Source organism: Lactuca serriola, chromosome 3, assembly GCF_051521515.1.
Source record: "Lactuca serriola cultivar US96UC23 chromosome 3, Lser_US96UC23_V15, whole genome shotgun sequence".
Classification (NCBI taxonomy): Eukaryota; Viridiplantae; Streptophyta; class Magnoliopsida; order Asterales; family Asteraceae; genus Lactuca; species Lactuca serriola.
In genome coordinates, this window is record NC_136410.1 from 48,849,517 (window position 1) to 48,993,695 (window position 144,179).

Here is a 144,179-nt window from a genome sequence, read left to right on the forward strand (position 1 = left end):
GGCCGAATGAATCCCTTCCCCAGCAACTCCTGGAGCTGCGAGGACAACTCTTGCATCTCTGGAGGTGCAAGACGATAAGGCACTTTAGCAATAGGCGCGGCCCCCGGAACTAGATCGATACCAAACTCTACTTGCCTCACAGGAGGTACTCCCGGCAGCTCCTCGGGGAAAACATCTGGAAACTCATGCACCACAGGGACCTCCTCAACTGACTTCGGTCTCTCGGAAACCTCCCGCGTATCCATCGCATACGCCACAAAACCCTTACAGCCCTGCTGTAGAAACTGCCTCGCCCTAGCGGCCGAACAAAAAGCTGATCCCGAACGGGTACCCTCACCGTACACCGAAAGAACTCCCCCACTATGGTCTCGTATAGTCACCAGCTGACGCTCACAGTCGATGACAGCGCCGAATCGGCTCAACCAGTCCATGCCCACGATGACACAGACATCACCCATCGCAATAGGAATCAGGTCAATCGGGAATTCGACCCCGAAAATCTCTAACACGCATCCCCGGAGAACCTCCGTGGCACAAATCACTCTCTCGTCAGCTATAGAAACCCTCAGAGGCCGACTCAACGACTCACGACTAACGCTGATATGCTGACTAAAGGCTAGAGATACAAAGGATCTACTCGCACCCGAGTCAAATAACACTAAGGCAGGCACAGAGTTCACAAGGAAAGTACCTACGCATATAATAACATAAGCATAACATCTCGACATTAAAGATAAATACATGAATTACAGCATACCTGCCACAACATCGGGCGCAGCGCGGACCTCCTCCGCAGTCAGCTGAAAGGCTCTCCCCCGAGCCCGCGGGGCCTCGGCCTTCACCGGTCGGGTCGCAGTAGCCCTGGCAGCAGGTGCAGATCCCTGAAGAAGCTGAGGGCACTCGGCCTTCCTATGGCCTGTCTGGTTGCAATGAAAGCAAACCGTAAACCCCTTGGGGCACTCCCTAGCAATGTGCCCCTCCTTGCCACACTTGTAGCAAGCACCAGATCGACATACCCCATCATGACTCTTGCCGCACTTCTCGCAAGTGCGGCCCTTCGAACCTCCTGTCCTCGAATCGGCGGACTTTATCCGCTTGGCTGCCGGCTGGGACTGAGCCGGTCGCCGGTCCACCCGCTGAGACTCGGCCTCCTCCCTGGCCTGGGTCTCCAACTCGATCTCGCGCTTCCTGGCATTTGCCTGAAGCTCAGCAAAAGTATGGTAGGTGGAGTTTGACACAAACTCCCGGATATCCCTCCTCAACACACCCAAGTACCGGCTCATCCGAGCCTGATCAGTGGATACCAGCTCGGGGCAGAACATCGCCCTCTCATGAAACTTCCGCGTGATCACCGCAACAGAATCAGTACCCTGCTTGAGGGTTAAGAACTCCTGTACCAATCGTTCCCTCTCCACCGGGGGAACGTACTCGTCCCTGAACATAGCAGTAAACCCCTCCCATGTCACTGCTGTAATCTCTGCCAGAGTGAAGTTCGCCGTCACGAACTTCCACCAATCCTTCGCTCCCAGACGGAGCTGGTTCAAAGCGAACCGTACCCTCAGGTGCTCCGGGCATGAACAAGTGTAGAAGCACCCCTCTATATCCGCGATCCACCTCATCGCAGCAATCGGATCTTGCGTCCCATCGAACTCAGGTGGCTTCGTGTTGCTGAACTCCCGGAACAGCAACGAGTCACCCCCCTGTGGCCTGGCAGCGGCCACAGCTGCGGTAGCTGCAGCGGCTGCAGCTTCAGTCAATGCGGCGTACCGCTCCTCAAACGTCTCCATCAGGGTGGTCTTAATAGACCCAAACATCTCCGGGATCTCAGCCCGGATCGCCGCAGCTACCTCCTCGTGAATCATCTGACGAATCTCCTCGTCACTCACACCGCTCGTACTCGCCCCGTGGCGTGGTCTAACCATGATGTCTCTGAAATACAACGTAAAACCATCAGAGACTCCATCGAGTATAATCGTACTCGATACGCAACCCTACTCAGTCCCCGATATCCAGGGATTCTTACTTGGGTCTCCCACTGACCCGGTGTCCTCGGTAGTACGGGCCCAATACTACCGACCACACCGCATCAGCGTTCATCCCAAGTCTTCCTCCCCAAACCCCGGATAGTGAGTACTCTACTTCTGATATGCACTATCTACCCGCATACTAGCAAAGCATCTCATATCGGCAAACTTCCCTAGACTAAGGCATCACAAATCAGGCCACTCTAGTCCTATCATGAATACCTAGTCTTCTAGCATGCATAACAATTCATATCATATAATATTGTAAGGTATTTTGGGGATCTTTACCGTTCGGGCGCTGACTGATCGTACACACTGCTTCTTTCTTGCTTACCACAAAACCATTTACAAAAGTTTATGCCTTTATTTAAAAAGTTTCCTCAAATCCTCGGTTTGAGTTCAGTTACCCCCGAAGGTGCACCCGAATCCCTCAAACCAAGGCTCTGATACCAATTGTAACAACGCAAATTTTCAAACAAATTTTCATTTTTAAAAATAAAGTATTTCCATTCAAAACAAGGCATAAATAATTTAAGTATCATGTCAAATACAAACTGTCTAAATCCCAAGATCATAAAAACATCCTTCAGTGTGTATCGATCACGCCGGCGCCTTCCCACGGTCCTCGCTAGTACCTGAAACACATACATAACAACTGTAAGCATAAATGCTTAGTGAGTTCCCCAATATACAACTTACGCACATACGCCTTTCCAGGCCCTGACCTTCCGGTCCATGTGTCTCAGGGGACTTCCGTCCCTGCTGGGTAAACCTTCCGGTCCTACCCACGCCGACCTTCCGGTCCATCACACAACATATCGCCTTCCGGCCCATAACATATTGCCTTCCAGCCCATAATATAATCGCCTTCCGGCCCATGACATACATAGCACATATAACAAATAACTTACCACATATAGCATACATATCACATATCATATCCGACCTTCCGGTCACACAGTCAAACCCTTCCGGGTACAGTATAGTGAGAAGACTCACCTCGTGAATGCTGAAAGCTAGCAAATCCTGAAATCACTCGTGCACAATCCGACGAGCTACAACCTCCCTATAACATCACATATCCCTCATTAACACTTATATCTTCTAAGTGTGACTATCCCTAAGAAGTCAGACTTAGGTCAACTCTGGTCAACGATCAACGGTCAACGGTCAACTCGACCGGACTCGGCGAGTGCCATGGCGACTCGGCGAGTCTAGACGTCCTCCCCAACTTCCCCTGATGTTCCCTTTCTACTCTTCGAGTATTCCTCTTGGCTCGACGAGATCCTCGTGGAAGAATCGCGGGGCCACCCCGACTCCACTCGCCGAGTCTGAAGAACAGCTCGACGAGTTTCAGACAATCTCCAAGCTACTCGCCGAGTCTGTTCGTCGGACTCGGCGAGTCCATGCCATGCAGTCGATCAAACTGCTTCCTGAGATAAGTATTGTCCCGAAATACACAAGCATGGGACCTTCTGGACCTCTAAGGTCCTAATACAGGGTTATAATCGTTTGGGTAACAAGGTACTAATCCATCTAATCACCAAATGGGTTCCATAAACCCTAAATCCATGCACACATCAACATAACAGAAAAGATCCGAAATATTACCTGAATAACGCACTCTCTGTGTCCCCAAACCGCAGAACTCGAATCCCTTGCTGTTCCTTTAGCCAAAACTCTTCTCCTCTTTGCACAACAATTTCTTCAAGGTCCTAATATCCTTCAATCTTGCTCTAGATGCCCACAGCCGTTTAGGGTTCTTCTCAGTCGACTAAAGACGGACAATGACGGCCTATAAGTGCATTATATACGTTCCAAAACCAAACGGCTAGGGTTTCCGCTGAACAGCGTAGACTCGCCGAGTCCATATCTGGACTCGTCGAGTCCAGTCGCGAACCCGCGACCAAGTCTGCGATCCTACTCGGCGAGTCTAGGCTCCAACTCGCCGAGTCCCCTCTTAAATCACCCCAAAAACATAATTTAACAATACCTGAGATTCCGGGCTGTTACATCCTAAGTGTACATGCAACCCTAAATACCTTGGATCTATGTTTTCTCTATTATACATGCAAATAAGAACTTCCAAGGTATTATCCTAATCTAGCATACAAATCAATGAATGTAACAAGATAGAATACATACCTCTTTGGTGTAGAAAGTCTTCATGAAGCTTGAGTGCCTAGTGCTCCAAGTGTGACACCTCAAATGGAATCACAATCACCAAAACACTTGAATAACTTGAGAGAATTCTACAACTCATGAAATCGGCTAGCCCTTTCACTTCACACACTAGTGGCCGATTTTGGTCAAGAATAAGATGCTTATATAGTTAGGGTTACACCATGTAAACCCTAATTGACATGGCCTTTCATTTCCATGATCCATGGGTACAAATACACCATGGAGCATCCATGGACCATCCTATGGGTTTTAGCCCAACTTGATTATCCATGGAGCATTAGCCCACTATACAAGTATGGATGATTTACACAATTAACCCATATATTTAATTAGTCTTCTTTTGATCACTTAATTAATCCTAGATTAATTCTTGATCAATACTAATTAAATAATCTTATTATTCTTATTATTAATATACTAGAACTTATAATATATTAATAACCATAAGTGTCTTATTTCTCTCATTATAGTCTATCCAAGTGCATGATGGTATGCAACCCAAATGGACCATGCCGGGTCGGGTCAAGTCTTACCAATTATAGTTATGGACTTAGACATTAATCCAACAATGATTACTGTAGATATGGATATATTTACTTAATCAAGCATAAGTCAGAAACCTTTGAAAAGTTCAAAGAGTTTAAGCAGGAAGTTGAGAATCAATTGGGTAGGAAAATCAAGATGCTCCGATCCGATCGGGGAGGAGAGTATCTTAGCATTGAGTTCCTTGACTATCTTAAGGAATGTGGGATTGTCTCACAATTGACACCTCCCAGGACACCACAGTTGAATGGTGTGGCTGAGAGACGCAATTGAACCTTGTTGGACATGGTTCATTCCATGATGAGTCAAGCTTCGTTACCAATCTCTTTTTGGGGGTATGCCTTAGAGACTTCCGCCCATATCCTCAATCTAGTCTCTACTAAAAAGGTTGCCAAAACACCTCACGAGATGTGGACCGGGAAAGTGCCCAATTTGGACCACATCAAGATTTGGGGTTGTGAAGCTTTTGTGAGGCGTGAGACTCATGACAAGCTTGAACCCCGAAGCGAGAGGTGTATTTTCATCGGCTATCCACAGAGACCCTTTGGTTACCTCTTCTACAGACCCAGTGATAATGTGGTCTTTGTAGCAAGAAGAGGAGTCTTTCGTGAGAGAGAATTCATAAGCCAAGGGGATATTAGGAGGCAAATTGACCTTGAAGAGCTTCAAGAGTCAAGTGGTGAAGGAACCTCAAATGCTGTCAGCCAACCTGAGGAGGAAACTCCAGTTGAGCCGATAGATGAGTCTATACCTCCAAGACGTTCCACTAGGGTGAGGAACACACGTGATTATTATTATGGTTATCACATCACCACTGAAGGTGATACATTTATCAGTGATAGTACACTAAAAGATTTGGATGAACCTAATAATTATAAGGAAGCCATGACAAGCCCTGAGTCTGCGAAATGGAAGGAGGCTATGGACAGCGAGATTCAGTCCATGTATGACAATCAAGTTTGGAACTTGGTTGACAATGTACCAGGTCGTAAGACAGTAAGGTGCAAATGGATCTTCAAGAAGAAGACCGACATGGATGGGAAAGTACACACTTATAAAGCGCGACTGGTTGCAAAGGGCTTTACTCAAACTCCGGGAGTTGACAATGATGAGACCTTCTCACCAGTAGCTAAGATTAAGTCAATTAGAGTGTTGTTAGCCATAGCTGCATTTCATGATTATGAAATATGGAAAATGGATGTCAAAACCGTTTTCCTTAATGGGAAGTTGGCTGAGGATGTTTACATGGCTCAGCCAGAGGGTTTTGTCGATCTAAAATACCCTAATAGAGTGTGTAAGCTTGAAAATCCATTTATGGATTGAAACAAGCATCTCGTAGGTGGAATCTTTGCTTTGATGAGAAAGTCAAAGAGTTTGGTTTTTCTAGGAGTGGCGATGAGTCTTGTGTATATGTCAGGGCTAGTGGGAGCATAGTTAGCTTCTTGGTGTTGTATGTGGATGACATACTTCTCATAGGAAACGACATCCCAACTTTGAAGGAGGTTAGGGCCTGGCTTGGGAAGTTTTTTGCTATGAAGGACCTTGGGGAAGCTGCCTATATCCTAGGGATAAGGATATTGAGAGATAGGAGTAAGAGACTAATTGGACTTAGTTAAAGTACTTATGTGGATAAGGTACAGAAGAGGTTCAATATGCAAGATTCCAAGAAAGGAGAATTACCAATCCAAAGTAATGCCAAGCTAAGTAAGACTCGGAGTCCGAGCATAGAGGCTGAGATAGCTGAAATGAGTCAGATACCATATGCTTCCGCTGTGGGCTCGATCATGTATGCTATGACTTGTACTCGCCCTGATGTGGCCTTTGCTTTGAGCATGGTCAGTAGATATCAAGGGAACCCTAGAAAGGCACACTGGACAACGGTAAAGAACATTCTCAAGTATTTGCGGAGGACTAAGGACTGGGTCCTTACCCTCGGAGGCAGTGATGACTTGAGAGTGGAAGGATATAGTGATACTAGCTTTCAAACTGACAGGGACAATTTCTGCTCTCAGTCAAGCTGGGTCTTTATCCTAAATGGAGGAGCAATTACTTGGAAAAGTTCCAAGCAGGAGACAGTAGCTGATTCGACTTGTGAATCAGAGTATATAGCAGCAAGAGAGGCAGCAAAAGAGGCGATATGCCTAAAGAACTTCATTGGAGACCTTGGAGTTGTACCAACTATAAAGGAGCCAATGGACATTTTCTATGACAGTGAAAGTGCGGTTGCTTTGGCTAAAGAACCAAGAGATCACGGGAGATCTAGGCACATTGACAAAAAATACCATTTCATCAGACATAGAATAGAAGATGGACTCCTCGTTGCAAAGAGGGTATCGTCAGATGAAAACCCGGCAGATCCCCTCACGAAGGGACTGAGCAGGGTTAAACATTTACAGCATGCGAGGCGCATTGGGCTGAAGGATGATATTAGTTTCAATAATTAGATTCCTGAAACTTGTAAAATGTAATTGACATTTGATGATAAATAAAATTTGTTATTTATTTATGAGTAAGGTGTTACTATCTTGTGTTGATTGTTTACTATGTTTTAATTTTGCATGTTTTACTTCCAGAATAATTATGTTATTCTTCAAACCATCCAAAGTCAGTCATACTTTGGAAGTAAGTATTGATTTAAGACTGTCATGAATTTGGCTTGTATGATTTGTCTAAAGTGTTTTAGACAATGCAATGGTTGCTACAACATTCATGAGTACTCATAAGGGCTGAGTATTGGATTCAACCCACGCTCACTTGCATCACTTCATGGAATTTATCTCGAGTGATCGTGAGACGGTAATATCATATAAATCTTCAAACCTAGAGATATGAGTTGTTGACTATGAGTTGATTATTCATTGATTGTACGAAAACACATTGGTAACTCGATGTTATAAAACGTGCCTTTGTGAATAATTCAACAAGTAGTTAGTACAAGCATATCAGTCGAAGTTTATATGTTCCTTCTAGAAATAGAAGCGATATTTGGGCCCCTCGATAATTTGGTTTTGACCTATGTACCGGGCTCGGTCAGAACCTAATTGATGTGTTCAATTTAGTTCTATGTCGAAAAAAATCGGAGATTGAGAAACAAATGCTGGACAATAAGTAAGACCATGTTCCATGTGTTTGTCCGACTGATATCATGAGAGTAGAGGATTATATGATCACTTATCTTAAATGGCGTATCATCATCATCTTAGTTCCGAGAGACTTTGAAAGAGCTACGATTGCTAGTCAGATTTTGAAGTCATATTTGCAAATATAGTTATTAGACTTATCCAAGTAGGAGACTGTTGGATATAGTGTCTAAGTCCATAACATTATATGGTATGAACTTGACCCGACCCGACATGGTCCATTTGGGTTGCATGGCATTGCAATACTTGGATAGACTAAATGAGAGAATAAGGCACTTGTGATTATTAATATATTATAAGTTCTAATATATTAATAATAAGTATTATTTGATTAGTATTGATCAAGTATTAATTTGGTGATCAAAGTGAGACTAATTAAATATATAGGGTTGATTATGACAATCATCAATTCTTTTATGGTGAATTAATGATCCATGGTTTATGGGTTATGGATATAACCACTTGGAGCTCCATGGATAGTCCATGGGAGTTACAAACCCATGGGTCATGAGAAATGAAGAGTCATGACAATTATGGGTCTTCATAATGAAACCCTAATTGTGACACCACTATAAAAGGGACCCTTTGGCTAGAAAAATCGGGACCTAGTGTTACTAGAGAGGGCATAACCGATTTTTGAGTGCAAGAAGTATTCTCTCAAGTTATTCCAAGTTTTGTGGTGTTGTGTGAAGCATTTGAGGCACAACATTTGGGGTGCTAGGCTGACAAAGTCTTGAAGGAATCCAAGCAACAACAAGGTATGTATTTCTACTAGTTTTATGTTTCATATATTCCCCATGCCATGCTAGTTAGGAAATAACCTTGAAAAAGAAATTTGCATGTATATAGAGAAAACATAGATTCAAGGTTATTAGGGTTGCATGTACACTTAGGAAGTGTTAGAATGCTCAAAACCCATCACCAATAATGTCCTTTGGCCTTGACAACTCCAAGGATGCACAGTTCGACATGCCAATCACTCGAAAGGCATTCATCTTCCACTGCTTCAACTCGACTGTTGCCATTCAATCTCCTGACCCGAAGGTAGATAGGGATCTTCTGGAGTTTTAATTGGAGTTTGCTCAACCCCAATACCTGACCTGGAGCTCAAAGAAGATAACTACAGTCAAGGTGATGAAGCCCTATTCAGCAGGGAAATTTATTAATGTTAAATTCAGGGTGACTCGAGGAACCGAAGGCTCAGTCTACCATTTTTCCCTTGCTGATCAACCAAACCTCAACCCCCATGACTGGATACTCCTCAACAACATTCTTCTGTTGAATCCTCAGGAGTATCAGCCAATAATCGATCATGTCAAGTGTATGCTTGTTTGCTACATACATGAGGTAGCGAAGATGGACCAGGAGATTGCCTCTTCCATACACAAGCGACCAATGATCAAGCCCATGGGCAGAGCTGGAAATGTCAATACCATGATCCAGGGGAAGATAGATTCACAGTATCACACAATTATGTTTCTAAGGGGCGAAGGTCAAAAATGTATGTTCGCTCTTGTTGATAAACACCTCTTCTCGACGTCTTGTCTTGAGCATATCTTGGAGATCATACAGAGGTGCGACCAGAACAGTGCTACTGATAAGAAACTATTTGTTGACATTCTGAGGTGGTACATTCTATTCTGACAGACTCTTCTTGCCATTATTCCTAAACTGTTTAAAGTTATAAAGACAGTGAGGCCTGCTCAGAAGAAATAATCTCTCGCCTCATTTGAAGCAAAGGGGGAGATTGTTGAGTCTATTAGGTTGCGTCATGGGCTCGGTCCATAGCCTAGTTTGAATGCCGGTATTACGCCTGTCCAGCCGTGCATAATTTTGTGTTAGGGTTTAGTATATAAGCTGCATGCATGCAGACTTAGAGATTATCGCTTTCATTGTTATTATTTCATATCTTCTGTAAACCCTAGCTCGTCTCTACAGCGGAAGTTCTTTATCGAGCTCTGCTGAGGTGTGACTTTGTTTTGAATCATAAGCATAAGTTTGATTCTATTTTGTGTTCTTTCTCATATTGATCTTAAACTGTTTGATTACTTTTATCGTACTTGTGAAAGATCTAATCGATCTAACAGTTTTTGAACTCATCAAGAACATCAAGGGTCATATGTAACCCTAATCCATACCCATAAGCTTATGATCCACCCATTTGATTTGGATAACCACTTCATGGACTAACCCATAAGCCCATCACAAATCAATAATGGATCATTAGCCCAATCCATATGTATCAATTTAATTAGTCTGTTTTGATCACTAAATTAATTCTTAAATTAATTCTTGATCAATACTAATTAAATAATATGATTCCTTAATTAATATATTATACTTATAATATATTAATAAATCATAATTAACCTCTTACTCAAATATCCTTCCTAACATATTGCTTTGATGAATGCAACCCAAATGGACCATGCTACTATCAGGTCAAGTACATACCAATTATAGTTATGGGCTTAGACACATTTTCCAACATTAATTTCGTCTGAGATCACCTGCAACATACTGGAGCAGAATCTTGTGATCTTTGGTACAATCAAGGAGGGTATCATGGAGGTTTTGGAGGAGCGCTTGGGATCTTTCCGTTATGAGATGGCAGCATTGATGGGAGCTCGCACGTCGACTTTCAGAGAGTTTCGGGCATGTGGGGTCCAGAGTTCTTTGGGGAGAAGGACCCGATCGTGAGTATACATTGGTTAGCGAATGTCGCTAATGCTTTTCGCACTAGCAGTTGTCCCGAGGGAGTAAAGATCGGACTTGCTTCCTCTGTTCTGAAAGTCAGAGCTCGAGATTGGTGTGAAGAGGTTGGGTGTGCCGTAGGAGAAACAATAGTAATTTGATGACATGGAATTACTTTGTGGCTATATTTCGAGTGGAGTTTGCACCAGTGATTGAGGTGCAGCAGTTGGCGAGGGAGTTTCAGGACCTTCGCCAGACTACTGGCAGTAGCTGAGATCACCGCTATGTTCCATGATAGGGTGTTGTTGGTTCTGCAGTATGTGGCGGATGAGGGGATGAAGAAGGCAAGATATCATGAGATATTGAGGAGTGGTATCTGACAGTTTGTGAGCCGATCTAGTTGTAGGAAATTGGAGGATATGATTGCAAGATCCAGAGAGAGAGAGAGAGAGAGATAGAGAGAGAGAGAGAGAGAGAGAGAGAGATTGACTTGGAGATGGAGAGGAAGAGGAAGCCAGATCAGGTTCAGGGGTTAGGGAGTTCGGGCAAGAGGCCTAATGTTTTTGATTCGAGATTGAGAGTCCATCAGGGCCAAGGCCACTACAGAAAGTGCAACAAGACGCACGATGGGGCGTGTAGGGTGGGTGGTTCCAATTGCTTCAAGTGTGGCAGGACAGGTCATATTAGCAGGGATTGCACTGCTACCACCACCACCCAGGTATCTAATCTGATTTGCTTCCATTGCAATCATAGGGGCCATAACAAGGCCAAGCCCGAGTTTAGCAGCGGGAGGACCAGTTGCAGCACCCACTCCAGCGACTCTACGGATTAGTAATGGCCGCTAGGGGGAAGGTGGATGCACCTATTGTGAGGAGCAGAGCTTTTCAGTTGGCAGTCGATGAGGTGCGTGCGTCACCTGATGTGGTGATGGGTATGTATCTTCTCCTTATATATTTATTTATTTTGATTTCTCTACTTATATTTGTTTGTTTTGTTTTTAATATCATTCCTTGTGAATGATATCTCTGACTTGGTATTGTTTGATTTTGGGGCTACACGACATTTTGTATATATTGAGCTAAAAAAGAGGTTTGTTGATGCTCTGGGGGAGCTGCATTGTCTATTAGAGCTTGAGATTGCGAACGATGGATATATCCAGGTATCGGGGGTTCATTGGGGTTGTATTTTGGAGATGTTTAGTGAGCGGTATCCAATTGATTTGGTTCCTATTCCTTTGCGTGGGAACAAGGTTATTTTAGGAATGGACTGGTTGAGCCCCAATGGGCCAGTGATTGATTGCGAGCATCAGATGGTGCGTATTCGGACCGCAAGGGGGGGGGGGGCGAGTTTGTGGGCCAGGGAGAGAGTGCTCAATGTGGGCCAATTCTATGTTTAATAATTAGGACCAGATGCTATCTTCAGTAGGGTTGTTCCGAATATATTGCCCATGTTATGGATACTTGGGAGAAGGGTAAGGCGACTGTGGATGATGTGTCGGTTGTTTAGGAATACCCATATGTGATTCAGGAGTACTTTCCTGGAGTGCCTCCAAAGAGGCAGGTGGAGTTTAGGATTGACTTGGTTCCTGGTGTGGCTCTGATAGCCAAAGCACCATATTGGTTAGCTCCTACAGAGACGCAAGATTTGTCTATACAGCTGCAGGATCTGTTAGACAAGGGGTCCATTCGACTGAGTACTTCTCCATAGGGAGGTCCAATCCTGTTTGTGAAAAATAAGGATTGGTCACATCGGATGTGTATTGACTACCGAGAGCTGAATAAGATAACGGTGAAGAACCGTTATCCACTCCCAAGGATTAATGACTTGTTTGACCAGCTTCAGTGTGCATCTTGGTTTTCCAAGCTCGATCTATGTTTGGGTTATCATCAGATGAGGGTAAGAGAGGAGGATGTGCAGAAGATGGCCTTCCAGACTCGTTATGGTCATTACGAGTTTGTGTGATGCCATTTAGGCTCACCAATGCCCCAGCCGCATTCATGGACCTCATGACTCGTATATACAGACCCATGTTGGATCAGTCTGTAATTATGTTTATCAATTACCACTTGGTCTATTCCAAGACCTAGGAGCTATATAAAGAGCATTTGAGGAAGGTATTGGAGACTCTAAGGATGGAGAGATTGTATGCGAAGTTCTCCAAGTGTGAGTTCTGGTTGCGTGGGGTATAGTTTTTGAGGCACCTTGTCAACCAGAACGGTATTCTGGTCAAACCGGCCAAGGCCGAGGCAGTGATGATATGGGAGGTTCCAAGGTCTCCATCTGATATTCGGAGTTTCCTTGAGTTGGCAGGTTACTATCGGATATTCATTCAAGATTTCTCCAAGATAGCGGTTCCTCCACTGCAAATAAAATGACATTTAATGTCACTAAAAACCAAAAAAGTGCCACTAAAGACCTCCTGGGCAACCAGCGACACACAAAAAAAAAGTGCTGGCACATTTTGGTTGTGTCGCCGCATCTTATTAGCTTTAGTGGCACTTTTCTATTATGCCACTATAGCACTTTTAGGTTTTAGTGGCTCTATTTTTATGTCACTATTTAACTACTAAAATAAAATTTGTTTTCATACTTTTAGTGACATTTTTTTAACACAAAAACTATACTAATAAAATAGATCTTTTTTAATTTTAAATTGAATATAAAATAATAATAAGACAATTAAGATAATAAATGGAAAACACAATATTATTCTACCAATAATATTTTCAATATTTAAAACACAAATGTATTCAAAAGAGTTTAACAAGTCAAAATATAGTGCTATTTACTATTGAACTAAATACTAGTTGAGGAAGAAACATGAAACTTGAATGAGCTCAAACTTTATTTAATTTCTAATCTTGAGTTTTTCTTCAAGGCAAAGAACCGGTTTGGTAAAGAGCATGACCCTGAATCCAATAATTTGTCACCATTGAAAAAGCACATGACATTGTATGAATCTACAAATTTATCCCACCTCCTGCAATAAAAAACTTCAAGTGTTAATAATTAAAACTACTAAAATAATTATCAAATATGACAAACTTTGTATGATCTTTTTGACCTAGGCATTTCTATTATAAAAAACTACTTGAATTATTATTTATACGTATTATAAAAAGATGTACTAATTGGTACTATATAAAAATTGAGATTCATTTTAATTTTTTGAAAATGAGTAGCACTTGCATCAGATAGTTGTTGAGATATTCATATATCTAATGGCAACTATGTAATGCATCTAATGGCTAGCGCTTCATCTTTTATGATCATAGCAGGAATAAAATTACTATATACACAAATTATAAAAAAAATCTAAATATTATATATTGCTTAAACGTCACTAAGAAAAGAAAATATCAATGTTAATTTATATGAAGTGGGTGTATAGAATTACTTTTTACATGAGGCGGGCTACAAAACAACAGGTCATAAAATCCTTCTTTTCCACAATTAAACAGAGGATGACACTTTTGTCCTTTTGACAACCATGAATTCTTCTGTAATTGCATACAAATTAAACCAAAAAAATGATAAGATGACTTACTGTTAAATAAGCAAACCAATGGCCCGCACACAGAGCATCAATATCATTTTCTACATTACGAACCTACACAAAATTTGAAAACAGATTAGGGTGCAACAAAATCTTGATGAAATGAGAAACGAAAAGAAGTTAAAAAGAAACTTACAGCTTACAGCATGGTTGTATGATCCATATGTTATATTGTTGCCGAGCAGCTCTAATATGATTTTCTCGCAGTTTGCATAAGTAAATAGCTTCCAACAATGCAATTTTCAAACAATTAACGTCTGTAGATAGAAGTGTATTTGTAGAAAAAAAGGTTAAAAATTTCAATTCGGTGAATTTGGCGTGGACCTAATGGAAATTAAGTGATCTTGGTATTGACCTAACATTTCACTTTTTGGTGTGCAGTCTATGGTATTGGCAAAAAATCAAACACATGGTGTGCATTTTCCTCTTTACACATCTTGGTACAATCAAACACAGACACAAACAAATAAAGGATGGAGGGCGATTGTACTACACATGGGGGAGAAGCTGATTGCATCGATTGCACAAGTGTGTCAACCCGTAATTTGTATCTTGTAAAGGTCAAACTTGGTCAACTAAAGTAAAAAATATTAAACAAAGGTCACCTAGTATTCTTAGGTGTTGTGTGTTCGGAGGGAAATCATTTAGGACCGAGGTCCCTGGCAGCCGCAAACCGTCGCATGAGCAGCAATAGTTCAGACCACAAACGGTTCGTAGTCGTGAACCTTTTCGGACCGTGAACTCTACCTATATATATATATATATATATATATATATATATATATATATATATATATATATATATATATATGTGTGTGTGTTTGACTGAAAATTTCCTCACTTCTTCACTTTTGACCGAAAACTCAAGACTTTTCTCCCAAGATCTTCAACCGAAAACCCAAGTTTTCTCTCATGTATCATCCGAAGATCATCCAATTCACCTCCGGATCTTATTAAGAACATCTAGTGTTCTTCTCTTCATAATCAATCACCCTTCATTCTTGAGTTTACGGCCGTAAACACCTAAATCTCCTTCATTTCACCAAGAACACACACTAAGTTCCAGCCGAAAACACTTGAATCTTTAAAGGCCAAAAACCCCTTTTTGTGGCCATGAACACCGAAGGTTGGCCGTGAACTCCAAGCAGCTACTTGATTTCGGTTCTAACACTTCTTTTTGAATTGTTTTGTATCAGGATCTAACTCGAGGAACTTATCATCATATATCGAACATTCAATCGAATCACTCACTTAAGATGAGTTCATACCCCTACAATTTACTTTTTAAATGCTTTTAGGGAGGAATACAATTAGAATACAATTTATATTGTGTTAACATTTACATGTGAAACCAAAAAATCAAAGGATTTCTTATGCTTTTATAAGTTGTTAAAATCATTTCAAAAACTCTTTTAAACTATTTTAGATGGCTTTTTATTATAAAATCGTATTCCTTTATATATTTATGTATAAGTATGCTTTAACGGACTTAGGACTATTGCTAAATGCCTTGACTCATGTTCCTTTTTTGGTTGTGGGCTTAGGGTAGGATCACTAGTCCGACTGTCAGCTAAATCATAGTTATATTTTCTAAATATATACATGAATATTAAACTTCATGTTCAAGGTACATACTTAACTCAGTTGCATACAGTGGGCAAATGAGTCTTTTCTACAAATCAGTAACAATTCAAACAAACATACTAGTAAACTATAATAAGTATAGTTTAGAGGATCACTACATACTATTTGTAGAACAGAGAGACAATACATGAGTCAACACATACATACTATTACTATTCATTTACAAGAACAAGAAAGAACTTACATACTATAACAAGAACAAGATAACTAAAATGTGAGATACTATTTCATGGCATAACAATATTCTTGCTATATCATGTTTTGTAACCAGAGTCTCCTGGAGGGAGAGCGTGATTTTGTGTATAGATCTATACGAGATTGACCATCCTACACCTTGTTGCTAGCTATAGTGGAACCTGCAGGTCTACAGGTGACAAATGTCATACCATTTTCGACGCCTGAAGAACGTCGTGTTTTATACTAATCTATCAAGTATGGTTATAACCTTATCACATGTTAACCTAAATTAACCAGTTTGGTTTTCAAGGTAGTTAATGCATCAATAGTGTGTTTTATACAATACTACTATAAATCTTCATATTTCCATTACATTCATACTGTGATATTCTCACATGAGAAATGCATACTATTTTTCGAGTAAAGATAGTTTTACAAATATGGAAAACATACATTTATTCTATTTCAAGTACAAACATACATTTTACACTATTTCAAGAGAACAGAACATACAAACAGTTGAGTCTTGGTAAATACTACTTTTCATTTAAACAGAAAATAGAGGATTTTCTGGGAAGTATACAAACATTTTCACTAGACAGATACGAACATTTTTACTATACATATACAAACATTTTTACTATACATATACAAACATTTTCATGAAACAAATGCAAACACTTGACACTAAAATACTTATGAACTCACCAACTTAAATGTTGATACTCTCTTACTAAAAAGTACTCATAATGCTTTGAATTATGTTTTGCAGTTATTCGTTGTCAATAAAGCACAAAAGAAAAGACTGAAGCAGAAGTCGGACTTAGAAGCTAAAAGAAATCAAAAATGCTGAGGGAGTGACTTACGCCCCGCGTAATGTAATGGTACACGCCGCGTACAGACTTGCCTCAGATAACTTCAATCGCGTGATTATCTTGAGTACGCGCTGCGTAATCCTAAGTACGCCCAGCGTACTTAGGTCGGCTACAAAGACTATAAATGTCGATTTTTAGCTAACCAGGAAGGGGGATTCGACTTCTAACCTAATTTAGTCGACAATTAACTTCTGTTAAGCCGTTTTGAGGGTCTAGAAGGCGGCCGGAAGGCCGTTAAGCTAACAGGAGCGGAGATCGGAAGGATTGGAGAGCGGATACATGTTGGTTATCATATGGATTGCTGACGTGACCATGTTTAGCATTCCATTGTGGTACTTTTCTGTATTTAGTTTCTGATTTAGGTGTAAAAACCTTTTACTTTGTGTTTATGATTGAATGAAGCTTTGATTATTAGACTAATTGCTATATTAAATAGTTTATTTGTGTTTAATTTATCTTGCCAAGCTTGTTAAAAGATCCTCATATGTTAATGATGATTATTTTCTGTTAATTGTTAAGTGAATTAAGTTGTATGAACATCTGCTTGATTTGCTTGTCTCTTATGATATTTGATGACCATCGAGATTATAAGACTAGAAATAACGAATGTGAAACTAGGATTAATTTGAGAATAAGTAAGTTAATGTGTGAGCCTTGTTTGATGACCATCAACAAGAGGTTAATTAAATGTCTAAATTGATTAACTATATTTACAAGTCTTGCTCGATACGAACTGAACACTAGGAGGCATGTTAGTTTAATCAATTGATCACTGTTTAAATTGACTTGTTTGCTAAAGGATTAGTTATAGTGAACGCGAAACTAATCATTTTAGGAATCGGTGAACATGAATAAATGAATTTGTGTATGCAATTATCTATGTTTTTAAGGTGTAATTTATCTAAACCAAAGTACCTGAAGAGATTTGCTTTCCTGTTAGTTTATCGAGAGTAGTTAATTAATTGTTAGTTTGATTATTATTTATTCTTTTCGTGTAACCTGTAACCTATAATTAAATATATTAAATTAATCCACCGTTCCCTGTGATCGACACCCGACTTACCTAAGCTATACTGTAATCTGACTAGGTACACTGCCTATAAGTGCATAGATAGTCTAAGTTTGTTAGGTTATAAATATTAAAATTAGTGGGTACTTTTGTGCACATCAAGTTTTTAGCGCCGTTGCCGAGGAACGGCTTGTCATTAATTTATTTTATTTGATTATTCGTTATTTGTTTTTAGTTAGTTTTTATTTTTAGTTTTTATTTTTAAGTTTGATTTTCGATGATATCATTTCACTTGTCGGAAAGGTTCTTGTTTTTATTTTGCAGGAATTTGGGATTGTACACATTGCTTGACTTTACTTTTTGCATGGGTTTCGAGAATGAAAGCGATTAGGGAATTCTTGACCTGCTTAGCCTACTACTTTGTTGATTTGTCCAACTCAATCCATAAGGTGTAGTATAGCAAGGCGTATTGTGGTGGTTAAGTGGAAGACCGAGCTCTTGCTGTTCTTGACTAGTTAGGTCACTTCTTGTTCCGCTTCTAGTTAAAGGTGCAAGGAAAACAAAGGAAATATTCTAACGGGTCCCGAAAGTGGGTGTTTTCGCAAACCAATTCTTGCATGCAAAGGTTTTTGATCAACCATTGTTGTTTGATCTTGACAAAGATAAGTGATTATGACATCTCAGTTTTTTTTATTACTCATCGTGAAGTCATCATTAGCTTAAGAAATTAAAAAAAAATTAAAAAAAATAAATAAGTTTTAAGTCCCTAGATTAATTGATTAAAGAGAAAAGGATATTCAATTAAAAGAAAAAAGGAAATTTTCATTTAAACTTACGCCTTGCGTAATGAACCCCGAATCGCGAATGAACATTTCAGGGTTTTGGGGTTACGCTCCGCGTACCCTTTTGTTACGCCCCGCGTACATCGGCGACTAGGTATATCTCTTGACCCTTTGACTTCGCTGTTATTTTCAAACCCAATTCCTTTCTCGCATAAGCTGTGACGGCAAATCTCTCCAAAACTTTCGATTGTGCTTCGTTCTTGTTAAATTCAACACTCAAGTAAGCTTTTTCGGTCACTCTATGTTATGGATTTGTGTTTAATTCGAAGGAATAAGCTGCATTTAGCTTTTCCTTGAAATCTAGGGTTTATATATTTCTCGAATTAGGGCCGATTTCGCAAATGTATGTGTTGATTAGGGCTTGAATGGACCGATTTCGGTTAATACACTAAACCCTCGAACCTAATTTCGTCTTAATCCCGTCCCACGCCATCGATTTGAGCTTGGGGTCGTACGCCAAGCGTACCCCTGTGACTTCGAGTTCTTGACTCTGGCTTCGATTTTTGACCGCTATACATGTTTCCTGTTAAATGTTTTCTAAGGATTGATTCATATTTTTTAGGGAGGTCCCGATTTTTCTCCTACTGCCTTGGACCACACGGTTGGTTCCGTTTGGTAACATGCATGCCCCATGTGTTTGACTTATTAGACAACCTGCGTATGAGCTTAAATTGACAGTTTTTTGAGAAGGGTATTAATCTTAGAACAAAAAGGGACAGATTCGTGAACTCGGACGTACGCCCAGCGTACGCTGGACGTACGCCCCGCGTAAGTTCAATGTCAAAGGACCAGTTTTTTTTGTTTAAAAATTATTAATGCTGTGATATTTGGTTTGGTTTTGTGTTTTGTGTTAATGTGTGCAGATTATGGCTCGAAGGACACAAAGAACCAACCCACCCGAGGATGTGACCGATCATCGTTTTTTACAATTTCCGCAAACGCTGAACGATGCTACCCGGGCGCGTTACGTCACCAACTTGAGCTTGCTTCTCACAAAGGAGATTGATATTGCACCCTCATTTGATTGGGAATTGGCTACCAGGACTGGACTTGCTGCATTGATCCAGGAATTTTTGCAATACACACACTCGGACGCGAGTGGTGTGGAATTGTTTGTGTGTCAGGGGTGGGCGCGTTTGTTCAGGATCCAGGAGCCTGTATATCGGGAGTTTTTGCTGGAGTTTTACACTACAGTTTCCTATGATCCTAGGAAGGCACTCGATGACAGGACAGCCTTTGCTTTCAGACTGGGAGGAGTGAGTCGGGAATGCAGCGTGATAGAGCTTGCGATTCGGGTGGGTATTTACACAGCCGATGAGACGAGGAGTGTCCACTTCCCGACATTCCTTGTTGACTGTCTCACGGACCGGCCAGAAGACTATAACGAGAACACCTTTTGGGCCGAGATTACGGGAGGAGTTTATACACCATCTACCGCTTGAGGGGGGATGATTCGGTCCACTACATACCGAATGTTGCACCGATTGATTTCTATGTCTCTCACGCATCACAAGAATAGTGAGAGAGTGCCTTCGACGGACCTATATTTCCTATGGGCACTAGTTACTCCAGGGAGGCACCTGAACCTTCCAGTTGCTTTAGCTGCATACTTGGGACGGAGGGCCAGGGGACTTCGGGGGGATAGCCCGATATGCGGAGGGCATTTTATCACACAATTAGCTCGATTATATCAGTTGATGACACGTGAGATCACGAGATCGATGGTGTTTCACGACATGAGGCCGATGAGTCTTCAGCTATTGGAGTCGATGCGTGTATTAGAGCGGGGTGGAGATGGTGTTTTGAGGGTTCGAGCAGATGATGTGGCAGATGAGGAGGGTGCTGCCGAGCCACAGCCGAGACGGGTCCAGCGGCGTTGACCTGCTCCTAGGGGAGCGCAGCAGGGACCTGAGCGGGAGATTGATATGCGCTACCAGGCTCAGGGCATTGACCGTCTTAGCGAGTATGTTGCACATGTGGACATGCAACAGCAGTGGTATGGGAATGCGTTGAACGCATTCTTTGCCCACCAGGGGTTTCAGTATTCGGTTCCCTTTCCACCACCATTCCAGTCACGATTTGATGGGGTCGGTACTTCTGGGACACAGCCACATGATGATGGAGATGACGAGTGATCCTTTTTATTTTGTTTTATTTGTTTTGTGTTATTTTTAGTTTAGTTTAGTTTTTTTTTAGTATTTGGTATGTAATTAAACTGTGATTTAGTTTGTTTTACTTTTGTTTGCCATGTTGATGCTCTTTGGTTGTTTAGATTTCTGCAGAATTTTCGCCTTTAGGAAGCTGGCAGTAAGTTCAGCAGCTAGGTCCGACTGTTGCTAGAGAGAGCAGTATGAGAGTTGAAGATTATAGTCGAGACCCACGATTTGTCATAAGTGTGGGGTGCATATTTATTTCGTGAGCGATCGTTTTGAAGATTGGCATTTTCACGATGTTTTGACTCTTATGATATGGATGAGCAGTTCCCACACCATAGAGTTTTATTTCGACGCGAGGAAGAAGTATCGTCCCGGCTGCCACGACATGGTTGACACTTTCCTATGTTATGGGGGATTTTTCATCGCGAGTAGAGGATGTCATTCTTGACGAGACGACGTGGTCGACACTTTCCCACGTCATGGTTACTATACATTGCATTTAATTGCAATATTTTGCATCACATTTTTTAAGATGGCGGTCTTGATTTTATTTTACGGAAAATTCAGAGGCAGCAGTTCCAGTTTTCAGTCTTTCGGCGATATTTGAAGTAACTTGTAGCAGCCCCATTCGATCTCGCCACAACTACCCAGGGGAGTCTGTTCCTTTTTCTCTTTTTTTATGTTCTTAATTTGTTTTAGCATACAATGAGGGCATTATATGAAATAAGTGTGGGGTAGGGGGTCGGTAAAGGTAAATTAAAATTAAGAGAAAAATGAAATTGCTAGATTTTAGAAAATAATTTGAAAAACCTTGAAATAATAGTTTAATTTAGAAAAATCTAGTGATAATATAAATTTTGCTAATATTGTATGAAATGATCCGATGAGAACTCAAATGTTTAGTTGAGCCAATATACGTTATAGTGCATTTGTGGCCTCCCTTATTTTAGTGAAATCATGGAACAAAAACATAACCCTGCTTGGTTTGAGGGATGCAATATGTTTAGCAGCCTAAACCTGAAATGTATCCAGGAAAATTATTATCATTAACCAATAAAGGTTGAGGTTGAGCGCCTCTGCTTAAGCATGTAGGGATTTGAGTGAAAAAAAAAGTGAGTTACATGTAAAAAAAGAGATTATGAAATGATCCGATGAGAACTCAAATGTTTAGTTGAGCCAATATACGTTATAGTGCATTTGTGGCCTCCCTTATTTTAGTGAAATCATGGAACAAAAACATAACCCCGCTTGGTTTGAGAGATGCAATATGTTTAGCAGCCTAAACCTGAAATGTATCCAGGAAAAGTATTATCATTAACCAATAAAGGTTGAGGTTGAGCGCCTCTGCTTAAGCATGTAGGGATTTGAGTGAAAAAAAAAGTGAGTTACATGTAAAAAAAGAGAGAGAGAATTACGAAAAAAAAGTTTGAAGAATTTTGGAGCAAATAAAGTGAAGATCAAAAGATCAAAATTCTAAAGAAATCCAAAAAGTTGAAGATACCAAAAATCAATTCAAATAAGGTGGTGAATTCAAAGAAATCAAAGATTAAAATGTCAAAGAAATGAAGAATTCAAATAAAGCTCCATAGTGGTATCGAAAAATTGTAATTCTAGATTATGTATGCTTAGGTTGCTCAACTAAAAATACCTTGAGGTTAGGAGGTTTTCTACGGATGGATTCGGAGGGTTGCATAAAATGAGCATTGTTCGGAAAAAGTGGGCGAGTGTTTATGAAGATTGTGAGTATTTAAAATATGGGGGGGTACTTTAGGAAAATATTAGACACAAATGTACGCGTTGAGGTCTTGGCATAATGGCTGAGTTTTAAATGGATTGTTTAGTGCGATATTGGTAAAATAAAAGTAAATTTGCTTGGGGGCAAGCAAAGGATAAGTGTGGGGTATTTTGATATGTGTATTTTTATATATTTTTTATGCACTTTATCTTAATATTTTGGCCTTATTTATTCTATTTTAGAACTAAAAAGTACTCATAATGCTTTGAATTATGTTTTGCAGCTATTCGTTGTCAATAAAGCACAAAAGAAAAGACTGAAGCGGAAGCCGGACTTAGAAGCTAAAAGAAATCAAAAATGCTGAGGGAGTGACTTACGCCCCACGTAATGTAATGGTACGCGCCGCGTACAGACTTGCCTCAGATAACTTCAATCGTGTGATTATCTTGAGTACGCGCTGCGTAATCCTAAGTACGCCCAGCGTACTTAGGTCGGCTACAAAGACTATAAATGTCGATTTTTAGCTAACCAGGAAGGGGGATTCGACTTCTAACCTAATTTAGTCGACAATTAACTTCTGTTAAGCCGTTTTGAGGGTCTAGAAGGCGGCCGGAAGGCCGTTAAGCTAACAGGAGCGGAGATCGGAAGGATTGGAGAGCGGATACATGTCGGTTATCATATGGATTGCTGACGTGACCATGTTTAGCATTCCATTGTGGTACTTTTCTGTATTTAGTTTCTGATTTAGGTGTAAAAACCTTTTACTTTGTGTTTATGATTGAATGAAGCTTTGATTATTAGACTAATTGCTATATTAAATAGTTTATTTGTGTTTAATTTATCTTGCCAAGCTTGTTAAAAGATCCTCATATGTTAATGATGATTATTTTCTGTTAATTGTTAAGTGAATTAAGTTGTATGAACATCTGCTTGATTTGCTTGTCTCTTATGATATTTGATGACCATCGAGATTATAAGACTAGAAATAACGAATGTGAAACTAGGATTAATTTGAGAATAAGTAAGTTAATGTGTGAGCCTTGTTTGATGACCATCAACAAGAGGTTAATTAAATGTCTAAATTGATTAACTATATTTACAAGTCTTGCTCGATACGAACTGAACACTAGGAGGCATGTTAGTTTAATCAATTGATCACTGTTTAAATTGACTTGTTTGCTAAAGGATTAGTTATAGTGAACGCGAAACTAATCATTTTAGGAATCGGTGAACATGAATAAATGAATTTGTGTATGCAATTATCTATGTTTTTAAGGTGTAATTTATCTAAACCAAAGTACCTGAAGAGATTTGCTTTCCTGTTAGTTTATCGAGAGTAGTTAATTAATTGTTAGTTTGATTATTATTTATTCTTTTCGTGTAACCTGTAACCTATAATTAAATATATTAAATTAATCCACCGTTCCCTGTGATCGACACCCGACTTACCTAAGCTATACTGTAATCTGACTAGGTACACTGCCTATAAGTGCATAGATAGTCTAAGTTTGTTAGGTTATAAATATTAAAATTAGTGGGTACTTTTGTGCACATCAGGTCACCAGTAGACAGGTACACTGGACCAGGTTTTGAGAAGACAGAGCATGTTCAAGGCTGTCTTTTATTTTGTTATTTATACATTTTTATTGTCATACAACCATTCACCGAGCATACTTATATTAACTATATTATTAATGCAATAGATGTTGTTGCTTGTTTTACTATTGTGCATTGTTAGGATACTGTACATGACGTCCTCCGCCCCCAAACATTTCCGCCGTTCTTGGTTTGGGGGTGTGACAAAAAGGGAAAAGTCGATTGTGTCAATTGCACAAAAACATGACATCTACGTTAAAAAAGTAGTTGGTGTTGGCATGATGATGGCGATGGCATCGGGGAGGATTTCACCATGCTCCAGTATGAGAGAGAGAGAGAGAGAGAGAGAGAAAAGAAAGAAAGAAACAAAGATATATGAGATAATGGCAGAGAGAAATAGGTTATCTTTTTTGCTAGTAATGAAGAAAGAAGGGCTTGCAGACATAATCGGTTTTTTCTAGTGACGAAAAAATAAGGTGTTGAAGACTGTGACAAAGGAAGAAGACATTATTTTGAATTTGTGGATGCTTGGGAAAGAATGGCGGACAATGGCGAAGATTTTGGGTTGGGAGGAAATTAGCTCAAAATTTTAGAGATAGAAGGAAAATGAAAGTTGAAAATGAAACTGAAGTTTGGGATGGCGGAAAGATTTTAATCTTGGGGAATAAGTGTGGGAAATTAAAAATAGAAGTGATACAGTGGCACAAAACAAAAAGTGTCACAATAAACATAATATAGTGGCACAAAACAAATCTACCACTAAAGGTATTTTTTTGTAGTGCTCTGACCCAATTGACGAAGAAGATTGTGTTGGATAAGGTGTCTAAGTCCATAACTATTTCTGGTATGTACTTGACCCGACCCGGCATGGTCCATTTGGGTTGCATGGCACCATGCAATTGGATAGACTAAATGAGAGAAATAACACTTGTGGTTTATTAATATATTATAAGTTCTAATATATTAATAATATTATTTAATAAAGTTTGATCAAGAATTAATTTAGAATTAATTAAGTGATCAAAAGATAACTAATTAAATATATGGGTTGATTATGTAAATCATTCATACTTGTATAGTGGGCTAAGTGGCTTCATGGATTATCAAGTTGGGTTCCACCCATAGGATGCTCCATGGGAGTTACAAACCCATGGGTCATGGAAATGAAGAGTCATGACACATTAGGGTTTACATGGTGTAACCCTAGATGTCTCAACACTATATAAGGAACCCATTCTCCACCAAAATCGGCTACACATGAACAAGTGAGGGCTAGGCCGATTTTTGCAAGTGTAAGATTCTCTCAAAAGTTTACTCCTTTGCATTTGGTTTTGTGTGAAGCATTTGAGGCATCACACTTGGGGTACTAGGCTCACAAGGTTTCAAGGATCACAAGCAACAACAAGGTAAGTTATTCTATCTTCCATTAGAGTTAAATATTGTTCCCCGTGTATGCTAGATAGGAATATAACCTTGGAATTCAACTTTTCATGATAATTAGACAAACATAGATCCAAGGTTATTAGGGTTGCATGTACACTTAGGAAGTGTTAGAATGCTCAAAACCCATTAGTGGTATCAGAGCCAATGCTTGTTTGTTGATTATTTGTGCAAACTGCTTGAAAAAATCGTTTTTTTGCTTTCTGCTCGTATGAATTCGCCAATGACAATTATCAAAATTATAGTGTAATGTTTATGCTAATCCATTTACAATGACAATTATCAAAATTACAAGCTTTAAGTGTAATTTTTTTATTCTTGAAAGTGTTCATATTCATGTTCTTGTTCTTATGATGTTTAGATGATCATAGGAATTGTTTGTAACCTATGTTGTAGATTAATTCATGATCATAATGTGTTTTAATAGAGTCCATAACTTGTCCTCAAGTTATGGAAAACCAAAAGTCACTTTGTTAAAATCCATTAAAAGAACACATGAGTTATAAAAAATGAAGAGTCTTCATTTTTAATAGTCTATTAACTCATAAGTTACAAGAAATGAAAAGTTTTGAAAGTTTACAAAACTTGCCCTCAAGTTTTGGAACAAGTAAAGTCTTAATTAAAACTTTAGTTCCAACCCTTAGAATTTTAAAAGTTAAAATTCAACCCTTATACTTTATAATATTATAAGTTCATAATATATATATATATATATATATATATATATATATATATATATATATATATATATATGTATGTATCAGATCAAGTCGTTTTACCACTAGTACGCCTCATTCACGAAGCCGTTCTATAAGGGGGGTATAAGGTTGTTGCCTATAAAATGGCAACTTAATGGGTGTCCATTCTCACCCACCGCTTCCTTGATTGGTGGAGGGTCGTTAGCCGAACGGGTAAGACAAGGACTTACAAAATTTTCATTAAAAGTATGATGAATATTATAAAGTAACTAAATGTTTTAGTGAATTCCCAATCTTAGTTACTTTAGGACAAATGTGAATAAGGTGCTAATCCATGAAATTACATTTTACACTTTGTTTAAGTCATTGGTGGAGCGTGTGTGGTTAACCGGCACACTAACTTGGACTTAACAAGGTAGGTAAAGGGTGACTTAAGGTTTGTCATAGTATTGGTGGAGCGTGTGTGTTTACCGGCACATCGATTGAGTGATAAACTTTAAGGGTACCAAGTGATTTGCATGGTTACTTCACACCTCATTTTGTGATCCTCGGTATCCCAGTCACAAAACCTGGAGGGCACACTCGAGATTGAAACATGCCACTGAAAAGTTCAATGAATCTCAAAGAATCTAGGAATTTTTAATAACCAATTAAAAACCTAATATCAATATTTCGTTTTTCATGGTGGAAATTGGTGAATCGTCATTCACCTACCTTTCAAATATGTTATAGCTTGGATTACGGCATACCTCTTCTAATTTATAATATATTGTGATCGGATTCTAGCCTTAATATTACATTTGGGTGTTTTATTAAGGACTCTCTTAATATCTAAACTAATCTTGTTCTCTTCATTCAGATGTTTTCAAACAACGCTGCTTCTGGCTCTAATCCTAATATCTCCTTTACCCTTATGAACTTGTGTGGGAAAGTCACTTTTGATGGATCCAACTTCAATGATTGGATCAGAAACATCAGGATGATTACCCGCTACGAGGACAAAGAATATGTCCTTGATAAGGAGCTTAAGGAGATTGATGAGACCACTGCAACTCCTCAGGAGATACCTGACTTCCAGGCACATGAAAGGGATGCTACCAAAGTAGCATGCATCATGATGGCCACCATGACAGCGGAACTCCAAAAGTCCTATGAGGACTTTTACCCTTTTGAAATGCACCAAGATCTGATGGAAAGATACCATCAAAGTGCACGACAAGAGAGGTATGAAATCATCTGCTCCATGATAACAACCTTGATGAAGGACGAAGAGTCCGTCACGAACCACATACAGAAAATGCAAAGGTATGTGGATTGGTTGCTGAAGCTTAATGTGAACTTCCCTGAGGAGCTTACAATAGATATCATTTTGCACTCCTTACCATCGTGCTATGATCAATTACGCATGACATATCACATGAATAAGGAAGAGGTCACACTCAGCAAACTTCAGGGACTTCTCAAGACCGCATAAACAGGTCTTAAGGGGAAGTCGGTTGTTAACACTCCTACTCCAAACTCCGCCCCAGTTTTGGCAATCGGGAAAAGTCGAGGGAAGAAGAGGAAGAGCTCTTTGAAGGGTACCAAGGCTAGGACCCTTGATGGCTCCTCTTCAAGTGGAACCAAGAAAGGTTTTGTCACTCCTTCTTCTGACCCAAAAGAGGTTGAATGCTTCTATTACCATGAAAAATCAAATTGGAAGCGGAACTACCCAAAGTACCAGCAAGATGTGAAGGATGGGAAAGTTAAACCCAACCATGCTGGTATTTACACTATCTTATCTAATAACTCACCCCATTCTAATTCTTGGGTCCTTGATACCGGTTGTGGTATTCATATTTGTTCTGATTTGCAGGGACTAAGAAGAAGTGAGAATGTGGAGCAAGGAAGAATAAACTTAATCATGGGGAATAGGAAAGCTTTACCTGTCACCAAGATTGGAGTTTATACTTTATCGCTAAGTAGTGGGTTTAATTTAGATTTGAATAAATGTTGTTATTCGCCAGAAATGGCAAGAAATATTATTTCCTTTCATGCATTGTACAAACAAGGTTTCACCTTTTCATTTGATAATGAAGTTGGTTCGATTAATGCTTTCTTTAATAATGTTCTTTATTTTAAAGCATTACCTTGTGATGGTGTGTATGAAACTGTATCTGTGGTTGATAACTTAGGAAATAATGTTTTGTGTATTGATTATGTTAATGATAATAACTTGGATAAAGCTTCATTATGGCATTGTCGTCTTGGACATATAAGCAAGAAACGCATAGGTCAACTCCAAAAGGATGGAGTCTTGGAGTCATTTGACCTTAGGTTAGATGATAGTTGCGAATCATGCTTACTTGGAAAAATGACAAAGTCACCCTTCACAGGTTCTTGTGAGAGGGGTGAAGGTCTGTTGGATCTTGTACACACGGATGTGTGTGTGCCCTTCAAACATGCCACAAGGGATGCTAATCATTATTATTTGACTTTAACTGATGATTATAGTAGGTATGGATATGTCTACTTAATCAAGCATAATTCAGAGACTTTCGAAAGGTTTAAAGAGTTTAAATAGGAAGTCGAGAATCAATTGGGCAGGAACATTAAGATGCTTCGATCCGATCGAGGTGGTAAGTATCTTAGTTCAGAATTCCTCGACTATCTTAGGGAATGTGAGATTGTCTCACAATTGACACCTCCCAGGACACCGCAGTTGAATGGTGTGGCTGAGAGGCGTAATCGGACCTTGTACTCGGCGAGTCTGCTCTTGGACTCGGCGAGTAGCATGAAGATTAGGAGCAACTCGACGAGTGGGATGAACAGCTCGTCGAGTTAGATGAAGATTGCCTTGTATTCGGCGAGTCTGCTCTTGGACTCGGCGAGTCAGTTCATGAAACCCCAAACCCTTCGAGTTGAGACTCAAATCAGTGAGTCGAGTGGAGACTCGGTGAGTCGGACAGGTCAGGCTCGGAAATCGGTAGACTCAACGAGTCATGGACTAACTCGGCGAGTCGAGTCGCGAAAGGAAGGATTCTGAGCATATGAACTCGGCGAGTCAGTAGGTTGACTCGGCGAGTAGGGTTGACCTGGGAGGTTGACCTTGACCAGGACTTTGACTTTGACCAGCGTTGACTGGATTGACTTTTGGGGGTCAATTAGACTAAGTGTTGCATTAATATTGGTAGCTCGGAGAGCTAGTGGAGCAGGAGTTCAGAGAGTTGTCGGGCAGCAGCTAGAGGGGTTATCAGCAAGTTCAACAAGAGCAGGTGAGTTTCTCTTTATGTGAATGGGTCTAAGGCCACAATTCCGGCCCATGTAGTTATGAGTAGAAGGCCCGGGGGTTAGCCCTAGGCACAGTATGCTAGTATGATATTCAGGACGAGGTCCATTAATAGCGGGCGGGTGCCCAAGGAATTGTTTATATGATAGTTTATACGTGTTGTCTGTATGATACATGTATGTGCCTGGTAGGGAGGTGAGTGTGGGCGAGGTCCTGTATCTCACCAATAGCAAAGTGTGGATGGTGTTCCATATCTCATTAGTAGCAGAACAGGGGCGAGGCCCAAGTTAGGGAAGGAGTAAGAGTGGGCTGGGCCCGTATCTCACGACCAATAGGAGCGTGGACGGGGTTCCATGACTCATCAGTAGCAGGACAAGGGCGAGGCCCAGGATAGGCGATGCCTTAGGACAAGATCCATAGTATATGTTAGCTTATGTGTTGCGGAATATTTATGTGGTATTACATGTTAGCGGGCGAGGTCCTGTGATAGGCGAGGCCTAAGTGAAACGGATATGTATCCAAGCGGGGCTTGAAGCCAGGCGGGGCCTGGAGCGACGGGGCCATTATAGCGGGCGAGGCCTGAGGCAGGGGGTGAGGCCCAGGATAGCGGGCGTGGCCCAGTATGTGCAGTATGTGGTTATGCATGGTATGTGGTAGGGTGGGGAACTCACTAAGCTTCGTGCTTAAGGTTTTCAGTTTTGGTTTCAGGTACTTCCGGTAGCGGAGGGAAGAGCTCGGGGTGATCACATGGCACACACCATTGATTAGACAGCCTGGGAATGTTTTACTCTGATAACGAACATGTGTTTTGGAAATTAATACTCTGTTTATGTTTTGGATTGATGATTTTGCTTTAAGTAATGTTTTATTAAAAGAAATTTTTGGTCTTGAATTTTGGGTCGTTGCACAAGCGGTGAAGGAACTTCAAACCCTAGCACTCAACTTAAGGAGGAAACTCCTGTTGAGCCAATTAACAAGTCTTTACCTCTGAGGCGTTCCGCAAGGGTTAGGAATACACTTGAGCATTACTATGGATTCCATATTACTGCGGAAGGTGATACACTTATGAGTGATGAGACACTGATAGGTCTGGATGAACCTAACAGTTACGCGGAAGCCATGGCAGGCCCGAGTCAGCCAAGTGGAAAGAGGCAATGGACAGTGAGATACAATCCATGTATGACAATCAAGTTTGGAACTTGGTTGAGAATATACCAGGTCGTAAGACTGTAGGGTGCAAATGGATCTTCAAAAAGAAGACCGACATGGATGGTAATATACACACTTATAAGGCACGACTAGTTGCAAAGGGTTTCTCACAAACTTCAGGAGTTGATTATGATGAGACGTTTTCTCCAGTGGCCAAGATTAAGTCTATTAGGGTTCTGTTAGCCATAGCTGCATTTCATGACTATGAAATTTGGCAAATGGATTTCAAAACTTCTTTCCTTAATGGAACGTTGGCTGAGGATGTTTACATGAGTTAGCCAGAGGGTTTTGTCAATACAGAGTACCCTAATAAAGTGTGTAAGCTTGAGAAATCCATTTATGGGTTAAAGCAAGCACCTCGCAGATGGAATCTTTGCTTTGATGAGAAAGTCAAAGAGTTTGGCTTTTCTAGGAGTGAAGATGAATCTTGTGTATATGTCAAGGCTAGTGGGAGTATAGTTAGCTTTTTGGTATTGTATGTGGATGACATACTACTCATAGGAAATGACATCCCAACTCTGCAGGAAGTTAAGTCCTGGCTTGGGAAGTGTTTCTCTATGAAGGACCTAGGAGAAGCTACCTATATTCTAGGGATAAGGATCTTGAGAGACCAGAGTAAACGACTAATTGGACTTAGTCAGAGTACATACTTGGATAAGGTGCTGAAGAGATTCAGCTGCACGATTACAAGAAAGGAGAGTTACCCATCCAGAGTAACACCAGATTGAGTAAGACACAAAGCCCTAGTACTGAGGCTGAGATAGTAGAAATGAGTCGAATACCTTATGCTTCGGCTGTTGGATCGATCATGTATGCTATGACGTGTACTCAACCTGATGTAGCCTTTTCCTTGAGCATGGTTAGCAGGTATCAGGGGAACCCTGGCAAGGCACACTGGACTGCGGTTAAGAATATCCTCAAGTATCTATGGAGGACTAAGGACTGGGTTCTTACCCTCGGTAGGAGTGAAGACTTGAGAGTTGTAAGGTATAGTGATGCTAGCTTTCAGACTGATAGGGATAATTTCGACTCTCAGTCAGGCTAGGTCTTTACCCTAAACGGGGGAGCAATTTCTTGGAAGAGTTCCAAGCAAGAGACAGTGGCTGATTCAACTTGCGAATCAGAGTATATAGCAGCTAGCGAGGCAGCAAAGGAGGCGATATGGCTGAAGAACTTCATTGGAGACCTTGGAGTTGTACCAGCTATTAAGGAGCCAATGGAAATTTTTTGTGATAGTGAAAGTGTTGTTGCCTTAGCCAAGGAACCAAGGGATCACAGGAGATCCAGACACATCGACAGAAAATATCATTTCATTATACATCGAATAGAAGAAGGACTCCTCATGGCAAAGAGGGTATCATCAGATAAGAATCCAGCAGATCCCCTCACGAAGGTACAGACTCGGGTTAAGCATCTCCAACATGTTCGGAGCATAGGGCTGAAGGATGATATTAGATTTAGTAGTTAGATATCCTTGAAATTTGTAAAGTGTAATTGACATTAGATGATGAATAAAAGATGTTTTATTTATGATTAAAGTTTTGCTATCTCTTGTCAATCATTTACTATATTTCTTTTGCATGTTTTGACTTCCAGAATAATATGTTTGGTATATCATATTATTCGAACCTCCACAGTCGGTCATATGTCGGAAGTAGGTATGAATCAAGACTGTCATGATTGGTTGCAGAGGTCTAAGGTGTTGGACATGGCTACAACAATCATGAGTGCCCATAAGTTCTTAGCATTGGACACAACCCACGCTCACTGGAATCACTTCATGGAATTTATCTCGAGTGATCGTGAGACGGTAATATCATATAAGTCTTCAAACCTAGAGATATGATTTGTTACTTACGAGTTGGTTATGGATTGATTGTACGTAAACGCATTGGTAACTCGATGTTATAAAATGTGCTTTTGTGTATAATTCATTGAGTGGTAGAACAAACATATGAGTCGAAGTTTATCTATTCCTTCTTGGATTAGAAGCTGATATCTGGGCCCTTCGATGATTTTGTTTTGACCTATGTACCGGGCCCGGTCAGAACTAAGTTGATGTGTTCAATTAAGTTCTTTGTAAAACCAATCGGAAATCAAGAAACAAACTGCCGGACAATAAGTAAGACATTGTTCCATGTATTTGTCCGACTGATATCTAGAACAAAGGATTATATGACCACTTATCTTAAATGGCATATCTGTTGGATAAGGTGTCTAAGTCCATAACTATTTCGGGCTTGTACTTGACCCGACCCGGCATGGTCCATTTGGGTTGCATGGCACCATGCAATTGGTTAGACTAAATGCGAGGAATAACACTTGGAGATTATTAATATATTATAAGTTCTAATATATTAATAATATTATTTGATTAGTTTGATCAAGAATTAATTTGGAATTAATTAAGTGATCAAAGGATAACTAATTAAATATATGGGTTGATTATGTAAATCATCCATATCTTGTATAGTGGGCTAAGAGGCTCCATGGATTGTCAAGTTGGGTTCTACCCATAGGATGCTCCATGGGAGTTACAAACCCATGGGTCATGGAAATGAAGAGTCATGACACATTAGGGTTTACATGGTGTAACCCTAGATGTGTCAACACTATATAAGAAGCATATTCTCCACCAAAATCGGTTACACTAAGGAAACTAGAGGGCTTGGCCGATTTTGAGAAGTGTGTATTATCTCAAGAGTCTTTCCAAGAGCATTTGGTGTTGTGTGAAGCATTTGAGGCATCACACTTGGGGTGCTAGGCTCACAAGGTTTCAAGGAACACAAGCAACAACAAGGTAAGTTATTCTATCTATTATTCAAGTTAAAATTGTTCCCCATGTATGCTAGATAGGAATATAACCTTGGAATTCAACTTTGCATGATAATTAGACAAACATAGATCCAAGGTTATTAGGGTTGCATGTACACTTAGGAAGTGTTAGAATGCTCAAAACCCATCAGTGGTATCAGATCCAGGTTGTTTGTTTGTTATTTGTGCTTAAAAGTTGAAGAAAGTCGAAAATCTTGCTGTCTGACTGATGGACTCGGCGAGTCCATGGGGAGGACTCGTCGAGTTCATGTGTATCTTCAACCTACTCGGCGAGTAGGTTTATGCACTCGGCGAGTAGGGTCGACAGAGTGCAGAATTTCGACTTCAGTTGCTGGAAATGGATTAGAAACATTACCCTAAACTGTTTTGGTACTTGAAAACTTGTTTTAGAAGGTGTAATGTCTTTTCTAACTCATTTACAACAACTAGTTATCAAAATTACAAAGATTAAATGTGATTTTGATTCTTGAATGTGTTCATATTCATATTCTTGTTCTTATGATGTTTAGATGATCATAGGAATTATTTGTAACCTATGTGGTAGTTTAATTCTTGATCATAATGTGTTTTAATGGAATCCATAACTTGTCCTCAAGTTATGGAAAACCAAAAGTCTCTTGGATTAAAAAAACCATTAAAAGAACACAAGAGTTAGAAAAATGAAAAGTTCTCATTTTATTACTCTATTAAACTCATAAGTTACAACAATTGAAAAGTTTTGAAAGTTTACAAAACTTGCCCTCAAGTTTTGGAACAAGTAAAGTTAAGCTAAAACTTTAGTTCCAACCCCTAGAATTTTAAAAGTTAAAATTCAACCCTTATACTTATATTATTATGATTTAATAATTATATATATATATATGTATAAGAACAAAGTCGTCTTACCGCTAGTACGCCTCATTCACGAAGCCGGTCTATAAGGTGGGTATAAGGTTGTTGCCTATAAAATGGTGACTTAATGGGTGTCCACTCTCACCCACCGCTTGCTTGATCGGTGGAGGGTCGTTAGCCGAACGGGTAAGACAAGGACTTATTAATTCTCATTTAAAGTATGATGAATATTATAAAGTAACTAAATGTTTTATTAAATTCCCAATCTTAGTTACTTTAGGAAAAATATGAATAAGGTGCTATTCCATGAAATTACACTTTACACTTTGATTAAGTCGTTGGTGGAGCGTGTGTGGTTAACCGGCACACTAACTTGGACTTAACAAGGTAGGTAAAGGGTGACTTAGGGTTTATTATAGTATCGATGGAGCGTGTGTGGTTTACCGGCACATCGATTGAGTGATAAACTTTAAGGGTACCAAGTGATTTGCATGGTTACTTCACACCTCGTTTTGTGATCCTCGGTATCCCAGTCACAAAACTTGGAGGGCACACTCGAGATTGAAACATGCCTTTGAAAAGTTCATTGAATCTCAAAGAATCTAGGAATTTCTAAGAACCATTCGAAAAAACCTAATACTTAAATATTGCGGTTTTCGTGGTGGAAATTGGTGAATCGTCATTCACCTACCTTTCAAATATGATATAGCTTAGATTACGGCATACCTCTTCTAAGTTATATTATATTGTGATTGGATCCTAGCCTTAATATTACATTTGGGTGTTTTATTAAGGACTCTCTTATATCTAAACTAGTCTTGTTCTCTTTTCTTCAGATGTCTTTCAACAATGCTTCTGGCTCTAATCCTAATGGCTCCTTTACCCTTATGAACTTGTGTGGGAAAGTCACCTTTGATGGATCCAACTTCAATGAGTGGATCAGAAACATCAGGATGATTACCCGCTACGAGGACAAAGAATATGTCCTTGACAAGGAGCTTAAGGAGATTCATGAGACCACTGCAACTCCTCAGGAGGTCGCTGACTTTCGGGCACATGAAAGGGATGCTACGAAAGTGGCTTGCATCATGATGGCCACGATGACAGCGGAACTCCAAAAGTCTTATGAGGATTTCTACCCTTATGAAATGCACCAAGATTTGATGGAAAGATACCATCAAAGTGCAAGACAAGAGAGGTATGAAATCATCTGCTCCATGATAACAACCATGATGAAGGATGGGGAATCCGTCACGAGCCACATGCAGAAAATGCAAAGGTATGTGGATCGTTTGCTGAAGCTTAATGTGAACTTCCCGGAGGATCTTGCAATAGATATTATTTTGCATTCCTTACCATCGTGCTATGATCAATTCCGCATGACATATCACATGAACAAGGAAGAAGTCACCCTCAGCAAACTTCAGGGACTTCTCAAGACCGCAGAATCAGGTCTTAAGGGGAAGTCGGTTGCTATCACTCCTACTCCAAACTCAACTCCGGTTTTGGCAATTGGGAAAAATCGATGGAGGAAGAGAAAGAGGTCCTCGAAGGGTACCAAGGCTCGGACCCTTGATGGCTCTTCTTCAAGTGGAACCAAGAAAGGTTTCGTCACTCCTTCTTTTGACCCAAAAGAGGCTGAATGCTTCTATTGCCATGAAAAATCTCATTGGAAGCGGAACTGCCCAAAATACTAGCAAGATGTGAAGGATGGGAAAGTCAAACCCAACCATGCAGGTATTTACACTATCATTTCTAATAACTCACCCCATTCTAATTCTTGGGTCCTTGATACCGGTTGTGGTATTCACATTTGTTGTGACTTGCAGGGACTAAGAAGAAGTGAGGATGTGGAGCAAGGAAGGATAAACTTGATCATGGGGAATAGGAAAGCTATACCTGTTACCAAGATTGGAGTTTATACTTTATCGCTAAGTAGTGGGTTTAGTTTAGATTTGAATAAATGTTGTTACTCGCCAGGAATGGCAAGAAATATTATTTCCTTTCATGCTTTGTACAAACAAGGGTTTACCTTTTCATTTAATAATGAAGTTGGTTCTATTGATGCTTTCTTTAATAATGTTCTTTATTTTAAAGCATTACCTTGTGATGGTGTGTATGAAGCTGTGTCTGTTGTAGATAATTTAGGAAATAATGTTTTGTGTATTGATTCTACTAATAATAATAACTTGGATAAAGCATCTTTATGGCATTGTCGTCTTGGACATATAAGCAAGAAACGCATAGGCCAACTCCAAAAGGATGGAGTCTTGGAGTCGTTTGACCTAAAGTCAGATGATAGTTGTGAATCATGCTTACTTGGAAAAATGACAAAGTCACCCTTCACAGGTTCGTGTGAGAGGGGTGAAGGTTTGTTGGACCTTATACACACGGATGTGTGTGGACCATTCAAACATGCCATAAGGGATGCTAATCGTTATTATTTGACTTTTACTGATGATTACAGTAGATATGGATATGTCTACTTGATCAAACATAAGTCAGAGACTTTCGAGAGGTTTAAGGAATTTAAACAGGAAGTCGAGAATCAATTGGGCAGGAACATTAAGATGCTTCGATCCGATCGTGGTGGTGAGTATCTTAGTTCAGAGTTCCTCGACTATCTAAGGGAATGTGGGATAGTCTCACAATTGACACCTCCCAGGACACCACAGTTGAATGGTGTGGCTGAGAGGCATAATCGAACCTTGTTAGATATGGTTCGTTCCATGATGAGTCGAGCTATGCTACCAATCTCATTCTGGGGGTATGCCTTAGAGACTGCCGCCCATATCCTTAATCTAGTCCCTACAAAGAAAGTTGCCAAAACTCCTCACGAGATGTGGACTGGTAAAGTACCTAAACTAGACCACATCAAGATTTGGGGTTGCGAGGCTTTCGTGAGACGCGAGACTCATGATAAGCTCGAACCTCGAAGCGAGAGGTGTATTTTCATCGGTTACCCACAGCATTCCTTTGGTTACCTCTTCTACAGACCCAGTGACAATGTGGTCTTTGTAGCAAGAAGAGGAGTCTTTCGAGAAAGAGAGTTTATAAGCCAAGGAGACAGTGGGAGGCAAATTGATCTTGAAGAAATTCAAGAATCAAGCGGTGAAGGAACTTCAAACTCTAGCCCTCAACTTGAGGAGGAAACTCCTGTTGAGCCAATTGACAAATCTGTACCTCTAAGGCGTTCCACGAGACTTAGGAGTGCACCTGAGCATTACTATGGATTCCATATTACTGCAGAAGGTGAGACACTTATTAGTGATGAGACACTAGTAAGTCAAGATGACCCTAACAGCTACGAGGAAGCCATGGCAGGCCCCGAGTCTGCTAAATGGAAAGAGGCTATGGATAGCGAGATACAATCCATGTATGACAATCAAGTTTGGAACTTGGTTGAAAATGTACCAGGTCGTAAGACAGTAGGGTGCAAATGGGTCTTCAAGAAGAAGACCGACTTGGATGGTAAAGTACACACTTATAAGGCTAGACTGGTTGCAAAGGGCTTCTCTCAAATTCCTGGAGTGGACTATGATGAGACCTTTTCTCCGGTAGCCAAGATTAAGTCTATTCGGGTTCTGTTAGCCATAGCTGCATTTCATGACTATGAAATATGGCAAATGGATGTCAAAACCGCTTTCCGTAATGGAAAGTTGGCTGAAGATGTTTACATGAGTCAGCCAGAGGGTTTTGTCAGCAACGAGTACCCTAATAGAGTGTGTAAGCTTGAGAAATCCATCTATGGATTAAAGCAAGCACCTCGCAGATGGAATCTTTGCTTTGATGAGAAGGTCAAGGAATTTGGCTTTACTAGGAGTGAAGATGAATCTTGTGTGTATGTCAAGGCTAGTGGGAGTATAGTTAGCTTTTTGGTATTGTATGTGGATGACATACTACTCATAGGAAACGACATTCCAACCCTGCAGGAAGTTAAGTCCTGGCTTGGGAAGTGTTTCGATATGAAGGACCTTGGTGAAGCTGCCTATATTCTAGGGATAAGAATCTTGAGAGATCGGAGTAAAAGACTAATTGGACTTAGTCAGAGTACCTACTTGGATAAGGTGCTGAAGAGATTCAGCATGCAGGATTCCAAGAAAGGAGAGTTACCCATCCAGAGTAACACCAGATTGAGTAAGACACAAAGCCCTAGCACTGAGGCTGAGATAGCAGAAATGAGTCGAACACCTTATGCTTCGGCTGTAGGATCGATCATGTATGCTATGATGTGTACTCGACCCGATGTAGCTTTTGCCTTGAGCATGGTTAGCAGGTATCAGGCGAACCCTGGCAAGGCACACTGGACTGCGGTAAAGAATATCCTCAAGTACCTACGGAGGACTAAGGACTGGGTTCTTACCCTCGGTGGGAGTGATGACTTGAGAGTTGTAGGGTATAGTGATGCTAGCTTCCAGACTGATAGGGATAATTTCCGCTCTCAGTCGGGCTGGGTCTTTACCCTAAACGTAGGAGCAATCTCTTGGAAGAGTTCCAAGCAAGAGACAGTGGCAGATTCTACTTGTGAATCAGAGTATATTGCAGCTAGCGAGGCAGCAAAGGAGGCGATATGGCTGAAGAACTTCATTGGAGACCTTGGAGTTGTACCAGCTATTAAAGAGCCAATGGAAATTTTCTGTGATAGTGAAAGTGCTGTTGCCTTAGCCAAGGAACCAAGGGATCACGGGAGATCCAGACACATCGACAGAAAATACCATTTCATCAGACATCGGATCGAAGAAGGACTCCTCGTGGCAAAGAGGGTATCATCAAATGAGAATCCGGCAGATCCCCTCACAAAGGGACTGACTCGGGTTAAGCATCTCCAGCATGCTCGGAGCATAGGGCTGAAGGATGATATTAGATTCAGTAGTTAGATAACCCAGAAATTTGTAAAGTGTAATTGACATTAGATGATGAATAAAAGGAGTTTTATTTATGAGTAAAGTGTTGCTATCTCTTGTCGATCGTTTACTATATTTCTTTTGCATGTTTTGACTTCCAGAATAATTTTGTTTGGTATAACATATTATTCAAACCTCCACAGTCGGTCATATGTCGGAAGTAGGTATGAATCAAGACTGTCATGATGGGTTGTAGAGGTCTAAGGTGTTGGACAAGGCTACAACAATCATGAGTGCTCATAAGTTCTGAGCATTGGACTCAACCCACGCTCACTGGAATCACTTCATGGAATTCTATCTCGAGTGATCGTGAGACGGTAATATCGTATAAGTCTTCAAACCTAGAGATATGATTTGTTACTTACAAGTTGGTTATGCATTGACTGTACGAAACCGCATTGGTAACTCGATGTTATAAAACGTACTTTTGTGTGTAATTCAATGAGTGGTAGAACAAACATATGAGTCGAAGTTTATCTGTTCCTTCTTGGATTAGAAGCTGATATCTGGGCCCCTCGATGATTTTGTTTTGACCCATGTACCGGGCCCGGTCAGAACTAAGTTGATGTGTTCAATTAAGTTCTATGTCAAACAAATCGGAAATCGGGAAACAAATGCTGGACAATAAGCAAGACAATGTTCCATGTATTTGTCCGGCTGATATCTAGAACAGAGGATTATATGATCACTTATCTTAAATGGCGTACCATCATCTTCTCAGTTCCGAGAAACCTTGAAAGAGCTACGATTGCCGGTCGGTTCCTGAAGTACTAGGAGATATAGTTATTAGACTTATCCAAGTGGGAGACTGTTGGATAAGGTGTCTAAGTCCATAACTATTTCGGGCTTGTACTTGACCCGACCCGGCATGGTCCATTTGGGTTGCATGGCACCATGCAATTGGTTAGACTAAATGAGAGGAATAACACTTGGAGATTATTAATATATTATAAGTTCTAATATATTAATAATATTATTTGATTAGTTTGATCAAGAATTAATTTGGAATTAATTAAGTGATCAAAGGATAACTAATTAAATATATGGGTTGATTATGTAAATCATCCATATCTTGTATAGTGGGCTAAGAGGCTCCATGGATTGTCAAGTTGGGTTCTACCCATAGGATGCTCCATGGATGCTCCATGGGAGTTACAAACCCATGGGTCATGGAAATGAAGAGTCATGACACATTAGGGTTTACATGGTGTAACCCTAGATGTGTCAACACTATATAAGAAGCATATTCTCCACCAAAATCGGTTACACTAAGGAAACTAGAGGGCTTGGCCGATTTTGAGAAGTGTGTATTATCTCAAGAGTCTTTCCAAGAGCATTTGGTGTTGTGTGAAGCATTTGAGGCATCACACTTGGGGTGCTAGGCTCACAAGGTTTCAAGGAACACAAGCAACAACAAGGTAAGTTATTATATCTATTATTCAAGTTAAAATTGTTCCCCATGTATGCTAGATAGGAATATAACCTTGGAATTCAACTTTGCATGATAATTAGACAAACATAGATCCAAGGTTATTAGGGTTGCATGTACACTTAGGAAGTGTTAGAATGCTCAAAACCCATCAATATCATCATCTTCTCAGTTCCGAGAAACCTTGAAAGAGCTACGATTGCTGATCGGTTCCTGAAGGCATACTTGCAGTTATAGTTATTAGACTTATCCAAGTGGGGGACTATTGGATAAGGTGTCTAAGTCCATAACTATTTCTGGTATGTACTTGACCCGACCCGACATGGTCCATTTGGGTTGCATGGCACCATGCAATTGGATAGCCTAAATGAGAGAAATAACACTTGTGGTTTATAAATATATTATAAGTTCTAATATATTAATAATATTATTTAATTAGTTTGATCAAGAATTAATTTAGAATTAATTAAGTGATCAAAAAATAACTAATTAAATATATGGGTTGATTATGTAAATCATCCATACTTGTATACTGGGCTAAGAGGCTCCATGGATTATTAAGTTGGGTTCCACCCATAGGATGCTCCATGGGAGTTACAAACCCATGGGTCATGGAAATGAAGAGTCGTGACACATTAGGGTTTACATGGTGTAACCCTAGATGTGGTAATACTATATAAGGAACCCATTCTCCACCAAAATCGGCTACACATGAACAAGTGAGGGCTAGGCCGATTTTCGCAAGTGTAAGATTCTCTCAAAAGTTTACTCCTTTGCATTTGGTGTTGTTTGAAGCATTTGAGGCATCACACTTGGGGTGCTAGGCTCACAAGGTTTCAAGGATCACAAGCAACAACAAGGTAAGTTATTCTATCTTCCATTAAAGTAAAATATTGTTCCCCATGTATGCTAGATAGGAATATAACCTTGGAATTCAACTTTGCACGATAATTAGACAAACATAGATCCAAGGTTATTAGGGTTGCATGTACACTTAGGAAGTGTTAGAATGCTCAAAACCCATCAGATTGTCACTTTTCGTTGGGGGCCTGAGCAACATGCAACTTTTGAGACCATGACACAGAGACTATGCGAGCCGCTGATCTTGACCATGCATGAGGGTGTTGAGGATTTTTGTGTTTATTATGATATGTCGATCACGGGTTTGGGTGTAGTTTTGATGCAGAGGGGTCACATTATTTCTTACACTTTGAGGCAACTGAAGCCTCACGAGGCGAATTATCCAACACATGATTTGGAGTTGGGGGATGTGGTGTTCGCCGTCAAGATTTGGCGGCATTACCTCTATGGAGTCTGTTGTACTATCTACACAGATCACAGGAGCTTGAGGTGTCTGATGGATCAGTCAAATATGAACATGTGGCAACGTAGGTGGTTGAATGTAGTGAAGGATTATGATTGTGAGATCATTTACCATCCGGGGAAGGCCAATGTTGTGGCCGATGCTCTTAGCCGCAAGGCGGGTGCAACTCTGACCAGGGATATGTGTTTGAGGATGACATTGATTACTCCAATCTTGGAGCAGATTCGAGAGGCTCAGGTTAAGGATATGAATGAAGAGCACCTAAAGAGTGAGAACATTATGGGTTAGGTGGCTTTCTTTAATTATGATATCCAAGGGTTATTGACTCTCCATCGGAGGGTATGGGTTCCTGATTGGGGTGGTGTACGTCAGGTTCTGATGGAGGAGGCACACAAGTCGAGGTTCTCTATCCATATTGGAGCAACAAAGATATATAGAGATCTCGTCCCGATTATTGGTGGCCATGTATGAAGCGCGATGTAACTTGGTGTGTGAGAGGTGCGTGACTTGCAGGAAAGTCAAGGCTGAGCATCAACAACCTCACGACAAGATGCAGCCACTAGACATTCCTTTTTGGAAATGGGAAGAGATCACCATGGATTTCATCACAAAATTTCCATGGACAGTGCATGGAGTGGATTCAATATGGGTCATCGTGGATCGATTGACCAAGAGCGCACATTTCATTCCAATTTAGGAAAGTATCTTTGCTGAGAAGTTGGGTGAAATATACATCAGAGAGGTTGTGGCGCGACATGGGGTGCCGGTTTCATTGCTTTTAGATAGGGATGTCCATTTTACTTCTAGGTTTTGGAAAAAGTTTCATGAGGAGCTGAGTACTCGTCTGCAATTCAACATAGCTTTCCACCCGCAGATTGACAGACAGAGTGAGTGGACTGTTCAGACCCTGGAGGACATGATGTGGGCATGTGTCTTGGATTTTGGTGGGAGTTGGGATACATATCTCCCTTTGGTGGAGTTTTCATATAACAATAGTTATCATGCCACTATTGATCGACCTCTTTTTGAGATGCTCTATGAGAGGAAATACAGGACCCCGATATATTGGGGTGAGGTTGGTCAACGGGTCATAGGGAGTATTGAAGTGTTATTCAAGACTACTGAGGTATTCAGCAGGTTTGGAGTAGACTTCAGACAACACAGAGTCGGCAAAAGAGTTATGCTGACAGATTCTGCCGACAGACGCCGATCAAATCTAGAATTCCAGGTTGTGGATATGGTTCTCTTGAAGATGTTGCCTTGGAAAGTTGTCATCCGAATCAGGAAGAAGGGAAAGTTGGGCCCCAGGTACATCGGTCCTTTCAAGGTTTTGGCCCGGGTGGTCCGGGTTGCTTATCGCTTGGATCTTCCCGAGGAACTTAGTCAGATCCATAGCACGTTTAATGTCTCTAAGCTGTGGAAATATTTGGTTGATGATTCCGCAGTGGTTCCATTGGAGGATATTTAGGTGGATGATCGCCTAAATTATATCGAGAGACCGGTGACAATTTGTGACCGGGACACGAAAACATTGAGAAACAAGGTTTTTGAGTTGGTGAAAGTCCATTGGCAGCCCCACAAGGATTCATAATGGACATAGGAGCTTGAGGACGAGATGAGGGATCATTAACCAGAGTTATTTGTAGCAACGGGCTTTAAGGATGAAGTTTGATTCAAGTGGGGGAGAACTGTAACACTGCATTTCCAGGCTTTTGTTCCCTTAAGTCCTTCATCTTTAAAATCTATGTGAAATGGTCCCTAGCTGAGTACGCTAGGTGTACTCTATGAGTTCGTTGGGCATATTGGCTCCTTAGATGGTCACGGAGACGCCTACATACGTTGGGCGTAGGCTCAGCTGGGACAAACCCTAATTTTTAGGGTATGTGCCCTATTTAAACACCTTAAGTTGCCTTTAGGGTTTCTTATGACTAGCCTCTATCTCTCAACTCCCTAAGAATGAAATCCTAATCTTCATTTAGTGTTTAGGAGCCATTGGGTATTTTTGTGGTGTTTTTATGCCCCTTGAAGGAAGTGAAGCTTAATGGTGAAGCTTTGGTGGACTTGGAGCTTGAAGATCCAAGAACTTCATCAATGTTGCAAGCATTTTGAGGTATAAATCTCCTAACTTGACGGTTCCTTATGCTAGATCTAGTTTAGGGCTTTATTTGTGCATCTTTGAGTCCTTTAAGCCATGCTTGGGAGTATTAGATCTTAGGTTATCTGATGTTCATTTTTCATAAAATGCAACCTTGATGTCTTGTTTTGATCCATGCATGATTTAGGGCTATTATTATGGGTCTTAATGGTCAAAATTGAGTGTTGGGTCCTTTTGAGCCATGCAAAGGCTCCAAGTTAAGAACTTTATGGATTAGGACGTTCATTTAGACTTGGATCTAAAATTTGGATGCTTGAATGAAAATATTAAGCACTTAAAGAAAAAGTGCTTAATAGGTGCGTACATTGGGCGTACTCAATAGTACGCTACGCGTACGTGCCCGTGTTCGTGACCATACATGCAACCCAGTACACAGGACGTACGTCTGGTACGCGCAACGTACCAGGCTTGGAGTGGGCTCTGATGTTTTTGGGCCATTTTCGGAATAGTGGAGTTTGAGCCTTTTTGGACCATCAACCCTTTTTATTGTAGGCCATTGTTAGGCTCTAGGCCTTCTTGTGCTCAGGCCCATCATGTGTTTTGGGTATTTTTTTTAGAGCTTTGAGCCACATTGGGCTTTTTGGTGCTATTGGATTGGGCCTCAGATTTTGGGCCAAGTGGGAAAAGGGTAAAATGGACTTTTACCCTAAGTATTGGACAACTGGACTAGGATTTCAGCTATGGGTTGTGGACCAATTGTTAATTGGGTATTATTTGATGATGTTAGCGTAGGGATTTTCCGAATCAGCAGTCCGAGCTTTAATCTGAGATATTCAGTAGCTTGAGGTGAGTTTCATCATTGTGCTTGGCGGGTCGAAGGCACCAATAATAAGGATGGTAGTTGTCTGTGTGACTCTGTCATGTATGTTATGTGATATTTAGTATATCAGGGGGGGATGTCGGGTGGGGTCTGATGAGTGTATTGTATGTGATTCTTGCATGCGTTTATGTGTCTATATGTATACCGGGCGAGGCCCAATGCAAGGCGAGCCTGATGAATGTGATGAGGCGAGGCCCATCTCATGTTATTGGCAGATCTGTTCCGAGCATGGATCGATGCCAAGCGGGGTCCATTATATGTTTGATATGTATGGTATCTGGTGTTTTGGGGAACTCACTAATCTTCGTGCTTACGATTTTAATTTATGTTTCAGATACTTCTGGTTTGAAAGGAAAGAGCTCAGGATGACATCATTGCACACACACTATGATTTTCGATTTATATAACTCTAATGTATTGGATTGGTCGTTTGACATACTCTGATTTCCTTGTATGGTTTTATATCACGTTTGGGTTGATGGTTTTTACCATAATTAAAATGAAATTTTTGGTATTAACTTTTGGGACGCTACATATATATACTTTAGGAAGACATTTATAGTCTCCACCAGTTACATTTAGTAAAGCCAAAGACTAAATTTTATCTGGAAATATGAGTTTTGAAGCAATCATACCACCTCCATAACATAACAAAGAATAAAACAAAATCTACGATTTTCAAGATTCAAATTTCTTCAAATAGGCATTCAATGTAGTTTCTAGATGAAATAAATAACCTAGTTGACTTGACTAACTAACCCATTGAGTGGCCAAATACATGAGCTTTCTTCCTACCCAAATGCTCCAAATGATATAAACACAAATAAAGAAAGTTAAAAATAATGGATTAGACTTTTAATTGTTTTACCCTTGTATGTTATATATCTTCAAAATGTTGGATACTGTTGTATCCACGTAACGCAAATCCTGCATTCATGAGATAAGAGAATGTTTTTATTTCTTAGAAATTAGAAAATGAAGATAAGAAGATTAACGGTATTACTGAAAGTTTGAAAGGACAAGAGATAAATATTAGAAGACAATCAAGATGAAATCAAAAGAAAACTGTTTTTAGTTCGTGATTAACCTTATGACACTGAATCAGTCAAACTTTAACACAGGCGAATAACGACTCCTTCCCTCAAAAGGTAAAACGTCTCCTTTCCCAATTTCCATTGATCATTGCAAAGAATAAAAAAATTTCTGTGGCTGAACCCAAAGAGTAAGTTAACCTGTAATCATCATTGAGAAGTGAAATCATCATGTGGAAGACGACTCTTACCAGACAACTTTTGCGAGTGTTGCTAGTGATTGAATGAAATGAGCCCTAAATTTTTGTAAGATAACAATCGATAAACTTCAAACATGTACTCATTATGTTCGAATTCTTCAATGTGTGTGTGTATGTGAAGTGAGTGGTCATGAAGGTGCAATAATCGGGATGAAGGGGCAGTTGTGAAAGTGAAGTAAGAAATTGTACCTGGAATCAATGTCGTAGACGGGAGAATCAATTGAATCGTTGTGAAAGAAGACGTACGCATCAGAAATTGGTGGGAGACTACCTTCATCAAATAAACCTCCATAAGCAATAAGAAAAGCACAATAAGCCTTAATGTCAAACAAAATTTCAGCGAGAGACATGAAGGACGTGTTCGGCAAAATTAACTGGTACCGGGTAGCTTGTAGCGTTTTGTTAAATGCTACATGAAGTAGCATTTGGATTTGGAGCGTTTTGTTTAAACTAAACGCTAGAAGCTTGTAGTGCCCAACGAGACTTTCTGTTTAAACTAAACGCTAGAAGCTAGAAACAGAAGAAGAACGAGGACGTGGCCTCATGCTTTTATAGCGGTTGGAGTAGAGCGAGATTGGAGGTTTATGGAGGAGTGGGGGCAGAACTGTCGTTCTTGACAAAGTGGGGCAGAAGAAGGTTCATTGGAGCACAGAAAGAACATCCGAAACTGGGGGAGAGTAGAAAGAACATCCGAAATTAGGGGAGAGTAGGTTGAATGTGGCACTGATAACTTCTTCTTATATAACTTGTGATAACCGTCGACTGTGGGAATGTGGAGTCGAAGGAGGAAACGTGCGGAGGAGCAGAATTGCCGAAACTGCCCGGAAAATTGTAAATAGAGAACTTATGCGCAATGTTTTAAAACCCGGGTTGACCCGGCCGGTTCAATCGGTTGGACCGTGACCCGGGATAGAAGGCGGGTCAATTGAGACCGGTTTTTTGTAAAAATACAAACCGGATCGAACCGGCCGGGTTTTCCTTAAACCGCAGTTCGACCGCTTATGTCGAACAGGTTAAAACCGGGTTGACCCATTTTAATAGGGTTTGGATAGTTGGAAAAAATATTTAACGCCAAAACAACGAGTCGTTTGCGGTTTCTTCAATATTTTTTAATCTTTAAACTTTGTGGACATTAAATTATTGGTTTTATATGTTTATGCATTATGCATGAAAGTAAAAATATATAAAAATAAAAAAAGATCATAAACCGGGTTGACCCGACGGTTCAACTAGTTGAATCAGTTGACCCGTGAACCGATCATCACACCGGATCAACTAAAAACCCGGGTTCTAAAACATTGCTTATGCGGCTGTTGGACAAATCCAATGTCCGAAAATCACTAGACGGTTATCCGTGGTGTTAGTAAAATACCACGTGTATTTACCCAAAAATCTGATCCGATGTCTCCGCCCCCTACTTCTAGTATCCTCAGTTTTTCCTCCGATTCAATTCTTCTCCCTCAAATCCATCTCCCAAATCGGAGAGGGTTAGAAAGGGTTTTCGAGCCAATCATATTTGATTTCTCCACCGCTATTCTCCTCCAGTCGGCTGTCTCTATCTGCTACGCTTCACGTTTCTTCAGCAAAATTAGGATTGGGGTTTGTTGATATTTGTCGATTCTTATCATCACCGGGTTTGAAGGAGAAGTGATTAGGGATGTCTGTTGCGAAGGGGATGAATGTCGTCATCGTTCTCGCACCACACATCGTTCTCACACCCCCACTGCAACCGTTACTCCCTCTATAGCAGAAGCACTATTTCGATCCTTGCTAGCGTTGCTACCTTTCGATCAAGCACTTCAGATGAATTCTGCAGCGTCAGTCGGTGATTGCTGCTGCTTTCGTTAATCTTACTCTTGTTGTTCAGCCTTACGATAATTTCTCTCCTCTTCTATATCGCATCCAATTCTTTGAAAAACTTGAAATTAATAAGGTTCTATTATAATTTCTATAATAACTATTAATTTCAAATTTCAAATTTCAAATTTCCAATTTCAATTTCAAATAAATTTTCACTTTAAACATTTGTATTTAACATTTTATAATAATAAATCGTTTAGTACACGGGTCTAACAATTAAACATATAATTTTAATTAATTTATTTTTGCATGTTTTTTTTTTTTATAATTTTCACTTATTTCATATTTCAAATTCAAATAAACTTTTCATTTAATCGCTATTGTTTAACATTATATTTTAATTAACCCGTATAATATACGGGTTTCACAACTATTATATATATATATATATATATATATATATATATATATATATATATATATATATATATATATATATATATATATATATATATATATATATATACACACTCTTGGTCCCCATAAAGTTGAAAAATGCTTCCATTCGTTACTTGTTAGCACTAAAAGCCCTAAAAGCTAATTAATTGCCCCAAATTAACAAGCAAAGGATCTTTACACACGCTATATATATCAAAATTGAAAAATACAAATGTGGTTTTCGTGTGCACATCTTCAGCAGCTTTCAGGGTGGAGCGAGAGAGAGTTTCAACAAGTTTCAGGTGGATATCAGGGGTGCTGGCGGAGTTGGGCGGCCGGAATGGCGAGTACGAGTGGGACCAAAGATGAGGTGGGTCCACCGAGGTCATTGTCAATGAGGATGACGGGGACTTCCGATATCGATGCTGTTGACAGCGAGCTTGTCCCTTCTTCCCTTGCTGCTGTTGGTCCTATCCTTCGGGTTGCCAATGAGATCGAGAAGGATAATGACAGAGTTGCTTACTTGTGTATGTTTCCCCTTACTATATTTGACTCTTCCTTTCCTATAAAATGCATAATTTCTTATAATTTTGGGTGTGGAGATGAGTTTTTAAAGTGATTCAGTAGAAAAATATATTTTTCTTCTATAAATATATTGATCAAGACTAGATAGGTATGTAACTTTTCTTCTATAATATATATTGATTAAGATGAGATAGTTATGTAAGTTTGCTTCTATAAAAGGATGAATCAGAATAATAATTAATTAGTTTTAATTAGAATAGCACATCAGACAGATCCATGTATTATTAAAAAAAATCATGGTATCTGGCAGCTATGTAGTCCTTCTGGTGCGTGTGCATAAGGAGTTGCTAGCTACCTAAGGGGACTCAAACCATGCTGCATGAGATACTAAGTCGTAGGTCCTACCTCTTAGGGTCTTTTGGTGAGTCTGTTATCATGAGATGAAAAAATGGAAGAATCTTGGAGTTACTTAAGTTTACTTCTGCTTGAAATACGTTTGATTAGTTTAATTAGAAAATAACTTTTGTTTCAAGTTTGCAATGTATAAGTATGATTTTAGTTACCGTAAAATTTGATTCCTATATATATATATATATATATATATATATATATATATATATATATATATATATATATATATATATATATATATCTTTACTATCTTATAAAAGAAATCTAATTATTTCTAAAAATAGATTGATTATAATAATAATATTTTTTTAAGACGTCCAAATGATGAAGCTGATAGTACAAGTAACCATTAATAAAATAATATTAAATTTTAACCATATTTTGAATTCAAAAATTTATCATCAAATCTCCTTATATTTCTCAGCAATTTGATATGGTTCCCTCAAATCCCGGATTCATTCAAATTTTGAACCATTTTAGATATCCTTAAATTTAGCATGTTAATTAAAATATTCCTCCAATCGCATATACCTCTTTGTTCCCCCCTCTGCTATAAAGTCCACCGTCCAGGAACAAAAAATGACTTCATTTTTGTAGAGGAATATTACCGAAAGAATTTACACGCCCCGCCGCTTTGCGCGAGTACACTGCTAGTATATATATATATATATATATATATATATATATATATATATATATATATATATATATATATACAAAATAAGATCAAAGTTGATTTTATATTATATTATTTTTTTAATATTACAAATAATACCAAAATAACGATATATTAGAACAAAAATGGTTCTAAAATAAGATTTAAGACTAGGATGAAAAATGTCCTAAATGTTGACCAAACAAATATTGTTAACCATGTTCTTCAAATTTCACACAAAAATTAACAAAAATAACTGTTAAAACTTATTCTTAATTTAATGAGAAATTAATCATTTGTGTGAAAAATGATTGGTAACTTTTGAAAATATATCGTCAATAAATATTCTAAATTTAAGAAAATGTTAATAATTTATTATTAAAATTTATGTTTTATCATTAAGTTTTGAAAATCAATTTATATAAATACATCTTATCTTAATTACTAGATTAAGATGAAATACAAAACAATGTCATTTATTACACACCATATTAAGAAAATATTTAGTTTTTGTTTTAGAAATATATGAAACGAATAATTAAAAAAAAAATTGTTATCGTGGTTGTATGAATTATATTCCAATGTTGTAAACTGTAATTATTTAAAATTCAGTGTTCAAAAACTCTTATAAGTTTAAAAAGTCAGTTTATTTTAGCAGTTTGTAAAATTTAAAAAAACAAACATTCTTTTTCTTACAAACTATAGATGTTTGATTCATCTCTTCTTCTAGAGATATTTATGGATGTGGTCAATCGGAGATATCTATGGATGTAGTCAACAGATTGCATATATTTTACCTTTTAAAATACAAATACTTAAAACTATCTTATCTTGCAAAATTAAAAGGAATAACTACACAACATATTTAAAACTTAAAACAACATATAACATTAAATACAACATTTTTATAGCTTAGAACAACATATAATAAAACAACACTATATACAAAAACATGTTTAAAAGGAATACTTGCATCCTAAAACAATATTCTCATTTGATGACACATGTTCTCCCTTAGTTCTTTCTAACATGCATAATTTATCATTTGTTCTCTCCCGCCTTTCCCATCTTGTCTACCTTTAATTGCATCTTCGTGATTTGGGGTGAAATACATATCGATGGGCCCTTTTTTGTTTCTTTTTAAGATGTAGTATGATACTACCTTCACTTGCCCTTTTTGATGATACTTCAACACAATCTTCTTCTTCATCATCGTACTCATCGTCAACTTGTTTCATACTTGATAGCATTTAAATAATTCCCTTAGATGCTTGTCTTTTTATCATAAAATCTTTTATTTCTTTCTGTACATATTACGCACATCTCTTACAATCAAGGACGTTTCAAAAACCTCCAACGAATTGTTGTTTTAAATGGTATACACCTCACTTAACAACTTTTGAACAAAAGTTACATGTAAATTCGTTTCTAATCTTAGGGTCTTGGACAATATATTTTCCTCAAGGTCTTTATTAAGTTTAGGTGAAGCATTTGCATTTTCACGATCCATAGAACTATAAACTAAGTATAGACTATAAAGAATGAAGAAAAATTACCACATGAAAGAGAAATGGTGAAACATTAAAGCAATCAAACGCCCAACGCAAACTCACAAAGAACAATATTTTCTTATTGATTACACCTGAAAAAAAACTAAGACAGTAAGAAGAAGTCATGCAAGACCAAAACTTATTGTTGTGTACTACTTGAGATTGAAAGAATAATAGAAGATATTAGCTAATGAGTGATGAATTGATGAAAACGTTGCATCGATTAATAGGTATGATCACTTTAAAATAATAATAGGAAAAAAAACATTAACCGAGTTGTAATCGATATTATCACGTCGCATATATAAGATCCATATTGTCAATTATGATCCATATTGCTCATTGATGATTAATAAATGGAAAATTAGGTCAAAAAGTGAGGAAAACTTAAATGAGTATGACTCCTCGAGTCCTTGCCTCCTTAGCCCATGGTAGTCGCTCCATCCTTTGGTGGTTTGGGCTTGGGATTTGAAATTAAAAGAAACACGATTGGGAACCTTAAAAACTATAGTTCTAATATTTATGCGAGGCATATTATAAAATGGAGCGGATCGGTAGACAGTAATGATCCATACACAACCCTTTTAATAAAATGGTTAATAGGTATGAGTCTGTAATGAGTAGACAAAAATTAAGATCCAAACCCTTATGATTCTTATCAGTTTAGATCGAATCAAGGTCAAAACTCACTCCATTTCCAAGTCTAGCATTATGGTTAAATAAAGAGCACATACAAGATTTCTACAAGAAGGTTCAAGGATGTTGTAAGGCCTACTATATTGTATGGATTCGAATGGTAGCCTATTAAGAAGGAATACAAAAGGAACTTAGAGGTCGTAGAACCAAGTTTATTGAATTGGACATATGGTAAAACATTACTGGATTGGATAATAAACCCAAGAATCACAAACTCATTGGAACTAAGAATAAAGCCTAATATAATGAAATTTTATTAAAGGAAGTGAAAGAAGGACAGGACACCCGGGAAGGAAGTGAGAAAATAGCGTTAGGTTAGACTTGAAGAAGTGGCTCTTATCGAGAAGACATGACCTCTAACAGGAGAGTGTGGAGACTTAGAATCATGATAGTGGAGTAGTCTAGATACTAGCTTTCTTTTCACTAATTTTGCTTGTCGTGCGGCTTTTACCATCTAGTTATTATTCCCTCTTACTTTTTTGCTTGTATTTCTAGTATATGCTTCATGATTTATTGCTAGTCACATAATACTATTTATTTTTCCATTGTGGGCCTACTATTTCCATGTGTAGAGTATCCTCTGTTGTACGCTCATGTTTTTTCTCTTTATTTCATATGCGAAAGGTCATATATGGAAGCAGTCATCTACCCATGACTATCCTCAGATAGAGGTTGCCTATAAAAAAAAGTGTCATTTTGTTGATTTTATGCAATCACATATTCATGGTGACACTTCTTTATTTATTATGAATAATTGACTAATACACAACATGGTGGTTATGCTTGCTTGTTAGTTGTACTACATTTCCCATAACATTTTATGCCTTTAATTTGTTATATTAGGCCGATTTCATGCATTCGAGAAGGCCTATATGATGGATCCTAAATCAAATGGACGTGGTGTTCGCCAATTCATGACCTACTTGCTACATAGACTTCAGAAGGTGCACATTATAGTTATCCTTGTTTTTTTTTGTCACAGTTTATCATATTCTACTAATTGCATTAGGATGATGACACCATTTTAAGCTAAATTCAAAGTATTTTATAAATTCTAATGAAAAATTCAAATGTTCTATTGGTGTAGGAACAAGAAACGACAACGTTTCGACTAGCAAAAAGTGATCCTAGGGAGATCCAGAAGTTCTACCTGAACTTCTATGAGAAAAACATCAGAGAAGGACAATACACAAAGAAACCGTAAGGCTTTCTTTTAACCATTATATAGAGATATTACATCGACTAATTACTTATTCATTTTGTTATCTTTCTTCTACCATCTCTAAGTGAGGAGATGGCCAAGATTTATCATACCGCAATGGTTTTATATGATGTACTAAGGGTTGTGGTACCTGCTTCAAAAGTCGAGCCAAAGGTATGATAAGTGTATCAAACATTGATTTCTAGATACAATGTAATATTAAATAACACATGCTACCATGGCATTGTAGATTCAACAATATGCAAGCAATGTAGAGGAAAACATAAACCAATATGAACACTATAACATCCTTCCTATGTATGCTATCGGAAATAAACCAGAAATTATGAAGATTCCTGAGGTTGTGTTCAGACATAAATCTCATTTTCTTATATATATATATATATATATATATATATATATATATATATGTGTGTGTGTGTGTGTGTGTGTGTGTCTATATATATATATATATATATATATATATATATATATAGTGAGGTTCAATAGAGAACCATTATTAACCATGAAACCATGAAACTAACTTTTTTTTTTTTTTTAAACTTTTAGAGCTTATTTTTTATTAAAAAAAATAAACTCAATATATAGAAATTCATAATTTTTTATCATTTTTCTAATGATATCAAATTCGATAAAAACAAATTTTTTTTTTTTCCGTCAAATTCACAACGTGAATCTGAATTCACAAGGTGAATCCAAAAAATATATTTAGCATTCACATTGTGAGGTTATGAATTTAGATATTTTTTGTTTTTTTTTTTTCGATAAAAAATAAACTCTAAAATTTGAAAAAAATATTTTGTTCCTTGGAGAACCATTGATAATGGTTCTTTATTGAACTTTTATATATATATATATATATATATATATATATATATATATATATATATATATATATATATAGAGGGGGGGGGGGGGAAGAGAAAGAGAGAGTTAAGTTCTTTTGAGAAGTTAATGATTTGTGTGACCAAGAGAACTAATTCATTTATCAATTTTCAAAACCAAAAACAACATTAGACTACTAGAGTTGCGTCTAAGAGCGGTCCATGGTCCAAAAAAAGATTTTACGAACTTTTTTTATTTTGAAAATGTGCATATATGCACATATAAATATGCATGCTTGCACATCTAAATGTGCACGGATGCACATTTAGGTTTTATGTGTTTTTTAAAGTTTTCAAGTTGCAATTCTCTTAAACGTTGGTATTATAGTCTCATTGTTGTGTCAATTTGGAAACTTTTTGTAAAAAACACTAAATGTGCATCAATGTTCTAAAAGGCGCGCCATGGCGGGCGCCAAGGCGCGCCATGGCGTGAGGCGCGGCGTCGCCGTTACGAAAAGCTTCATAATGTTGCTGTTAGGCGTGGTGCGTGGCAAGGCGTGATATGGCGTGCCATTGCGCGTTATGGCGTGTTATGGCACATGTTTTTTTCGTTTGAGACACGTTTTTTTGCTCTTTTTTATACCTTTTCTAATCGAACATACAAGTATTGTGTTTTTTATTAACTTTCTGTTATTAGTTGTTGATATCACACTTCTAAAACTAGGTATATTTGATATAAATTTATATTTATGCGGTAATATAATTATAATTTAATACAAAATCGCCGCCTTACATCACGCCTTGAAAAACGTCATGGCTCGCCATAACTCGTTAAGCTTGAGGCTTGGCCTTGCCGCCACGCCATGCCTCACGCCTTTTAGAACCTTGATGTGCATACATGCATATATATGAACATTCAAATGTGCATATATATGCACATTTCAAAAACAAAATTATCATCAAATCATTTTCTTTAAGCATTGATCACTCTTAGACATAACTCTAGGAGTCAAATGGTGGTATTGGTTTTAAAAAATGATAAGCAAATTAGGAGTTTTCGAGTTCTCGCAATAAATTAAGCATATATATATATATATATATATATATATATATATATATATATATATATATATATATATATATATATATAGGGTGAGGTTCAATAAAGAACCATGTAACCAAGGAACCAATCTTTTTTCAACTTTTAGAGCTTATTTTTTTATCAATAAAAAAACTCAAAATACAGAAATTCATAACTTTTTATCTTTTTTTTCCAATGATATCAAACTTGATAAAAAAATTTACTTTTTTTTTCGTCATATTCACAGTGTGAATTTATGCAAATTTACTATGTGAATCTGAATTCACACGGTGAATCCGAAAGATATATATTTAACATTAATAATGTGAAGTTATGAATTTAGATATTTTTACTTTTTTCTTGATAAAAAATAAGCTCTAAAACTTAAAAAATATATTTGGTTCCTTGGAGAACCATTGATAATGCTCTCTATTGAACTTTTCCCTATATATATATATATATATATATATATATATATATATATATATATATATATATATATATATATATATGTGTGTGTGTGTGTGTGTGTGTGTGTGTGTGTGTGTACGCGCGTGCGAGCGTTACTTTGAGTCTAAATCTATATGAGAACTCGAGAACTTTTTCTAGCCAAAATGTTTCATAACCAATACCACCACACAACATTGATGCAACCGTCTAAACCATTCGTAGATAGAAACCTTCGAAAAAACACTTCAAAACAAAAAGTATAAATTTTGTAAAGTTTCTATTGATTATTTGTTCAATAGTTTTATTAATTTCTTATGTTTTGAAGCCTGTATCATGAGTTGGAAAAAGGTAAAGATATAACTGAAAGTATGAATCATCCTATAATTTTACATTTAGAAAAAATTGGACTTATAGGAGAAGATATTACAAAATCAAAGGTTAAATATGTTTGTAAGTTTAAATTTAAAAAAAAAATCATGGTATTACAATAAGAACAACAAATATAGAATGTAGTCCTTTGGATAAAGAAGAATTTAAAAAACAAATACTGGAAATAATAGAACATGGATTAATTAGGAAATCGGAAAGTCCACATCGATCAACAACTTTTATAGAATTTTGTAATAATAGACTAATTATAAATTTGAATAGTATAGGTATGTTTTATCACTTTTTTATGTGCCCGAATATCTAGTAAATCCTATAACTTCTTATTTATTATCTTTTTGTTTATATTTTTTAACTTCTTCAAGAGCTTTAATATATATACTTTAGAGTTTTCCAATTTTAACTTTCAACTATGGTTTTCTTAGGAAAACAAAAATCACAACTTTTGATGGATGAAATTTTGACATGGGAGCAAGTAGCTATTAGAATGTGGGAAACAAATAAGAAAGATAGTATGAATATGTTTGCCTATTTAGAAACGACTTTAGGACCAATTGCCTTATACGTTGTTTTGTCTCTATTTCTATCTTTTTAGGTTTATTATGTTCTAGTTGGTAACTTAACTGTTGAATTTCTTCTTTGGTTGGAATAAGTCGTTTTATACTTTTTAATTCTTTAATGATTTGATTATTTTGTTTTTTAATATACCCTAGTTTTTCTACTAATTTAGTTAGAAACTCGGTCTTTATTAATGATTATCTGTATATATTGATATATTTGAATTTCACAAAAGAAATGTATGTGTAGTTACTATATGGTTGTAATTATTTTTAGTGATCATTTTATTAGAATAATTACTCGAATGGTGAATATCTTTCTATTTTCTTTTTAATTTTTTTAAAATAATAATCGGTGAAAATTACAAACAAACAAATATATATATATATATATATATATATATATATATATATATATATATGTTTTTTTAGAACCAGTAATTGTGTGAGAACTAGAGAACTTTTCTTCTAGGCAATAATTTTCAAAACTAACTCCACCACACCACCCTAGGGGATCGTTTAAGCCATTTGCTATATCAAAATCACTAAAAAGACGAACATTTTTTGTATACGTGCATGAGTGTGTGTATGTATGTATTTTGTATGTATGTATGTATGTATGTATGTATGTATGTATGTATATGTGTATGTATCCTTCTTATTTATTTCACTCTTCACATGTCATTAGATCCAAGCAGCTGTTCGAGCAATTCGCATTATAGATAACCTTCCATCTATTAGAAGGGTGGGTGACAGAGAAAAACATGTTGCTGATATTCTCGAGTGGTTATCATCAATTTTTGGTTTTCAGGTAACTTTTATTCATAAACCGCTTTATTTAACTCTGCACGGATTGTTTACAAATATGACTGGTTTAAATTTTTGTTGTTCTGAAATAAAGAAAGGAAACGTTGCAAATCAAAGGGAACACTTGGTATTGTTACTTGCAAATATTGATAGAAGGTCAAAGGGTGTTGAAGATTATGATCAGGTAAAACACACACTTTTTCATTGTGTAATATTTGAACCGAACATTGGTGCATGTGACTGTGCCTAGAGATGAACTGAATACTGATGAGGAACTTTTTACAGTTGGATAGCCAAACGGTAAAGCATTTATTGGATAAAACTTTAAAGAACTATGTCTCGTGGTGCCATTATTTGCACTGTACATCAATCATTGAGTAAGTTATTAAAAAGGTGACGCAACATGTTTCTTGTTCTTTGAAGTGAGGATTTAATCTTTTTTGTTTGATTTATTGTTTGTTCAAGTTCACTTAAGCGTCCACTTAGTGGTGATAGGCAACAATTATATCTTCTCTACATTGGACTCTATCTACTCATCTGGGGTGAAGCTTCAAACGTGCGGTTCATGCCTGAATGTCTTTGTTATATTTTTCATAATGTATGTTATTATTTGGTTATATTTACAAGAATACAGTTATCATTATGTTTATCTAGCTTTATGATGTGATCTTATTTCATTGAATAAAAAAGATGGCAAATGAAATGCTTGGAATTTTATTTGGCAATGTTCAACCTATAAATGGATATCAAGCAGCAGCAGTTGATGAGGAAGCATTTCTGCGTGAGGTCATCTCACCTATTTATGATGTTCTTCGTAAGGTAATAACATCATAAGTTGTGTTCCAGTTTGATAAAATCTACTTTTCTAATGGGACTTATTTTTTTAATGGTGGCAGGAAGCCAGGAGAAATAAAGGTGGCAATGCAAGCCATGCTTCATGGAGAAACTATGATGATCTAAATGAATATTTTTGGTAACTCTTTATATTATAAAACCGTCATTCATGTTCAGGCTCGACCCTATCATTTTACAGGCCTGTGCAAAAACTTAAATTAAGGCCCCATAAAAAATTTATGAAATATAATTAAGTAAATTCATTACCGCTAAATTCAAAACATAAAGTTGAAAACAATCATCTCGTAGAATGCCTATCTGAGCATATACATGCTCGTATACAAGTCTCTACTCATTAAGAAAAACTGCTACAAACAACTTTCCAATTGCAATAGAAACAATCAACAATATTGTGCATGTTAGACGAAAAACTAGATAAATTATTACTATTTTTAAGAAATTTAGTATGGGTTAGCTATATTATGTTCAACTGGTAAATTTTTGTAACATTTATAATTCGTTGGAATAAATCATCACCATCGATCTCGTATATATGACCATTTTGTAACCTATTTTCATGACTTTTGCAACTTATATTTAGTTCATCAATAATCCGTAACTTCGTTTTCTGTTGTGAATAAGAAACCAAACGTTCCCTTCAATGAAAATAGTTTTATCGATTATGTTCAAAAAATAAAGAATCATGAATGATTCTTCATGTGTACGTTTGTGTACTAATTTCAATCGCTCAACGCTATTCTTATCAAAAAGTCTTTTATTAAAAGATATTATTTTATTATTTTTCTCAATAATATGGTTCCTAAATCATAAGCTATAGCCAAAAAACAAATTTAAGCCTACTTAAAACCATGCTCTTGGTTTCATATTATAGTTACCCCTTATCTATTTTCATTAATTAGATCGTGCTTATAACTTTACCAACTTCATTCACATTCAATGTTACACCTTCTTTATGTCGCTCCCAATTAGATTAAATATTATCAAATTTATGGTATTATCTTTGAATGTATATTTTGCTACACTTGAACGCATTCTTTGTTATGATGATATTTTGGCCTTTTTGTTAATATCCATTTTAACTGATTTTTCTTGACTCTTAATTCATCTCAAAAATTAAAACTTTGTCCATTTTCATATACTTAATTTGACTCTAAAGTCTAAATAAAATTTTAAAATTTGAGTTGGGTTTTTGAGCTTTAGTGGCATGGTGTAAATGTCTATGTATTGGAGTCTAATTTCTAATGTATATTGATAATATATTTAACAAACCTATTTTTAGTAACATGAATACGATTAGTAGCATCTAAATATACTTAATTAACATATTTTTATTATTATTATTATTATTTAGTAATATAATATTAAAAGAAAATTTTCAATCAGAGGCCCCTTAGGATTGGAGGCCCAGTGCCTTGCCACCCTTCATGTTAAAACTATTGACCAACCTTTAATTCCCTTTTCTTTCAGGTCTGACAAATGTTTTAAGTTAGGCTGGCCAATGGATCGCACATCTGACTTTTTTGTTCACTCCATTGGGTCATTGCTCCATCATGTTGTATGTGTGGATTTATGCAACTTTAAAGCTAGTATTCATTCACCACATAAAAATGCTCAAATTTAAGTAATTTGCAGGGGCCCAATCAAGTAGTATCCGGAAAGAAGAAGAGTAAAACAAATTTTGTCGAAGTGCGTTCATTTTTGCACCTTTACAGGAGTTTTGATCGGATGTGGATTTTCCTCATATTGGTCTTGCAGGTAGGCATATAACAGAATCATGCAGTTAGTTGATGATTTCATATTAGGCTGGTAGCATTTCAATCTTTTTATTTCGATTTTGTAGGCTATGATAATTGTTGCATGGCATGGAGATGGATCAATCTTCGGAATTTTAGATGAAGCTCTCATTAAAAACATCTCCAGCATATTCATCACTTATGCCATACTTAACTTTATCCAAGGTACATACTTACTTCCTGCACATTCTTTCGTTACTTCTAGCTGTTGTCCTTTTTGTAATTTATGGTTTCTCTTTACAGTTAGTCTAGACATAATCCTTAGTTTCAACGCATGGAGGAGCTTAAAACCTACACAAATTCATCGCTATATTTTCAAATTTGTTGTAGCTGCTTTTTGGATGGTAATCTTGTCTGTTGGTTACTTAAGATCAGTTCCGAATCCAACAGAATTTGTGAAGTATCTCAGTACTTTGGGAGGAAATTGGAGAGGGCAATTGCTTTATAACTATCTTGTAGCAATTTACTTGATCCCCAACATACTCGCTGCCTTTCTATATCTGCTTCCACCTATAAGGAGACACATGGAAAGTTCCAATTGGCGTATAGTCACTCTTATAATGTGGTGGGCACAGGCAAGTTCACTTACGTGTTGGTAGTTTATATTGATGTTACATCTTACATGCTTCTTGTTTTATATTAAATATTGCGAATTTTTACAGCCAAAACTCTATGTTGGAAGAGGCATGCATGAGGGCATCTTTTCTCTTTTCAAGTAGGGATATAAAGTTTGATATGTGAATTTTTAAATTTCTTTTTTCTTACTTTGTTACTGTTGATCTTAGGTATACTCTATTTTGGATAGTGCTGCTAATAAGCAAGTTCGCATTCAGCTACTATGTGGAGGTAATCATGAAAATGCTTGTTATCATATGATTTCTATAGAAAGTTTATGCTTAAATTTGCAATTTTCATTGTAGATACTGCCACTGGTCAAGCCCACAAAGTTAATCATGAAAATGCATGTTAGCAGCTACGAGTGGCATGAGTTCTTTCCCAACAGTAAATCTTAAAAATTATATACAAACTTTTCTAATTGTGATTCTTACTATATTATGATCATTACTTACTTATTTGAGCATTTTGTAGTGACCCCCAATATTGGCGTCGTTATTTGTATCTGGGGTCCAACTATCATGGTGAGTGTTCTTGAAATAATTACTTTTGTTATATGCCTCTATGAGGCCAATTAAACATATGTGATGTAATTTCATTTAAGGTCTATTTCATGGACACACAAATTTGGTACACGATATATGCTACCATTATTGGTGGAATCTACGGAGTCTTCAGGCATTTGGGTGAGGTTAGTACGAATATATCTTTAGTTTACTAAATTTTGAAATCGAAAAGATGACATCATCATTTTGTGATGTTTGATCCTTAGATAAGGACACTTGGCATGCTACGGTCAAGATTTAAATCGGTTCCTCTAGCTTTCTGTGAACGCCTTATGCCAATGCAAAAAGAAGAGCCCAAAAGAGATCACGTCGAAGATGATTTACTGGTGACCAAAAAGAACATAGCAAAATTTTCACAGGTGTGGAACGAATTCATATTTTCAATGCGGATGGAAGACTTGATCAGCAACAGGTTTTAAAGAGTTTGTTGTTATTAATATAAGGAATCAAACTGAAGCATGCGGAATATACTGTTGACATTCGTTTTATTTTTGAAGTGAGAGAGATCTGCTTCTTGTACCATATACCACAAGTGATGTTCCAGTTGTCCAGTGGCCACTATTCATGCTGGCTAGTAAGGTATAAATCCTCCATGCATTGGCTTGATGTCTTTTTGTTATTGTTTATCTGAAATTAAATGTAATCATGATTTTGACTTTTTCCACTTAAGATTCCCATTGCATTAGACATGGCTAAAGATTTTAAAGGAAAGGAAGATGCAGACCTGTTCAGGAAGATCAGTAGCGATGATTATATGCGGTCAGCAGTGATAGAATGCTACCAAACACTTAAGGAAATATTATTTAACCTTTTAGTTGATGGACACGATACAAAGTAAGGCCTATACAATCTTGATTCTACTAAAAATTTATACTTACAAGTTAAAAAATCTTTTTCATTTTCTTTTTCTTTTTACAGAATCTTACAGCATATATGCCATGAAATAGAAACTAGCATTCAACAGGGAACGTTTTTGAATAAATTTTATATGAGCGAATTGCCTTTACTCAATGATAAGTTGGAGAGGTTATTGGATCGTCTGGTAAGGTTTTTCTTTTAAATTGTGGGATATTATTCATTCTCATTGTTAATATATTCCTTACAATGTTTCTAACATTTTTCTGATTACTCCATCGGGTGTCTGCCTGCAGCTAGAAGACAATGTTGGTGAAGCGAAACATACAGCCCAAATAGTCAATGTGTGTCAGGATATCATGGAGATTATCACAAAAGATGTTATGAAATATGGGCACGAGTAAGTTTTTTATTTTGGATTGATAATTAAATATTCTGTTGTAAAATTCCTTTTGTGTGCTTTTGTAGGATACTTGAAAAACCTCGTGCTCATCATCGTGATAATGACAGAAAGGAAAGATTTGATCAAATCGATGTCCGATTAACTAAAATGAAATCATGGAAGGAAAAGGTATCATCTGCCATCTGGGCACCCTCCCGATTTTGTTCATTTTATTCCTTTTTCTAATTTTCCATTTGTGCCCCTAGGTGATGAGGCTTCGTTTGCTTTTGACTGTCAAGGAATCTGCATTTGATGTGCCTACAAATTTGGAAGCTCGTAGGCGTATCACCTTCTTTGTAAACTCCTTATATATTAGAATGCCAAATGCTCCAATTGTTCGTAACATGCTCTCCTTTAGGTCAGTACTTTTCCAACCCTTCACTTATTTGACTCATGGATGCCCTACATCATTATCCTTAAGATTAGATTTTGTTGTTTGAGTAAACTTCAGTGTTTTGACTCCATACTACAAAGAAGATGTCCTCTATTCAAAAGAAGAGCTTCACAAAGAAAATGAAGATGGAATTTCAGTTTTATTTTACCTCCAGAAGATATATCCAGGTGACTATTGATATTAGTTTTGACTGTTGTCCTCTTTATATAGAATCAAAAAACATTATTTTTTTGATTGTATATGCAAAACCAGATGAATGGAATAATTTTGAAGAGCGGATTAATGGTATATATAGAGGGGATAAAACAGAAGCCATACGTCAATGGGCTTCTTATAGGGGGCAGACTCTTTCCAGAACAGGTTTTTCTGTTTGCATGCTAGTTTAATTAAAATTTATATTTTATATATTTAGAAACTCATTCACAAAAATTTCTCAGTGAGAGGGATGATGTACTACAAGGAAGCTCTCGAACTTCAATGCTTCCTAGACTATGCTAAAGACGATGGTTAGTGTGATTCATTAAACTTTTTAAATTTCAGTATACTTTTTATATAATTTATGCTTTTTTTCCACAGAGATTTTTACTGGACTCCGGACATTTAACATGAATAAACATCACATGGATTTGAAAGAACATGCAACCGCAATGGCTGATTTGAAGTTCACCTATGTCATCTCTTGCCAGATTTATGGTGCTCAAAAGAAATCAAGTGATGAGAGAGATCAAAGTTGTTATACTAACATCTTGAAGCTCATGCTGACGTAAGTGTATTTATATGGATCATGATCATACATTAATCAAAATTTTAAAAGTATATATTTTAATTAATTATATTTTGATCTGTTCAGATATCCTTCTTTACGAGTTGCTTATATAGATGAGAGAGAGGCTACCATCAATGGTAGATCTCAGAATGTTTACTACTCTGTTCTAGTCAAAGGCGGGGATACTTTAGACCAGGTAACTATAAATTTATATTTTGAAATCAGAGACTCATGAATACTTACGTTTATCATCGTTCCTCTTCCCTCATTTGACAACCGTATCTCGCTCGGATGATTCTCTAAAACCCCCTTAACACCACTCATACCTTCGTGATTGGCTATGCTTGCTGAGCACTCGTCAATCCGAAGGAAAGCTCCTCTATAGTGCATTGGGTGCTTCCCACCAAGAGGGTTTTGCATGACCTTGATCTAAAACAAGGTAAGGTACCGATATATAGAAATAGGGAAACCCTAATCCGACATATAGAAAACCTAATCCAAGAAAAGGCGGCTTGTTTGTTCCACAGGTGTACCTAGAGAAATATCACATATATACATTCTAACACCCCCTTTCGAGTTGGAACATAGATGTTAATAATGTTCATCTTGTTACAATTATTAGAAATTTTGCTCTTAAGTAATGCTTTAGTGAAGACATTAAAAAGCTAGCTCACTGTTAGAACATGAGATGTAGTGATGGTTCCATTGTGAATCTTTTCTTGAGTGAAGTGACAATCAACTTCAACATGGTTAGTCCTCATGAAAAATAATATTGTTTGCAACATGAATTGTTGTCTAGTTTTCACACCATAAGGTCATTGGTTTGGATTGAGGGTTCACCAAGTAGATTTCCTAACCATAGGTGATGGTCATAGCCTTGGATTTAGATTCTACACTCAGCTGAGAAACAACATTTTGTTTCTTACTCTTCCAAGAAACTAGATTTCCCCTTTCAAAAACACGGTATCATGTAGTGGACCATTGGTTTGTAGGGTCATCATCATAGTTGACATCCGTAAACCCTTCCATACCATGATGACATGTCTTTGGTATAAAATACCTAAATGTAGTGCACGCTTCAAATATTTTAAAATGCGAGCGACATCCCAACGTGAGGTTCTTGGAGATAACACAAATTGGCTAACTATACCAATCGAGAACACAATGTATGGTTACATGATAGTCAAATAGTTCACTTTCCCATAACTTCTCTACATTTTTTTGGATTCTCAAGGGGATTTTCATCATCTGTTGTTAGCTTCATATTTAATCTTGTTCCTACATTACACATTTGCTACCATAGAACTTGAACCCTACTATCTTAGGGATGGACGCATTTCTAGGTTGATCTGTCGATAAAGATAGTAGTGGATCCGAAATTAATGTTGAAAGTTTACACATATGGTAGACATGAACAATTGGTCGCCTAACAAACTCTTGAGGTTGAGTGGAAACAGATAGGGTGGATGCCTTAGGTGGAGGTGGAACCGGTATGATATATACCAACAAGTCATCAGTGTCTTCTTGTTTGGTATGGCTAACACACAACCTTTAATCTTGTTCCTACATTACACATTTGCTACCATAGAACTTGAACCCTCGTCCCCTTAAGGGATGGACGCATTTAAACACCTAATGTTGCTAGGCCAAGAGCCCTTTAGTCATCATTGTCCCTTTGATTTCATGATTCTAACACGTGAAAGAAGGGTAGATTTTCATGAAATGTAATATCCCAAGATACAATATATATATATATATATATATATATATATATATATATATATATATATATATATATATTACATAGTATAATCACTTGTGAATGTTAGATGATATATTCACTTATGAATATTAGATGATATTTTCATATGTGAATATTATATAGTATTACATGGTATATCACATGAGAATAGTACATAGTATATTCACTTGTGAATATTAGATCGTATATTCACTTATGAATAATAGTTGGTATATTCATATGTGAATATTGCACAGTATATCCATATATGAATATTACAATGTGTTTTCAGAAATATATATAATTTTTATATGTTATTCACATATGAATAACATACAAACTTGCATATTTGTTTTGTGTTTTAATAATCACATATTGATTCAGGTGAGAAAACATATTCATATGTGAATATAACGTGGTAATTTAGTTTATGCATTTCATCAAACAGTTGGAGTGCATACAAGTTAACTTTTTTAAAAATGTGATAAATATGATACTTTGAGTATTTAAATCTTACAAAATAATAGATTGGTAGAGAAATATATGAAAATTTCAAACAAAAAATGATTTGATCTTTTTCTAACCTTAATTTCGATGTTTTATTTGATGAATGATGTTGAATGAATGATACGAATTGAATTTTTTGTTGATTATCGATGATGTTGTTCTAATGATGCTGGGAGTTTAATTAATCGTAGATATTGAAGATATGTTCGTATTCAAGCAAAATTGAATGTTAGATTGAAAGAGCAAAAAACGAATGAATTTAAACTGTTATCTAATTCTCTATACTTACGTATTTGTGATTGAAGGCTATTATATCATATTTACAAGTTTGACATTGTGTCCTTTATGTTTAGAGGTTAATTAGATGAATGGTTGAGAATGATTCCCCCATTCTCAACCTTTTTTATTTTTTCAATTGAACCCACATATATATATATATATATATATATATATATATATATATATATATATATATATATATATATATATATATATATATATATGTAAGCCTGTTATTTACTCTACGACTTAAATGAAGACGTTGATGTTTGGAAAATTAACATGAATCACACTCTAAAGATGATAAATAAGAAAACTTGGGACATAGCTTCTTTAGATTCTGTAGGGAAATATGACCTAATCTAAAGTCGGCTACAAATGCAGACAATGAATTGGTGGAAGTAAACAAGTATGGTGTTTGACTTTCAAATATGTATAGGTCACCATATTCCCATCGTCTTCTAATATTCCTCTTCGTCGATAAATTGCACAGAAATTACGTAAGAATGAGATACAACAATTTAAAGCACGGGTAATTTTTTTGCTGACAGAAAACAAATTAAGCGAAAAGTTAGTTAGGCTCAAGATTGCATATAGTGAAACTGATGGTGCCATAACCAAGGACAAGTAGGGTAGACCAATCATCAATTGTGGCATGGGATGAAGACGTATGTTTTTTATTGAAATTGGATGAAGATGTATGTTTTTATTGAAATTGGAAAAGATGGTAGGATTACTTGTCATGTGATCATTATTCCAAAGCACCTAAATCAGTAACCCAACAGGAGGTAGAGGATAATATGTATTTGCTAGATTTACATGTCTCGGTAAATACAGTAGTTGGATTCTCTGTTCCCATGACTCGAGCATACTTATCTGCAGGTATAGGTATACTGAAAGTTTTCTCCAAAGCAGAGACAACATGTGTTAATGAGTCCTTTTGATTTCTAGCCAAGAGCTTCTTAATTATATGTGCTTTTAGTATGACAGAATTGAAGTTTGTGAGTTACTGGTTCCGTTACTGACCTCTTCTACTGGTTCGGTTACTGACCTCTTCTGAAGCTCTCCTGTGGCCCCTGCGAGATCTTCTTTGAAAATCACCATGAAACCCTTTTCGACTAACCAAGGCACTACGATGATCATGTATTTGAGAGGAATGAAGGTTCTTATTCCAAAAAAACACGAGCAAATGTTTCCTAAAGGGAAGGAATTGCATATTCATTCAAAAACTGTGATTTGATAGAATTAACCCCGGTTTTAGTCCGGACAGAAAACTTATAATGGCAATTTGTTCCTTCTTAAGTTTTCATAGCTTTCACATCAACACTTAAGAAAGGAAGAGAATTGAGTTCCTCTCAATCTTTCTTGAACTCCATGATGAAAGTAGTAAACGACATATCCTATTGTTCCCCGTGACGGAATGACTTGCAGTTGCAGATGTAGATTCGGGAAATATTAATTTATCCATAGTAGAGGAAATCAAGGTAGTCTATTAGTTCCTTCACATACTCGTAGTGATTAAACAGGGAAGAAACAAAAGGTTCAATTGTATTACTAATTTGTGAAAACAGAAGGTTCAAGGTAGTCCATTAGTTCCTTCACCATAGGTTACGACCCTCACCAATAGGGGACCGGATGTGATATGGGAGGTTATTCTCATGCTTCTGAGATAGAGTCGAATGGTTTTGTTCCATTCAAGTAAGTTGGAGCCATTCAATTTGTTATAGTGAGTCTAGCAGCTACCACCTTAAGAATATGTGGACCACTACTACTACCAGAAAGTTTATCATCTCCTCCTAATGTTTTTAAGAGGTCAAATTGAACTCAAAGTCACAGAAAAAAAAAAAAAACCAGAACCATATCAGAACCCAAAAATCTCGGATGGTGAAATAAGAACCATTGGTATTGGTGGAATTCCAAACGCCCGCAACACACAAAAAATCGGAACCAAAACAGTGGTCACACGCTCTCACATGCCGAAGTATGGTCGAACGTTTGAAATGAGATGTGGCGCGTGTGGTGCATACTATGTTCGACGTGTTTTTAGGTCTTCCTAATAGGGCACTTCTGAAGACAACGGTGATGGTACCGGGTGTTCCCCTCCCTCCTAGAGGTTGAGGGCTCAAGTCTCATCGGAAACATAAGTGGTGTTAGGAGTAGTTTAGGAGTAGTGTAGATTTGCCGTTCTAAAAAAAACAGTGATGGCAGTGAGACAAAACGACACTCTCGAAATGGCCCTTTTCTTGTTAGCAGATTTTATAGAATTGTACTCACAGAGTACAACCTTTAATGCATGTACTTACAGGGTACAATCGTCAATGTCGACTAACCTTGTTCTGATACAATGTAATCAGAGACTCATGAATACTTACATGTATCGTCTTGATCTGAAACTAGGAAAACGTACCCAATATATAGATCGAGGGAAACCCTAGTCCAGGAAAAGATAATCTTTGTGCTCAATGGGCCTAACTAAAGAAATATCACATATAAACATTCTAACATGCATAAAATAAAGGATTAAAGTTTACCTTTATGTATTCTTGTTAATAATTGTTATCATGGCATATTGGCATGATAGGAAATATACCGTATCAAGCTTCCAGGTCATCCTTCACAAATTGGTGAAGGAAGACCTGAAAACCAAAATCATGCAATTATTTTTACTCGTGGAGAAGCGCTGCAGACAATTGACATGAATCAGGTAATTTAGTACTTCACAAAAGTGTCCCTTTTTATTATCTTTCAGAAGCATTGTCAAATATCTTAATTATATATATACAGGACAATTACTTTGAGGAAGCATTCAAAATGAGAAATGTATTGGAGGAATTTAAATTTCATAAGGATCGGCATGGCCAACATAGACCAACAATATTGGGGTTGAGAGAACATATCTTCACCGGAAGGTCAATATAGTTTCATATTTACTTATTATAAAGATTGTGATATTAAACACATTCCCCACTTGCATCTCCAATATATATATATATATATATATATATATATATATATATATATATATATATATATATATTATTTTATTATTACATTTTGGCTTATATACAGTTGTATTAGGCCATTGTAACCCACAACTGAAATAAGGCACTTGCTGCCTTGTAATGCCTTTTCTTGGTTGTACTTTGGTTTTCTGTTATCTAGTAAAAAGGCTTTTGATAACACCTCAATTTTTGTCCCATGTTACCATCTATTTTCATTTGCACATTTCCGGCCATTATAATCAATCATTCTCTATTGTTTTGAGCACTAAACTGCAACATACATATTGTTCTTATAAGCCCCAACAAAACCTTTTGAACTTGTGTTGGCCAAAACTTTTAGCGGATGGAAGGTTACATTAAATCTTTCACTCATTTAGTTATTTTACAGTGTATCATCACTAGCTTGGTTCAATTCCAACCAGCAGACAAGTTTTGTGACAATTGGCCAAAGGATTTTAGCAGACCCTCTGAGGTATGATAATAAAAAAAGAATATATGAAATATCAACTATCCTCTATGAATTCATTAATAGTTAGAATCTTTATGCTTCACAGGGTGCGATTCCATTACGGTCACCCAGATATATTTGACAGGCTCTTTCACATCTCAAGGGGTGGCATAAGTAAAGCTTCAAGAACCATCAACTTGAGCGACGATATATTTTCAGGTAATTAAACTTTCTCATCATCCCAAAGATATTATGTTGTAGCACTGTTTCTACACAACAAAGGGCGTGTTCGGCACGGAACATTTGAGAGTTTTTAGCTTCTAGCGTTTGACAAAACGCTCCGTTTTGAAGAGAAAGTCTTGTTTGACACTACAAGCTTCTAGCGTTTAGTTTAAACAAAACACTTCAAATCCAAATGCTACTTCATGTAGCGTTTAACAAAACGCTACAAGCTACCTGCTACCCGCTACCAACTAATTTTTCCGAACAGACCCAAAGACTTAAAATAGTCTAAAACTAGTTCTAATGTCTTTAAAGTTATGTTTTGAACTGTCCTACGAATGTAATCTAGTTACATTTTTCCAGGTTATAATTCCACTCTGCGTGGAGGTTATGCTACACATCATGAATATATCCAAGTAGGAAAAGGTCGTGATGTTGGTATGAATCAGATATCCCTTTTCGAAGCTAAAGTTGCAAATGGAAATGGCGAACAGACACTTAGCCGTGATGTTTACCGACTTGGTCGCCGTTTTGATTTTTTCCGAATGTTATCATTCTACTACACCACAGTTGGTTTCTACTTTAGCAGCATGGTATAACAAAATAATAATTACTTCTATTTACTTATAACTTTTACATTATTACATACATTAAATATCTTCTTTTGATCCAGGTTACTGTGCTTATTGTTTATGCATTTTTATACGGACATATATATATGGTTTTGAGTGGGTTGGAAGGGCGAATATTAGAAGATGAAAGTCTTAGTGGCAACAAAGCCCTAGAAGAAGCTTTAGTCATCCAATCTGTTTTTCAGCTCGGTTTACTTCTCATGCTTCCTATAGTTATGGAAATAAGTCTAGAAAGAGGATTTCGCACCGCATTACGCGACTTTATCATAATGCAACTCCAATTAGCCTCTGTGTTTTTCACTTTCCAGCTTGGAACAAAAGCACATTACTATGGAAGAACAATTCTACATGGAGGTTCAAAATATCGCGCCACGGGCCGTGGTTTGGTCGTCTTCCATGCAAAATTTGCAGATAATTACAGGTTGTATTCGCGTAGTCACTTTGTGAAAGGGCTGGAATTGGCTATTCTGCTTATTATCTATCAGGCATATGGGAACTCATACCGAAGTTCAAATCTATACTTATTCATTACGTTCTCGATATGGTTCCTGGTTGCTTCATGGCTGTTAGCTCCTTTTGTGTTCAATCCCTTGGGGATTGAATGGCAGAAAACAGTGGAGGATTGGACGGATTGGAAAAGGTGGATAGGGGATCGTGGTGGGATTGGAATTGCACAAGATAAAAGTTGGGAATCATGGTGGGATGCAGAACAGCAGCATCTTAAGTACACAAACATAAGGGGAAGAATTCTTGAAATTATACTTGCGTGTCGGTTCTTCATTTATCAGTATGGACTTGTGTATCGTCTTAATATTGCAGGTGGCAGCACAAGTATACTGGTTTGTTTCCTTCTTCCCTGTTTATTTGTTCGTATAGGGTGCAATTTGTTCTCATTAATCATTTTATTTTGTCAGGTTTATGCGTTTTCATGGTTGGTCTTGATATCTGCTCTTCTGGAATTTAAGGTAAAAAACTAAATTGATCATCTATGATTGTATTGTAGGGCTAGAAAGACAATGCAACCCTTGAAAGCCTAATTGTATGTTGTATACTCTTTTTGTCAGTTGGTGTCAATGGCCAAACGGTTTAGCACAGATTTACAGCTCATGTTCAGGATCTTAAAGGCCTTTCTCTTCCTTGTCTTCCTTTTGCTCATGACGGTCTTATTTATTGTATGTGGCCTGACCATCAGTGACATATTTGTTGCCTTCCTTGCCTTTGTGCCAACTGGTTGGGCAATCATCTTGGTAAGTAACCCTTTGGATCATTGTACACTTGGGTGTTGTTTCTTTTTTTCTTAATGCAGAAAGAACAAACTACTAGAGAATGTCATGGAACTGGGACCTTCCCCAATAAGTCCTAACTTTTTACTATTTATCTCATTCCTTCCATTTCCCCAAGTGTACTGTCATTATTTAAAATATTTTTATTGATAATGTTTGTTTGTGGAACTGTGAAGATTGCTCAAGCGTGCAGGCCTTGTGTAAAAGGCATAGGATTTTGGGACTCGATAATGGAGTTAGGGCGTGCATACGAATGCTTGATGGGATTGGTGATATTTATGCCAGTTGTTGTACTATCATGGTTCCCTTTTGTATCAGAGTTCCAAACAAAGCTGCTTTTCAATCAAGCATTGAGAAGAGGTCTTCAGATTTCAATGATTCTTGCTGGTAAGAAGGACAAGGACAAGACTCAGCCAACTTGATACGTAAAATCAGTCGACACCTTGTTAACAAGTCAAAGGAAGTTTTGAATATAGAACATTTCAATCCAAGATTTCAATTCTGCATATGTTTTTATCTGTATGTCTTCTTCAGATTCAAAAAAATTTAATGTTAAATGCAATTACAGTTTATACTAGTTATTTTTCAGAGATCCAATCTTGATGAACATTGTCTGAGATTACAGTCATACTTGTTGAAAAAAATATATTAATTGATGACATTAAAGTTAGCTTCAGCGGTTTATACAGATTTGTTCTAAACAAGTCTAGTGTTATTTAATGTTCTCTGAACCTAAATCTTAGATGAAGTTGCAATAATCATTTCTATGTTAAATCTTATTTTGATTATAACTATTTTATAATGGTTAATAACCAAGTTTTGGTTTGTTCACCTATTCACCTCAAAAAAAAATTGAGGTAGGTTTACCATTCAAGTTTTATGTTTGTTCAATTTATATGAAAAGAAGTAAAATAAAACTTGTTTGACCATTGACTTAACAATGATATGATAATATAATCACGAAATGATAATGACATGACAAAATACTTGAAATAATTTTTGAGTGAATTAAATAAGTTGTCCTTTGTGGTCTGCAAAAAATTATTGATTGTCCATATCCTAAAAGTTTAACCATCTCGTTCTCCCATTCTCCATCTCTGTGGTTCGGGATTTGCAACTCTTGTTCTTAGTCGATTTAAAATGATCGATTAACCCTCATCTTTATTTGTATTTCTTTTATTACTAATATATTTTAATAATTGATATAAATATATAAATGGTCCTACTCTTCCTTCCCCTCCACCCCCTCCATCTCCCTCACCCTCTCCTCAGGACATGACCCTTCTTCTCCTGTTGTCTTCTCCGACGGTCATCACCCATCACTGATGAGAGCACCATTGTTGACTCCATGGGACTAGAGAGATTTGTTGTTTGATTACTTCCCAACTCTTCTCCTCAATGTCTCCCAGTACCACTCCAAATCTCTTTGCCAATGCCTACAAATTCAATTTTAAAGATAATAGTATAACACTCAGATTCAACTTTGCATGGAGGGGGGTAATCATTTCATCCACCATGTGCCCGTTTGGCAATGCTTGCGAGGAGAACGAGATACACATTTTCAAGAAATGTTCCATAGCTAAGGAGATTCATGGGCTCCTAATCATTTGGTGGAATGATCTTCCTATCTTGAACAACTCATTTGATGCCTTCCTGGGGATAAACTCTACCTATAGTGTGGTCAGCAGGTCTCAAGATATTCTTGAATCAATTTCAAGGGCGCTACTATGGACCATATGGGCAAACAGGAACAGTATGCTCTTTAATAGCAAGATGAATAGATTGTCTACTCTATCTTATGAGGTCAAGATTTTGAGTTTTTTAGGGCTTAAAAGTAGAGCTAAATGGGGTAAGGATTTTTTATGGGACTCTTGGGTTAACAACCCTCTATAATGTACAATGTAATTCCTGCTCCTTGCAGTTCAATTTACAAAAATCTAGCTGTTAAGAAAAAGGTATAATACCCATAAATGAGCGCTAGATGTTTTTTTAAAAACTAGACTTTATTATAAACAAACCGCAAGAAGCAGGAATTACATAGTACACTATAAAGGGTTGTTAACCCATGGGCCCCATAACAAATCCATTTAGCTCTACTTTTAAGCCATAAAAAGCTCAAAGTCTTACTTATTCTAATTAACTAGCGTTAGATGTTACCCTACTTTAATTAACATTGTATTAATCAATGGTTTATTTTACGAGAAAATCGGATGTAGGTGTTTGAAGCAGAAAAATAAAGACGAAGACTTCGCAATTAATGAAATCTAAGGTATGTGGTGCTAGTGTAATACAATTTTCGGCCGTATGATCTATCTTCATTATATTTAAGTTTTAGGCTTGAGATGTCATTAAACCATTATTCTTTATTGGGATGTAAATGTGATGAATCGGGCTTTTGTAGGTAAAATTTGGATAAAGCATAGTTTGTTGGCCTAGGCGTGTGATAAAATAAGTTTCCAACGCTTAAACCCTTTATGGTTTATGATAGCCTCTATTCTTGAGAAGTTAATAAAAATGTGAGAAAACCTTTGTTTTGTAAGGGAATTCGATTTTGAGCAAGAGAGATTGTATTTGTTGTTGTGTCTTCTCGGTTTCCTAGTCAAGGATCATCCAAGCTTTCTGTTTAATCCATTTATTAGATTGGGAGTGAGTTATTGGATTGAAAATAAAGACTGATAACTGAAATCATTAATGTGAAGATTAAATGGATTAATTTGATATTTGGAAGTGTTAGAACATTGTTTTTTATGCTTAAGATTGATTCCAATCAAAATGAATCATTGAAATCGATTTCCTAAGAGCATCCACAGTCCATTGAACTCACAGTCCATTGAACTCCACATTACTGCCACATCATCCACAATTCCACATTCCATTAAACCCTATGCGGTTTAATGAAATTCCACATCATCGGCATTATATTTTTAAGCATAATTATAAATTTAAAACTAAAAGATATAACAGTTAAAAAAAGAATATAATACTTAAAAATACATTAATTAAAAAGTTACGAAACCTAAAACATTTAATACCTAAAAATACATTAATTAAAAAACACGAAACCTAAAAATACATTATTTTGGAACATTTTTTACATGACAGTCAAAATAATGTGTAATAGTTTGAAAGTTAATTGAAAAACAAAGATTAATTTCATTCAACCACTCAATCATCATACAACTCTTCCATTCAACCATCCTCCATGTCATCACCCACATTCAATTCAACCTCTATTCAATCCTAATCAACATGTATTCAACTCCTATTAAACTCCCATTGTGAATGCCCTAATATTTTAAAGAGATTTAGGATTGGATTGGGATCAAGAACCTTTATTTTTCAAGAAAACCCCTCAACACCTCCCATACAACCGTGCATGGCACTTGCCAACCAGTACAATATCCTCAAATTTGGTTGTGAGGCTGTACATACCGACATAAATTCATTTTGGGTCCAACCCCATATGATAGTGTTGGAAATCAATGACGTTTAAAACCTTTTTCAAACAATAGAATATAAAAAAAGTACCGGAATACATATAAAAATAAATATGAATAAAATGATTTGGAAATAAGCGTGAATCCAAATGAGTTAAATAGATTAACTACAAAACCAGTCACAACAAGGATTTATATACATATATACACCTTGATCGAGGAGTGAATGATATAGAACGAATGTTCAAGGAAAAATACATTTATGGATATCCACACGAGCATCTTGAAACATCAATTAGAATGTTAACTCCTCGTTACAATCAAAACAAGCATTTCCTTTATTTTTCTTGGATCAAAATCAAAGAAGAAGGGGGCGCCTTCAGCCATTGATGGGAAGAGGAAAGGAAAAGGGTGTAAACCCTAATCTCAAAATCCTTTGTTTAATTGAATATTACAAGGTTGTGGGATTTGATCCCCTTAAGCATTTTCAATCGATTAAACCACAAAGTCCAACCTTATCATATGGACAAACACACTTTATTTATTAGACAATAGACATTAGATAGACCCACTTAGCCCAAAACTAATAAATAAACTTTTTGGTGGAATATTTTTACTTGTGCGTTTTGTTGGCGTGTAGGGCTATTTGAGGACATGGCTAGGAGATGGTTAAAAGAGGCCCTAGTTAAATTTCAAGGAAAATAGACAAAAATCAGAGAAGATATGAACAAAGAGTTTTTCAACATTGAGGAACTATGTTTTTCCACACTTGAAATACATGGACAGTGTAACCGGTGATTTTAGCATAAAAGTGAAACACGATTTAAATCGAAGGAAAATTACTTTTGATTTACATGGTCTGTGTTTTTCACCACTTGAATTACACCAGTCGTGTAATAGGCATACACCAATTATTGGGGCACTTTCCTAATCTGTTAAAAAAATGGAGTTGGGTTCATTTCTAAACAACTTTGATTTTTGGAAGAAAATGTGATTTTGAGAGAAACTTTTGCTTTGAATATCATTTGGAAAAACTTGTTTAACTCTTTGTAACTTATTTTTATTGTACTTTGATTATAGTTTGAACTTGTAAGTATTTTAAGTCATGATATGCTAAAAAACAAATTCCGGTTTCGTTATTGATTTCTAATGCAGTTAATTTGTAAGGTTTGATGTTAAAGCAAGATCATCTAATCTAGTGGTTCAAGTTTTGTTTGTATTATAATCTTGAATTTATAACTTGATTCATGTTTGCCACTTGAGTTAGGTTAGTTCTTGTATTGCTATTTAGTTCATGGAAATCGTAATTGTTTTGTGAATTAAAGCTCGTAACAATCATCGAATTGGTTCTATGAAAGGGTTTAATTTCTTTGTAAACTTGAATTTACACATTTTCACACTTCCATTCTTATGAGGAGAAATGGATATTGCTGGGAATGCTTGTATTAAACGTCATGCAACTTTTCAATTTATTTTAAGAGTTTGTTTAGACTAAGTTAGTAAGGTTAGGTTTAGCTTAAGAGTTTATTTTAACTAAATAATTTGACAAGCTAGGAGATACTAGAGCCTGTTAGTATTTCCTAGTACCAAGTTATATTAAAATCTAAATTGACATCAAATAATTTATTTTTTTGAATACCAGATCAGTTGGTTAGATGTTAGAACTCCAAAGTTAGAAAACTCCTTTGCCTAGCCGAGGTTCGAACCTGGGGCTTCTACTCCAAGAGGCATTAACCTCTACCAACCAGCCTAACCCAGTTGGCATCATCAAATAATTATTAACTTGTATATTTGATGAAATAGATACAAAACTAGATCTTATTTCTTTTTTTTCAACCCTTATTTTTAGTGCATGTTAACAAAAATTTAGTTTATCAAATACAACCCCCCATTGTTTTATCATTCTTGTTTTAAGACTTGTACATTTTATATAAAAGGCGTGTGACCGTTTATCACTTACAAGACTTGGATATCCATTTGAGATAGAGTTTGTGTTGGCATTATAAGAGGCCTTCATGACACATTAGGTCTTAAAAACCTTCTATGTGGTGAATGTGTATGTACAGTCGAAGAGTTTTGAGTTTATGAGTTTCTAACTATGTTTTGTGCCTACTAAGATAACATATCATAATTAACCATGAATCCTTGGGGATAGACCTTAGGAGCACTTTCAGAGAAGGACATATAAATGAACCCTTTGGGATAGATAGATAGACAGAGAGACATATATATATATATATATATATATATATATAGAGAGAGAGAGAGAGAGAGAGGGTTTACATGGTTTATGTCTGGTTGACAGCAGATTGATAAATCAGCCTCAGCCTCCAAGTGGGAGATTTTACTTCGGAATGTGGATTGTCTTTTGACCTCATTGTTGCTTCTTAAGTTTAGCAATAGGTCCCACTCTTACCTACAAAATACATATATCAAATCTAACACTCTTTTGATCTCTCAGGAGATCTAAACATAAAACACTTTACAAGAATGGAAGCATACAATCAAAAGCAAGGCAAAGGGTTTGTGTGTGTGAGCATAATAGATCCGAACTCAATGAAATGAATGGTGTACATGTTATGGTACCACTATAGTGGCAACTAGAGCAGTAGTTACGTTGCTCGCTCGAAGATTTAAATCTATAGTACCTAATATCAGTTGGATTGAAATGGACATTCTCATGCCTTTGAAAATCAATACCACACCTTATTTGTACCATTGTTAAATTTGTGCTATCTTTTCATCAAATAACAACCAATTTTCGTAGTTATTATTAAGTAAGTTCTCTGTTTTAGGATAATGTTATAAATAAATAACAACTTTTTAAAATGTTCAAAAAACACTCTTAAACTAAAACTATATTATCAAATGTAAGATATTTAACTTTTGTTCAAAAAGTACCATAATGATATTCCATAGCCTTTTAATACAAAAATTGGCCATGTTGGTTCAAAAAAATACACCAACCTCATGGAATGTTTGTTCAGAAAAACTGCAAACCACTTCAATTAAACACCACTCACCACCTCCACCACCACCCATTCTTTTACTTTTCTATGCAGATTTTCCGGTTGGCACCACAACTTTGACACTCCCACTGACTCTTAAGTACCAACCACTATAAACTCAGTCAATCTTGCATTTCTTCCACATCCATTATCCTTGATTGCAAAGCTTCTCTTCCATTGATTCTTATCCGTTCTTATTCTGTAGGTTCAGTTGCATTCAAGCCACAATAAGGAGGAAAATCTCGAACCCCAAAAACTCTTCTTTGAGGAAAAGTCATATTTCGTATAGATTCATTGATAACACTACCACCATCATCATCAGTCTCAACCATTGAATTAACAGGGCCCTGATTTCATCCTTCAAAATGGTTTGATTGTCTACTTTCTGAAACTCCACAATCATCCACATCTTTCCATCTTCTATAGATTTTGACATGTCGTGAGATAAAAGTTTAACCTATCTCAATATCGTTATCTTGATTATTCTTATTGATCGATGATGAAGATGGATTAACTTCCAGAGAACCCATAATCGGTCCACAACCTCATGGATAATCCCTAACAGAAGACACGTTGCAGGGATTCCCTTCACATGGAGGAACAGAAGCCCCATTAAAGAAACAAATACCATTCTGATTTCAACCTCTTATCACACTTCCATCAGTTAAAAAGTCGTCCAGCATAAGCACCATTATCTAAAAGAAAATCAACCCTGGATTCCTGAGCACCTAACCGATAATCAAACAGATAATTAACAAATTAAGAATGAACATGATTTAGGGTTACAAAAAGAAAGAACGAGTAGAAAACCTATAGTGAAAACTGAAACAATCGGGTGGTGGTGGTGGTGGTGGTGAATAGTGTTTGGAGTGATCGACCCTTGCAATCTAACCGATACTAACATAAGATACATACTAAAATAACATAGGAAGAAAAAGTTTTAACTTCGAATTTTACCTTAAATTGTCCCCAGAGATCTTCTGAATTCTATCGGCCAGATTTCTTGCTGTTTTTCTTCGACCTTCTACTGTTCTACCTTCCCGGAAAATCTCTAGAATCTATTTATCATTTTATAGGCTAACAATGAATCATGATCTGAATTTACACTCTACCCCCTTTTTATTTCTTTTACCTCTTAAAGATTTATCCTTTGATTATATTTTAATTAATTCTAACCACCCATAAAATCTTATTAAAAAAAAAGGAAAATGATTTATAAGGATAACTATATTTTTAAATCATTCAAAAAACATCATTCAAACTTGGGTTGTTTAAAAAGCATCATCCAAGTAAGGCTTTTGTAAAAAAAAAAAAAACAAAAAAACACAAAAAAAAAAAAAAAAAAAAAAAACTTGGGTTGTTTAAAAAGCATCATCCAAGTAAGGCTTTTGTAAAAAAAAAAAAAAAAACAAAAAAACACAAAAAAAAAAAAACAAAAAAACAAAAAAACAAAACAAAACAAAACAAACAAACAAACAAACAAACAAAAAAACAAAACAAAACAAAAAAACACCAACGAACTATATACTTTGTTTAAATTTCGCTTTATGGTAACCAACATTCATTGGTAAAAATTAATTAAGGGAAAATAAACAAGAAAAAATTATTCAGGATGGTAACTATGTTTCAATATCGTTCAAAAACACTATCCAAGTTTGGTTTGTTCAAAAACATCATCCAAATAAGATCTTTGTAAAAAGACACCAACAAACTATATATATTTTGTTCAATTGTTAATCACTGGTAGCCAACTCTTGTAGGATAAAGGTTGTCTTTGTCTAATTATTGGTGACATGGCATAATAATTAGTGATATGTCATTCGTTGATACATTCCTCATTTAAAAATTAATTTAGGGCTTCTTTATGAATTGTCTACTGGTATTTTTTGAAAAAAATGAGATAAATGTCCATAAGTAGCTAAAGGAATGAAATTTGTGAAAAAAAGGAAGATGCATAATAGTTCGTAGTCCATTCTAGTTAGTAAGGAAGATGCATAATAGTTCATAGTCCATTCTAGTTAGTCATGACCTGTTAGGTACGATGCAAACAACAAGTACATTTCACCACACTACAGTTGGCATAAATATTCGTTAACACATTGTTGTAGTCACATTACAAGTTAGCATACATATTCAAAAAAAGTTTTGTAACACCTCGATCCAGGTATTTTTTTTCCATTTATACCCCTTAGAATGAAATTTGTTGCAAAATTAGTATCATGGTCACTTAATGAGATATACATGGTTTCTCACGTATGTTGAGAGTACTCCTAAGTATGCAGGGCGTATGTGGCAAAGTGCAAACCCTAATTTTTTGGGTTTGAGCACTATTTAAGCTTCATTAACTTCTCAACACTTATTCCCTTATCAACCTCCACCTTCAAATTCATCCTTAGCAAACCCTACTCATTTGAGTGAGCCTTTTTGAGATTAAGAGTGCATTTTTGGTGTTCTTGAAGGAAGGAAAAGGAGAGGAAATTTGCTTAGAAGTTAAATGCATCTTGGATCCAGAAGTGTTTCACCCTCAATGTAACACCCGCTTCCCGGTACGTATCTAAATATAATTAATTGTATGTTTTTACACTGGGACTCAACGAGTTGGAGGCCTAACTCGTCGAGTAGACTAGACTCCTGGACACGGGTTTTAACCTACTCGACGAGTCGGAGAGTCCGACTCGGCAAGTAGGACTGTCTGGATGAAACCCTAATATTTAGGGTTTACACCCTATTTAAACACCTTATCTTGTCTCAACCCAGCCTCCATCGTTGCTCCCAATCCAGAAAATCCCTAACTCGAAACCCTAATCATTCATTGAGTGTTCTTGAGCTTTTTTGTAACATCCATAAAAATCATGTCAAATTTGAACTTTTTAAAACATTTAAAAATCATTAAGTTGTTACAATTTGTTTTCAAAATAGTATCATATCAGAGTTCCCATAAATCATAAATCATAAATCAAGGAAGTGTACGGTCACGCCTTCGCCTTCCCGCGATCATCCAAAGTCTGAAACAATAATCAATAAATGTAAGCTCGAAGGCTTAGTGAGCTACCCACAAAATACCAACGTCATACAGATATAATCATATCATATAAAGAAATAAGCAAACAACATGCATAATGAGCCATCAGTCTGACTGGACCGACTCTCGGTCCTCAGTCTATCTGGACCGCTCTCCGAGCCCTCGACACGTCTAGACCTCCTTCTTCGGGGCCTTCAGCCTATCCGGACCGCTCGTTTGGCCTTCGACCATACTAGATTTTCCCGGCCTGGGCTTGCAGTCTACCCGGTCCGCCCAGGGTGTCTTGGCCTACTACACATAGCAGGACCTGCCTCAACCCTTTCCTAAACCCACGAACATGTGCACATACATATAAACAAGTAAACATGCATATCTAACCAATCACTAATCATGGCAACCATCCTACAACCAGGATACCGATCTTACCGATCACTAACATAGCAACCATCCTATAACCAAGATACTGATCTAACCGATCTCTAACATAGCAATCATCCTAACTAATAGGATGTAAATTAATAAACATATCATGCAATAAACCTGGATGCAAATCCGATAAGGGTCGGTATTGGTGCCTTCGACCCTGTTAGTATAGTGAGGACAACTCACCTCATAATTGGCATCCTGAAGTGATAAGCCCAAACTCTCAGATCACCTCCACAAACTCCACCACCTATATTCATCATACAACCATATCCATAAATTTCCAATTTCCCAAAATACCCCAGAAGTCAAACTGGTCAACCCTTGGTCAAAGTCAACAGTCAACAGTCCATGTTGACCCAGCTTGTCGAGTGCAGCTAGAAACTCGTCGAGTTCCTTAAGTTTTCAGAAAGTCATAAAACCATCATTGACTCACCAAGTTTACCATCAACTCGTCGATTCCATGCGTAATCTAAAGTCAAGGAAACCGCAACTGGCTTGTCGAGTCACTTTACTGACTCGCCAAGTCCATGCAGAAACCTGATGGGTTTTGGTCATAAGAACATCCTATGTGCTCATACAAACCCTAATGCTTGGATCTAGGTTTCTTTATTGTACATGCAAGTTATCCAAGACTATAAACCCTAATTCTAGCATTCAAGTAATCATATTAACATGAGAATAGGTTTAAGATCATACCTTGATTGTTATGTAGCAATAACAATCTCAATTCCTCCTTGTATTGACTTTAGAAAGCTTAGAGTCACAAATGTCACTCCTCTAATGGTTCACAAACACCAAGAGCAAGAGGATGAAGAGGAGAGAGGATGGAGGCTGCCCAAAAAACGTGTGAAACCCTAGAAGGATGCTTAGCCACGTTTTTGGGTCATAAGGGATGTATATATAGTTAGGCTATTAGGGTTATCCAACAAGGAAACCCTAATTTGGATGCTTAAGCCCTAAGCAACCAATGGATTCCTTTCCTTAAGGCCTTGGACGATTTCTTATGGGTTTCCCCATAGAATTCGTCCACTCCTTAATATAAGGCAATCCATGGCCCAAATTGCAATTATCTTATAATTACAATTCCAGTCCCTTAAGTTTAATTAATCTCTTTTTGTCACAAAACTAATTCCCAATTAATTCTTGACTAATATTAATTAAACAATATGATTTCTCCTTTAATATATTATTCTCATAATATATTAATAAATCATATTTAATCCTTTATCTCCATAATTCATCCTATCAAGTTGCTTTGATGAAGGCAACCCAAAAGGACCATGCACCATCGGGTCAAGTACATACCAAAATAGTTATGGACTTAGAGACTAATCCAACAGTCTCCCACTTGGATAAGTCTAATAACTATTATGCGTATGACTTCAGATCCTGATCTGCAATCGTAGCTTTCCAAAGCCGCTATCAACTCTGATCATATCAGATACACGTGTCCTTTAGATAAGGAATCATATATTCCTCTATTCTAGATATTGTATGAGACATGATTTCAAATCATTCTCTTTGTACTATTTCTCGATTCCCGATTTATGACGACTGGCTAATTGAATAAATCAAATTAGCCCTAGCCTGGCCGAGCATTTACGTTTGTCATCACTAACTCATCGAGGGGCCAAAAGATATCGCTTTTATCCTACTTTGGATAAAAGGAACGGATAAACTTTGATACAATGCTTGCTTGTACTCACTCACCGAATCACACACAACAATATGTTTTATGACACCAAGTTACTCGTGCGTTTACATATTATCAATGTGCAACCGATTTGCAAGATACAACTCACACATCTCGGTTTCAAGAATATAAGATGTTATCGTCTCACCAATCACTCGGGATACAATTCATGGAGTGATCCAAGTGAGCGTGGGTTTAATCCAATGCTCAAATCTTATTCATAAGCACTCATGAACGTTGCAGCAAACATTTGCTTATGTCTAATACCCTTTTAGACAATCCACACACCAATTCACGACAGTCTTCATTTCATATCTACTTCCAACATATGAACGACTGTGTCTCGTTCGAATAATTTGACTGTTCTCAACCAATTAAATTATTCAGGAAGTCAAAACATGCAAAGTGAAACACAAGAATAATACTAATCCCATATGTCCTCAAACCTTTAAGTATAAATAAAACACCTTTTATTTATCATCATATCGATTACTCATTATTTGTCGTTTCGGGTAATCAACTTCTTACTTGAATTATTACTACACTTGTCCCATGCTCCTAGCATGCACACAATGTTTACCTATGGTTCTTACTTTGTGAAATAGATCAAATTGAACACATTTCCAATCATTCTCATTTCACAACTCCTAATCCTTTTTCATAAGTGTAAGAATATCAAATTCTTGCTACTTATAGAATATGCTAGATTCTAATATTTTATGCAATGATCCTTTTGTAATATCACTACACCAAAGTCACAAAGACTATTACCAATGAAATTACAAAGTCTTTTATCGGAGATTGTTACAAGCCAACTCCTTAGATATGATGTCTCTCATTCAAAGTACATTCCTTTGAACATCCTTTTGCATAAAAGTTTCTAATCTAGACATAGATTTTCAATATTCAACTCCCAATATGGTGATGGGTTTTGGTCATAAGACATCCTATGTGCTCATACAAACCCTAATGCTTGGATCTAGGTTTCTCTATTGTACATGCAAGTTATCCAAGACTATAAACCCTAATTCTAGCATATGGAAATTGGTATTGACATATAATAAGGTTTAAGATATTACCTTGATTGTTATGTAGCAATAACAATCCTAATTCCTCCTTGAATTGACTTTGGAAGGCTTAGAGTCACAAGTGTCACTCCTCTAATGGCTTACAAACACCAAGAGTAAATGGAGAAGGTATAAAGAGAGAGGAGAGAGGTTAGATTTCGTCCTTAGGACTTCTTGGGAAGGCTTAGACGAATTCATGAGCCTTAGGGGGTTTATATAGGTGTAAAGATTAGGGTTTTAGTCCTTATCCTTATCTAGTTGCTTGCCCACCAAGTAACCATAAGATAAGTCTTAGAAACCCTTATCCTAGTCGAATTCTAAGGCATTATCTCCCTAAATTCGTTCACCCTATATTTAAGATAATCCTTACCTTATTTTGTAACTATCACATAATTACAAATCAGCCCCTCTAGTTTAATTAATTACACTTGATCACAAAATTAATTCCTAATTAATTATTGACCAATATTAATTAAACAAATATGATTTCTCCTTTAATATATTATTCTTATAACATATTAATAAATCATAATAACCTCTCTCTCTTTATTTATTTCTCCAATCAAGTTGTTTTGGTGAAGGCAAGCCAAAAGGACCATGCACTATCGGGTCAAGTACATACCAAAATAGTTATGGACTTAGACACTAATCCAACATATGGACACGCTTATTCTTAATAGAATCTTATATATTCGTAATAATGTCGACATGGTCCATCCAATATGGAAACATTTCCATATTTTCCATATGACAACTCATTCTTAATAGAATCTTTTCTATTCATAATAATGTCGATATGGTCCATCCAATAACATGCTTCCAACTACTCACAAGCAACCAATCCTCGTCGAACTTTAGATTGTCCTTTGATAGTTGTTTAATTATTTTAGTCAAAACCGATTCTAGTCCCCTTTCCCTCTAAATGCGCTAGACATTTGGAAAATTTTAGAATGGTCAAATATTAAAGCATTTGCAATCGATCATATACCTGAAGCATATGGGACACGATGCATAATGTTTTATTTTCTATGTTCTCAAAATTCGAATTGTGAAGAGGAATGCCGTAATCATAATCGAAATTTTAAGAACACACTATGTACCTTTGACTAAATTTATCAACATTTCTCAACCTAAGCCTTTAGATTTGAAATGAAGCATAATATTCTCTCCGTTAATTATAGCAAAACAACTTTACAACCCTTACGACTTTGTAAGGTATAACTCTTGTTTTCTATAATTAATATTGCTAACTTGCAATACTTTCCATAATAATCATACAATCATAACATTTATGCTCCCACTGTCATGATGATTATTATAAACATAACACTTATGCTCCCACTAGCTTCGACATGTATTCATAAACATCTTAACTTTTAGAAAAACAATACTTATTGAATTTCTTAAGTCCATGTTTCTAATACTTAATGCTTTGATAATCTTTTATCAAGGCTTCTTGAACTTATACACCTTTGCCTTAGATAGTTCATATGTGTGTCTAAACAATTAAGACTAATTGCCAAACCTCACAATTCAAATTATGGAAAGGGATAGCGTAACCATAACCGAATTCGAGAATGCAATTTTACAATCACTATATTCTTAAAATCTTTCTTAGTGAAAGCACTTCCTCATAATCATTTTCATGAAGGAGGAAATCTTATAACATTTAGATTTAAACGGTGTATTTGTTTCTATCCATGTGAATTTGTTAAAACCAAAGTTTACGACAAATTCAAACTCATATGGACCGAACTTTTTTAATCTTGCTTTCTTGCCTTATGGTAGCACAGCTGCCCACCATATCTTCCAAGTAGTTAAGCAGCTCACCCTTTCCTATCAATGTACCTTTCATTGATTAAGGTGCCTTGCCTTTTATGCGTTCAAAATGAGAACTCATAGAACTCACATGCATAATTAACTCAATTGGAACAGCACATAAACAAAATAATGTCAACACGATAGGTTGTAAACCTCAACTCGTGTGCTAGTGATGATCGATAAGGTTTATTTTGATTTGTTCTTGAAACCTTTCAAGACCATTAATACTCCCATTGACTCCTTGACATATAAGATTCTCTTGTCAATAAACATTTCTTGACAAACAAATATTCAAGAGTTAGTGTAGTTTTTTATCAAAACACTTCATAAATTGGTCCTAGTTGGTCTTTGTCTTATCCAAGACATCACAACTTTCCACATTTGATGAACGTTATAAACCTTTTAATACTTGTCACTCATTGTCACAATCTTAACTCTAAGACTTGTTTTGGAATGAAGTATGATTGACTTCTTGATTTAACCATTTCTTTAATTCTTGATTCCTCTACTTAGACATACAATTGTACTAAGACTCACTTAGAGGATCAATTAAGATATGGTTCTTAATCATAAAGACCTATCATAAAGCATAAAAGGTACTCTCCCTTCTTCTTAGAATGGAGAAACTTTTATCTTTCTGCCTACTTGATTCTTCTTATTCGTTTTGCTATTGATTTAAAGCTTTTTAATCAATTCCAAATTACACTTAATCTTATAAGTATAATCATATTTACTAAACCTGTAGTAAATCATGACGAATATCTTTGTTACTCTTATGGTGGACTTGATCAACACGCAACTTTGTGTACTCGATCTCTTAGTCCTTCACTTGACACTTTGTCAATGAATTAGTCTAATTTTCAAATATGAAATTTCTCATTCATCATGCAACCAAGTTACGTGACTCCAAATTTCTGTCCAATTGAAATTTGGGCGATGAGAAACTCTCCCTATTTGGTAAATTCTCAACATTTCCATAAATAAGAATCATATCCATTTGTTGTAGAAATATGCAAACATCAATTTTCATAACGATTTCATTGCAAGGGAATAAACAAATAAATAAATAAGTCAAACCAAGATTTATTTTATTTATAAAAGCAGCGGAAAACATTTGTCCTTACAATGCAAAATCAACTGAAAACTATGTATTCAAAAAGAAAATTTCTAACAACTCTATCATAACTATCTAAGCTCAAAATCTAATCTTCAAGTCCATGCAATCGAGATCCATTTCTTTGTGATTAGACTCATCTTGCTCTTTCATCAAGCTTCCTTTCTTTTCACCGATCCTGCAAAACATTCAAATGCAATCTTATCACATCATGTATTATGAATCAACGAATAGGAACTTAATGGAGTTAGATAGTGGATTTTTTACCTGACGCACAGCCATACTCTTTGACTCTCCCATCTTTGGAATCTTCAGGCTCTTGGGGCAGACTTCTATCCAATGCCCTTTCTCTTGGCAGCAAACGCATGTCGCTTCTCTTAGAACGTCCTCGGAAGCATGGTCGGTTGACTCTCCCAACAAATACGCTCCATTGCTTCGCCAAATCATTTCTGATTCAGCAACAATGAGCATGTAAGTTAGGTCAATGAGGTTATCGTCATGATCCATCATATAATACTTTCTTTTGAACTCATTATATGATTCAGGGAGTTACTGCAGAACCCAGTTCACAGCCAACGCATCGGGAAATGACACACCCAACATAATCAACCTATCGATGTGTGATTTCATTCCTAGAATGTGGGCACACACGAATTTACCATCTTCATGTTTTCATTTCCAATAGGGCCTTAGTGATATTGAACCTTTAAATTCTTCGATCTTGTGGGTTAGGGAGAACAACTGGAGGAGGTGGAGAAAGTGAAGCATGATTTCTTGTTCCTCGATCGAATCGTGGAATACCATCTTCATGTGGAATGCTTGTTCCACGGGATTTGGGAAGACCATAGTTGTCGAACTTTGACATCTACAACACGGGAGAAAACGAATTCAAGTTAGTTGATTGATTGAGTCCTTAGTAAATCACCCAAATGAGATACTAAGGCTAGGACCCAACACAATATTCTACAACTCGGGAGAGGGATGCCGTAACCCAAATTGCAGAACATTTGAAGGTAAGTGAATGATGATTCACTAATTTCCACCATGAAAAAACGAAAAAGAAATTTAAGTTTTAAATCTATGAAAACTCCTAGATCCTTTGAGATTCATTGAACATTTCAATGGCATGTTTAAATCTCGATATGCCCCTCTTGTTTGTGATTGGGATGCTGAGGATCACAAAGAGAGTGTGAATAACCATGCAAAATTACATGCTGCCCTCACATGTTACAGTCACCTATTCGATGTGCCGGTAAAGCACACACGCTCCAACGAACTATGAAAAACATTGAGTCACCCTTTGCTACCTTTTCTTAGAACCATTTAGTGTGCCGGTAAACCACACACGCTCCACTAACGTCTTCGCAATGGCACAAAGTGTAATTTCATGGAATTGCATCAATTCACTTTGCCTAAGTAACTAAGACTGGGATTTTGAAAAACATTTAGTTTCTTTTGTACTTCATCATACTTATAATGGAAGGTTTTGGCCTATCCTACCCGTTCGGCTAACGACCCTCCACTAGTCAAGAGTGCGGTGGTAAGAGTGGATACCCATTCAATCGCCATATTATAGGCAATTTCCTTAAACACCCCTTATAGACCAGCTTCGTGAATGAGACCTACTAACGGTAAGACTGACTTTTACTCATACATATATATAATGTTAGACTTTTAATGTTATATATAGTATAGGGTGTATTTTACACTTTTAAAATACTAGGTGGTCAAATTTAACAATTATACTTTTAATTCAATTAAATTGTAAACCAAAACTTTTATGGATTTATTAAACCTCTTTTAATTATACACCTTAATTAATTAATAAAACCACAAGGGTGTGATTTGAACTTTTCAAAACATTACTAGGGTTTTAGAATTCAACATTCCTAATTAAACCTTTTAATCAACTTTTAAATTCCAAAACTTGAGGGCAAGTTTTAAAACATTTCAAAACATTAGGGTTAGAATTTAAATATACATCAAAATTAAACTTTTAATCAAAATTTAAATTCCAAAACTTGAGGGCAAGTTTTGAAACCTTTTTCAAAACATGAGGGTTTTAACTATTTAAATTTCAAAACAACAAAACTTTTGAGTTCAAATTTAAACTATAAAACCTAAAGGGGAAAATATGAAACTTTTCATAACACAAGGATCAAATAACAAATAATCTAAATTAACATTTAGTTACATAATTATCCATATTTGATTTATTTAATGATTTCTTGCAAAACAATTTACCAATTTAATCAAAATAATTAATTAATTATCACATAAGGAAACAAATATTTTATTAATTGATAAATATCTTCATTTAGATCAAGAATATACTCATATATATAAAAAAAACAGATTTATATTGATCTAACATGATAAGGCAAGTATCCTCAAGCAAAAACAGCAAGAAATCCCGGTTTTCCCTCATTCTGACCAACTGACTCGTCGAGTTCAGCAAGCAGAACTACAAAAAAATGAATTTTTTCAACATACAAGGCATCAATACAATAGAAACCAATCAAGGCTCTGATACCACTGATGGGTTTTGGTCATAAGAACATCCTATGTGCTCATACAAACCCTAATGCTTGGATCTAGGTTTCTTTATTGTACATGCAAGTTATCCAAGACTATAAACCCTAATTCTAGCATTCAAGTAATCATATTAACATGAGAATAGATTTAAGATCATACCTTGATTGTTATGTAGCAATAACAATCTCAATTCCTCCTTGTATTGACTTTAGAAAGCTTAGAGTCACAAATGTCACTCCTCTAATGGTTCACAAACACCAAGAGCAAGAGGATGAAGAGGAGAGAGGATGGAGGCTGCCCAAAAAACGTGTGAAACCCTAGAAGGATGCTTAGCCACGTTTTTGGGTCATAAGGGATGTATATATAGTTAGGCTATTAGGGTTATCCAACAAGGAAACCCTAATTTGGATGCTTAAGCCCTAAGCAACCCATGGATTCCTTTCCTTAAGGCCTTGGACGATTTCTAATGGGTTTCTCCATATAATTCGTCCACTCCTTAATATAAGGCAATCCATGGCCCAAATTGCAATTATCTTATAATTACAATTCCACTCCCTTAAGTTTAATTAATCTCTTTTAGCCACAAAACTAATTACCAATTAATTCTTGACTAATATTAATTAAACAATATGATTTCTCCTTTAATATATTATTCTCATAATATATTAATAAATCATATTTAATCCTTTCTCTCCATAATTCATCCTATCAAGTTGCTTTGATGAAGGCAACCCAAAAGGACCATGCACCATCGGGTTAAGTACATACCAAAACAGTTATGGACTTAGACACTAATCCAACAAAACCTTCCACGCCAATCTTCATCGGACTCCCCAAGTTGGCCATGCAACTCGTCGAGTCTCGTCAGTCCTTCTCATTTAAGATGCTTATAAGCCACCCCAAAGCTCCATTTCGCAGATCTGATTTCCTAGAGCATACTCTTTATGTAAAGTTGCAAACTTTACTTACATGCAAGGTGTAAACGGCCAATATCAAGCTGGAGAAGTGGCTCTAAGTAAGGATAAGGCATTATCTTGCTAAAGGCTGGAACTTTATGACCATAAGAACCAAGATGAGTCTAGATCTAAAGTTGCTACTTCAGATCCTGACCATTGCCCGAAATGAAACACCAAACAAGATAAAATGGCCCTAATCTTAACATAAGGAGGTCTAGGTATGAAAGGGTCAAGTTACAAGCCTTTTACCGTAGGCTAGCTCCCAAAACGATGTAGATGGCAGATCCACTTCCTCTTCTTCAATCCAAGCCTCTAAATCTTTGAGTTCTCTTAATGAAAGCACCAAAACACACTTTAGTGGGTTGAACTTTGAAAATTTTCATATTGATATCCCGACTTTGGGGGACCGTAACTCATTGAATATGAAACCAAAATTAACAAAATTATAGTCTAAAATCATGTACAAACTCTAAAATACACTCTGGAAAAACCGCATGTCAATCCGACTTTAAACAAATGAGATATGCATGTATTAATATTTTCACAGAATACAAAGTACAAAAACAAATAGTTGAAAAGTTGAAAATTTTCAGTTTTGATATCCCGACTTCATAGGATTGTAAATCATTGAATATTAAACCAAAAATGACAAAATTATAGTCTAAACTCATGTACAAATTGTAAACTACAAGTTGAAAATAACCATATGTCAATCCGACTTCAAACAAATTAGATATGCATGTTTTAAAACTTTCACCGAATACAAAAAAACTGAAAAACTAAAAACTTTCAGCTTTAATATATCGACTTTGGGGGGATGTAAGTCAATGGATATAAAACTAGAAATGTCAAATTTATAGTCTAAAATCATGTACAAACTCTAAACTACATGTTGGAAAAAACTGCATGTCAATCGGAGTTGAAATGAATGAGATATGCATCTTTTAAACGTTTCACAAAAATCGGTTTCGGCCCTAAAAGTGTTTCCGGTTCTTAACACCGATTCCAGTTTTTAGACCTGGTTTACCCGGAACCGATGGACCCAAAGCTGGATTACCCGGAACCCGGATAAAGAAAATTTTTAAACCCGAAATTAGAACCGGTTCTACATATTTTGGTTCTAACGGTTCCGGTTTCGGTCCGATTCTCAGGTTCTAAATCTCATCCTTAGTCTGTATAGTCCGCTCACTCCGGACATCGGTCTGCGAATGATATGTTGTGCTAAAATATAGTTGAGTGCCCAAATTGTCATGGAAATTCTGCCAGAAGAGGGAGGTGAATCTAACATCTTGATCAAAAACAATAGAGACCGGAACTATGTGGCGAGCAACGATCTCGCAGACATACACGTCGGCCAGCTTCTCGATTGACAAACTCTCCTGTATGGCCAGGAAATTGGCACTCTTGGTCAATTGATCCACGATGACCCATATGGCATCATATCCCTTCGCTGTCCTCGGCAACTTGGTAATGAAGTCCATCGCGATATGTTCCCATTTTCACATGGGAATCTCTAGAGGCTGTAGCTTGCCATGTGGCCTCTGATGCTCGGCCTTGACCATCCTGCAAGTCAAGCACCTCTCGACGTACCAAGCGATTTCTCGCTTCATGCACGGCCACCAGTAGCTCAACTCAAATTCTGGTACATCTTGGTGGCTCCCGAGTGAATGGAGAAGTGAGACTTATGAGCATCCTCCATAACCGTATACCTAACTCCACCAGACATGGGTACGCATACCCGACCGCATCGGGTCAACAATCCCTAACTATCCAGCACAAACTGGGTGTTCTCACCCCTATTTCTCTCTAGCTTCCAATTCTCTTGACGCATACCTGATATTGCCATATTTATACATACTTTTAGGCAATATTTAAGTACATTTTTGTATATATTTTGGTCATTTGCATAGAATAATGATACTTATAAGGTTAAATTATATTTTGCAGCCAAAAAGAAGACATTTTGAAGAAAGGGACTAAAAGCGTTAAAGGATGGAACTTTGGAGGTTGAAGGCTTGAAAGACAAGAAAAACACCCAAAAAAGACGTACTCACGACGTGAATAGTTGATGGTTTACGACGTGAGTGGAAAGAATCAGAAGATAAGCATCTGGGTGAAGGAATCATTGACGATCACGATTACTCCAAGTTCATGATGTGAGTTTTAAATTCTCACGATGTGAACGGTGATTTTCCAGAAAAATATATATATCCTTCTCCATTACGATTTGGAACAACTTTTTTTGGCTAAGAGGATTCCTGGAGACGAAATTCATAGGAAAAGAAGCTCTGGAAGTTGGTTTTAACACTAAGGAAGAAGAGTTCATAATTTGTCTTATAGATTGGTACATTTAAATATGTTTTTGCTTATAGAATTCTTTTGTTTAGCTGTTAATATGTCCATCTAAATCTAGCTGCTTCTGTTAGCTAGATGAAGCTGGAATTCATGGTTTTAATGCATTTGACTTAATTTTAATTGTTGGTGATATGCTTGTGTTGATTGATTTTACCTAGCATGCTTGAGATAGTTATTTGATTGCTTTGAATTCTTGTTCTCTGTAGTTAGTGAACACAATTCTGCATGAACTTGAATAACTAATAATATAGTGAACACTAGTTATTGGAGCTAAGATCAAATCAATCTTAGATTAGTAATTGAATAATTAAGTTAAGCTGCGTTAGAGAACTCATATTATGACTATAATTGTGTTTTGATTAATTAATCTTTCATGGCTCCAATCTTATCTAATAATTGATTTTGTGTTAACTATTTTATGAACATAAATAGATTTACATGAACTGATTAATAATTAGTAGATTTAGAACTAAATTGCTAATACATCCTTAATTGGTCACCAATAGTAATAGTTATAGCTAATGTATAACCATTGAGTGAAAGTGGATTCGAAGTATTTTGTTTATTGATTAAGTTTTTGTTAAAGAATTAAGTTCATCTAAACTTGTAAAATTAGATAAAAAAACCCTTTTAGCTTGTTAATAATTAGATTAATTTAGTAGTAAATAAAGTAATTAATAACACCGTTCCCTGTGATCGACACCCGACTTATCTAAGTTATACTGTAATCTGACTAGGTACACTGCTTATAAGTGCATAGTTGGTCTAAGTTTGTTAGGTTATAAATATTAAAATTAGTGGGTACTTCCGTGCACATCAAGTTTTTGGCGTCGTAACCGAGGAACGACTTAGTTTATTATTTGTTTATTTGCTTTAGGTTAATCGATCCTTTTTGTGGGATAAAACCTGCAAAAAGTTAATTTTCCAGCAAAGTTTTTATCATAAGTTTTTAATTATTTTCTGTTTGTCCAGTTTTCACGACGTGAATATAGTAGTTATCAATTTATTCATTTAAGTAGATATTTTCATTAAATTCTAGGAAGGTTTGATTTTTTTTCTGATTACAGAACTCACGACGTGAGTTTATAAGAATCACGATGTGAGAACTGTGATTTTTAGCTTTCTTTAGTTTTTAGCTTATTTTTCTGTTTTAGTTCGTTTTTACGTTGTCTTTATAGATTGTCTGTAGGAGTTCATGACCAGAGGCTCAAACACACCTTTGGTGCCACCACTTGAAGATCCGGAGTCAGCCCTTCACAAAAACAAGAATAAGAACGTGAGGGAAGATCACACGCCAAAGAAGATGCCATTGCAAGAACTTAAATCAGCCTTTTCAAGGAAGTCGGGGAAGAAGACAGGAGAGTCAAGTTCAACCTCAAAGGATAAAATCAAAGTTGAAGAATTCGGTCTAGTTTCTAACCCACACGAATCATAATACGAGTCAGACCCAGAATTTAAAATATTCGCAAGTGAGCCCAAAGACGAGCAAAAGAACGAAATGGCAGACATTGAGGAGATGTCCATGGGAGCTTACAAGAAGCGGATCCGAGAAGATGTGGGTCCCGGTTTAGTCCAACCCGAAATACCTGCCACTGCCACATTTGAGCTGAAGGGACACATCTTGACTGCGCTGAGGGATATCCCATTTTATAGGAAGGATCATGAGGATGCTTTTAAGAATCTTGATGAAGTCAATGACATTGCGGATTACTTCAATGTCCCAAATGTCAATAGAAACACCGTCTTGCTTAGGATGCTTCCCATTACTTTCAAGGGAGCTGCTAAAGAGTGGTTAAAATCACTTCCATCGGGTACGATCACCACTTGGGCTCAAATGCGTGAACAGTTTCTTGACCAATTTTGCCCACCATCCAAGATAGCTAAACTCAAGAAGGCAATAGCCAACTTTGAACAACAGTCGGGGGAGTCATTATACGAAGCAAGGGAGCGTTACAAAGGCTTGCTTAGAAATTGCCCTCAGCATGATCTTAATGTCCAACAAGAGATTTCAATCTTCTATGATGGGGTCAACGTTATGACAAGGCAACTCCTTGATTCTCAAGGACCTTTGACAAATAAAAATCCAAGGGAGGTCAAGGAGTTGATTGAAGAATTCGCGAAGCACTCTCGTGAGTACCACAACACTAGGCAAGATGGAATCAAAGGTGGGGTAGGGGACCAAACTGAAGAAATAGCAGCCATGATGGCTATGCTAAATAATATGGACCGGAGGCTGACACAAATGGACCATTCATTTCATGCCATAAGAGTTGGTTGCGAGATGTGTAATGGTCCACACTTGACCAAGGAATGCAATTTAGATGAGTTTGAGAATAGAAAACCTCAAGTGTGCTACTCGAGTGGGTACAAATACGATGAAAGTGGATTCGAACTAACAGAAGTATTTTGTTTATTGATTGAGTTTTTGTTAAATAATTAAGTTCATCTAAACTTGTAAAATTAGATAAAAACCCTTTTAGCTTGTTAATAATTAGATTAATTTAGTAGTAAATAAAGTAATTAATAACACCGTTCCCTGTGATCGACACCCGACTTACCTAAGTTATATTGTAATCTGACTAGGTACACTGCTTATAAGTGCATAGTTGGTCTAAGTTTGTTAGGTTATAAATATTAAAATTAGTGGGTACTTCCGTGCATATCAAGTTTTCGGCGTCGTTACCGAGAAACGACTTAGTTTATTATTTGTTTATTTGCTTTAGGTTAATCGATCCTTTTTGTGGGATAAAACCTGCAAAAAGTTAATTTTCCAGCAAAGTTTTTATCATAAGTTTTTAATTATTTTCTGTTTGTCCAGTTTTCACGACGTGAGAGCACTTCTCACGACGTGAATATAGTAGTTATCAATTTATTCATTTAAGTAGATATTTTCATTAAATTCTAGGAAGGTTTGATTTTTTTTCTGATTATAGAACTCACGACGTGAGTTTATAAGAATCACGATGTGAGAACTGTGATTTTTAGCTTTCTTTAGTTTTTAGCTTATTTTTCTGTTTTAGTTCGTTTTTACGTTGTCTTTATAGATTGTCTGTAGGAGTTCATGACCAGAGGCTCAAACACACCTTTGGTGCCACCACTTGAAGATCCGGAGTCAGCCCTTCACAAAAACAAGAATAAGAACGTGAAGGAAGATCACACGCCAAAGAAGACGCCATTGCAAGAACTTAAATCAGCCTTTTCAAGGAAGTCGGGGAAGAAGACAGGAGAGTCAAGTTCAACCCCAAAGGATAAAAGCAAAGTTGAAGAATTCGGTCTAGTTTCTAACCCACACGAATCATAATACGAGTCAGACCCAGAATTTAAAATATTCGCAAGTGAGCCTAAAGACGAGCAAAAGAACGAAATGGCAGACATTGAGGAGATGTCCATGGGAGCTTACAAGAAGCGGATCCGAGAAGATATGGGTCCCGGTTTAGTCCAACCCGAAATACCTGCCACTGCCACATTTGAGCTGAAGGGACACATCTTGACTGCGCTGAGGGATATCCCATTTTATAGGAAGGATCATGAGGATGCTTTTAAGAATCTTGATGAAGTCAATGACATTGCGGATTACTTCAATGTCCCAAATGTCAATAGAAACACCGTCTTGCTTAGGATGCTTCCCATTACTTTCAAGGGAGCTGCTAAAGAGTGGTTAAAATCACTTCCATCGGGTACGATCACCACTTGGGCTCAAATGCGTGAACAGTTTCTTGACCAATTTTGCCCACCATCCAAGATAGCTAAACTCAAGAAGGCAATAGCCAACTTTGAACAACAGTCGGGGGAGTCATTATACGAAGCAAGGGAGCGTTACAAAGGCTTGCTTAGAAATTGCCCTCAGCATGATCTTAATGTCCAACAAGAGATTTCAATCTTCTATGATGGGGTCAACGTTATGACAAGGCAACTCCTTGATTCTCAAGGACCTTTGACAAATAAAAATCCAAGGGAGGTCAAAGAGTTGATGGAAGAATTCGCGAAGCACTCTCGTGAGTACCACAACACTAGGCAAGATGGAATCAAAGGTGGGGTAGGGGACCAAACTGAAGAAATAGCAGCCATGATGGCTATGCTAAATAATATGGACTGGAGGCTGACACAAATGGACCATTCATTTCATGCCATAAGAGTTGGTTGCGAGATGTGTAATGGTCCACACTTGACCAAGGAATGCAATTTAGATGAGTTTGGGAATAGAAAATCTCAAGTGTGCTACTCGAGTGGGTACAAATATGATGAAAGTGGATTCGAACTAACAAAAGTATTTTGTTTATTGATTGAGTTTTTGTTAAATAATTAAGTTCATCTAAACTTGTAAAATTAGATAAAAACCCTTTTAGCTTGTTAATAATTAGATTAATTTAGTAGTAAATAAAGTAATTAATAACACCGTTCCCTGTGATCGGCACCCGACTTACCTAAGTTATATTGTAATCTGACTAGGTACACTGTTTATAAGTGCATAGTTGGTCTAAGTTTGTTAGGTTATAAATATTAAAATTAGTGGGTACTTCCGTGCACATCAAGTTTTTGGCGTCGTTACCGAGAAACGACTTAGATTATTATTTGTTTATTTGCTTTAGGTTAATCGATCCTTTTTGTGGGATAAAACCTGCAAAAAGTTAATTTTCCAGCAAAGTTTTTATCATAAGTTTTTAATTATTTTCTGTTTGTCCAGTTTTCACGACGTGAGAGCACTTCTCACGACGTGAATATAGTAGTTATCAATTTATTCATTTAAGTAGATATTTTCATTAAATTCTAGGAAGGTTTGATTTTTTTTCTGATTATAGAACTCACGACGTGAGTTTATAAGAATCACGATGTGAGAACTGTGATTTTTAGCTTTCTTTAGTTTTTAGCTTATTTTTCTGTTTTAGTTCGTTTTTACGTTGTCTTTATAGATTGTCTGTAGGAGTTCATGACCAGAGGCTCAAACACACCTTTGGTGCCACCACTTGAAGATCCGGAGTCAGCCCTTCACAAAAACAAGAATAAGAACGTGAAGGAAGATCACACGCCAAAGAAGACGCCATTGCAAGAACTTAAATCAGCCTTTTCAAGGAAGTCGGGGAAGAAGACAGGAGAGTCAAGTTCAACCCCAAAGGATAAAAGCAAAGTTGAAGAATTCGGTCTAGTTTCTAACCCACACGAATCATAATACGAGTCAGACCCAGAATTTAAAATATTCGCAAGTGAGCCTAAAGACGAGCAAAAGAACGAAATGGCAGACATTGAGGAGATGTCCATGGGAGCTTACAAGAAGCGGATCCGAGAAGATATGGGTCCCGGTTTAGTCCAACCCGAAATACCTGCCACTGCCACATTTGAGCTGAAGGGACACATCTTGACTGCGCTGAGGGATATCCCATTTTATAGGAAGGATCATGAGGATGCTTTTAAGAATCTTGATGAAGTCAATGACATTGCGGATTACTTCAATGTCCCAAATGTCAATAGAAACACCGTCTTGCTTAGGATGCTTCCCATTACTTTCAAGGGAGCTGCTAAAGAGTGGTTAAAATCACTTCCATCGGGTACGATCACCACTTGGGCTCAAATGCGTGAACAGTTTCTTGACCAATTTTGCCCACCATCCAAGATAGCTAAACTCAAGAAGGCAATAGCCAACTTTGAACAACAGTCGGGGGAGTCATTATACGAAGCAAGGGAGCGTTACAAAGGCTTGCTTAGAAATTGCCCTCAGCATGATCTTAATGTCCAACAAGAGATTTCAATCTTCTATGATGGGGTCAACGTTATGACAAGGCAACTCCTTGATTCTCAAGGACCTTTGACAAATAAAAATCCAAGGGAGGTCAAAGAGTTGATGGAAGAATTCGCGAAGCACTCTCGTGAGTACCACAACACTAGGCAAGATGGAATCAAAGGTGGGGTAGGGGACCAAACTGAAGAAATAGCAGCCATGATGGCTATGCTAAATAATATGGACTGGAGGCTGACACAAATGGACCATTCATTTCATGCCATAAGAGTTGGTTGCGAGATGTGTAATGGTCCACACTTGACCAAGGAATGCAATTTAGATGAGTTTGGGAATAGAAAATCTCAAGTGTGCTACTCGAGTGGGTACAAATATGATGAAAGTGGATTCGAACTAACAAAAGTATTTTGTTTATTGATTGAGTTTTTGTTAAATAATTAAGTTCATCTAAACTTGTAAAATTAGATAAAAACCCTTTTAGCTTGTTAATAATTAGATTAATTTAGTAGTAAATAAAGTAATTAATAACACCGTTCCCTGTGATCGGCACCCGACTTACCTAAGTTATATTGTAATCTGACTAGGTACACTGTTTATAAGTGCATAGTTGGTCTAAGTTTGTTAGGTTATAAATATTAAAATTAGTGGGTACTTCCGTGCACATCAAGTTTTTGGCGTCGTTACCGAGAAACGACTTAGATTATTATTTGTTTATTTGCTTTAGGTTAATCGATCCTTTTTGTGGGATAAAACCTGCAAAAAGTTAATTTTCCAGCAAAGTTTTTATCATAAGTTTTTAATTATTTTCTGTTTGTCCAGTTTTCACGACGTGAGAGCACTTCTCACGACGTGAATATAGTAGTTATCAATTTATTCATTTAAGTAGATATTTTCATTAAATTCTAGGAAGGTTTGATTTTTTTTTTGATTATAGAACTCACGACGTGAGTTTATAAGAATCACGATGTGAGAACTGTGATTTTTAGCTTTCTTTAGTTTTTAGCTTATTTTTCTGTTTTAGTTCGTTTTTACGTTGTCTTTATAGATTGTCTGTAGGAGTTCATGACCAGAGGCTCAAACACACCTTTGGTGCCACCACTTGAAGATCTGGAGTCAGCCCTTCACAAAAACAAGAATAAGAACGTGAAGGAAGATCACACGCCAAAGAAGACGCCATTGCAAGAACTTAAATCAGCCTTTTCAAGGAAGTCGGGGAAGAAGACAGGAGAGTCAAGTTCAACCCCAAAGGATAAAATCAAAGTTGAAGAATTCGGTCTAGTTTCTAACCCACACGAATCATAATACGAGTCAGACCCATAATTTAAAATATTCGCAAGTGAGCCCAAAGACGAGCAAAAGAACGAAATGGCAGACATTGAGGAGATGTCCATGGGAGCTTACAAGAAGCGTATCCGAGAAGATGTGGGTCCCGGTTTAGTCCAACCCGAAATACCTGCCACTGCCACATTTGAGCTGAAGGGACACATCTTGACTGCGCTGAGGGATATCCCATTTTATAGGAAGGATCATGAGGATGCTTTTAAGAATCTTGATGAAGTCAATGACATTGCGGATTACTTCAATGTCCCAAATGTCAATAGAAACACCGTCTTGCTTAGGATGCTTCCCATTACTTTCAAGGGAGCTGCTAAAGAGTGGTTAAAATCACTTCCATCGGGTACGATCACCACTTGGGCTCAAATGCGTGAACAGTTTCTTGACCAATTTTGCCCACCATCCAAGATAGCTAAACTCAAGAAGGCAATAGCCAACTTTGAACAACAGTCGGGGGAGTCATTATACGAAGCAAGGGAGCGTTACAAAGGCTTGCTCAGAAATTGCCCTCAGCATGATCTTAATGTCCAACAAGAGATTTCAATCTTCTATGATGGGGTCAACGTTATGACAAGGCAACTCCTTGATTCTCAAGGACCTTTGACAAATAAAAATTCCAAGGGAGGTCAAGGAGTTGATTGAAGAATTCGCGAAGCACTCTCGTGAGTACCACAATACTAGGCAAGATGGAATCAAAGGCAGGGGAGGGGCCCAAACTGAAGAAATAGCAGCCATGATGGCTACGCTAAATAATATGGACCGGAGGCTGACACAAATGGACCATTCATTTCATGCCATAAGAGTTGGTTGCGAGAGGTGTAATGATCCACACTTGACCAAGGAATGCAATTTAGATGAGTTTGGGAATAGAAAACCTCAAGTGTGCTACTCGAGTGGGTACAAATACGATGAAGATTGGATGAAACCAAAGAAAGAGTGGCTGCCTTATGAAGAATACAAGAAGCAAAAAAGAAGAGAAGTATAGGCAGACAGACCGAGGCTTCTACCAAAAGGAGCAGCCACCAGCTGAGAAGAAACCCGATCTAGAGACCATGTTAGTTAAGTTTATGGAAGCTTCAGAAAAGAGACACGAGGCTAGTGATTCCGCTATTGACGAACAAAGAACTTTGATGAAGAATTATCACGCAATGTTGGTAGAACAGCAAGCTTTAATAAAAAAAATCAACAAGCCTCCATCAATAATCTTAAAGTGCAACTTGGTCAACTAACTACTTTGGTTCATGACAATCTTTCCCCGAAAAATCCTGAAAAGAAGACTCAATCTCATGTAATGACCATAGATACAGAAGAAGAGGCCATCTCTAAGTTTCTGGAGGCATTAGAAGTGGAGCCACAACAACCCGATCAAAAGCCAAAGAAGCCAACACTTGAAAAAGAAGAAGCTGATGGAACACCCAGTTCACGATGTGAGCCCGCTATGCTCACGTTGTGGGTTCTGTCTGAACAGAAAAATTTCGTCTTTGTTCCAGCATTTCAGCCACCTTTGTTGTTTCCTTCCTGAGTTGCCCTTAGTCCACTAGAAAAAGAGCATATAGAGTTTATTAAGCACGTGAAGGGTATCCCGATTAATACTCCCTTTGTCGAGTCGTTATCAAAAATTCCCAAATATGAAAAATTTTTACAAGACTTGATAGACACTCGTCAGCAACTAAAGAAGAATTCCAAAGTTATTCTAAGTGAGCAAAGTTCAAGAGTTGTATTGGGAGATATACCTAAGAAGATGGGGGATCCTGGACACCTCACTCTTCCATGTGAGTTTGGGAACAACATGAAGGCTTATGATTTAGCCGATTCTGGGGCTAGCATAATTTTGATGCCTTATTCATTTTATCAGAAGTTGGATATTCAGAAGTTGAAGGCTATAAGAATGACTATTCACATGGCAAACCGTTTAGTGACACAGCCCCGGGGCATTGTAGAAGATATTTTAGTAAAAATTAGGAAATTCATTTTTCCAATAGACTTTGTGGTATTGGACATGAAAAAAGATCCCAATGTACCAATTATTCTTGGCCACCCGCTGCTAAACACTACTGGAGCTCTTGTTAATATTAGTGAGTCTAAGCTCACCTTGAGGGTTGGAAATGAAAATTAAATTTTTGGAATGGAAGATGGCTTTCAAGGGAATCATGCTCATGAAGAAGTGTTCAACATGGATGAAGACAATGAACTTGAAGAATTAGAGAAGCTCATGGAAGAAGAGATCAAGACAATTCATCAAGTCAAAAGAACAAAACCAAGAGCAGTTGTTCCATATTTAGTTGAAGTCATTGCATACACGAGTCCAGTTTCTTGGGTGAGCAAGGAAGATGATGAGATTACAAGTGATGAAGAGGAGGTTACTTCAAAAGTAACAATTCCAGTGGTGAAAGAAGAGAAGAATGCTATGGAGTGCAAAGAAGAGACTAAAGGGACAAAATGCAAGCTTGATGAAGACGGTGTAAAGACTAAAAAGGAGAATTCGAAGAGGGCATACATATGACGAGTTCAAGCTTACAAGAGGCATTTCAAGGAACAAAAGATCTTAGTGGTGGATTCTTCCGAGGACTCAACGTAGGAGGCATTGAGTCCAACTCATGACTCCAAGAAAAAGAAGCGCTTCTCGGGAGGCAACCCGAGTTTGGTTTGCAATTTTTCTTTTCTTTTTAGTTTTTTGCATTTTAGTCTTAGAAACATAAACCATATCATCCAACTCGTTCATAGTTAAACACTGAGTGTGGGGTCTCTAAAAATGAAGTGTTAATAATTAAGGATTTAGTTAATAGACAAACTTGACTTAATAATATTTCCGTACAGTATTCACTGCATGAATAGTTAAGCATTCATGACGTGAATTCTGAATTAGTCGGATAATGTAAAAATGATGCTAGTCAGCCAATTTTCTATTAAACTTATTGGCCCAAGATTGGTCTATTATTAAGGAATACATGGCCCAAAATTCAGCCCAGACATGACTCACGACGTGAACCCTTAAGGATTCACGACGTAAATTTTGAAAAACACGGGACCACAGATTAAGGAGATAAGAATCCCTTTGACCCTCATTTCTTTAATCCCCACGAAGTGAACACGAGATTTGGTCCCCCTTGCTCCAATTTTGGCTGACAATCACACGAGTTTTGTTTCTGCTTACCTCATACTACAATCTAAGGTAATAATTCTTGATTCTTAAGTTTAATTTTTCATTAGTAATTGAACTTAGGGTTAGGGTTTGTTAGTTAGTTGAAATGTATGAAATGTGCCCAAGAATTCATGGATTAGCCTTATTATATTAATGAATGGTGGTCGAAATTATCATAGGAGTAAACCCCATTAGTAATGTGATCAGATTTGCCCCTGATTTTTGAGATATTGCTTGTTGTGGTTGCGAAATCACGACGTGAATTCTTAGGAATTCACGACGTGAATTTTGGGCTAAGCAATTTTATGTTTTCCTTTATTCCTAGTTTGTGGATTGTTTCTTTTGGATATTTTCGCTATTGATTTTGCAGAAATGGCACCTAGGAGAGAGGTTCCAGCCGGAGTAGCAAGTTTACATCCCTTTTACAACTTCCCAACAACTACACCCTGGGATATATATACACGATGGAATAATCGGTTGGGTTGGCTTTACAATCGGGAGTTTTCTATTGCCCCCACTATTCAGTGGGCACGGTTGAGGGAGGTTGGGTTGGTGGATCGGATATCCCAATATCTTACCAAAATATTTTTGGATGATGGGTTTTCCTTCACATGCAAGGGATGGTACAATTTATTTTCCATCCAAGAGCGGATTTATAAAGAGTTATGCGTGGAGTTCTTTTCAACAGTGACATTCCATGAGAATGTCCACGATCCTACTTTTCCCCAGGCTTTGGTTTTCCGTCTAGGAGGGGAATATCGGGAGTGCAGTTTGGTGGAGTTTTCTCGCATAATGGGGTTGTATGAGGCTCATGAGTTTGTTTTATTCTTGAGGGACATCACACGAGGGTATGCGGATGGTGTTACGGGACCAGAGTTTTGGAGCAATATCGCAGTCGGCGTGTTCAATTCCGGTGTATCCCTCGAGAGTAGCATCATATCACCGATACATCGCCTTATTACCTTTTCCATTCACCATAAACTCCATGGTGATAAGGTTACTAAGGCCAACTTGTTCTTTTTGTGGCGCATTTTACAGCTCAGTGTGTGTTGTAACGATCCATATTTCTTGGCTCGATACTTGGCAGAGTATGCTACGACTGCTCATCTCGAGATCCCTGTTTGTGGAGGGCACTTTGTTACACGCTTGGCCCGATCTTATGGCCTCATTGTTTCCGGCATCACTCGTTCTTTGACATGCTTGGAGGGGAACGAGTTTAGTATGGGATATTTAGAGACAACAAGGCTAGTCAAGAATTATGGGACGCATTGGGGAATTGTTGAGGATAATGATGATGGTGATGACCAGCCGGCCGACCAACCTAAACCACAACTGAGGCCGAGGCGCAGGAACGTAAGAGGAAGGGGAGAACGCGGGCAACCAATGCATCCACCCGCAACCATGGTGGGAGCACCTTTTGGGGGTGACATGGCTGGTTATTTTGACCAGTTATCTTTGAGTGTAAATTGGATTGGTGGTACCTTGGGGAACGTTGTTTGACACCTTGGAGTGGAGCAGCCACCTCATTTGGGGTATCATTACCTGATTTGCCCGAGATGGACGGAGTATAGAGGACATGGAGCCGACGGGGCGAGCACTAGCAGGGTGAACGAGGATGATTGATCGTTTTCTTTATTATCTTTGTTTTATTTGGTTTAGTTTTATGTTCTTTTTGTTTTTTGGGATTATAAAACTATGTGGATATTATGTTACTTTTTCTCTTCTTGGTTGTTATTTTTCAGCATTAATAGGAGCGCGTATAAATGATGACGAGATACGAGTGCATATGTGTTTAGCCGGGAGTGTTTTAAGTTGACAGTCGAGACCCATGATTTAACATAAGTGTGGGGTGAGTCAAGAGAGTATATAGTAAGGGAAAGAGTCAGAAATGGTGAAGTAAGAAGAGTCTTAATACATTAAGACATTGGGTTGAATTGTGCATATTAAAAGAAGATTTGGCTAAATGTTTTTCTGTCTGCCCAGTTCTCACGACGTGCATTCTTGTTATTCACGTCATGAGTCATTTCTCAAGGGTTCCCAAAATATGCGTGATTGCGACTTCACATTGTGAGTTTTCTTATCTCACGTCGTGAATCGGTGTAATTCAGAAAATCGAAGACCCTTGATACATTTTATTCCATGGGTTGCTACCATTCTTCTTGACATTATTATGAAGATTATTTTGGCTCATTTTCTCTACCATACAATGTGGCGTTTCCTTTCCCACATTGTTATTTCCAATGTGCGTATTTTTCTGCACCACATTTGTTGAAGATTGAAGACTCGATTCCATATTTTGTCGGTACATTACTTAGCTCGCGTTTTCAAGATCCAAGTTTCTATTTTTCAAAGTCTGTATTCAAGATGCACATTTCATCCACACTTTTAGAGATGATTACGCCACTATCCCAGGGGAGTCTGTTCCTTTTTCTCCCTTCTCTTAATTTTTATATTAATTTAAGAATACATTGAGGGCATTGTATGAAATAAGTGTGGGGTAGGGGGTCGAAAAAGTAAATTGCTAGAAAATTTTAAAATTTTAAAATTTTCATAGGTTTGAAACAATAATCTAATTAGTTCTAGTAATAATAATTTGAACTGTAGTTGCCAGTGTTATATGGGATGATCCAATAAGAGCTCAAATGTTTAGTTGAGCCAATACACGTTATAGTGCATTTGGGGCCTCCCTTATTTTAGTGAAATCATGGAACAAAAACACGACCTCGCTTGGTTTGAGGGATGCAATATGCTTAGCATCGTGTACTAGAAATGTATCCAGGAAAATTATTATCTTTAACCAATAAAGGTTGAAGTTGAGCGCCCCTGCTTAAGCATGTAGGGTTTTGAGTGAAAAAAGTGAGTTACATGTTAAAAAAATAGAAAAAAAAAAGAATTACAAGAAAAAGTTTGAAGAATTTCTGGAGCATCAAAGTCAAAGTATGAAGATCAAATATAAATAAATTCTGAAGAAATTCAAAAGTTGAAGATACCAAAAATAAAATCAAAGAAGGTGGTGAATTCAAAGAAATTAAAGATCAAATGTCAAAGAAGTGAAGAATTCCAATAGCTCCATAGTGGTATCATAAATTGTAATTATCTAGATTATGTATGCTTGGGTAGCTCATCCAAAAATACCTTGAGGTTAGGAGGTTTTCTGCGGATGGATTTGGAGGGATGCATAAAATGAGCATTGTTTGGAAGAAGTGGGCGAGTGTTTATGAAGATTGTCAGTATTTAAAGTATGGGGGTACTCTAGGAAAAATTTAGACACAAATGCATGCGTTGAGGTCTTGGCATAATGGCTGAGCTGGAATTGGATTGTGCTATGAAATATTAGTGATGAAAGTTGGAGTTTAAATAAGTAGATTTCCTTGAGGGCAAGCAAAGCCTAAGTGTGGGGTATTTTGATATTTCCATATTTATACATATTTTTAGGCAATATTTAAGTACATTTTTATATAATTTTTTGGTCATTTGCATAGAATAATGATACTTATAAGGTTAAATTATATTTTGCAGCCAAAAAGAAGACATTTTAAAGAAAGGGACTAAAAGCATTAAATGATGGAACTTTGGAGGTTGAAGGCTTGAAAGACAAGAAAAACATCCAAAAAATACGTACTCACCACGTGAACAGTTGATGGTTCATGACGTGAGTGGAAAGAATCAGAAGATAAGCATCCGGGTGAAGGAATCCTTGGCGATCACGATTACTCCGAGTTCACGACGTGAGTTTTAAATTCTCACGATGTGAACGGTGATTTTCCAGAAAAATATATATATCCTTCTCCATTACGATTTGGAACAACTTTTGCTGGCTAAGAGGATTCCTGGAGACGAAATTCAGAGGAAAAGAAGCTTTGGAAGTTGGTTTTAACACCAAGGAAGAAGAGTTCATAATTTGTCTTATAGATTGGTACATTTAAATATGTTTTTGCTTATAAAATTCGTTTGTTTAGCTGTTAATATGTCCAGCTAAATCTAGCTGCTTCTGTTAGCTAGATGAAGTTGGAACTCATGGTTTTAATGCATTAGACTTAACTTTAATTATTGGTGATATGCTTGTGTTGATTGATTTTACCTAGCATGCTTGAATTAGTTATTTGATTGCTTTGAATTCTTGTTCTCTGTAGTTAGTGAACACAATTCTGCATGAACTTGAATACCTAATAATATAGTGAACACTACTTATTGGAGCTAAGATCAAACCAATCTTAGATTAGTAGTTTAATAATTAAGTTAAGCTGTGTTAGAGAACTCATATTATGACTATAATTGTGTTTCGATTAATTAATCTTTCATGGCTCCAATCTTATCTAATAATCGATTTTGTGTTAACTATTTTATGAACATAAATAGATTTACATGAATTGATTAATAATGAGTAGATTTAGAACTAAATTGCTAATACATCCTTAATTGATCACCAATAGTAATAGTTATAGCTAATGTATAACCATTGAGTGAAAGTGGATTCGAAGTATTTTGTTTATTGATTGAGTTTTTGTTAAAGAATTAAGTTCATCTAAACTTGTAAAATTAGATAAAAACCCTTTTAGCTTGTTAATAATTAGATTAATTTAGTAGTAAATAAAGTAATTAATAACACCGTTCCCTGTGATCGACACCCGACTTACCTAAGCTATACTATAATCTGACTAGGTACATTGCCTATAAGTGCATAGTTAGTCGAAGTTTGTTAGGTTATAAATATTAAAATTAGTTGGTACTTTCGTGCACATCAATACCCTCTGCGTGGGCTTCCCTGATCAAGCCCACAAGTGGAGAATCCGTTGATATCCTCATACATATCGCCAAAGTGGAAGACCTGGCTGACTTGCGGCTCAGAGAGTCTGCAACCACGTTTTCTTTATCTGGGTTGTAAAGGATATCACAGTCGTAGTGCTTGACTACATCTAGCCACCTACGCTGCCTCGTATTCAGGTTCGGCTGATCCATGATGCGTCTCAGGCCCTTGTGGTCCGTGTAGATGGTACAGTGGACCCCAGAAAGGTAATGTCTCCAAATCTTGAGAGCAAATACCACCGCTCCCAACTCCAGATCATGAGTAGGGTATCTCATCTTATGCGGCTTCAGTTGTCGCAATGTGTAGGCTATCACTCATCCTCTCTGTATGAGGACCTCCCCTAGTCTTGTGATGGATACATCACAGAACACCACAAAATCATCGACTCCCTCTGGAAGAGTCAATACTAGAGTCTCGCACAAACGTTGTCGAAGGACCGTTATCCTCGTCAGACGAGTGAGGGGTACTGCAATTTTGGAGAAATCTTGTATGAATCTCCAGTTGTACCCTGCCAATACCAGAAAACTCTTGATGTCTAAGGGAGATTTCAGAACCTTCCACTGAATGAATGCCTCGATTTTGGCGGGGTAAAATCCCCTTTTGGTTAACGAGGTGTCCTAATAACTAGACCTCTCGTAACCAAAACTCACACTTCGAGAAATTGGCATAAAGTTGTTCTCACCTCAAAACTCCCAATAACTCCTGTAGGTGCTCATCATGCTGCTCTTGGGTCTTGGAATATACCAAGATATCATTTATAAACACGATGACCGAGCGATCAAGCATCAGCCTGCAGACCCGATTCATCAGGTCCATAAACATTGTTGGCACATTGGTGAGCCCAAACAACATCACCATGAACTCGTAATGTCCATAATGAGTCCAAAATGCGGTCTTCTCCACGTCCTCCTCTCTGAACCTGACATGATGATAACCAAATATCAAGTTTATTTTGGAAAACCAAGATGCACCCTATAACTGATCAAATAAATTGTCTATCCTCGGGAGTGGAAAACAGTTCTTCACTGTCAACTTGTTCAACTCCCGGTAGTCATTGCACATCCGGTGTGAACCATCCTTCTTCCTGACGAAGAGTATTGGGGCTCCCCACGAGGAACTGCTCGGGCGAATGAACTGCTTTCCTAGTAGTTCATGCAGCTATGATGACAGTTCCTGCATCTCCGGTGGTGCCAAACGATACGGCGCCTTGGCCATAGGGGCCATACCTGGCACTAGGTCGATCCTAAACTTGACCTGCCTCTCCGGAGGCACTCCGGGTAACTCCTTCGGGAACACATCAGCAAACTCCCTAACCACTAGAACCTCTGATACTAAAATCTGATCTCTGACCCACGTATCCACCACATGCACCAGATAACCCGCGCACCCATGTTGAATATACTGTCGAGTACTGGCAGCTGAACAAAACCCTGATCTCAACCTGGTACCCTCGCCATAGACGATCAGTTCTCCCCCATTTTCGGTTCAAACCATCACTCGCTGACCCTCGCAATCAATCATAGCACTGAAACGACTAAGCCAGTACATACCTACAATCACACACACATCCCTCATGGGGATCGGAATCAAGTCGATCGGGAAGGACACTCCGAAGATCTCCAACTCACATCCTCGATAGACTGAAGAAGCAGAAACCCGTGCTCGTTGGTGATACAGACTCACAACGGACACTCTAGCTTTCCTACTAGCACACTAAACTCCCCACTAAACGCCTGAGATACAAACGACCGACTCGCCCCTGAGTCAAATAAAACCAATGCAGGCAAGGAGTTCACTAAAAACGTACCTAATCACAGGTACAATAGATAAGCATAAAACATATATAATAACCAAGATAAGGGATAGAAACATACCATCAAGCACATCTCGTGCCGCCTTGGCTTCCTCAGCTGTAAGCTGGAAGGCGTGCCCCTGAGCCCTTGGGGGCTCTGCTCGACCCTAAATCCCATCGACAATCCTTAGTGTAGCCAGCACTGGACCTGCACTGGCCTAAAAGCGAGCTGTGAACAGTTGGTCTTGACATTACCAACCTAATGACAATGATAGCATATCCTCATATCCGAAGCAGGGGCCGTCTGGCAACAATCCCTAGCGAAATGCCCCTCTTGGCCGTATTTGCGGCATCCACTAACCCATCTACAAACCCCTGAATGACCCTTCCCTCACTTGACACAAGTACGACCCTACTGTCCCCCTGCTCTAGAATCAACGGTCTTAGATCACTTCAGTGCAAACTGTGATTGTGTTGGGGCCCGCTGTTGCTCCCTCAACTACAGCACAATCTCCAACTCACACCGCCTAGCGGCCTCCTGTAGATTTAGCAGGGTATCACACCGCTAAATAGAAACAAACTGACGGATGTCAGTCTTGAGCATGCTCAGATAACGAGTCATCTGAGCCTACTCAGAAGCAAACTCCAGGAAAAACATTGCCCTCTCAGTGAACATGTGGGTGATCTTCATCACCGTCGCACCATCTTGTCTCAACTCCAAGTAACATCAGCTCTCTGATCATCCGAATACAACCCAATCATCAGTCTTCATCAGTCCTTTGCCACAGACCTCAACAAGTTCAGGGCACACTTTTAGTCAGTAGGACACGAGCACGTGAAGAAACACCCCTCCACGTCAGACAACCACATCATGACTTTTATGGGGTCATGAGTCCCATCAAAAGTAGGGGGCTTCATGTTGTTGAAGTCCCGGTACTGAAAATCCATTCTGACTCCAACCTTGTCGCCGATACAGCTGATGTGGCTGTTGTGACAACCGCCTCGGTGAAGGTTGCATATCACTCAACGAAATACTCCACCATAGCAGTCTTGATAGACCCAAACATCTCCGGAAACTAAGCCCGAGACATAGCAGCAAGCTCATCATGTTGCATCTCATGGATCCTATCCTCCATCTTATCTGGACTCATCTGGTCGATAGTCTCGGGTGCTATTGGCATCTCCTATCTGCCCTCTCCTGATCCTGACCCGGATCCAGTCACGAATTGTCATGTAACCACCATGCTTCAAACATACCAAACAGATATCAGATATTCCACATAACAATCCAAGAACCAACTCCCAACCAAAACCCTAGGGGGTTGTGACTTCCTTGCTATGCGTATGGATCCTGTGCTTTCAGTAGTACGGGCCCATACTACCTTCAACACCTACCTATATGTTGGTGATTTGTTATCATTAATATTATTTAAGTGTAATGGGATTACTTTGTTGACCAAAGGTGATCTTGATAAATATTAAACTAGTAAGGAAAGTGTGGAGTACACACTTGTTTAAGTTTCATCAACTTTTCAAAGTAGACTGTCATTTAGGGGCGAAGCCCCTAAACGAACGGGGGTCCGGGGGCAGCGCCCCTGGGAGCGGGGTCCAAGGGGCGGCATCCCCTGGCGGGGTCCAAGGGGCAGAGCCCCTGGCTGGGGTCAAAAATCATATTTTGCTATATAAAAAATGCATCAGAAAATCGTATTTTCAGAGAATTGACCATTGTTTGACCCTTATCCAAACTTCCATTTTATGTCAGTTTTTATAGTTTATGATAGTTAGAAACTATCATATGACAGTTTTCAGACAAGGATCATAAATTCGGTTTTGGTCTCATTTTTCTGGTACAGACGAAACTATCATCAAAGCATTCTAAATTCTTGTCTCTCTGAGTCTTATCCGATTAAAGAATATTGGGAGTACCACCCAAATGCTTGAATCTGAAAGTGTTTTACACAATTCTCAGAATTCCAAGTCTTACTATACTCCCATTTCTAACACCATATTTGTCTCAAGTATCATCACAACACCCTAAAACTATACATAAGCATGGCATCTAGTCGGTCCTCACTAGAGGAAGGCTAAATATCTCATAGTCGGCGGACACATCCAAACAATCTATCCATCGATCCATCCATGAAACTTCCACCAACCCTGTAGCACTCGTGTATGCTAGCCATACATAATGTTGGACCCTATAGACTTTCGAATACCTGATCCTACCCTAAGCCATTCATCAAACAAGAACAGGAAACAAGGTCAAACCAAACATTCTTAGGCTATAAGATTTTAATTATGTACAGCTAAAATACATACACTAAGCAACTACAGTAATGATGTCAATTTCATATAAGGAAAAGCCTAGACTACCATGCATCATATAATAAGGCAATTCTATCATGTAATTCCTAAAGATCCTAAGCCTAGTACTAGCATGTTGTTCTAACATATCACATAAATTAACTAATATGTAAGGTATTTTAGGGTCTATCCACGAGCTCCGACAGATCGTACACTTGCATCCTCCTTTATTATTTTGAAAACCATTTGAAAAAAAATCATTTTAAAATCTTGTCCTCCGTTTGAGACTGGAGACACTGTTTGGATTAGTGTCTAAGCCTGTAACTATATTTGGTAAGTACTTGACCCGGTTGTGCATGGTCATTTTGGGTTGCTTTCATCAAAACAACTTGACAGGGTGATTTATGAATAGAGAGGTTAATATGGTTTATTAATATATTATATAAATAATATATTAAAATAGAAATCATATAATTAAATTAATATTAGACAAGATTTAATTAAGAAATTAATTTTGTGGCTAAAAGACATTAATTTAATATTAGAGACTTAAATTGTCAAATGTGTGATAGTTGTGTATTAGGCTGAGGAGCCTCTTGGATTAGGCATGGAAGAAATTTGGATGTGTCCATCCATAATTTCGGCCATAAGGGCCTTATTCCATAAGGTTCCTTGGATTGCTTAAGGCCTAAGTTGTCCATTAGGGTTTAGATTGAAACCCTAGCACCACTAGTATAAATAAGACCCTAAGGCTTCTAATTTTCGACCACTTGATACCCTAGAGAGATCATAGCTAAAATTGTGCCTCTCACCTCTCTCTATTATCATCCTCTTTCTCGTGTGGTGTTTGTAAGCCATTAGAGGAGTGACATTTATGACTCTAAGCTCCAAGACAAGAAGATTCAAGCCATTGTTCAAGAGGTAATCATCTAGATCTGATTTCTTATGTTAATTTCGAAATATGTATGCTAGATCTAGGGTTTATAAGTCTTGGGTGAATTGCATGTACAATAGAGAAACCTAGATCCAAGCTTTAGGGTTTGCATGAGCACATAGGATGTTATTTTGTGTAAAACCCATCAGTGGTATCAGCGCCTTGTTTGGTTTCTTTTGTATTAATGCCTTGCTTGTTAATCCTCTCTGAAAATCGTTTTTCTGCCTTTTGCCCGACCTGACTTGGCGAGTCACTAGCTGAACCCGGCGAGTCCAGTTAGTGACTCGGCGAGTCGGAGCGTCTGACAGAGGGATTTTTTGGGATTTCTTGTTGTTTTGCTTAAGGATAATTGATGAGAATTGTTATCGAGAATTTAGAAAAGAAAAGATAGATTTGAACGATTAAAGATGAAGAACACAAAGAGTAAATATTAATCAGATCTCATATTGATTAAGGCTGATTACAGAATAAGCAGAAGAGTGTTTCGCTTTCGTATCTCTCTACTTCTAGCCTAAGTCTCTATTTATAGGGAACATACAAAAAATATACTAAGTCTATACATTTTCACTTCGCATACAAAATGACTTAGTAAAATAACATAAAATGCGAAACAACACAATACACTATTTTCGACTTTTTACAATTTACATCAACATTCTCCCCCTTTGTAAACAGTCGATGCAATTCAACTCAAAAGCTTTTGAATTGCAGAGTGAATTGTCCTTCGCACTTCTCCATACCAGGAGATCACCATCTTCAGATCTTTCTTGTCTCCTTCGTTATTCTTCTTGCAATTACTCATACGTACAATGAAGTGCGTATACTGCGAAGAATTATATCTTTCAATCTCTGAGACTTTGAACAAAAACTTCTTCGGATTTCCTTTTGTATCCCTTCCCGAAAACACCATGCCAAATGGTTTCAGGCATATTTCACCAACAACATACTTCGACAAAGCTGATTGAGTCAAAGTCTCCTCCCATGGAACTTTTACTTCTCTTCCCAGCACATTCGCTAATTCTTCATCTGTAAGAGCCAAACAATCGAAATAGTTATCGATGAATGTCTTCACATGTGCGAAGCCAACCTTGAACACATCTGTCTCAGAGCCTTTAAGATTGTTTTCTTCCATATGCTTCAGAATCAGAGCTACTTGAATTAAATCATTGCAGTTCATCAATGGAAATTCAGCTACTGTGAAGTCATATTGTTTGTTGTCTGCTCTGATAACAAAATACCGAAAATTTTGAAGCATCTCTTCAAACAAAACATCCTTCTTTATTGTAACCACCTTTTTAATCTTCATTAAAGACCAAACTTCATCTGGATTCTTCCCCAAGACTGCATGAAATCTGATTTTCATATGAGTATAATCATCAGGATTATCAAATTTCTCACTGATCTTGTATTGAGCATTGATGAACAGCATTTCGTTTATCGGGAAATCCAATTGACAATGATCTGAGTTCGCAATATCATAACTTCTTTTCGGCTTCTTCTCGAACTCATACATCTCCCTACACACAACTTTCGACTCTATTGTTTCATAAGAGTAAAGTTTTGCAGGATCTCCATTGTTCAAGGAGGGAGGATCACTTGCCCTTTGTCTCATGATGCTTTGAACTTGTCTCATCCTCTCCATCTCAGCCTCTGCATCAGCTTTCAACTCATCCTTTGACTTTTCGTATAATATTCCTTTTCCTCTTCCTACAACATCTTTCTGAGATTTTGAGCTTGAACCTCCTTCGTTTCCTCCAATAACAATACCTTTGGAAACTGTTTTTGTGGTAATTGTAGTTGAAGAAATCAGTTTCATAGGAATAGGAAGAGTAGCTACAAGTTGAGTCGATATCACTTTTCCAACTGTTTTTGCCTCCTCTTCTTTACTTCGACTTTTCTCTCCCCCTTGCACCCCTGTGTAAACAGGCGGAGCACTCTTCGGTAGTAAAGAAGTGAAATTCGTAAGTGGAGCAAGAGATTTTTGAATAGCTTGTTCTAAAGTATTAATCTTTAGAGACAAGAATTCAGGAGTAAGGATTTGAGGTGATGAAGAATGCGAAACTGCTGTTTTAAGCTCAGTGACTAACTTTATCAGCTGATCAAACTTCTCCGTTGTTGCGGCTTTATGAGCTTCAAGAACAGGAATATCATTAAGCTTTTGAAGTTGAGAAGAAATCTCCACAATTTGCTTTTGAACATCTGCTTGTTTCGTATGAACATCCTGAAGATGATTCGCAAGTTCAGACTTCAACTCCTGAATTTTGAAGTTGACATCCTCACGAACTTTCTTGACATCTTGTACAAAAAGAATATGGCGTTCTTTTGTAGCAGCTTTGAGATCTTGAACAGCAGAAGTAAAGTTGCTCCCTTGTGATTTAAGTCTGAGCTCATTATTTTTATCTAATTTATCAATCTTTCCCATGATCCGTTTCTCAGCTCCTTTTATCATAATATCAACCTCCATGGCTGATATTGAAGACATTTTACCAGAATCAGCTTGCGTTTGAATAATGGTCTCTAACTTCTGATTCAGAATTTTAAACTGTTTTCCTGTCATCAGCATATGATCAGGAATATCTTCTTCGTCTGAATCAAAAGGGATATCATCAAGTACCCCTCCAAAGGCACCTCCTTCGACTTCAGTATCAGACAATTGTTGCGAAGGTTGAGGATTTTCGGGTGACTGAGATGGAAAAAGTGTTGTGAATGGATTTTGAAGGGCATGTTCAAATATGGATGAAGTGTTGGATAAAGTTGTAACATGTAATGAAATGGGTAAAGATGTTTGGATTGTTGGTGCAACACTCAGGATAGGTGTCCCCGTATCAGATACGTTGACAACCGTATCGGAAATAGGTACCTCCTCAGAAACTGATTTGGGGAGAACTATTTCGAGTGGTTTGGTTTGTGGAATAGTGGTAGAAATTTGCGAAGTGAGAATCATTGATAAAGAAACATTTACCATAGATGTGACGGGTGGAGTTTCCGGAACAACTTCTTCATCAGATGAAGCATTGCGAATCACCATTTTTCTTCTTTTGACCAGCGTACGTTGCATATTTTTAGCAACATCTTCAGCTCGCTGTCTTTTCTTGCCTGGAGACACCGGTGCAAGAATACTGCGAATAGTAACACCTTTACTACTCACTTCAGCTTTACGAATTTGCTTCAGTACCCCAAACTTAGAAGGTAAGAGTTCCTTCTTCGATTTTGATAAATTTTCTTCGGTTGGAATAGCTTCATCTTGTACTGTTGGTGAGGATGAACCCTTCGCATTTTTCTTGCTAACCTTCTTTTTCTTTGATGGAGTAGCAACGTCTGGTAATACTCCAGTCTGATCAGCTGTATCAATATTTCACAAATATCTCACCAAAACTTTGTGAGTTGGAGAAACTTTGCGAAGCATCGCATCTGGAATACGAGCCACACGAGAAAAAATTGCTTCATCATCTTGTACAGTTTTTGGAAATTGATAGAAGGAAAATTCAGCAACTTCAACATCTATCATCACTGGAATTGCTTCTTTCTCATAGACTTTTTCCATGATTAAGCTCCAGTATCTTGCACATGAAATCCCTTTCTCCGAATTTGTATTTTCCAGGCTTTTAACAAATTCCTTCCACAGCTGAGTTGCATAATCAACATTGATATCATAGTATATGCCCATTACCATATCATATACTTCCACTCTTCCTCTATCCAGTCCGATTGATCTTCCTGTAAGACACCTTAGAAAAATACCAAATAGGAAATTCCAGATACATGGCAATCCAGAATTTCGGAAGTCACTTATTTTCTCCAACTCCGGTTGATGCCCCATCTCATTGAACATATGAATGATCTGCGAGTTGACAGGTTTGACAAACGGAGGGTTGTTTGGAATCTGCAAGATTTCCACAAACACTTTCTTGGACAGTTTAACCCATTTGTTGTTGGTTAAATTGAAAGTAATCACATCTGCCGTGTGATTGTATGATGTCGTTGAAGCTGCACGAGATAGCCACACCATTGGAACCGAGAATGAACTGAACATGGTAGTTGATAAAGGTGATCGTTTCAAAGCAACGATAAGCATCTTCAATTCTTCTGGATAAGCAGAAACTTTTGGATCAACCTGGTAATTGGTGCTTTGAATCTTCATCAGTGATTGAGAAAGAACCTCATCAGTGTTGGAATTAGTGGCTGCCATTGTTAGGGTTTTGAGAAAGAAAGTTGAAGTTTGGATCAAGGTTTAATCTTTGAAGTTTTGTGAGAGTTCTTGTTTGCGTAACCGTACATAGTGTTCTTGATCCCCCTTTTATAGGTTACTCAAAAATGATTTGAAATTAAAGCGGGATACATTTAATGTTATCCGATGTGGCATGATATGTGCATATTTAGTGTGTATTAAGTATAGTTTTTTATTCATATATTAGCTAAATTATCGCATATTATGGACAAAAGGTACTTAAAAGTGTTAAATTATGTTTTTCAGTCCAAAGATGAAGCTCGGAAGCAAAAGGAAGCAAGAGAAGCGGTTAGGAGCTCGAGAATGGAATGAAGAAGAAAAACACTAAAAAAGACACCTACTCGTCGAGTCAGATAGCCTACTCGACAAGTCCGGTCGAGAAATCAGAAGGATAATGACTCGGAATTCCAGATAGTTATCGCAATACGGGGAATGTGAGAGGGACTCGACGAGTCACCACTTGACTCGACGAGTCGGTTCGCTTATTTAAAGATAACTCCACAGATCGATTAGAGGGAGTTCTGGGACGATTTAGAAGTGTTTTGCTGCGATTAAGAAGCCAGAAGAACCCTAGAAGTCGACACAAAAAGCTAGAATTCAATTCCGGGAGTAATTAAGGCACAATTTCATCATTCTACTTATTCTTTTGTTTTATCAATATGATTAAGCAACTTGACTTTGTTTGTTTGCTGTTATTTACTTTAATTATGAACTAAAATCTTTAGACTTTTGTTTGGGGATACAAAGTTGACAATATGGTTTGATTGATTGGTAGGATTAATTCCAAGTTGGTGAATTTTTGTTATTTTAGCTTGCTAAAGAACCTTTTGTGAATAATAATTAATTTTCTGTTAATAGGAAGATAATTGATTAGCATGAACATCTATTGATTATCAACCTCATATGATATGTTACCACTATACTATATGTCTAGGATTAATGACTATGAAACTAGAATTAATAAGAAAATTGAGTAAATTCATGTGCAAGCTTGTAAGATGACCATCAAACAAGAGGTTAATTAAACATAATAAATTAATTAGCTATTGCAATTCTAACTTAACCCGAATAATTAATCTAGTAAATATAATTAAATTAAGCAATTGGCCACTGTTTGAGTTAGTTTATTTGCTAAGGATTAGAGTAGTGAACATGAACCTAATCACTTGAATCGGTAACCAACGAAAGAATTAATCCATTGCACTATTACCTTGAAATCAACCATAGAGTTAACCGAGTTGAACTAAACAGAAGTTCCTTTCCAATTATTGAATCTAGTTAAGTCGTTATTTTCTAGTCTTAAATTAGTTATAGTTAGTAAGTTTCTAGTCTTGTAAAACTAGAGAAAAAACCCTATTTCTTAATCAACTTAGATAGAATTAGTTTTTAATTTCATTTGCCGTTCCCTGTGTTCGATACCCTGCTTATTTAGCTATACCACAATTGATAGGTTCACTGCCTTTTGTGTGTTATTTGATAATTAAAGTAGGTTTAAAACTAATTGAGTTTTACACACATCAAGTTTTTGGCGCCGTTGCCAGGGAACGGTTCTAAAATTAGCATTAAAATTCTAATTCAATCGATCCTTTGTGTAAGATTCATCTTACACAAAGTTAATTTCTGTTTTTTTTAGGTAAAAAAAAAACACTTGATTTTACCTTGGACTCGCCGAGTGCATTCGCCCAGACTCGGCGAGTACGACGCTGAATCAGATTTAATTTTCTTTTGTTCTTTTTACGCGTTTTTTGTTTTGTTTGCAGTTGTTCATGACCCGAGGATCTGATACGCCTCTGGTTCCCCCTCTTGAAGATCCGGAAACCGCATTAAGAAGAAACAAAGGCAAAAGCGTTGGAGAATCCGCTTCTTCAAAGAACTCACCACTCAAAAACCTCAAATCCGTTTTTAGCAAGAAAAGGAGCAGCAAATCAGGAGCATCCAGTGCATCGTTGACAATCGAAGACCCGATCCAAAAAGACACTGAGTACGAGACCGAGGAAGAAAACGAGCACACATCCGAGTTTGAAGACGATTTAGCCACCGCTATGGCTAATATTGACGAAATCCCCATGGGGGAATGGAAGAAGAGGATGCGTGATGACACCGGCCCGGGACTTGTGCAACCCGCAATTCCCGCAACCGCTACTTTTGAGCTAAAGGGCCATATTCTCGCTCAACTCAAGGAGATTCCTTTTCACGGGAGAGATCACGAAGACGCCTATAAGCACTTGGATGAAGTAAATGATGTGGCAGATTACTTCAATGTACCCAATGTGCCCCGCGAGATCCAGCTTCTTCGCATGCTTCCTGTCACATTTAAAGGAGCTGCAAAAGATTGGTTAAAGTCACTCCCTCCCGGATCGGTCACCACATGGGCCAAGATGAAAGAAGAGTTCATAGACCATTTTTGCCCACCTTCCAAGATAGCCAAGCTAAAGAAAGCCATTGCCAACTTCGAGCAACAACCTGGAGAATCTCTTTATGAAGCTTGGGAAAGGTACAAGAGCCTACTTAGAAATTGCCCACACCATGACCTTAATAGCCAACAAGAGGTCTCCATCTTTTATGATGGAGTTAATGTCACCACAAGGCAACTACTCGATTCACAAGGCCCGCTCACCAGAAAGCCACCTCCGGAAATAAAGGAGTTAATTGAAGAATTCTCCAAGCATTCTAGATAATACCACAATCCGAGGAACGAAGTGAGTCGTGGAGCAGTGAACTCGGTTAACGATAGCATGGTGGCGGTAATAGCTAAACTCGATAGCCTAGACCGAAGAATGACGAAAATGGATCAAACAATCCATGCTATTAGGGTTGGATGCGAAAATTGTGGGGGCCCCCACCTCACCAAGGATTGTGATCGAGACGAGAACGGAAATAAAAAGGCTCAAGTATTTTATTCCAGTGGCGATAGATACGATGAAGATTGGAGGAAACCGAAGAAGGAATGGCTCCCATACGAAGAATATAAAAAGGCTAAGGAGGAGAAATAAAAACAGAGGGAGAGGGGATTCTATCAAAAGGAAGAACCGGTGACGGAAAAGAAGGCCAGTTTAGAAGATATGCTCAAAAGATTCATAACCGCGTCCGAGAAAAGACACAATGATCATGATGTAGCAATGCAAGAAACCAGAAACATGTTGAGGAATCAGCAAGCAGCCATTCTCAACATTGAGAAACAGTTGGGACAGCTTGCAGATCAAGTGAATGAAAGAAGACCGGGCCAACTTCCGAGCAACACCGAAACCAATCCAAGAATGGAGAACGTAAGCGTAATAACCTCCAGCAGTGAAGAAAAGTTTACAGAAGCACTAAGGATCTCCAAGAAGAAGGAAGAAAAGGTAGAAGAATCGGAGCCAGCAAAACCCGACCCGACTCGCCGAGTCACTCCATTGGACTCGACGAGTCGATGCGAAATTGAAACACCTGCCATTTCTTCGAAACCTTTTAAGCCTCCACTGCCACACCCAACCAAAGCCATGCCTGCAGAAAAAGTAGAAGCATACAGAACTTTCATGAATCATGTTAACGCTCTTCAAGTTAATGTGCCATTTGTGGAAACAATACTTCAAACGCCTAAATACTTCAACTTGCTTAAGGGCCTTTTTGCTGCTAGGAAGGATTTGGCTGAAGTCGCAGAAGTCTTGATGAGTGAGCTACCTAAAAAGAAGGGTGATCTAGGAAATATTGTGCTTCCGTGCCAAGTTGGTAATAAGGTCTTCACCCGAGCATTAGCTGACTCGGGGGCAAGCATCAATATGATGCCTTTGTCATTCTTTAAGAAGTTGAATTTACCAGAACCAAAACCGGTGAATATGAAGATCCATTTGGCGGACAAGACAATAATTCATCCACAAGGCGTTTATGAAGATCTCCTTATAAAAGTTGACAAGTTTATTTTCCCAGTAGACTTCGTGGTTGTTGATATGGAAGAAGACCCCGAAATTCCAATTATTTTGGGGAGATCCTTCTTGAACACCGTGTGTGCTTTAATTGATATATGTGAGTCTACATTGACATTAAGAGTGGGTGATGAGGCTGTAACGTTTAAAGCTATTCCAGAAATCAAGCAAGAAGAGAAAAAGATTGAAGAAGTCTCAATGATCCATTTGGATGATGAGATATTAGAAAAAGAGCTTGCATGTTTGCTAAAAGAGGATCCAAGCAAGTTTGTGATACACTCTGAAGAAGAAGGAGATGTTAACAAGGACTTGGATGAATTAGAAAAGCTACTGGAAGGAGCCCACTCAGAAAAAAAACCAAGAATTTATGGAATTCGTTCCGACTCGCCGAGTCACTTTACTGGACTCGACGAGTCCAGTCGATTTGGGCAAACACTTGACCGACTTAGATCTGCCTGTTACTAGTTCTTCACATACCTTGGATTTTGATAATATATATGATTCTTTAGAAGAACAAACAGCAGAAGGAGGAAAGGAAAGGAAAGTTCAATATGCTGATGTAGCATGTCTTGATACGGTTCATTTCGAAGATGGGTTAAGCACTGGAACGAACGAAGAGATAAAGGAAAGGAGGGAGGAAGTTGATCACCTATTCACTACTAAACCTAAAGCACAGACCATCATGAAATGTGAAGTAATTAAATTTAAAGAGAAGGAGGTTCAAGAGAAGGTGAAAAAGAAGAAAAAGAGGAAAAGGGAAGCCCAAGCAGCTGAAGATGAGGCTGTAAAAAGGAAAAGAGATGCATTAAAAAGGGCTTACAAGAAAAAGATCCATGCTTACAAGACCAAGTACAAATCACAAAAAGTTAGGCGTGCGTTCCCGATGCTCGGAGATGACGAAACGTAGATGGGAAGGAGTCTAGCTAATGACTCCTCAAAAAGAAGCGCTTGGCAGGAGGCAACCCGTTATATAGAGTTTGCTTTCTTTTACTTTTTAGTTTTTTCTATTTATTTTCCCTTCGTTTTTTGAATCTTAATCTTCCAAATCATCGGACATGTCTGCTTGAGAGTGTGCATAGGCTGAGTGTGGGGTGAAATGATTTACTATAAATAGCAAAATTTTGAAAATTATGCATTTTTTAAAGCAACTCGCCGAGTTGACCACTACTCGACGAGTCCATATGGATCCAGAGAAAACATGACTTCGCGACCAGACTCGCCGAGTCTGAGCACGACTCGACGAGTCGGTATTATTTACATAAAAAAAAATAATTTTGAAATTACTTTTACATTGGGTAACTAGGGTTTTAACCCTAAGAATCAGTTTTCACAACCATACTCGTCGGGTGCCGCCATTCTCTTTCTCTCTCAAGCATTCATCATTCTTCTTCAAGTTTCTTTCAAATTTCTCTAGCCCAATCTCAAAAGGTAAAAAATTTCTTCTTGTTTTCTGTTAAGAACATGATTATAAGGTCATCTATGGTAGCAATTGCATGAAAAACCCGTTTTTGAGAAGTACTAAATTTCTAGGGTTTTGATTTTTCATGAATTAAGTTGTTTTGAATGTTTATTTTGGCCTTAATACATCAATACTAAGTGCTTAGACAAAACCCTTGACATAATTTACAGGTTTTATGGTCTAATTTGCATCGACCCGTCGACTGACTCGTGCAGTTTGCGCGACTCGTCGAGTCGGAGCTGGACTCGACGAGTCCAGTCGAGTGACATATAGCAGACAATTTTTTTTTAAATTATATTCTGTGTTTTCTGGGTTTTGTGTATTTGTTTCGCAGAAATCATGTTCAGAAGGGGACAAAGTTCCAGTGGCAACCAAGGGGAGTTTCCATGGCTAAACTTCCCATAAATCGAGTCCGCTTCAACAATGCGGAAATGGAAGAAGAAGCTATCTGATATCAAGAAGAAGGAGGTTTATGTGCCAAACAGGATAGATTGGGAGTGGCTGCAAAATGTTCGATATGATGAGGAATTAGCTCCTTACCTTTTGAAGGAGTTTCAACATGAAGGCGAAACAATGGTCTGTGACGGGTGGAGTCGGGTCTTCCATATTCAAGAGTCGGTTTATTTGGAGCTTTCTTTGGAGTTTTTCTCCACGGTATCTTTCACCGGGGGAGTGGATGTTTATCACCCGGCCAGCTTTAGTTTTTGCCTTGGGGGCGAGTTTCTTCATTGCTCCGTGGTGGATCTTGCCTGTCGATTAGGGATCTACGATCAGCCCTTGGTTTCAACAAACATCTTTCGGGCCTTTTTGGCACAAACTCATATGGTGTTCCCCGAGGGAGTTACAAGTACGGGCTGGTGGAATACTATTGGAAACAAAGTTTATATCCCAAAGTCTGCACAGGAAGGGAGCATCCGATCCCCAACACACCGCCTCATACACCGCCTTATTTCATCCACCATCAATCAAAGAAAAGATGATGACAAGGTTTCCAACCTTGACGTCTTCTATTTATGGAGCATAATTACACCCGGCGTCTTTTGCAACATTCCTTGGTGTCTAGCTTCAAATCTCTCGGAGGGTGCGGTCAAAGATCGCAAAACCTCCCGAATTAATGGTGGGATGTTTGTCACCCAATTGGCCAACTCATTCGGGTTGATGAACCGCGGTGCATGGAAATTCATGACATTGATCCCTACACCTCCGTTCAATCCCATTCTTTTCCGACGAGCGAGGATAATTGAAGATTATGGAGGTGGCCATTATGCCATCCCGAATGATGACCACGTTGTTGGTCCCGAAGCACCGGGAAGGAGGGTAAGATCAAGAAGAGAGCGGGATGTGGAGGACGAGCCGCTAGTGATTCCGGTCGAGAATGAAGACGTACCAATGGATTGGTACAATGTGGAGATGAGGCGGCTGCAAGATCAAATGGCGCGGGGGTTGAATTTTAGCAACCAATCTCATATCCGACTTTTTGACCACTTCAATATCCCACATATTGATGGTGGAAATTACCCATTTATTCCATCTTGGGATGAGGTGATTGGTGCGAGACGAAGTGGTGCCGGAGGGAGTGGAGCCGCCGCGGATGATGACGAGGACGAAGATTGATTTTTGTGTTTTAATCAAACAAGTGTTTTTTTTTATTATTTGGTGTGTATGACTTGTTTAAGACTTTATTGTGTTTAATGATGTATGCATGAGTTATTTTTCAGGATTGGTTTAGGATTGCTTGCTTAGGAAGCGTTTAGAGTTATAGCGAACGGGTGTTATAACGAGTGAAAGCGAGTCAAGGAAACGGAACTTTAACGTCAAAGTGTCGAGTCCGGTCCTTAGGGGTATGAGCAATTGAGTCTAAACGTGAGGAAGAGTTAGAGAAGTTTTTAGAGGCTGAAACAGTTGCAAAATGCCAAGTTTTTTTCGTTCAGTGGCCTACTCGTCGAGTGCACTTAACTGACTCGACGAGTCGCCTTGTATTTCCACATATTCTGAGAAGGCGCGCTGGTACTCGACGAGTCGACCAAATGACTCGACGAGTCATTCATTTTTTATACCGACGGACTGCTGATTTGATGCTGCTACTTGTACCACTTGCTCACTTATTCTTCCATATCCATTCTTGAATATCTTACTCTGATTTCCGCGTATTTGGAGCTACCCACACGACACGAGACACCCAAGGCATGGATGAGATGTTACCATGTCTAAAGTTAATTGAAGTTGGAGCTGAAATGAAAGTGATCAACCTATCCACTGCTATCCCAGGGGAGTTTGTTCCAATTCCCTCTTTAGTTTTTTTTTATGTTTTTATGCATAATATGCAATGAGGGCATTGCATCACATAAGTGTGGGGTAGGGGGTTGGTTACATAATAGTCAATTTTAAAAAATTTGCATACCAAAAGTATTATTTAGGACTTAATTAGAGAATTTTGGTAAAGAAATTAGGATTCCATGTTAGAATTGTGTTGATAATTGCATGAAGACCCAAATGTTTAGTTGAGCCTATATACGTTCTAGTGCATTTGTGGCTTCCTTATTCCAGTGAAATCATGGGACAAAAACACGACCTTGCTCAGCCTGAGGGATGCAATATGTTTAGCAGCCTAAACCTGAAATGTATCCAGGAAAATTTTTATCGTTAGCCAATAAAGGTTGAGATTGAGCGCCCCTGCTTAAGCATGTAGGGTTTTGAGTGAAAAAAAAGTGAGGTACATGTAATAAAAAAAAAGAGAGAATTACAAGAAAAAGTTTGAAGAATTTTTGGAGCATCAAATTTAAGTATGAAATTAGAAGATCAAAAATTCTGAAGAAATTAAAAAGTTGAAGATACTAAAAATCAAACAACAAGGTGGTGAATTCAAAGAAATTAAAGATCAAAATGTCAAGGAAGTGAAGAATTCAAAGAGCTCCATAGTGGTATCGAAAAGTTGTAATTCTAGAATATGTATGCTTGGGTTGCTCAATTAAGAATACCTTGAGGGTAAAGAGGTTTTATGAGGATGGATTCGGAGGGTTGCATAAAATGAGCAGAGTTCGGGGTGAGTGGGCGAATGTTTATGAGGATTGTGAGTATTTGGAGTATGGGGGGTTCTTTAGGAAAAAATTTAGACACAAATGCATGCGTTGCGGTCTTGGCATAATGGCTGGGTTAGATTGGAGTTGTCATACATAATTCTAATGTGTTAAAATTCAGTTTTGCTTGGGGGCATGCAAAAGACAAGTGTGGGGTATTTTGATATGTGCATATTTAGTGTGTATTAAGTATAGTTTTTTATTCATATATTAGCTAAATAATCGCATATTATGGACAAAGGGTACTTAAAAGTGTTAAATTATGTTTTTCAGTCCAAAGATGAAGCTCGGAAGCAAAAGGAAGCAGGAGAAGTGGTTAGGAGCTCGAGAATGGAATGAAGAAGAAAAACACTAAAAAAAACACCTACTCGTCGAGTCAGATAGCCTACTCGACGAGTCCGGTCGAGGAATCAGAAGGATAATGACTCGGAATTCCAGATAGTTATCGCAATACGGGGAATGTGAGAGGGACTCGACGAGTCACCACTTGACTCGACGAGTCGGTTCGCTTATTTAAAGATAACTCCACAGATCGATTAGAGGGAGTTCTGGGACGATTCAGAAGTGTTTTGCTGCGATTAAGAAGCCAGAAGAACCCTAGAAGTCGACAAAGAAAGCTAGAATTCAATTCCGGGAGTAATTAAGGCACAATTTCATCATTCTACTTATTCTTTTGTTTTATCAATATGATTAAGCAACTTGACTTTGTTTGTTTGCTGTTATTTACTTTAATTATGAACTAAAATCTTTAGACTTCTGTTTGGGGATACAAAATGACAATATGGTTTGATTGATTGGTAGGATTAATTCCAAGTTGGTGAATTTTTGTTATTTTAGCTTGCTAAAGAACCTTGTGTGTGAATAATAATTAATTTTCTGTTAATAGGAAGATAATTGATTAGCATGAACATTTATTGATTATCAACGTCATATGATATGTGACCACTATACTATATGTCTAGGATTAATGACTATGAAACTAGAATTAATAAGAAAATTGAGTAAATTCTGTGCAAGCTTGTAAGATGACCATCAAACAAGAGGTTAATTAAACATAATAAATTAATTAGCTATTGCAAGTCTAACTTAACCCGAATAATTAATCTAGTAAATATAATTAAATTAAGCAATTGGCCACTGTTTGAGTTAGTTTATTTGCTAAGGATTAGAGTAGTGAACATGAACCTAATCACTTGAATCGGTAACCAACGAAAGAATTAATCCATTGCACTATTACCTTGAAATCAACCATAGAGTTATCCGAGTTGAACTAAACAGAAGTTCCTTTCCAATTATTGAATCTAGTTAAGTCGTTATTTTAAAGTCTTAAATTAGTTATAGTTAGTAAGTTTCTAGTCTTGTAAAACTAGAGAAAAACCCCTATTTCTTAATCAACTTAGATAGAATTAGTTTTTAATTTCATTTGTCGTTCCCTGTGTTCGATACCCTGCTTATTTAGCTATACCACAATTGATAGGTTCACTGCCTTTTGTGTGTTATTTGATAATTAAAGTAGGTTTAAAACTAATTGAGTTTTACACACATCAAGTTTTTGGCGCCGTTGCCGGGGAACGGTTCTAAAATTAGCATTAAAATTCTAATTCAATCGATCCTTTGTGTAAGATTCATCTTACACAAAGTTAATTTCTGGCTTTTTTAGGTTAAAAAAAAAAAAAAAAAAAAAAAAAAAAAAAAAAAAAAAACACCTGATTTTACCTTGGACTCGCCGAGTGCATTCGCCCAGACTCGGCGAGTACGATGCTGAATCAGATTTAATTTTCTTTTGTTCTTTTTACGCGTTTTTTGTTTTGTTTGCAGTTGTTCATGACTCGAGGATCTGATACGCCTCTGGTTCCCCCTCTTGAAGATCCGGAAACCGCATTAAGAAGAAACAAAGGCAAAAGCGTTGGAGAATCCGCTTCTTCAAAGAACTCACCACTCAAAAACCTCAAATCCGTTTTTAGCAAGAAAAGGAGCAGCAAATCAGGAGCATCCAGTGCATCGTTGACAATCGAAGACCCGATCCAAAAAGACACTGAGTACGAGACCGAGGAAGAAAACGAGCACACATCCGAGTTTGAAGACGATTTAGCCACCGCTATGGCTAATATTGACGAAATCCCCATGGGGGAATGGAAGAAGAGGATGCGTGATGACACCGGCACGAGACTTGTGCAACCCGCAATTCCCGCAACCGCTACTTTTGAGCTAAAGGGCCATATTCTCGCTCAACTCAAGGAGATTCCTTTTCACGGGAGAGATCACGAAGACGCCTATAAGCACTTGGATGAAGTAAATGATGTGGCAGATTACTTCAATGTACCCAATGTGCCCCGCGAGATCCAGCTTCTTCGCATGCTTCCTGTCACATTTAAAGGAGCTGCAAAAGATTGGTTAAAGTCACTCCCTCCCGGATCGGTCACCACATGGACCAAGATGAAAGAAGAGTTCATAGACCATTTTTGCCCACCTTCTAAGATAGCCAAGCTAAAGAAAGCCATTGCCAACTTCGAGCAACAACCTAGAGAATCTCTTTATGAAGCTTGGGAGAGGTACAAGAGCCTACTTAGAAATTGCCCACAACATGTCCTTAATAGCCAACAAGAGGTCTCCATCTTTTATGATGGAGTTAATGTCACCACAAGGCAACTACTCGATTCACAAGGCCCGCTCACCAGAAAGTCATCTCCGGAAATAAAGGAGTTAATTGAAGAATTCTCCAAGCAGTCTAGATAATACCACAATCCGAGGAACGAAGTGAGTCGTGGAGCAGTGAACTCGGTTAACGATAGCATGGTGGCGGTAATAGCTAAACTCGATAGCCTAGACCGAAGAATGACGAAAATGGATCAAACAATCCATGCTATTAGGGTTGGATGCGAAAATTGTGGCGGCCCCCACCTCACCAAGGATTGTGATCGAGACGAGAACGGAAATAAAAAGGCTCAAGTATTTTATTCCAGTGGCGATAGATACGATGAAGATTGGAGGAAACCGAAGAAGGAATGGCTCCCATACGAAGAATATAAAAAGGCTAAGGAGGAGAAATACAAACAGAGGGAGAGGGGATTCTATCAAAAGGAAGAACCGGTGACGGAAAAGAAGGCCAGTTTAGAAGATATGCTCAAAAGATTCATAACCGCGTCCGAGAAAAGACACAATGATCATGATGTCGCAATGCAAGAAACCAGAAACATGTTGAGGAATCAGCAAGCAACCATTCTCAACATTGAGAAACAGCTGGGATAGCTTGCGCATCAAGTGAATGAAAGAAGACCGGGCCAACTTCCGAGCAACACCGAAACCAATCCAAGAATGGAGAACGTAAGCGTAATAACCTCCAGCAGTGAAGAAAAGTTTACAGAAGCACTAAGGATCTCCAAGAAGAAGGAAGAAAAGGTAGAAGAATCGGAGCCAGCAAAACCCGACCCGACTCGCCGAGTCACTCCATTGGACTCGACGAGTCGATGCGAAATTGAAACACCTACCATTTCTTTGAAACCTTTTAAGCCTCCACTGCCAAACCCAACCAAAGCCATGCGTGCAGAAAAAGTAGAAGTATACAGAACTTTCATGAATCATGTTAACGCTCTTCAAGTTAATGTGCCATTTGTGGAAACAATACTTCAAACCCCTAAATACTTCAACTTGCTTAAGGGCCTTTTTGCTGCTAGGAAGGATTTGGCTGAAGTCGCAGAAGTCTTGATGAGTGAGCTACCTAAAAAGAAGGGTGATCCAGGAAATATTGTGCTTCCGTGCCAATTTGGTAATAAGGTCTTCACCGAGCATTAGCTGACTCGGGGGCAAGCATCAATATGATGCCTTTGTCATTCTTTAAGAAGTTGAATTTACCAGAACCAAAACCGGTGAATATGAAGATCCATTTGGCGGACAAGACAATAATTCATCCACAAGGCGTTTGTGAAGATCTCCTTATAAAAGTTGACAAGTTTATTTTCCCAGTAGACTTCGTGGTTGTTGATATGGAAGAAGACCCCGAAATTTCAATTATTTTGGGGAGATCCTTCTTGAACACCGTGTGTGCTTTAATTGATATATGTGAGTCTACATTGACATTAAGAGTGGGTGATGAGGCTGTGACGTTTAAAGCTATTCCAGAAATCAAGCAAGAAGAGAAAAAGATTGAAGAAGTCTCAATGATCCATTTGGATGATGAGATATTAGAAAAAGAGCTTGCACGTTTGCTAAAAGAGGATCCAAGCAAGTTTGTGATACACTCTGAAGAATAAGGAGATGTTAACAAGGACTTGGATGAATTAGAAAAGCTACTGGAAGGAGCCCACTCAGAAAAAAACCAAGAATTTATGGAATTCGTTTCGACTCGCCGAGTCACTTTACTGGACTCAACGAGTCCAGTCGATTTGGGCAAACACTTGGCCGACTTAGATCTGCCTGATACTAGTTCTTCACATACCTTGGATTTCGATAATATATATGATTCTTTAGAAGAACAAACAGAAGAAGGAGGAAAGGAAAGGAAAGTTCAATACGCCAATGTAGCATGTCTTGATACGGTTCATTTCAAAGATGGGTTAAGCACTGGAACGAACGAAGAGATAAATGAAAGGAGGGAGGAAGCTGATCACCTATTCACTACTAAACCTAAAGCACGGACCATCATGAAATGTGAAGTAATTAAATTTAAAGAGAAGGAGGTTCAAGAGAAGGTGAAAAAGAAGAAAAAGAGGAAAAGGGAAGCCCAAGCAGCTGAAGATGAGGCTGTAAAAAGGAAAAGAGATGCATTAAAAAGGGCTTACAAGAAAAAGATCCATGCTTACAAGACCAAGTACAAATCACAAAAAGTTAGGTGTGCGTTCCCGATGCTCGGAGATGACGAAACGTAGATGGGAAGGAGTCTAGCTAATGACTCCTCAAAAAGAAGCGCTTGGCAGGAGGCAACCCGTTATATAGAGTTTGCTTTCTTTTACTTTTTAGTTTTTTTTATTTATTTTCCCTTCGTTTTTTGAATCTTAATCTTCCAAATCATCGGACATGTCTGCTTGAGAGTGTGCATAGGCTGTGTGTGGGGTGAAATGATTTACAATAAATAGCAAAATTTTGAAAATTATGCATTTTTTAAAGCAACTCGCCGAGTTGACCACTACTCGACGAGTCCATATGGATCCAGAGAAAACATGACTTCGCGACCAGACTCGCCGAGTCTGACCACGACTCGACGAGTCGGTATTATTTACATAAAAAAAAATAATTTTGAAATTACTTTTACATTGGGTAACTAGGGTTTTAACCCTAAGAATCAGTTTTCACAACCATACTCGTCGGGTGCCGCCATTCTCTTTCTCTCTCAAGCATTCATCATTCTTCTTCAAGTTTCTTTCAAATTTCTTTAGCCCAATCTCAAAAGGTAACAAATTTCTTCTTGTTTTCTGTTAAGAACATGATTATAATGCCATCTATGGTAGCAATTGCATGAAAAACCCGTTTTTGAGAAGTACTAAATTTCTAGGGTTTTGATTTTTCATGAATTAAGTTGTTTTGAATGTTTATTTTGGCCTTAATACATCACTACTAAGTGCTTAGACAAAACGCTTGAAAGAATTTACACGTTTTATGGTCTAATTTGCATCGACCCGTCGACTGACTCGTGCAGTTTGCGCGACTCGTCGAGTCGGACCTGGACTCGACGAGTCCAGTCGAGTGACATATAGATGACAATTTTTTTTAAATTATATTTTGTGTTTTCTGGGTTTTGTGTATTTGTTTCGCAGAAATCATGTTCAGAAGGGGACAAAGTTCCAGTGGCAACCAAGGGGAGTTTCCATGGCTAAACTTCCCACAAATCGAGTCCGCTTCAACAATGCGGAAATGGAAGAAGAAGCTATCTGATATCAAGAAGAAGGAGGTTTATGTGCCAAACAGGATAGATTGGGAGTGGCTGCAAAATGTTCGATATGAGGAGGAATTAGCTCCTTACCTTTTGAAGGAGTTTCAACATGAAGGCGAAACTATGGTCTGTGACGGGTGGAGTCGGGTCTTCCGTATTCAAGAGCCGGTTTATTTGGAGCTTTGTTTGGAGTTTTTCTCCACGGTATCTTTCACCGGGGAGTGGATGTTTATCACCCGGCCAGCTTTAGTTTTTGCCTTGGGGGCGAGTTTCTTCATTGCTCCGTGGTGGATCTTGCCTGTCGATTAGGGATCTACGATCAGCCCTTGGTTTCAACAAACATCTTTCGGGCCTTTTTGGCACAAACTCATATGGTGTTCCCCGAGGGAGTTACAAGTACGGGCTGGTGGAATACTATTGGAAACAAAGTTTATATCCCAAAGTCTGCACAGGAAGGGAGCATCCGATCCCCAACACACCGCCTCATACACCGCCTTATTTCATCCACCATCAATCAAAGAAAAGATGATGACAAGGCTTCCAACCTTGACGTCTTCTATTTATGGAGCATAATTACACCCGGCGTCTTTTGCAACATTCCTTGGTGTCTAGCTTCAAATCTCTCGGAGGGTGCGGTCAAAGATCGCAAAACCTCCCGAATTAATGGTGGGATGTTTGTCACCCGATTGGCCAACTCATTCGGGTTGATGAACCGCGGTGCATGGAAATTCATGACATTGATCCCTACACCTCCGTTCAATCCCATTCTTTTCCGACGAGCGAGGATAATTGAAGCTTATGGAGGTGGCCATTATGCCATCCCGAATGATGACCACGTTGTTGGTCCCGAAGCACCGGGAAGGAGGGTAAGATCAAGAAGAGAGCGGGATGTGGAGGACGAGCCGCTAGTGATTCCGGTCGAGAATGAAGACGTACCAATGGATTGGTACAATGTGGAGATGAGGCGGCTGCAGGATCAAATGGCGCGGGGGTTGAATTTTAGCAACCAATCTCATATCCGACTTTTTGACCACTTCAATATCCCACATATTGATGGTGGAAATTACCCATTTATTCCATCTTGGGATGAGGTGATTGGTGCGAGACGAAGTGGTGCCGGAGGGAGTGGAGCCGCCGCGGATGATGACGAGGACGAAGATTGATTTTTGTGTTTTAATCAAACAAGTGTTTTTTTTTATTATTTGGTGTGTATGACTTGTTTAAGACTTTATTGTGTTTAATGATGTATGCATGAGTTATTTTTCAGGATTGGTTTAGGATTGCTTGCTTAGGAAGCGTTTAGAGTTATAGCGAACGGGTGTTATAACGAGTGAAAGCGAGTCAAGGAAACGGAACTTTAACGTCAAAGTGTCGAGTCCGGTCCTTAGGGGTATGAGCAATTGAGTCTAAACGTGAGGAAGAGTTAGAGAAGTTTTTAGAGGCTGAAACAGTTGCAAAATGCCAAGTTTTTTTCGTTCAGTGGCCTACTCGTCGAGTGCACTTAACTGACTCGACGAGTCGCCTTGTATTTCCACATATTCTGAGAAGGCGCGCTGGTACTCGACGAGTCGACCAAATGACTCGACGAGTCATTCATTTTTTATACCGACGGACTGCTGATTTGATGCTGCTACTTGTACCACTTGCTCACTTATTCTTCCATATCCATTCTTGAATATCTTACTCTGATTTCCGCGTATTTGGAGCTACCCACACGACACGAGACACCCAAGGCATGGATGAGATGTTACCATGTCTAAAGTTAATTGAAGTTGGAGCTGAAATGAAAGTGATCAACCTATCCACTGCTATCCCAGGGGAGTTTGTTCCAATTCCCTCTTTAGTTTTTTTTATGTTTTTATGCATAATATGCAATGAGGGCATTGCATCACATAAGTGTGGGGTAGGGGGTTGGTTACATAATAGTCAATTTTAAAAAATTTGCATACCAAAAGTATTATTTAGGACTTAATTAGAGAATTTTGGTAAAGAAATTAGGATTCCATGTTAGAATTGTGTTGATAATTGCATGAAGACCCAAATGTTTAGTTGAGCCTATATACGTTCTAGTGCATTTGTGGCTTCCTTATTCCAGTGAAATCATGGGACAAAAACACGACCTTGCTCAGCCTGAGGGATGCAATATGTTTAGCAGCCTAAACCTGAAATGTATCTAGGAAAATTTTTATCGTTAGCCAATAAAGGTTGAGATTGAGCGCCCCTGCTTAAGCATGTAGGGTTTTGAGTGAAAAAAAAGTGAGGTACATGTAATAAAAAAAAGAGAGAATTACAAGAAAAAGTTTGAAGAATTTTTGGAGCATCAAATTTAAGTATGAAATTAGAAGATCAAAAATTCTGAAGAAATTAAAAAGTTGAAGATACTAAAAATCAAACAACAAGGTGGTGAATTCAAAGAAATTAAAGATCAAAATGTCAAGGAAGTGAAGAATTCAAAGTGCTCCATAGTGGTATTGAAAAGTTGTAATTCTAGAATATGTATGCTTGGGTTGCTCAATTAAGAATACCTTGAGGGTAAAGAGGTTTTCTGAGGATGGATTCGGAGGGTTGCATAAAATGAGCATAGTTCGGGGTGAGTGGGCGAATGTTTATGAGGATTGTGAGTATTTGGAGTATGGGGGGTTCTTTAGGAAAAATTTTAGACACAAATGCATGCGTTGCGGTCTTGGCATAATGGCTGGGTTAGATTGGAGTTGTCATACATAATTCTAATGTGTTAAAATTTAGTTTTGCTTGGGGGCATGCAAAAGACAAGTGTGGGGTATTTTGATATGTGCATATTTAGTGTGTATTAAGTATAGTTTTTATTCATATATTAGCTAAATAATCGCATATTATGGACAAAGGGTACTTAAAAGTGTTAAATTATGTTTTTCAGTCCAAAGATGAAGCTCGGAAGCAAAAGGAAGCAGGAGAAGTGGTTAGGAGCTCGAGAATGGAATCAAGAAGAAAAACACTAAAAAAACACCTACTCGTCGAGTCAGATAGCGTACTCGACGAGTCCGGTCGAGGAATCAGAAGGATAATGACTCAGAATTCCAGATAGTTATCGCAATACGGGGAATGTGAGAGGGACTCGACGAGTCACCACTTGACTCGACGAGTCGGTTCGCTTATTTAAAGATAACTCCACAGATCGATTAGAGGGAGTTCTGGGACGATTCAGAAGTGTTTTGCTGCGATTAAGAAGCCAGAAGAACCCTAGAAGTCGACAAAGAAAGCTAGAATTCAATTCCGGGAGTAATTAAGGCACAATTTCATCATTCTACTTATTCTTTTGTTTTATCAATATGATTAAGCAACTTGACTTTGTTTGTTTGCTGTTATTTACTTTAATTATGAACTAAAATCTTTAGACTTCTGTTTGGGGATACAAAATGACAATATGGTTTGATTGATTGGTAGGATTAATTCCAAGTTGGTGAATTTTTGTTATTTTAGCTTGCTAAAGAACCTTGTGTGTGAATAATAATTAATTTTCTGTTAATAGGAAGATAATTGATTAGCATGAACATTTATTGATTATCAACTTCATATGATATGTGACCACTATACTATATGTCTAGGATTATTGACTATGAAACTAGAATTAATAAGAAAATTGAGTAAATTCATGTGCAAGCTTGTAAGATGACCATCAAACAAGAGGTTAATTAAACATAATAAATTAATTAGCTATTGCAAGTCTAACTTAACCCAAATAATTAATCTAGTAAATATAATTAAATTAAGCAATTGGCCACTGTTTGAGTTAGTTTATTTGCTAAGGATTAGAGTAGTGAACATGAACCTAATCACTTGAATCGGTAACCAACGAAAGAATTAATCCATTGCACTATTACCTTGAAATCAACCATAGAGTCATCCGAGTTGAACTAAACAGAAGTTCCTTTCCAATTATTGAATCTAGTTAAGTCGTTATTTTCTAGTCTTAAATTAGTTATAGTTAGTAAGTTTCTAGTCTTGTAAAACTAGAGAAAAACCCCTATTTCTTAATCAACTTAGATAGAATTAGTTTTTAATTTAATTTGTCGTTCCATGTGTTCGATACCCTGCTTATTTAGCTATACCACAATTGATAGGTTCACTGCCTTTTGTGTGTTATTTGATAATTAAAGTAGGTTTAAAACTAATTGAGTTTTACACACATCAAGTTTTTGGCGCCGTTGCCGGGGAACGGTTCTAAAATTAGCATTAAAATTCTAATTCAATCGATCCTTTGTGTAAGATTCATCTTACACAAAGTTAATTTCTGGCTTTTTTAGGTAAAAAAAAAAAAAAAAAAAAAAAAAAAAAAAAAAAAAAAAAAAAAAACACCTGATTTTACCTTGGACTCGCCGAGTGCATTCGCCCAGACTCGGCGAGTACGATGCTGAATCAGATTTAATTTTCTTTTGTTCTTTTTACGCGGTTTTTGTTTTGTTTGCAGTTGTTCATGACCCGAGGATCTGATACGCCTCTGGTTCCCCCTCTTGAAGATCCGGAAACCGCATTAAGAAGAAACAAAGGCAAAAGCGTTGGAGAATCCGCTTCTTCAAAGAACTCACCACTCAAAAACCTCAAATCCGTTTTTAGCAAGAAAAGGAGCAGCAAATCAGGAGCATCCAGTGCATCGTTGACAATCGAAGACCCGATCCAAAAAGACACTGAGTACGAGACCGAGGAAGAAAACGAGCACACATCCGAGTTTGAAGACGATTTAGCCACCGCTATGGCTAATATTGACGAAATCCCCATGGGGGAATGGAAGAAGAGGATGCGTGATCACACCGGCCCGGGACTTGTGCAACCCGCAATTCCCGCAACCGCTACTTTTGAGCTAAAGGGCCATATTCTCGCTCAATTCAAGGAGATTCCTTTTCACGGGAGAGATCACGAAGACGCCTATAAGCACTTGGATGAAGTAAATGATGTGGCAGATTACTTCAATGTACCCAATGTGCCCCGCGAGATCCAGCTTCTTCGCATGCTTCCTGTCACATTTAAAGGAGCTGCAAAAGATTGGTTAAAGTCACTCCCTCCCGGATCGGTCACCACATGGGCCAAGATGAAAGAAGAGTTCATAGACCATTTTTGCCCACCTTCTAAGATAGCCAAGCTAAAGAAAGCCATTGCCAACTTCGAGCAACAACCTAGAGAATCTCTTTATGAAGCTTGGGAAAGGTACAAGAGCCTACTTAGAAATTGCCCACAACATGTCCTTCATAGCCAACAAGAGGTCTCCATCTTTTATGATGGAGTTAATGTCACCACAAGGCAACTACTCGATTCACAAGGCCCGCTCACCAGAAAGCCACCTCCGGAAATAAAGGAGTTAATTGAAGAATTCTCCAAGCATTCTAGAGAATACCACAATCCGAGGAACGAAGTGAGTCGTTGAGCAGTGAACTCAGTTAACGATAGCATGGCGGCGGTAATAGCTAAACTCGATAGCCTAGACCGAAGAATGACGAAAATGGATCAAACAATCCATGCTATTAGGGTTGGATGCGAAAATTGTGGCGGCCCCCACCTCACCAAGGATTGTGATCGAGACGAGAACGGAAATAAAAAGGCTCAAGTATTTTATTCCAGTGGCGATAGATACGATGAAGATTGGAGGAAACCGAAGAAGGAATGGCTCCCATACGAAGAATATAAAAAGGCTAAGGAGGAGAAATACAAACAGAAGGAGAGGGGATTCTATCAAAAGGAAGAACCGGTGACGGAAAAGAAGGCCAGTTTAGAAGATATGCTCAAAAGATTCATAACCGCGTCCGAGAAAAGACACAATGATCATGATGTAGCAATGCAAGAAACCAGAAACATGTTGAGGAATCAGCAAGCAACCATTCTCAACATTGAGAAACAGTTGGGACAGCTTGCACATCAAGTGAATGAAAGAAGACCGGGCCAACTTCCGAGCAACACCGAAACCAATCCAAGAATGGAGAACGTAAGCGTAATAACCTCCAGCAGTGAAGAAAAGTTTACAGAAGCACTAAGGATCTCCAATAAGAAGGAAGAAAAGGTAGAAGAATCGGAGCCAGCAAAACCCGACCCGACTCGCCGAGTCACTCCATTGGACTCGACGAGTCGATGCGAAATTGAAACACCTGCCATTTCTTCGAAACCTTTTAAGCCTCCACTGCCATACCCAACCAAAGCCATGCCTGCAGAAAAACTAGAAGCATACAGAACTTTCATGAATCATGTTAACGCTCTTCAAGTTAATGTGCCATTTGTGGAAACAATACTTCAAACGCCTAAATACTTCAACTTGCTTAAGGGCCTTTTTGCTGCTAGGAAGGATTTGGCTGAAGTCGCAGAAGTCTTGATGAGTGAGCTACCTAAAAAGAAGGGTGATCCAGGAAATATTGTGCTTCCGTGCCAATTTGGTAATAAGGTCTTCACCCGAGCATTAGCTGACTCGGGGGCAAGCATCAATATGATGCCTTTGTCATTCTTTAAGAAGTTGAATTTACCAGAACCAAAACCGGTGAATATGAAGATCCATTTGGCGGACAAGACAATAATTCATCCTCAAGGCGTTTGTGAAGATCTCCTTATAAAAGTTGACAAGTTTATTTTCCCAGTAGACTTCGTGAAGATCTCCTTATAAAAGTTGACAAGTTTATTTTCCCAGTAGACTTCGTGGTTGTTGATATGGAAGAGGACCCCGAAATTCCAATTATTTTGGGGAGATCCTTCTTGAACACCGCGTGTGCTTTAATTGATATATGTGAGTCTACATTGACATTAAGAGTGGGTGATGAGGCTGTGACGTTTAAAGCTATTCCAGAAATCAAGCAAGAAGAGAAAAAGATTGAAGAAGTCTCAATGATCCATTTGGATGATGAGATATTAGAAAAAGAGCTTGCACGTTTGCTAAAAGAGGATCCAAGCAAGTTTGTGATACACTCTGAAGAAGAAGGAGATGTTAACAAGGACTTGGATGAATTAGAAAAGCTACTGGAAGGAGCCCACTCAGAAAAAAACCAAGAATTTATGGAATTCGTTCCGACTCGCCGAGTCACTTTACTGGACTCGACGAGTCCAGTCGATTTGGGAAAACACTTGGCCGACTTAGATCTGCCTGTTACTAGTTCTTCACATACCTTGGATTTCGATAATATATATGATTCTTTAGAAGAACAAACAGCAGAAGGAGGAAAGGAAAGGAAAGTTCAATATGCCGATGTAGCATGTCTTGATACGGTTCATTTCGAAGATGGGTTAAGCACTGGAACGAACGAAGAGATAAAGGAAAGGAGGGAGGAAGCTGATCACCTATTCACTACTAAACCTAAAGCACGGACCATCATGAAATGTGAAGTAATTAAATTTAAAGAGAAGGAGGTTCAAGAGAAGGTGAAAAAGAAGGGGGTAAAGAAGAAAAAGAGGAAAAGGGAAGCCGAAGCAGCTGAAGATGAGGCTGTAAAAAGGAAAAGAGATGCATTAAAAAGGGCTTACAAGAAAAAGATCCACACTTACAAGACCAAGTACAAATCACAAAAAGTTAGGCGTGCATTCCCGATGCTCGGAGATGACGAAACGTAGATGGGAAGGAGTCTAGCTAATGACTCCTCTAAAAGAAGCGCTTGGCAGGAGGCAACCCGTTATATAGAGTTTGCTTTCTTTTACTTTTTAGTTTTTTTTATTTATTTTCCCTTCGTTTTTTGAATCTTAATCTTCCAAATCATCGGACATGTCTGCTTAAGAGTGTGCATAGGCTGAGTGTGGGGTGAAATGATTTACAATAAATAGCAAAATTTTGAAAATTATGCATTTTTTAAAGCGACTCGCCGAGTTGACCACTACTCGACGAGTCCATATGGATCCAGAGAAAACATGACTTCGCGACCAGACTCGCCGAGTCTGACCACGACTCGACGAGTCGGTATTATTTACAGAAAAAAATAATAATTTCGAAATTACTTTTACATTGGGTAACTAGGGTTTTAACCCTAAGAATCAGTTTTCACAACCATACTCGTCGGGTGCCGTCATTCTCTTTCTCTCTCAAGCATTCATCATTCTTCTTCAAGTTTCTTTCAAATTTCTCAAGCCCAATCTCAAAAGGTAAGAAATTTCTTCTTGTTTTCTGTTAAGAACATGATTATAAGGCCATCTATGGTAGCAATTGCATGAAAAACCCGTTTTTGAGAAGTTCAAAATTTCTAGGGTTTTGATTTTTCATGAATTAAGTTGTTTTGAATGTTTATTTTGGCCTTAATACATCAATACTATGTGCTTAGACAAAACCCTTGACATAATTTACAGGTTTTATGGTCTAATTTGCATCGACCCGTCGACTGACTCGTGCAGTTTGCGCGACTCGTCGAGTCGGACCTGGACTCGACGAGTCCAGTCGAGTGACATATAGCAGACAATTTTTTTTTAATTATATTCTGTGTTTTCTGGGTTTTGTGTATTTGTTTTGCAGAAATCATGTTCAGAAGGGGACAAAGTTCCAGTGGCAACCAAGGGGAGTTTCCATGGCTAAACTTCCCACAAATCGAGTCCGCTTCAACAATGCGGAAATGGAAGAAGAAGCTATCTGATATCAAGAAGAAGGAGGTTTATGTGCCAAACAGGATAGATTGGGAGTGGCTGCAAAATGTTCGATATGAGGAGGAATTAGCTCCTTACCTTTTGAAGGAGTTTCAACATGAAGGCGAAACTATGGTCTGTGACGGGTGGAGCCGGGTCTTCCGTATTCAAGAGCCGGTTTATTTGGAGCTTTGTTTGGAGTTTTTCTCCACGGTATCTTTCACCGGGGAGTGGATGTTTATCACCCGGCCAGCTTTAGTTTTTGCCTTGGGGGCGAGTTTCGTCATTGCTCCGTGGTGGATCTTGCCTGTCGATTAGGGATCTACGATCAGCCCTTGGTTTCAACAAACATCTTTCGGGCCTTTTTGGCACAAACTCATATGGTGTTCCCCGCGGGAGTTACAAGTACGGGCTGGTGAAATACTATTGGAAACAAAGTTTATATCCCAAAGTCTGCACTGGAAGGGAGCATCCGATCCCCAACACACCGCGTCATACACCGCCTTATTTCATCCACCATCAATCAAAGAAAAGATGATGACAAGGTTTCCAACCTTGACGTCTTATATTTATGGAGCATAATTACACCCGGCGTCTTTTGCAACATTCCTTGGTGTCTAGCTTCATATCTCTCGGAGGGTGCGGTCAAATTAATGATGGGATGTTTGTCACCCGATTGGCCAACTCATTCGGGTTGATGAACCGTGGTGCATGGAACTTCATGACATTGATCCCTACACCTCCGTTCAATCCCATTCTTTTCCGACGAGCGAGGATAATTGAAGATTATGGAGGTGGCCATTATGCCATCCCGAATGATGACCCCGTTGTTGGTCCCGAAGCACCGGGAAGGAGGGTAAGATCAAGAAGAGAGCGGGATGTGGAGGACGAGCCGCCGGTGATTCCGGTCGAGAATGAAGACGTACCAATGGATTGGTACAATGTGGAGATGAGGCGGCTGCAGGATCAAATGGCGCGGGGGTTGAATTTTAGCAACCAATATCATATCCGACTTTTTGACCACTTCAATATCCCACATATTGATGGTGGAAATTACCCATTTATTCCATCTTGGGATGAGGTGATTGGTGCAAGACGAAGTGGTGCCGGAGGGAGTGGAGCCGCCGCGGATGATGACGAGGACGAAGATTGATTTTTGTGTTTTAATCAAAAAAAATTTATTTTCTAGTTTTTTTTTTATTATTTGGTGTGTATGACTTGTTTAAGACTTTATTGTGTTTAATGATGTATGCATGAGTTATTTTTCAGGATTAGATTAGGATTGCTTGCTTAGGAAGCGTTTAGAGTTATAGCGAACGGGTGTTATAACGAGTGAAAGCGAGTCAAGGAAGCGGAACTTTAACGTCAAAGTGTCGAGTCCGGTCCTTAGGGGTATGAGCAATTGAGTCTAAACGTGAGGAAGAGTTAGTGAAGTTTTTAAAAGCTGAAACAGTTGCAAAATGCCAAGTTTTTTTCGTTCAGTGGCCTACTCGTCGAGTGCACTTAACTGACTCGACGAGTCGCCTTGTATTTCCACATATTCTGAGAAGGCGCGCTGGTACTCGACGAGTCATTCATTTTTTATACCGACGGACTGCTGATTTGATGCTGCTACTTGTACCACTTGCTCACTTATTCTTCCATATCCATTCTTGAAGATCTTACACTGATTTCCGCTTATTTGGAGCTACCCACACGACACGAGACACCCAAGGCATGGATGAGATGTTACCATGTCTAAAGTTAATTGAAGTTGGAGCTGAAATGAAAGTGATCAACCTATCCACTGCTATCCCAGGGGAGTTTGTTCCAATTCCCTCTTTAGTTTTTTTTTTATGTTTTTATGCATAATATGCAATGAGGGCATTGCATCACATAAGTGTGGGGTAAGGGGTTGGTTACATAATAGTCAATTTTAAAAAATTTGCATACTAAAAGTATTATTTAGGACTTAATTAGAGAATTTTGGTAAAGAAATTAGGATTCCATGTTAGAATTGTGTTGATAATTGCATGAAGACCCAAATGTTTAGTTGACCCTATATACGTTCTAGTGCATTTGTGGCTTCCTTATTCCAGTGAAATCATGGGACAAAAACACGACCTTGCTCAGCCTGAGGGATGTAATATGTTTAGCAGCCTAAACCTGAAATGTATCCAGGAAAATTCTTATCGTTAGCCAATAAAGGTTGAGATTGAGCGCCCCTGCTTAAGCATGTAGGGATTTGAGTGAAAAAAAAGTGAGGTACATGTAATAAAAAAAAGAGAGAATTACAAGAAAAAGTTTGAAGAATTTTTGGAGCATCAAAGTTAAGTATGAAATTAGAAGATCAAAATTTCTGAAGAAATTAAAAAGTCGAAGATACTAAAAATCAAACAACAAGGTGGTGAATTCAAAGAAATTAAAGATCAAAATGTCAAGGAAGTGAAGAATTCAAAGAGCTCCATAGTGGTATCAAAAAGTTGTAATTCTAGAATATGTATGCTTGGGTTGCTCAATTAAGAATACCTTGAGGGTAAAGAGGTTTTCTGAGGATGGATTCGGAGGGTTGCATAAAATGAGCATAGTTCGGGGTGAGTGGGCGAATGTTTATGAGGATTGTGAGTATTTGGAGTATGGGGGGTTCTTTAGGAAAAATTTTAGACACAAATGCATGCGTTGCGGTCTTGGCATAATGGCTGGGTTAGATTGGAGTTGTCATACATAATTCTAATGTGTTAAAATTCAGTTTTGCTTGGGGGCATGCAAAAGACAAGTGTGGGGTATTTTGATATGTGCATATTTAGTGTGTATTAAGTATAGTTTTTTATTCATATATTAGTTAAATTCTCGCATATTATGGACAAAGGGTACTTAAAAGTGTTAAATTATGTTTTTCAGTCCAAAGATGAAGCTCGGAAGCAAAAGGAAGCAGGAGAAGCGGTTAGGAGCTCGAGAATGGAATGAAGAAGAAAAACACTAAAAAAAACACCTACTCGTCGAGTCAGATAGCCTACTCGACGAGTCCGGTCGAGGAATCAGAAGGATAATGACTCGGAATTCCAGATAGTTATCGCAATACGGGGAATGTGAGAGGGACTCGACGAGTCACCACTTGACTCGACGAGTCGGTTCGCTTATTTAAAGATAACTCCACAGATCGATTAGAGGGAGTTCTGGGACGATTCAGAAGTGTTTTGCTGCGATTAAGAAGCCAGAAGAACCCTAGAAGTCGACAAAGAAAGCTAGAATTCAATTCCGGGAGTAATTAAGGCACAATTTCATCATTCTACTTATTCTTTTGTTTTATCAATATGATTAAGCAACTTGACTTTGTTTGTTTGCTGTTATTTACTTTAATTATGAACTAAAATCTTTAGACTTCTGTTTGGGGATACAAAATGACAATATGGTTTGATTGATTGGTAGGATTAATTCCAAGTTGGTGAATTTTTGT

General features: G+C 37.8%; 2 protein-coding genes and 6 non-coding genes across 8 annotated transcripts; 2 read left to right on the forward strand and 6 right to left on the reverse strand.

Annotated features, from left to right (window-relative positions):
• The first annotated feature begins 48,870 nt into the window (after window positions 1-48,870).
• Window positions 48,871-72,779, forward strand: LOC145092208 (callose synthase 7-like). The gene is made up of 41 exons (XM_079030135.1): window positions 48,871-49,144; window positions 53,298-53,398; window positions 53,542-53,654; window positions 53,742-53,829; window positions 53,906-54,016; window positions 57,664-57,786; window positions 57,877-57,966; window positions 58,068-58,159; window positions 58,248-58,380; window positions 58,473-58,601; window positions 58,679-58,755; window positions 60,105-60,192; window positions 60,270-60,392; window positions 60,478-60,595; window positions 60,674-61,005; window positions 61,093-61,145; window positions 61,216-61,276; window positions 61,351-61,432; window positions 61,520-61,569; window positions 61,650-61,736; window positions 61,818-62,023; window positions 62,109-62,190; window positions 62,282-62,445; window positions 62,530-62,653; window positions 62,763-62,866; window positions 62,935-63,037; window positions 63,115-63,266; window positions 63,360-63,469; window positions 63,555-63,662; window positions 63,740-63,808; window positions 63,879-64,065; window positions 64,153-64,264; window positions 69,177-69,299; window positions 69,380-69,504; window positions 69,986-70,069; window positions 70,152-70,264; window positions 70,631-70,860; window positions 70,941-71,738; window positions 71,814-71,864; window positions 71,964-72,146; window positions 72,359-72,779. The coding sequence occupies exons 1-41, from the start codon at window positions 48,958-48,960 to the stop codon at window positions 72,602-72,604; spliced, it is 5,712 nt and encodes a 1,903-aa protein (XP_078886261.1). The 5' UTR covers window positions 48,871-48,957; the 3' UTR covers window positions 72,605-72,779.
• Window positions 72,780-95,498: 22,719 nt separating this feature from the next.
• LOC145096615 (small nucleolar RNA R71) lies at window positions 95,499-95,605 on the reverse strand. Its single transcript, XR_013703990.1, has one exon. It is a non-coding gene; the product is annotated as a small nucleolar RNA R71 (small nucleolar RNA).
• A 1,759-nt stretch (window positions 95,606-97,364) lies between these two features.
• On the reverse strand, window positions 97,365-97,471 carry LOC145096616 (small nucleolar RNA R71). The gene has a single exon (XR_013703991.1). It is a non-coding gene; the product is annotated as a small nucleolar RNA R71 (small nucleolar RNA).
• Window positions 97,472-99,230: 1,759 nt separating this feature from the next.
• Window positions 99,231-99,337, reverse strand: LOC145096617 (small nucleolar RNA R71). The gene has a single exon (XR_013703992.1). It is a non-coding gene; the product is annotated as a small nucleolar RNA R71 (small nucleolar RNA).
• A 1,759-nt stretch (window positions 99,338-101,096) lies between these two features.
• On the reverse strand, window positions 101,097-101,203 carry LOC145096606 (small nucleolar RNA R71). Its single transcript, XR_013703982.1, has one exon. It is a non-coding gene; the product is annotated as a small nucleolar RNA R71 (small nucleolar RNA).
• Window positions 101,204-120,315: 19,112 nt separating this feature from the next.
• On the reverse strand, window positions 120,316-120,422 carry LOC145096437 (small nucleolar RNA R71). Its single transcript, XR_013703846.1, has one exon. It is a non-coding gene; the product is annotated as a small nucleolar RNA R71 (small nucleolar RNA).
• Window positions 120,423-128,811: 8,389 nt separating this feature from the next.
• LOC145096483 (small nucleolar RNA R71) lies at window positions 128,812-128,918 on the reverse strand. Its single transcript, XR_013703889.1, has one exon. It is a non-coding gene; the product is annotated as a small nucleolar RNA R71 (small nucleolar RNA).
• A 9,441-nt stretch (window positions 128,919-138,359) lies between these two features.
• Window positions 138,360-138,812, forward strand: LOC145095225 (uncharacterized). The gene has a single exon (XM_079033143.1). The coding sequence runs from the start codon at window positions 138,360-138,362 to the stop codon at window positions 138,810-138,812; it is 453 nt and encodes a 150-aa protein (XP_078889269.1).
• Window positions 138,813-144,179: the final 5,367 nt, after the last annotated feature.

What these genes read in the sequence shown, in the direction of transcription:
- LOC145092208 (XM_079030135.1), top strand. Translation starts at nt 48,958, where the DNA reads ATGGCGAGTACGAGTGGGACCAAAGATGAGGTGGGTCCACCGAGGTCA. An exon ending in TGACAGAGTTGCTTACTTGT is followed by an intron (nt 49,145 to 53,297) that starts GTATGTTTCCCC and finishes TTGTTATATTAG; the next exon opens with GCCGATTTCATGCATTCGAG. An exon ending in AAATTATGAAGATTCCTGAG is followed by an intron (nt 54,017 to 57,663) that starts GTTGTGTTCAGA and finishes ACATGTCATTAG; the next exon opens with ATCCAAGCAGCTGTTCGAGC.
- LOC145095225 (XM_079033143.1), top strand. Translation starts at nt 138,360, where the DNA reads ATGCCTGCAGAAAAACTAGAAGCATACAGAACTTTCATGAATCATGTT.